This window comes from Scyliorhinus torazame, chromosome 11 (genome assembly GCF_047496885.1).
Source record: "Scyliorhinus torazame isolate Kashiwa2021f chromosome 11, sScyTor2.1, whole genome shotgun sequence".
NCBI classification, from domain to species: Eukaryota; Metazoa; Chordata; class Chondrichthyes; order Carcharhiniformes; family Scyliorhinidae; genus Scyliorhinus; species Scyliorhinus torazame.
This window is the reverse complement of record NC_092717.1, coordinates 126379708-126523886: the sequence shown is the minus strand read 5'-3', so window position 1 is coordinate 126523886 and position 144179 is coordinate 126379708. Positions and strand designations below refer to the sequence as shown.

The following is a 144179-nucleotide window of genomic DNA, read 5'->3' as shown; positions in this document are numbered from 1 at the left end:
AGACAACCGACCGTTGGTCAGTGAGGAGAGTGAATCTCCTGCCGGCCAGGTAATGCCTTCAATGTCGCACAGCTTCTACGATGGCTTGGGCCTCCTTTTCGACGGAGGAGTGCCAAATTTCGGAGGCATGGAGGGTGGGGGAAAATAATGCCATGGGCCTGCCTGCCTGGTTGAGGGTGACGGCCAGAGCGACGTCTGATTCATCGCTCTCGACTTGAAAGGGGAGGGTCTCGTTGACCGCGTGCATCGCGGCCTTGGCGATGTCGGCCTTGATACGGTTGAAAGCCTGGTGAGCCTTGGCCGTCAGGGGGAAAACTGTGGCGGGAATGAGTGGGCGGGCCTTGTCCGCATAGTTAGAGACCCACTGGACATAGTATGAGAAGAACCCCACGCATTGTTTGAGGGCCTTGGGGCAGTGGGGGAGGGGGAGTTCCCTGAGGGGCGCATGCGGTCGGGGTCAGGCCCTAGAACTCCATTTTGCACCATATAGCCAAGGATGGCGAAGCGGTTGGTGCTGAACACACACTTCTCCTTGTTATACATAAGGTTCAGGAGTTTGGCAGTGTGGAGAAATTTGAAAAGGTTAGCGTCATGGTCCTGCTGGTCGTGGCCACAGATGGTGACGTTATCCAGGTACGGGAAGGTGGCCCGCAGTCCGTACTGGTTAACCATTTGGTCCATCTTCCGTTGGAAGACCGAGACCCCATTAGTGACGCTGAAGGGAACCCTAAGGAAGTGATAAAGGCGGCCGTCTGCTTCGAACGCAGTGTATTGGCGGTCCGCCTTGCGGATGGGGAGCTGGTGGTAGGCAGATTTCAGGTCCACTGTAGAGAAGACCCGATACTGTGCAATCTGATTGACTATATCAGATATGCGTGGGAGGGGGTACGCGTCGAGCTGTGTGTACCGATTAATGGTCTGACTGTAGTCAATGACCATCCTGTGTTTCTCCCCAGTCTTTACAACTACCACTTGGGCTCTCCAGGGGCTGTTGCTGGCCTCGATAATCATAGAATCATAGAAGTTTACAGCATGGAAACAGGCCCTTCGGCCCAACCAGTCCATGCCGCCCAGTTTTTACCATTAAGCTAGTCCCAGTTGCCCGCACTTGGCCCATAACCCTCTAAACCCATCTTACCCATGTAACTATCTAAATGCTTTTTAAAAGACACAATTGTACCCGCCTCTACTACTACCTCTGGCAGCCCATTCCAGACACTCACTACCCTCTGAGTGAAGAAATTGCCCCTCTGGGCCCTTCTGAAACTCTCCCCTCTCACCTTAAACCTATGCCCTCTAGTTTTAGACTCCCCTACCTTTGGGAAAAGATGTTGACTATCTACCTTATCTATGCCCCTCATTCTTTTATTGACCTCTATAAGATCACCCCTAAGCCTCCTGCACTCCAGGGAAAAAAGTCCCAGTCTATCCAGCCTCTCCTTATAACTCAAACCATCAAGTCCCGGCAACATCCTAGTAAATCTTTTCTGCACTCTTTCTAGTTTAATAATATCCTTTCTATAATAGGGTGACCAGAACTGCACACAGTATTCCAAGTGTGGCCGTACCAATGTCTTGTACAACTTCAACAAGACGTCCCAACTCCTGTATTCAATGTTCTGACCAATGAAACCAAGCATGCCGAATGCCTTCTTCACCACCCTGTCCACCTGCGACTCCACCTTCAAGGAGCTATGAACCTGTACTCCGAGATCTTTTTGTTCTATAACTCTCCCCAACGCCATACCATTAATTGAGTAGGTCCTGGCCTGATTCGATCTGTCAAAATGCATCACCTCACATTTATCTAAATTAAACTCCATCTGCCATTCGTCGGCCCACTGGCCTAATTGATCAAGATCCCGTTGCAATCCTAGATAACCTTCTTCACTATCCACTGTGCCACCAATCTTGGTGTCATCTGCAAACTTACTAACCATGCCTCCTAAATTCTCATCCAAATCATTAATATAAATCACAAATAACAGTGGACCCAGCACCGATCCCTGAGGCACACCACTGGTCACAGGCCTCCAGTTTGAAAAACAACCCTCTACAACCACCCTCTGTCTTTTTCGTCCAGCCAATTTTGAATCCAATTGGCAACCTCACCCTGGATCCCGTGAGCTTTAACCTTCTGCAACAACCTACCATGCGGTACCTTGTCAAAGGCTTTGCTAAAGTCCATGTAGACAACATCTACTGCACTGCCCTCATCTACCTTCTTGGTCACCCCCTCAAAAAACTCAATCAAATTTGTGAGACATGATTTTCCACGCACAAAGCCATGCTGACTGCCCCGAATCAGTCCTTGTCTCTCTAAATGCTTGTAGATCCTGTCTCTCAGAATACCTTCTAGCAACTTACCTACTACAGACATTAGGCTCACCGGTCTGTAGTTCCCAGGCTTTTCCCTGCTGCCCTTAAACAAGGGCACAACATTCGCCACTCTCCAATCTTCAGGCACCTCACCTGTGGCTGCCGATGATTCAAATATCTCTGTTAGGGGACCCGCAATTTCCTCCCTAGCCTCCCACATCATCCTGGGATACATTTCATCAGGTCCCGGGGATTTATCTACCTTGATGCGCTTTAAGACTTCTAGCACCTCCTCCTCTGTAATATGCACACTTCTCAAGACATCACTATTTATTTCCCTTAGTTTCCTAACATCCATGCCTTTCTCCACCGTGAATACCGATGAGAAATATTCATTCAGGATCTCACCCAACTCTTGTGGCTCTGCACATAGATGTCCTTGTTGATCCTTAAGAGGCCCTACTCTGTCCCTAGTTACTCTTTTTCCCTTTATGTATCTGTAGAAGCTCTTTGGATTCTCCTTTGCATTATTTGCCAAAGCAATTTCATGTCCCCTTTTTGCCCTCCTGATTTCCCTCTTAACTCTATTTCGACAATCTCTATACTCTTCAAGGGATCCACTTGATCCCAGTTGTTTATGTACGTCATATGCCTCCTTCTTCTTTTTGACCAGAGATAATGCCTTCCCGCAGTAGCCGTTGGACCTCCGACCTGATGAAGGTCCTGTCCTGGGCACTGTACCGTCTGCACCTGGTGGTGACAGGTTTGTAATCCGGGGTGAGGTTTGCAAACAGGGAAGGTGGGTCGCGAGGCCGCATACAGTAAGGGGTGGTAGGGGCCCGCCGAATTTCAGAGTTAGACTTTGGCGGTTGCACTGGAAGTCCAGGCCGAGTAGCAGGGAAGCGCAGAGGTTGGGGAGGACGTAGAGCCAAAAGTTGCTGAACTCTACGCCCTGGACGGTGATGGCGGCGGCGCAGTACCCCCAGATCTCCACGGAGTGGGATCCGGAAGCCAGGGAGATTTGTTGGGTAATGGGGTGTACCGCGAGGGAGCAGCCCCTTACTGTATCTGGGTGGATGAAGCTCTCCGTGGCTTCCGGAGTCGAGAAGGCAAGGTGTCCTGTGGTCATCAACTTTCACCATCGTTGTCGCGGTTGCGAGGTTGTGGGGCCGGGACTTGTTGAGCGTGATGGAGGCGAGCTGCGGCTGGTGTTGGTGGGCCCCGGGCTGGTCGGCGGCGGTTGCGGGTGATGAGTGGTCCGTTGAGGTGCCCGACAAGCAGGGGTCCTGAGGCGTCCAAAATGGCGGCGTGGATGGCGGCGCCCACAGGGCGCACGTGGCGGCTGGCGTTAAAGATGGCGGTGCCCACGGGCCTCACGAGGTCTGATGGGGAAGATGGCGGCACCCACGGGCCGCACGTGTTCTGATGCGAGGAAGATGGCGGCGCCCATGGGCCGCACATTGGTTGCGGGGACGAAAATGGCAGCACCCATGGGTCGCACGTGAGGGGTGCAGGAACAATGGGCCTGGTTACAGCGAAATGTTCCTTCTTCCCGCAGGCCTTGCAGATTACGCTCCACGCCGGGCAGTGCTGCTGGGGGTGCTTTGTCTGCCCGCAGAAATAGCAGTTGGGGCCCCCTGGAGTTGACTGGCTGCCACGTGGCGCAGGCTTGGGGTTGGCTGGGGGCGGTCACTGGTGGGGTCCACTATGTCCAGGAGGGTGGGCGCCGTGCGGTTGGGGGCGCACGCTTGTACATTACGGGAGGCTACTGTTAGTGAGGTCGCGAGTTTCTTGGTCGCCGCGAGGTCGAGCGTACCCCCTTATAAGAGTCGCTGACGGATGTACGCCGACCCTATGCCCGTAACGAAAGCGTCCCTGATTAGGAGTTTGGTATGTTCAATGGCTGAAACTGCCTGGCAAACACAGTTCCTCGCCAGGGTGTGCAGGGCACGCCAGAAATCTTCCAATGACTCACCGGGGAGTTGTTGCCGCGTGGACAGGAGGTGCCTGGCGTAGAGTTTGTTGATCGGCCAGATGTAGTTCCCTTTCAGAAGCACCATGGCCTCAGTGTAGTTGGGCGCATCCCGGATAAGGGGAAAAATATCGGAACTCAACCGTGTGTACAGGATCTGGAGTTTCTGTGCTTCTGAGGGTTGTTCTGTCGCTGACCCGATGTAGGCTTCAAAGCAAGCTAGCCAGTGGTCGAAGGCCGAAATGGCGTTGTCTGCTTGAGGGTGAAGCTGCAGGCGATCTGGCTTGAATAATAGGTCCATCGCTGTGAAATCTCTGCTTAATACATTTATGCACTATCAATTACGACTAGACAAGTGTATAGAGTAATCGAGGCTTTATTAAACAGAGATGAGTTGCCTCCTGCAGCTGCTGCCGAAATGGCTGCAGCTCGGTGAGCACACCCATTTATACTTCGCCTACTGGGCGGAGCCAGCAGGCAGGGATCTACCCCCGTACCTGTAGTACAGGGGCCTTACTGTATTACTTCTCATATACGTAATATATACAAACAGTGGTGACTACCACACCCATCAATATTTAAACTGTGTTCACCTTGCACTCCAGAGTAGAAAGGTGATGCACGATCAATCACTACTGAAGCGAGATTGTAATCCAATTGAAGGCTTTAATGACCAAGTAGTTACCCCAGCAGCTCCGGTACAGAATGACTGCTGTGGGTGAAACACAGGCTCTTATGGTCCGCCTGCTGGGCGGAACCAGCAGGCAGGTTCCACCACTCATACTACAGTATAAGGTACATCCCACCTAGGTACCGCGATACCCCTAATATAGCCTACCACATTCACCCCCTGTTTAAAAAAGAGTCTGGCGGGGGTGGTGGCCTTGCTTTTACAGTGGTAGAGGTTATAGCGGTACCCTTCGGGCCTTTACATGCAATACACATATTTACAGACAATTATTTACAAGTTCATTTTACAATTAAACTATCAGCCGGTCGGGGACCTGATCGTCCTCTGCGATTGTCGCAGTCCCGGCGGTGATGCTGGCGACGGTTCAGGCATCCATGGCTCTGGGCACGTGTCGTCTTCAGCTTCATCGCATCCGGATGGGGCCAGTGGGAGGACGGATCCTCCTGGGAAGGGGGCTGCGGTGGTGTGAGCCGGCGAAAAAATGGTTGGGGGGGGGGGGTGATCCAGCGGGGGCCAGATCCCCGGAGGGAGACTGTGTCTTGTTGACCGTCGGGGTGCGCCACATAGGCGTACTGGGGGTTAGCATGGAGGAGATGTACCCTCTCGACCAGTGGGTCCGACTTGTGGACCCGTATGTGTTTGCGGAGTAGGACTGGTCCGGGGGCTGCCAGCCATGTTGGGAGCGAGGTCCCCGAGGTGGACTTCCTAGGGAAGGCAAGGAGACGTTCATGAGGTGTTTCGTTGGTAGTAGTGCACAGTAGTGATCGGATGGAGTGAAGTGCATCGGGGAGGACCTCCTGCCACCGGGACACTGGGAGATTCTTGAACCGTAGGGCCAGTAGGACAGCCTTCCAGACCGTCCCGTTCTCCGTCTCTACCTGCCCGTTTTCCCGGGGGTTGTAACTGGTCGTCCTGCTGGAGGCCATGCCCTTGCTGAGCAGGAATTGACACAGCTCATCACTCATGAAGGAGGCCCCCTATCGCTATGGGCCTCATTGATTGCGTGCATCGTCGCCCTGGCGATGTCTGCTTTGATGCGATTGAAAGCCTGGCGGGCCTCTACCGATAGGGGGAAAACCATGGACTGGATTAGTGGGCGGGCCTTGTCCGCATAATTGGGACCCACTGGGCGTAATAAGAAAAGAAGCCCAGGCAACGTTTCAGAGCCTTGGGGTAGTGGGGGAGGGGAAACTCCATGAGGGGGCGCATGCGTTCGGGATCTGGGCTTATGACTCCATCATGCACTATGTAGCCGAGGATGGCTAGGCGATCGGTGCTAAACAGGCATTTGTCCTTGTTATAGGTTAAGTTAAGGATTTTTGCGGTATGGAGGAATGTACGGAGGTTGGTGTCGTGGTCCTGCTGGTCGTGGCCGCAGATGGTGACATTGTCGAGGTACGGGAACGTGGCCCGCAGACCGGACCGGTCAACCATTCGGTCCATCTCCCGTTGGAAGACCGAGACCCCATTTGTGACACCAAAGGGAACCCTTAGAAAGTGGTAGAGCTGCCCATCTGCTTCGAATGCAGTGCACTTGCGGTAGTCCGGGCGAATGGGGAGCTGGTGGTAGGCTGATTTAAGGTCTACTGTGGAGAAAACCTTGTATTGCGCTATCTGGTTGACCATTTCAGATAATGTGGGGGAGAGGGTACGCGTCGAGCTGCGTATACCTGTTGATGGTCTGACTGTAGTCTATGACCATCTGATGTTTCTCCCCGGTCTTTACAACCACCACTTGAGCTCTCCAGGGGCTGTTGCTGGCCTCAATAATGCTGCCTTTTAGTAACCGTTGGACTTCCGACCTAATGAAGGTCCGGTCCTGGGCACTGTACCGTCTGCTCCTGGTGGCAACGGGTTTGCAAGCGGGGGTAACGTTTGCAAACAGGGAAGGCGGCTCAACCTTGAGGGGCTCGAGGCCGCAGACGGTGAAGGGGGGTATGGGGTTCGCCGAATTTGAACGTTAAACTTTGCAGGTTACACTGGAAGTCCAGTCCCAGGAGTGTGGCAGCGCAGCAATGGGGGAGGATGTAGAGTCGGAAGTTATTGAACTCCACGCCCTGGACCATGAGCTTGGCTATGCAGTACCCCCGGATCTCCACAGAGTGGGACCCAGAGGCCAGGGAGATCTTTTGTTTAATCGGGTGTACAGCGAGGGAGCAGTGTCTTACCATATTGGGATGGATGAAGCTCTCCGTGCTCCCAGAGTCGATCAAGCAGGATGTCTTGTGCCCGTTGATGAGTACCGACGTCGTAACGGTTGAAAGCGTTCAGGGCCGAGACTGGTCCAGTGACACTGGGGCAAGTTGTGGCAGAGGCTGAGAGATCTCGTCGGGGTCCTGAGACGTCATCCAAGATGGCTGCCCCCGTGAATCGCACATGGCTTGCTGGGAGATCTCATCAGGCGATACATGGCCAGCCGAGTCGGGGTTCTGAGACGTCATCCAAGATGGCTGCCCCCATGAATCGCACATGGTCCTGCTGCAAAATGCCAGGTAGTCACTTGGAACCTCAGGCACTGAGTAGAAGGAGCTAGGAATTGGGAGGACACATAGTAGCAGGTATCAACGCGAGGAATGTTGATCTTAGAAGGTCTGTCAATGAGTTGTTTCTGTCATTGTCAGGATTTGTTTTGAGGTTTGGGTAATGTTAGCAGGGCAATGTCAATCCATTGCCCAATGCTGAGACATTGGTTACACTCTTTGTAGTTCTTGTGTTGCCTCACTGGTATTGGGTGGGAAATATTTGTATGTTGGTCCAGTGACAATGAAGGAATAGTAGTATATTTGAAGTCATGATCATTGGGCAGCACGGTAGCATTGTGGATAGCACAATTGCTTCACAGCTCCAGGGTCCCAGGTTCGATTCTGGCTTGGGTCACTGTCTGTGCGGAGTCTGCACATCCTCCCAGTGTGTGCGTGGGTTTCCTCCGGGTGCTCCGGTTTCCTCCCACAGTCCAAAGATGTGCGGGTTAGGTGAATTGGCCAATGATAAATTGCCCTTAATGTCCAAATTGCCCTTGGTGTTGGGTGGAGGTGTTGAGTTTGGGTAGGGTGCTCTTTCCAAGAGCCGATGCAGACTCAAAGGGCCGAATGGCCTCCTTCTGCACTGTAAATTCAATGATAATCTATGATTAATCTAGGACAAAGGTTCGGCACAACATCGTGGGCCGAAGGGCCTGTTCTGTGCTGTATTTTCTATGTTCTATGTTCTATGTTATATGTTCTATGTTCTATGTGTAACTTTGAGTTGATCGAGATTAACATATTGCTGTTTTTCTTACTCAGTGTACAGTCAAAGGGCAGAGAGGTGTTGAAGCATTCCTTGATGAATTACAGCAGTGTATCTTACATGTGATACCTGCTGCAACGACAAAACAATGTTGATTTGGGGGGGGGGGGGGAGGGTACAGGTGCAAAAAAAAAAATCAAGTGAATAGTTTATGGTGCTGAGGATTATTCCAGCTGTATCCATCCAATTGGTCCTTCCTTGTGCCTTGTATATGGTAGAAATGTTTTAAGATATTAGGGAAGCAAGCCATTCATTGCAGCATACCCAGTCTCTGCCTGCTCTTGTATAGCCATGATGTTGATGTATGATAGTACACTGAAGTTCCTGATCAATAGTAATCCCAAGATTCCTCTTGTTGGAGACATTACCTGGTATTACATTCATAAATGTTGGTCATAGAGTTTTACAGCACCCCTTTAGCCATCGTGTCTGCAGCAGCCATCAAGCACCTATCTTACTCTAATCCCATTTTCCAGCATTTGGTCCGTAGCCTTGTATGCTATCGCATTTCAACTGCTCATCTAAATGCTTATTAAATGTTGGAATGGTCCCCATCTGTACCACCCTTTAAGGCAGTGAGTTCCAGATTCCCTCCATCCTCTGAGTGAAAAAGTTTTTCCTCAAATCCCCTCTAAATCTCATGCCCCTTACCTTAAGTCTATGCTGCTGCCGGGTTATTGATCCCTCTACTAAGGAGAAAAGTTTCTTCCCACCTATGTCCCTCATGATCTTGTACACCTCAAACAGCCTTCTCATTCTAAGGAAAACAACCCCCAGCCTAACCAGCCTCTTTTCATAGCTGAAATGCTCCAGCCCAGCCAACATGCTGGTGATCTCCTATGCACCTTTAGTACAATCACATCCTTCCGACATTGTGGCAGACAGAACTGCACATGGTTCTCTTAAGTTGTAGCCTAACAAGCATTTTATACAGCTTCATCATTATCTCCCTGCTGTTCTATTCTAAGCCGTGTTACCTGCCATTTGAGTTCAAGCCTGGATGTTGCCGAAACCCTGCTGCCAGCTGGCTAGCATGGACTGCTTATTAATCATAGTTTTGAATGTTAATGAATGAAGGGGAATTATCAAGATCAACCCCATTAATGATGTCAAAATGAAAGGAAGGTTATTGCTGAACATGGTTGAGCAGTGATGTTTGGCCTCTATCAGACACTGCTTCCTGTGGTCTGGTATGATGTCTTTGACTCACACTTACTCAGCTGCACGAGAGCGCTTTTTGTTTCTGGTGCTCACCACCGTCTTCTCAAAGCTGACTACGAATGGGCAACAAATGCCGGCCTTGGCAGGAATGCTCATAGCCCAGGAAGGATTCCAAGTCTAGATGTAGCTGTCCTGCGTTCTGGAACCAAATATCTGGCAGAGGTTGAACTCTACATTGTTGAGCAGATCACTTATGAGCACACTTCTTTGCTTGATGGCACAATGGGTGGTTCTTTCCTTCACTTTATTGATGATTGGTAGGGGGCTGACCCAAATTATGTGCATGTGATTCTGCACTGATGAAGATGTGCTGCATTTCTTTTTTTTTTAAATAAACATTTTATTGACGTACTTTTGTGGCATTGTAACAGCAGCAATATAAACAATGTACATGAGCATATAAACATAGTGCAAATACCACTTCCCTCCCCCACAGGTCCCACCATTAATTAACCTCCTAATCTACGCAAACCCAGACCACCCCCCTCTCTCCCCCCCCTCCCCCACCGGACAATTAATTTTCCGCGAAGAAGTCGATGAACGGTTGCCACCTCCGGGCGAACCCTAACAGTGACCCTGTCAAGGCAAACTTGATTTTCTCCAAACAGAGAAAACTAGCTATGTCCGATAGCCAGGTCTCCGACTTCGGGGCCCTGAGTCTCTCCAAGCTAATAGTATTCCTCTCCGGGCTACCAAGGAAGCAAAGGCCAGAACGTCTGCCTCTCTCCCCTCCTGGATTCCTGGATCCTGCGACACCCTGAAAATCGCCACCTCTGGACTCAATGCCACCCTTGTATTTAATACCTTGGACATGACATCAGCAAACCCCTGCCAAAATCCCCTAAGCTTTGGACATGCCCAGAACATGTGGACATGGTTCGCTGGTCCTCCCGCACATTTTGCACACCTGTCTTCCACCCCAAAGAATCTGCTCATCCGGGCCACTGTAATGTGAGCCCGGTGCACGACCTTGAATTGAATCAGGCTGAGCCTGGCACAAGTTGCGGTTGCATTGACTCTACTCAACGCGTCCGCCCAAAGGCCCTCCTCTATCTCTCCCCCAGCTCCTCCTCCCACTTTCGCTTCAGCTCCTCGGTCTGCGTCTCCTCTGATCCCATGAGTTCCTTGTAAATGTCCGAGACGCTCCCTTCTCCTACCCACCCTCTGGAAACTACCCTGTCCTGAATCCCCCTTAGCGGTAGGAGCGGACGGTTGATACCTGTCCACGCAGTAAGTCCTGCACCTGCAGGTATCTAAATTTGTTTACCCTCACTAATGCAAACTTCTCCTCCAGTGCCCTCATACTCGGAAACATGCCCTCTATAAACGTCCTCTCAATCCCCTCTCTCCGCCATATTCGGAACCTCCCCATCCATACTCCCCGGGGCAAACCGGTGATTATTGCAGATTGGGGACCAGACCGATGCTCCCCTGCTCCCACGTCTCCTCCATTGCCCCCAGACTCTCGGGGCCGCCACCACCACGGGGCTGGTGGAGTACCGCAGCAGCGTGAACGGCAGAGGCGGTTACCAGCACCCCCAGACTTGTGCCCTTGCAAGAAGCAGCCTCCATACCGACCCCGCACCCCACACAGCCACTTCCTAATCATGGCTATGTTAGCCGCCCAGTAATAATTGCTAAAGTTCGGCAGCGCCAGCCCGCCCTCTCCCCGACTCCGCTCAAGCATTACCCTCCTCACTCGCGGGGACTTGCCCCCCCCCCCACACGAAGCCCGCAATAAATTGACCCGCTTAAAAAAGGACCGTGGAATAAAGATGGGGAGACATTGAAATACAAACAGGAACCTCGGGAGGACCGTCATTTTCACCGTTTGGGCTCTACCAGCTAGAGACAACGGGAACGCATCCCATCTCCGGAAATTATCTTTCATCTGATCCACCAACCGGGCCAAGTTCAATTTATGTAGCCGGTCCCAATCCCTCGCCACTTGGATACCAAGATGTCTGAAACTGTCCCCTACCACTCTGAACGGCAGTTCCCCCAGTCGCCTCTCCTGACCCCTCGCCTGGACCGCAAACATCTCGTTCTTCCCCATATTAAGTTTATATCCCGAGAACTGGCCAAATTATACCCTGAGAGTTGGCCAAATTCCTCTAACATTCCCATGATTTCTTCCATCCCCTCCATTGGATCTGAAACATATAGGAGCAGGACATCCGCATAAAGCGAGACTCTGTGCTCCACCCCCCCCCCCCCCCCCCCCCCCCCCCCCCACCCCCCGGACCAGCCCCTTCCAACTCCTTGAGGCTCTCCGAGCAATTGCCAGCGGGCTCTACAGCCAGCGCAAACAGCAGTGGGGAGAGGGCGCATCCCTGTCTCGTCCCCCGGTGCAGTCTAAAATAGTCCAAAGTCGTCCTGTTCGTCCGTACACTTGCCACAGGAGCCTGGTACAACAACCTGACCCAGTCAATAAAGCCCCTCCCAAACCCGAACTGCCCCAGAACCTCCCTTAAATAATTCCATTCGACCCGGTCAAAAGCTTTTTCCGCATCCATTGCAACCACGACCTCTACCTCTCTACTTTCCAGGGGCATCATGATCACATTTAACAGCCTTCTTACATTGGCCACCAGCTGCCTGCCCTTAACGAACCCCGTCTGGTCCTCAACAATGACGTTCGGTACACAATCCTCAATCCTGGAGGACAAAATTTTGTCCAACAGTTTGGCGTCTATATTCAACAGGGATATCGGCCTGTATAACCCACATAGCTCCGGGTTCTTGTCCCGTTTCAGAATAAACAAAATCGTGGCCTGTGATATCGTCTGGGGCAGAACCCCTCTTTCCCTTGCCTCATTAAACACCTTCATCGGCACCGGTCCCAATATCCCGGAGAACTTTTGATCGAACTCCGCTGGGTACCCATCCGGACACGGGGCCTTACCCGACTGCATGGCCTTCAAGCCCTGCGCTATCTCTTCCAACCCGATCGGGACCCCCAGTCCCTCTACCAGCTCCCCGTCCACCTTCAGGAAGTGCCTCATCCCTTCCGGTCGGAGGTTCCGACCTGTACCGCCTGCTATAGAAATCCCTAAAAGCCTTACTCACCCCTGCCGAATCCCCAACCAAGTTCCCATCTCCGTTAATAACTTTCCCTATTTCTCTAGCTGCTTCCCTCTTTCTGAGCTGCTGTGCAAGCATCCTGCTGGCCTTCTCACCATGCTCGTAGATCGTCCCCCTCACCTTCCTGAGCTCCACTGCCCTCCCTTTAGTTAACAAGCCAAACTCCACCTGTAGCCTCCGCCGTTCCCTTAAAAGCCCTGTCTCTGGAGTCTCCGCGTACCTCCTGTCGACTTGTAGAATCTCTTTACCAGTCAGTCCGTCTCTGTCCCTGTGGGCCCGGATCGAGATCAGCGCTCCTCTCACCATTGCCTTCAGCGCTTTCCAAACCACCGCTTCTGAGAATTCCCCCGTATCATTTACCTGCAGGTAATTTTGTATGCATTTCCTCAGCCTCTCACACACCGCTCCGTCTGCCAACAGCCCTACATTTAACCTCCATTGTGGGCGCTGATTGCTATCTTTACTAACCTGCAGGTCAACCCAGTGTGGAGCATGGTCTGAGATTGTGATCGCTGAGTACCCAGTGTCCACCACCCCTGCCAGCAAGGCCCTACCCAAAATAAAGAAATCAATCTGAGAGTATACCTTATGCACGTGGGAGTAGAAGGAGAACTCCTTCACCCTCGGCTGCCTAAGTCTCCATGGATCCACCCCCCCCACATCTGATCCATGAACCCTTTCAGTTCCTTTGCCATTGCTGGCATCCTGCCCGTTTTCGAGCATGACCGATCCAGGCCGGGATCAATAACTGTATTAAAGTCCCCTCCCATGAGCAGCTTGTGCGAGTCCGGGTCCAGTATCTTCCCCAGTATCCTCTTTATGAATTCCACGTCATCCCAATTTGGCGCATACACATTAACCAGCACTACCTTCATCCCCTCCAGCTTACTGCTATTCTACCCACCTCAAATATCACCCGCTTATTAATCAAGATCGCAACCCCTCTAGTCTTTGTGTCCATCTCCGAGTGGAGGACCTGACTGACCCAGCCTTTCCTCAATCAAAGCTGGTCCACTACTCTAAGGTGCGTCTCCTGCAACATTACCACATCCGCCTTCAGTCCCCTCAGGTGCGCGGAAACACGTGCCCTCTTAACCGGCCCATTTAATCCTCGAACATTCCAGGTGATCTGCCTAGTTGGGGGGCAAAGTGCTCCCCCCCCCCCCGGCCAATCAGCCATCCCCCTTCTTGGGCCGCCTCCAGTCCATGCGCCGTGCCTCCTCAGGCCCGCACCCCGGCTGCCCCCGCCACTGACCTCCTCTCTATCCCTGAACCAAAGTCCCTCACTCGTCAGCAGAACAACTCTTCCCCCCTCCCCCACCCCTAGCAACACCACTCTGAAACCTAACCCATACAATAAACTAAACACATGCACACCCCCCACTGCGCTTCCGTGAGCTAACTCACCCAGCTAGCTTGGTGGCCCCAACCCCCGGCGCCAAAGAATCTCCCACCTATTGTTCCCTCACTCCCCCCCCCCCGCCCCCCCGCTCATACAAACAAATTCCCTCATCTAACGATCACCACACAATCACCCAACTGAAAGAAAAACACTGAAACCCAAACAAGCACGTCTCCATCCCACAAATGTGCACATCAAAGCAAAAAGCATTGCTAACATTCACCAGAAAGAAAATCTGAAAACGAAAAACTTTTCTCCCCCCTTCTTAAACAGAACTCCAAAACAGAAGAGAAAATATAAAAAACCCATATAAGCCAAAAAGTTGCTTCAAAGTTCAAAAGTTCTCAGCCCACTACCAGGTCTTTTCTTTTCGCGAAGTCCAGCGCGTCTTCGGGCGACTCAAAATAATGATGCTGGTCCTCATGTGACCCAGAGATGAGCCGGATACAGCAGTCCAAACTTCACCTGTTTCTTGAAGAAGATGGACTTAATTTGGTTGAAACCTGCCCTTTTCCTGGCCATCTCCACCCTCAGGTCCTGGTAAACCCGCAGGATACTGTTGTCCCATTTACAGCTCCGCGTTCGCTTCGCCCACTGAATTCATTCCTTGTTCAGGAAACTGTGGAATATCACCACCATTGCCCTTGGAGGGTCCCCCGTTCGTGGCTTCCTCGCAAGCGCTCTGTACGCCCTGTCCACCTCCAAGGGTCGGGAGAATGCCCCCTCCCCCAGCAGTTTCTCAAACATACCTGCTACGTATGCCCCAGCATCCGCTCCCTCAGACCCCTCCGGGAGCCCGACAATTCTTAAGTTCTGCCGACGGGACCTATTCTCTAGGTCCTCCACCTTCTCCAGAAACCTTTTCTGCTGGTCCCTCAACATCCCCATCTCCAGCTCCACCGCTGTTTGATGCTCCTCCTGCTCAGCCAGCGCCTTCTCAACCTTCTGGATCGCCCGATCCTGGGCGTCCAATCTGTGCTCCAGCCGATCAATCGAATCTTTAATCGGGTGCAGGCAGTCCCGTTTCTGCTTGACAAAGCCGTCCTGGATGGCCTGCATCAACTGCTCCGTTGATCACTGGGCCGACACACCTGGGGTCCGGTCCTCGGCCATGCTGTCTCCAGCTGCAGCTTCAGCACAGCCCTTGCCTGTCTTTTTATTTCTGCCTTTTCATGCACTTCTGGTTCTTTTCTCCATACACCGATACGTGGAAACGGTGCCCAATTGCCTCAGCCTTCGGATTCATAGTTTAAAACCGGAAAAAAGTCAAGATGGGGGGGGGGGGGGGGGGGGGGGTCCAAAAGTCCGACCAGAGCGGGAGCCACCAAATGTGCGACTTACTCCTCCATAGCCGCTACCGGAAGTCCCAGATGTGCTGCATTTCTGACATGTTATACAAGTGCTTGGAGGTGTTAAGCTAGTTCAGAAAACAATTTATTCCTGGGCATGATTAAAGTTGCAACAACAAATACCTGTTTTAGTTCATATCTTTTTTACATTGCAAACTAAACTTCAGTATTTTATATTTGTTGTTTGCTTGGTTGCATTATGATTAATATTTTAATGACGTATGTATACACTGAACGACTTCCGGTTGCGGCTATGCGGAGCTGAGCCGCACGATTCGGCAGCTCCCGCTACCACGGACTTTCGGGCTCGTTAGAAGAGCCCCAACGGAACTTTTTTTGACACCAACCCATGGGGAAGGTAAGAGGGAGGTCCCCCTCCAACTTTTATGAAACGGACTCGAAGTGTAACGGCCACAAAAGTGGCATTGGAGCAATGGGAAAAACCGGGGAAAAAAGACAAAATGGCAGCGGCCAGAGACAAAGTGGAGCTGCAGGAGTTTATCAAGCACTGCTTCGAGGCGCAGCGCGAGGAGATGCGTAAGGAAATGCTGGCGCCTATGCTTTCGGCAATCGAAGGACTAGGGATCACCCAGAAGGCCCACGAGGTTCAGATCCAGGAGGTACAAAAAAGAGTTGGTCAGAACGAGGACGAGATCTTGGGCCTGGTGGTGAGAGTGGAGCAGAACGAGGCGCTACACAGGAGGTGGGCGGGAAGACTCGAAGACCTGGAGAACTGGTCGAGGAGAAAGAATCTGCGGATCCTGGGTCTCCCTGAAGGAGCGGAGGGGGCACATGCCGGGGCATACGTGAGCACGATGCTCGGGCGATGATGGGCAAGGAGGCCCCTTCGAGGCCGCTGGAGTTGGACGGGGCACACCGGGTGCTGATGAGGAGGCCGCTGGGAAAAGAGCCGCCAAGGGCGATGGTGGTGAGGTTCCACCGGTTCACGGACAGAGAGTGGGTCATGAAATGGGCCAAGAAGAAGCGGAGCAGTAAGTGGAACAATGCAGAGATCCGAATATACCCGGACTGGAGCACGGAGGTTGCAAAGCGGAGAGCGGGTTTCAACCGGGCCAAAGCGGTGTTGCACCGGAAAGAAGTGAAATTCGGAATGCTGCAGCCAGCGCGACTGTGGGACACATACAAGGGCCAACACTACTACTTTGAAACGCCTGAAGAGGCGTGGACATTTATACAAACTGAAAAGTTGGACTCTAACTGAGGGTTTGTGTGGGTGGGGGGGATATTTGAGGTTTGATGTGTGATGGTTGTTGTATATAGGGGGTCAATCACAATCACGCGCAGGAAATGTTACATGGGCTAGGGGAGAGAGACAAGGCCGCGACAGGAGCTGCGCCAGAGGGGGCGGAGCGGGCTTTGGAAAGCGCGGGGTTTTTTGTTTTTCCCGCGCGCGGGAAGAAAGGTGGGAGGGGGAACTCCCACATAGGGAGGTCAATGGGATAGCGGGGGTAGCCGGGGTCAGCTGACTTACAGGAGTGATATGGGGGGGGGGGGTAAAAAGCTAGACAGGGGGCTAGCGGGGGGGGGGGGGGGGGTAAAAAGGGTTGCTGCTGCACTGGCCGAAAGGGAATGGGACATAGAAGAGGTGGTCGGGATGGGGGTCCCCCGTATGGGGGACTGGAGGGTGAGGGAGGCGTGGACACGAGACTGGCCCAGAAAAGGAGACGGCTAGTCGGCAGGGGGTTGGGGGGGGGGTGGTGAGGTGAGAGCCCCTCCAATCCGGCTGATAACGTGGAACGTGAGGGGCCTGAATGGGCCGGTGAAGAGGGCTCGAGTGTTCACGCACTTAAAGGGACTGAAGGCAGACGTGATCATGCTCCAAGAGACACACCTGAAGGTGGCGGACCAGGTCAGGTTAAGAAAGGGATGGGTAGGACAGATATTCTACTCGGGACTGGACGTGAAGAATAGAGGGGTGGCAATATTGGTGGGAAAACGGGTGTTATTTGAGGCCAAGACTATTGTAGTGGACAATGGAAGGCGATATGTAATGGTGAGTGGTAGGTTGCAAGTGACGCGGGTGGTGTTGGTAAACGTATACGCCCCGAACTGGGATGATGCAGGATTCATGAAGCGCATGTTGGGGCGCATTCCGGACCTGGAGATAGGAGGCCTGATAATGGGAGGGGACTTCAATACAGTGTTGGATCCAGCACTGGACCGCTCCAAATCAAGGACTGGAAAGAGGCCGGCGGCAGCCAAGGTGCTCGGGGTTTATGGATCAGATGGGGGGAGTGGACCCATGGCAGTTTGCAAGGCCGCAGGCCAGGGAATTTTCTTTCTTCTCCCATGTACACAAAGCCGACTCCCGAATAGATTTTTTTGTTCTGGGCAGGCGCTCATCCCGAGGGTGGAGGGGACGGAGTATTCGGCCATAGCCGTTTCGGACCATGCCCCGCACTGGGTGGAACTGGCGCTGGGAGAGGAGAGGGACCAACGCCCGCTGTGGCGGCTGGATGTGGGACTGCTGGCGGACGAGGTGGTGTGTGGAAAGGTGAGGGGATGTATCGAAAGGTATTTGGAGGCCAATGACAACGGGGAGGTGCAGGTGGGGGTGGTATGGGAGGCGTTGAAGGCGGTGATCAGGGGAGAGCTAATCTCCATTAGGGCTCATAGGGAGAAGACAGAGGGCTTGGAAAGGGAGAGGTTAGTGGGGGAGATTTTGAGAGTGGACAGGAGATACGCAGAGGCCCCGGAGGAAAGACTACTTGGGGAAAGACGATGGCTCCAGACGGAGTTTGACCTGTTGACCACAGGGAAGGCGGAGGCACAGTGGAGGAAAGCGCAGGGGGCGATCTAAGAGTATGGGGAAAAGGCTAGTCGGATGCTGGCACACCAGCTCCATAAGAAGATGGCAGCGAGGGCAATAGGGTGAGTCAAGGATGGGAGGGGAGCCACGGTTCGGAGTGCGACGAAAATAAACGAGGTATTTAAGGCCTTCTATGAAGAGCTGTACAGATCCCAGCCCCCAGCGGGGAAAGAGGGGATGAGACGATTCCTAGACCAACTGAGATTCCCGAGGGTGGAAGAGCAGGAGGTGGCTGGCTTGGGGGCACCAATTGGGTTGGAGGAGCTGAGCAAGGGTTTGGGGAGTATGCAGGCGGGGAAGGCCCCAGGACCGGACGGGTTCCCGGTGGAGTTCTACAGGAAGTATGTTGACCTGTTGGCCCCGTTACTAGTGAGGATCTTTAACGAGGCAAGAGAGGAGGAGATCCTGCCCCCGACAATGTCGGAAGCGACAATTTCTTTGATCTTAAAGCGGGACAAGGACCCACTGCAATGTGGATCGTACAGGCCGATCTCGCTCCTCAATGTGGATGCAAAGTTGCTGGCAAAAGTGCTGGCCACGAGGATTGAGGCCTGTGTCCCGGGGGTGATCCATGAAGACCAGACGGGATTTGTAAAGGGCAGGCAATTAAACACAAACGTGCGGCGGCTTTTAAACGTGATGATGATGCCATCGGAGGAGGGAGAGGCGGAGATAGTGGCAGCTATGGACGCGGAGAAGGCCTTTGACCGAGTAGAGTGGGAGTACCTCTGGGAGGCGCTGCGTAGGTTTGGGTTTGGGGGAGGGTTTATTAGTTGGGTTAAGCTCCTCTACAGAGCCCCGGTGGCGAGTGTAGTGACGAATCGGCGGAGGTCGGAGTACTTTCGACTGTACCGAGGGAAGTGACAGGTGCCCCCTGTCCCCCCTGTTGTTCGCATTGGCGATCGAACCATTGGCCATGTCATTGAGGGAATCTAATAAATGGAGGGGGTGGTCCGAGGGGGAGAAGAGCATCGGGTGTCGCTATATGCGGATGACCTGTTGCTGTACGTGGCGGACCCAATGGAGGGGATGGTGGAGGTCATGCAGACTCTAAGGGAGTTTGGGGAGTTTTCGAGCTTTCAGCTCAATGTAGGGACGAGTGAGCTCTTCGTATTCCAGGCAGGGGACCAGGAAAGAGGGATAGGGGACCTACCGCTGAGGAGGGCAGAGGGGAGCTTTCGGTATCTGGGGATCCAGATAGCCAGGAGTTGGGGGGCCCTACATAAACTGAACCTGACGGGATTGGTGGAGCAAATGGAGGGGGACTTCAAAAGATGGGACATGTTACCGCTCTCGCTGGCGGGTAGAGTGCAGTCGGTCAAAATGGTGGTCCTCCCGAGGTTTCTGTTTGTGTTTCAGTGCCTCCCCATCGTGATCACCAAGGCCCTTTTTAAGAGAGTAGGTAGGAGTATTATGGGGTTTGTGTGGGCGAATAAGATTCCGAGGGTAAGGAGAGGGTTCCTGGAACGCAGTAGGGACTGAGGAGGGTTGGCGCTGCCAAATCTAGGGAGCTACTACTGGGCAGCAAATGTGGCGATGATCCGCAAGTGGGTTATGGAGGGAGAGGGGTCGGCATGGAAGAGGATGGAGATGGCGGCCTGTAAAGGAACGAGCCTCAATGTTTGTGGATACTAATTCATTTTAGACCAAATGGAACTGCAGCTGAACGGTTTTATTATAGCATATTGCTTATAAAATTGCAGATTATCTGACACAATAAAATTGCAAATAAAGCATTGGGATTCATTTCTAGAGGAATATAATTCAAAAGCAGATAAATATAATTCAAAATCAGATAAATTGTTAAACATGTATACTGTGGATATAATAAAAATATAGAACTTGAATTGAGAGGGTACAGCTATTAAGAAAGACTGAACAGGCTGAGGCTCTTTTGAAAAGTGATTGAGAGGTCATCAATGATAACAGGCTAGATGTCGAGAAAATATTTTACTTGTGGGAGAGTCAAAAACCCAGGGCTGTAAGTATAAGATGGTCATTAATAAACCCAATAAGGAATTGAGACGATAGCATGTGGGGATCTGGAACTTGCTACGACATGGAGTGGTTGAGGCAAATAGCAAAGAAGTATTTGATGGGAAGCTAGTTAACACAAGAGAGAAAATAAGAGTATATTGCTTGGGTGGGATGAGATTCGTGCTGGAAGTTCCCATCCAAGCCACTCACCATCCTGATTTGGAAATATATCGTCATTCCTTCACTGTCACTGGGTCAAATTCCTGGAACTCCCTTCGTAACCATACTGTGGGTGTACCTACACCGCAGGGACTGCACATGTTCAAGAAATCAGCTCACCACCACCTTCGCAAGAGCAATTAGGGATGGTCAATGAATGCTGGCCTAGCCAGCCAAGCCCACATCCCTTGAATGAATTTTTAAAAATGCCCCAGTTCTGTGCTGTAAATTCTATGTACTTAATCCGTTTGACTCGCCTGTGGGACAGCTCTCCTAATTTGGGCACATTTTTATTTATTTATGGGATGTGGGCGTTGCAGGCTGTGCCAGCATTTATTGCCCATTCCTAATTGCCCTTGAGGGGGCAGTTAAGAGTCAACCACATTGCTGTGGGTTTGGTGTTACATGTAGGCCAGACAAGGCAAGGAAGTCAGATTTCCTTCCCGAAAGGACATTTGTGAATCAGATGGGTTTTTATGACAATTTGATAATGGACTTTTAATTCCATTTTAAAAATGTAATTCCAGTTTCTCTGTAGTAGAGGGATTTGAACCTGGGTCTCTAGAGCATTACTCTGGGTTCTGCTTTACTAGTCCAGTGACAATACCACTGCGCTACTGCCTCCCCTTAGGACTAGTCCCCAGTTGTTGAAAAGGAAGTCTTTGCAGGGCCAGATGAACTGAGATTCCAACTTTTGTCCTATTGGTGTTGACAGGTTAATCTTATTTTTTCTTTTTAAAGTAAAAACACATTGTTTACTACTGAGTGGTGTCCTAGATCAACAACATATTAAGACAAGAGTGATAAAAGGAAGGATTTCTTTCCACAAGGTGATGTTTAGTTAAATTTTTAACAATCATGCATGTTTTGTGGTTATTTTTCTGTTATTTAACCCATATTACCAGATTTATTAAATTCAATCTCACAATTTACCATGGTGCAATTTGGGCACTCAAACTCTGGACTGCTCTTTTGGCAGCACAGCCATTATATTGGCCCAGATCCTCTGGCTCCAGATAGTCAGGCAGATCGCCCAAGGTGAACTACTGGACCACACTGATTCTGTGGCAATTGCTTGAGAAGTTTCTGATGAGCAATTCCCCTGTTGCTCTGGGCCTTCGTAAAAAGTCTCCAACTTTGAGTTAAAGTTGAAGGCTTTGGATGGGGTCTGACATGTTTACCTGGATAGGTAACCAGGAATTGTTGGACAGAAAGATTTTACTCTTGGGTAACGATACAACTGACACACCGATCCTCCTGTCCCAACCTCGCCATCCGACTCCCTTGCCGACTTTCTGTAGCTTTTCAAAGAGGCTTTGTGACACTTGGGGCATGATCGAATGGCCAATCTGCGCCCGAAATTAAGCTTGCCGCGGCACAGCATGGCCGATAGAAGCCGGGAGGTCCCACTCCTGGGATCTATCTGGCTCGCAACACCTCCTGTGAGATCTAACGTAATCTCGCAAGATGTTGCAATGTAAATCCCACCCATTGGGGGCGGGATCACACTCCAGCAAATCTCCATGTTAAAGCAAGAAAGCTAGTCTCACTTTAGGTGCCGTTTCCTGAGGTACCCGAAGCATTGGGATCTCTCCCCTTCACCTCAGAGACCTTGGGTGAGTGCCGTTCAGTACTGGTCTCCACAAACTGGGATCAGATGGAATAGCACTCTTGGGGGGTTACTGCCCAGGTGGCACTGCCAAGCTGGCACTATGGTGGCGATCAGGCCGGGGGTGCCCCACGTGGGTGTTTGGTAGGGTGACCTGGGGACCCTCCCATAGAGCATTGGGGTGGAGGTAGTTTTGGGGATCACTTAAGGGGAACCAGAGATTGGCACGCCATTTTTAAATGCATGGGCGGAACCACTCCGAGCGCAAAATGGGACTGTGTGCCCCCTTGGTCGGCATTCCTAGGTGTCTTTTTATAGCTTTGTGTTTCTTGGTATGCTCACTACTGGACTTTGTTCCCATTTAGTTAAATCCTGCCCTTAAACTCTTCATTTACCAGAATATGGCAAGTAATGTCATAAAATAGGGATTTGGCTTCTGCATTGATTCCCTTCACTGATGTCTCGGAGGTTTCCTGTGCTAGTTTGGAAGGATCCTCACTGGAAGATTGCCCAAGAAAATTGCAGGAGGGCAAGTGTGTGTTTTTTTTGTCTAATCTGAGTCAGAAATAGGGGTTCTAATCTGGACTTTAAAAATTGAGCCATGGTAATATACTCTGGTGTTTTAACACTACCCCACCTCAAACCCACTAGCAGGAAAGGGTTAGATGGAGTGGGGGAGTGTCAGAAGGGGTGGGGTTTGATTAATAGAAGCATAGAGTATGGTAACATAATCCCACTGCTGTAATAATGTAATTGCCCAAGAAGCCATCCTCCCATTGATTGCCGTGGACCATTCCTATGGGTGTCAGGCTATCTTCAAATTCCTGCTCCTGTCTCCCACGTATTAGCTGAAATCATCCAGTTAATGGTTTCTATGACTCGATGATACTATCCATTTCTTCCAGGATCTTCTGAACCTTGCTGAAGCATAAATGGGAAGCACAGGTGCTCCAGGGCAAGACCAGTGATCTTAGGAAAGTTGGGGGAAGGAAAGGACAGGTACTCTTTTCACAGTAGTAATTGCCATATTCAGCTACATTTTCAAAGGTCTCAAGTGTGTTAATGAATGTGTAGGAGTGTGAGTGAATGGCTGATGTGGGTCCATAGATGGTTGGGGGGGGGGGGGGGGGGGGGGAAGAGAAAGAGGAAACGAGATGGCTCAATTGAGTTACGCAGCTGTTAGACCAGCCTTTAAAGTGTAACTTGGGTAAGTATCCAGGTCATCCCATGTATCTGATCCAACTTTCTGCCCAGAAGGTCAGAGACATTTGCAGAGGTTCCCAGACTGCAGGGAATCAGCCCGTCAGAAGATTAAACTTCCTGAGCAATTTCAGCATATGTCTTGCTTCAGGACTTCTGCAGGGTCCTGATGTACTCTGCTGATGCGGAGGACGGAAGATTTAGGCCAAATTGAATCTGGCTGGGTCACTCCGATAGGTTTTAAGTACCGATCTTCAACTTGTTCAGGAACATAATAATAATAATAAACCTGCAACCAGGCTCCCACAGCCCTCTTTCATCACCCTACTTAAAAAAAAGACCCTTTAAATCCTGTAAATTGAAAAATGGATACAACAGGTTTTCAAGAACTGAATTAGTTGTACTCTTGAGTCATCCCATTGCATAATTATCCAATCTTAAATCAATGTTTGTGGATACTAATTCATTTTAGACCAAATGGAACTGCAGCTGAACGGTTTTATTATAGCATATTGCTTATAAAATTGCAGATTATCTGGCACAATAAATAATCAGTTTGCTTTTGAAGCATTTCTTTGGATGTAGAGATTAAATTCTAAATGCTTTACTGCAGCTTTAGGTTGTGAACATAATCTTGCACATCTTTTATGCCGATATTTTACAGATACCAGTAGTATGCAAATACATTGATAAGTATATACATTGTAAGCAATATGTTTCCCATTGTGAACAGGATGCAAAGAAGTATAAAAGCCCAATTTGGAATGCAGTTAGTATTCCATCAGTTTTGGTTTAAACTAAAATAATATGCTTTAAAACAGTCACATTATATATCTAATTATGTTTACATCTTTTTAACATAGTTCAAGGTTTAAGCAAAATGACAATCATACAAAGGGGGAACAATTGTTGGTATTTTTCAGTTCTTCATGGGGAAGCACAATGTGGACACAAAGAAATAGACAAAATAATACTTTGGGGAGAATGCACAGAATGCGTAACAATACTTCACTTTAAATGCACTAGATAGAGTTCATGCAGTTCCAGCAAACGTCCACTATACAGAGATACAAGGAATACTACCTCCTGATTGATTTTGATCAGATGTTAAAACCTTCCAACAGTTTTTAAAAAAATAACTGCAAAATAATGTGCTGTGGCCTTGTACAAAGGCCACAGCATTTAGGAGTGTTGTTGCAGTATTCAAGCAATTGCTGATTTTCTGTACACTGATAACTACATTATACAATCATAGTAATTAATCAAGGAAAGTTCATAGCACCATGAGAACTAGTTTCCTCTAAACAAATGTGAATTAGCAGCAAAGTATACACTTCAAAAATAGTTGCAGGAGTGTTCCCCATCGAATTTGCTTCACTTGAGTTGTAACAATATGATTTCACTTAAATGTTCACTTTCTCATCTGTACAAATATATTTATTTAGAGGGAGCTGATGGGACGGCAGCATCAAGGAACTATATCAAACTGGTTTATTATAATATTGTCTTTATTTTTAAAAAATTCCCTATGTGTGAGACACAGCAACTCTGTGCAAGTAAAGCAAATAAGACATTTTTCAAAAAAGAAACACTGGCATTTGTACTTGCTAAAAGTTAAATAGAAAATGTAAAATTTTATATACAAGAATTTTAATGCTCTAATAATAGAATATGAAATCTAATGGCACTTGAAACAAGCTTATGATGGTTGAATGTATGACCTTCAAGAGATGCTCTTAAAGGGTTATAAGGTATATGAAAGTGCTAAAAAAGGGTTATTTTGCACATGTAAATGGTGTGCTTCAACAATAGTCTAAACCTGTTACTCAAGATATGCATCAATAAAAAACCAAACCTTTGTACAAATCTGAAAAAATACATCTAACATTTTTCAAAAATTCCATGTTTCAAGCAGCATGCACTTGCTTGTGCTTTAGTTGACATATTAAAAATATAATATATATAAAATCATGTTTGAAAGGATAACTGTTTAAAGTTCACTAACTAGTTGAATTGGAAGTTGAAGGCAATTTGAATGTAGGAATTCAAAACTATATCCATCCATTTTATTTAAGGGGACGTTATTTTATTCTCAATGGAATTACTTTTCATTTAACCCAGGTTAGTTTTAGTTAGTTGTCATCCTTTGATTCCCCCCCCCCCTCCAATTAGGTGTTTAATCCTCCAGACCGCTTAATTCATTGTTCTAGTTATTTTAAATCCAAAGACATTCTTAAAACGAATGTTTTCTCTGGTCTAAACCAAAGAAAACCTCAAATCTAGGTGTATTTAAATAGAGACATTTCTGCTGTAACAGGAAGCTAACATACTATAGAATTTTGTAGTTCCACATACAGATTGTGTGCAAAACATTAATGGGCGTTTGTAATTTTACCCCATGGGTTATCTTCATGCGATTCCCCTTTTAGCTGTGCTGCAATCTATTTCACTTGCTCAGTCTACCTCGTCATAGACAAACTGCAGTTTCAAATATAAGGGATAGTTTACCTACTTGGTTTTGCTGGCAGTAAGTCAGCTTTTGGAAGAACATATTCAATTTGGCTCTGCATTATTCTCAAACAATTTACAGAAAACTAATGGTTGAAAGATCTTGTACAATGCATATTTACATTTTCAGGATGCACTTGTCCCAATATTTCCCCAATGCTTTCAATTGAGATCTATAAAATCCTGTAATTATTCCATCTGTTTTACATTGTGTGTATTTCTTTAAAAGGATATTTACTTTATTTTTAAAAAATGTCCATGCACATTATCCTGTAGCTAATGGACTTCATATAAAAAGACAATAGAAAATGTTCTACTTCCACTTAAATCATCTACCCACAAGATGGATTGAGGGGAGCAGAAGACATCTATCGAGCAGCATTGGTATTTATTTACTGTCTGTACATAAGTACACAAGCACCAATCCTATTGTGTTGAGTAAATTTCCAACATACAGCCACATCTGAAGTATTGCTTAGTCACAGTTCTATAATGTATGCTTCAAAAAGTGCTAAACTTTCACCAACTCAAAACAGTAAACTCAATTATGTGAACGACTGAACGACTAAATACTAAGCGATGAATTTTCTCTCCTGGGCCAGGAAACCAGAGCCGTGACTGTTTACAGGTTCTGCAACCACCTGGAGGGAAACATTAACTCACTGGGATATTCACAGGTGCACATTTGAAAAAGCAGAGATGGGTACTCTGCCCAATTAAGGGTGATGAGCAGGCTGTTCAAGCTGGAGGAAGGTCCAACAGAGGCCGTAGGGCTTGAGAGCAGCAGCAGGTAATAATGAAAAATAAGTAAAAAGCTGACATCTCAACATGGAGAGACCATCACTCCAAGTTAATTATATCTTCAATTGAAAAGATTCAGCAACAAGGCCACCACTGAGAGGAGAGAATCCCACTTCTCTTGCACCCTGGAAGGCAGGGCAGGGAGGATCATTTGGGCCTGCCTCAAGTACTCTTCTCCCCTGCCCCCCCAGGTGTCCACCTTCAGGCACCTAAATTGGCTTCTGTTGCTTCAGGAAACTAGCAGCTAACTGGGAAATTCTCCAATCGTGACTGCATAGAAATGGCTTGGATGTAGGATGTAGGATAGAGTCTGAGATTCAACATGCCGGTTGGCAGGGCTAATTTTCAGCCCCACTTGCGTCCATCCTGGCAGATTCTATAAATCCTGCACTCTTTCAAATCCAGATAGTAATTGACCAGAGTTATAGTTTAAAGTTATTTTTGGGTGTGGTCCAGATTTCCACCTATCTTCAATGCTAATACATTTATTTTGTGGTTTGAAATTTTTAAACAGGACCAGTACAAAGCTATATCTCCCAATGATATGATTTCCAAGTCTAAAAATATTAACTATTATAAACTGAAAGAATTATACATCCAACAAGTTCAGTTTGTGAGGTTAGTGCAAACAAAAACTATATGGAAGTTTGCTAAAGTGTAATGGTTACTGCATTTTAAAAAGTAGTTGATCATGTACAAAAGAGACACATTGACATGAAAAGAATAACTGCCGTATTATTTGATTGAATGCGTAACTATTGTGCCTGCATTATTTATTACTGTGACCGACAAGCCTCCGGTTTGTTCATTTACTGCTAAAAGGAGTTGTGTGATAATCAGTATTCCAATGGGTTCCTAATCTGATTAAATACGAATTTATAATTGGGTAGTCAATGAATTTGCAGTTGCCTATATGGATAACTAAAAACTTACTTGCTTAAAAAGTATCCTGATTCAGAATACTTTTAAGCGTACATGGGCGGCATGGTGGTGCATTGGTTAGCACTGCTGCCTCATGGTGCTGAGGACCTGGGTTCGATCCCGGCCCCGGGTCATTGTGCAAACTCCACACAGACATTGTCCCAGTGTCTGCATGGGTCTCATCCCCACAACCCAAAAAGTTGCGCAGGATAGGTGGATTGGTCATGCTAAATTGCCCCTTAATTGGGGGGGGGGGGAAATGGGTAAATTTATTTAAAAAAAGATACACACCATTAGAATTGTTTTATTTTTATCTCCTAGAAAGCACATCACCACTATTCTTCAAGTGTATGACAACTATGGTAAAAGAAATCTCCATAATCCACCAAGCTAAATAACAACTAAAAGTATTATGGTTGCTCAAAATATAGTGGTTACCTTGAGTGAGTAAGAGTAATAATTCTTGATGGGCCAAATGGCCTTTTCATTCCTAATTTTTCTAACATTTATACAGGATAACTAACAAGGTAGCTCTCATTGATAGCTATGGGGATTAATTTCCAATGTTTACTAATTTTAATCTAACTTTTATAATCATGGCCATTTTATTTTTGTTAAACGTAACAAAGACATGATTTTCATTGCATTATATATAGAGTTAGAAAAAGTTGATTCTCAGTTACTCATTGTTGCATCATATAGATCATTAATAGGTACTGAGGATGTGGGATCAAGGATGCATTTCGATGAAGATCAGGGGAATAATTTGCCTAAATGAATTACAGTATATATATATCTTTTTAATTAAAAAAATATATTTCCCCTCAAATAAACTAGGGGCTGTTTAGCACAGGGCTAAATCGCTGGCTTTGAAAGAAGACCAAGGCAGGCCAGCAGCACGGTTCAATTCCTGTACCAGCCTCCCCGAAGAGGCGCCGGAATGTGGCAACTAGGGGCTTTTCACAGTAACTTCATTTGAAGCCTACTTGTGACAATAAGCGATTTTCATTTCATTTCATTTCTTTCCCACTTAATCCACCTCTCGCTGGTAGTGACTTATTAATAACTTTTGTTCCACAGATACCAAAAATCTTCCTCCAACTCACGGAAGTATCTATTCTTCATACATTAATTTAATTTATTTGACTGTCAGTGGTGTTGGCTGGAGGGTGGAGCTGGTGGAGGTTTGCCCATGCATGCATTTTCTAGAAAATATCACTGACTGGATCCTCAGAAATTGACACCTTTGTTAATTATTACTTCTCCCTCACCCAATAATGTTCAGAACAAACAGTCAGGTTGGTTCTTAATCACTCCAGCTGAGACTGTGACTCAGCACAAATGAGGGACTTGAGCCAATAAGTATAGCAAGTTGCACTGTTAAGTGTTCTCGTAGGATTCCTGGTTTGCCTATTCAAGAAGTTTTGTTCTGTTTGAAGAACTGACTGTAAAAGAAGCTCTCTTGGATGTGGAAAAATCTCAGACTGAATAAAGTTTTGCTGTTCGCCTTTCTCTTCTCAAAGTTATTAAAATGAGTTAAAAATCTAGGTTCCAGAATGTTAAACTATTACTACTTTCTTGCAACATTGTTCTTACTCGGGTCATTCACATGGAGGAAGATGCAAATACTAAAATACAAAAAAAAATTAACATCCCAATTAGAAGTCTTTACTTCCCAAGTAAAACAGTGCTGCAAAGATTCAACAGGTCTGGCTACAACTCTGAAAAGGGATACGGTGCCAATGAGTCCAATATGACACTTCTTTGGTACAAAAGAATCATATTGGACTTGAAAAGTTAACCGTTTCTTTCGCTATCCACAGATGGTGCCAGACCTGCTGGGTTTTCGCAGGACTTTGTTTTTCAGGTCTCCAGTGTCCACAATATTTTGCTTTTTATTTGACTGGACTTTCTAATCACTGGCTGAAAAGAAAGAGCAAGCTTCGGTGGAATGATGTTTCTCATTTCGTATTCAGCACCTTTTTGGTAAAATCATGATTGGACAACTTTAATCCAATATGAACAAGTAAGGGTTTATATATTCAGGGGACTGGTTAATATATGCAATAGTCTCAAGTGTGATCTACAGAATGTAGAAAAATTATCCACCTAACATTTTCATTCAGCAAGGTAAAGTCGTTTTTTCTATTTGATGAATAGTTAGGATCAATTGGGACAACTAAGTGCTGCTAAACTGTGAAACACATTTACTGGGTAGGAAAATCAGAATTTTGTGCACAAAAGAACCAAAACTACATAACTGAAGTAGAACAGTATTGCATTAATCTTCTGTTAGCAGTTATCATGAAAAATACAGATAAAATAATATGTTAATCAGTTAGATAGTTCCTATGGCTTCCCTACATTCTTTTTCTTCCACCAAGCCAAGGTCTTCAAGAAGCCTATTAGCCCAAAAGCACGACTTAATTGATGAACACATCGGGTCAATGAATATTTGTGGAAATATCAGACATGTTAACATGTTAACCCGAAACAGGCGCCGGAATGTGGCGACTTGGGGCTTTTCACAGTAACTTCATTTGAAGCCTACTTGTGAGAATAAGCAATTTTCATTTCGGTTCTCAAGCAACGCTTCTGAACGGTTATGCCTGAATTATTAATTTTGTGCATTTTCTCCAAAATGCCACATACAGTAGGTGAAATTAACTCTATTCACTTACAAAATTAAAACCAGGCTCATTGTTTCCAGTATCGTTGTTTTTGCTTGGCTTCCAATATTAATTTTTTGCTTTTTCTTCAATTATTTTAGCCTGTTTGAATTTTTATGAAAAGCTACTTGTAGCCCATTACAAGGTTGCTAACAGACAATTTTGATTGTAACACATCTTGCTAAATAATTTACTATAAGAGGGCAGCACAGTGGTTAGCACTGCTGCCTCACGGCACCGAAGACTGAGGTTTGATCCCGGCCCCAGGTCACTGTCTGTGTGGATCACATTCTCCCGGTGTCTGCATGAGTCTCACCCCCACAACCCAAAGATGTGCAGGGCAGGTGCATTGGCAACGCTAAATTGCCCCTAAATTGGGAAAAATGTTTGAAGTAAATTTAAAAAAGAAAGTAATTTATGAGAATATTGCTTCCTAAATTGAAAGCTAATTTCTTAACTGGCTTGCAGGGAATGGGTTGGCTGAATCATGATTAGTTAGATCAATGGCTGCCACTGAAATAATATGTTAAATCATTATTTAAAACAATTCCAATATTAATTTATATTAAAAACGGAATATTCTGGAAATACACAGCTAGTAGCATCTGCAAGAGAGATTACCCTTTCTCAGAACACATTAACTTTTTGGGGAATTGTGAAATCTCTGCCAACCTTTATTAAAATGGTGAATGGGACTCCGATCCAGAAGATCCTATTTTAACCAATGATAATTTTTATTAGTGTCATAAGTAGGCTTACATTACTACTGCAATGAAGTTACTGTGAAAATCCCCTAATCGCCACACTATGGTGTCTGTTCGGGTACACCGAAGGAGAATTCAGAATGTCCAATTCACCTAACACGTTTTTCGGGACTTGTGGGAGGAAACCCATGCAGACATGGGGAGACTGTGCAGACTCTGCACAGACAGTGATCCAAGTGGGAATCGAGCCTGGGACCCTGGCGCTGTGAAGCAACAGTGCTAACCACAGCGCCAGGGTCCCAGTTTAGATTCCCGTGCAGGTCACTGTCTGTGCGGCGTCTGCATGGGGTAAAGGGGTTGGGTCTGGCTTGAGAGGAAATTCAAACTTCACCGGGCAATTTAAATTCGATTCGGAGTTCAAACAGACATTATCGCTGTAGCAAGGGCCATAACCTGCAGTATGGGAGTCACAAATTTACGGAGTAGACTTATATGCTCGGGTAGTTAAGGTATGTAAAACTGACAATCCACAAGCTGTTTAAATCTCCAGCTGTTTAAAAATTGTTTTGAAAGCCTGTGCCTGTCATTGAGAGTTGTAACTAATTGAACATTTTAAAAAATAGCTGTTTGTTGACCTTACCCCAAAAGCTATTTATCGTTATCAACAGTTGGTTGCTTTCCACAACCTACAATTATCTGAGCAAAGTTAGAGGGGGTGGGGAAGAATGCAAGTTCAGTTTGATAGACAGCTCAGGTTGTCAAAGAGCTGTCTGTGAATATAGGTCTATTGTTTTGCTAAGGGATTAAGTACTTGAGAGAAGTTTTGAATGTTTTTAAATTGGAGAAAACTGTAATAATTATTGAGATCTTTATTTTATTTAATCTCATCGTGGTTTACCCATGATGGATATGATGTTGGCATGTGTTAAATACAAAAAATGATGGGTGGGGGCATGGAATGTATGAGTGCCTGTAAATGAGGGTCTGGGGAGTGAGTTGGGGGGAAGAGGGCCTAATGTTTAACAACACAGCTGGGACATAGTCTTTTTAAACAGTCCTTCCCGGCTGTTGGCAACCAGTCTGCCCAATTCTGATCTCCTTCGGGATCAACAGGCCTGACTGTATCCAGCATATGCAACATCCCCACCCCTATCCTGGGGCAGAAACTGTACCATTCACAGTATTCTGAGAATTCTGACTCCAGCTACCCGTATCGGGAGTGAAAATTCAGCCGATTAACTCAGTTGCTCACTGCACAGATGCTGCCAGACCTACTGAGTTTAAGTATTTTGGTTTTATTTCAGATTTCAAGCAAATGCATATTTGCTTTTGTATACCACTTGTTTGCTGTGATAGTAGAAGATAACAAACAACATTCATTATCTCCTGAGTTTACTCACTGAAAAGAATGAAATTCATAGAATCCCTACAATTTGGCCCATCAAGTCTGCCCCGACCCTCTGAAAGAGCACTCCATCCAAATCCACTTCCCCACCCTATCCAAGTAATCCCTTAACCTAACCATCCCTGGACACTAAGCATGGCCCTCTTTGGACTGTGGGAGGAAACCCAGGCAGACACTGGGAGATGGTCTAGTCACCCAAGGCCAGAAGTGAACTGTGTATCTGTTGCTGTGAGGCAGCAGTGCAAACAACTGTGCCTCTGTGATGGCCCAAATTCTATGAAAAATTCAAATTAAGAAACTAACATGCCCATCTGAATTTTAAAATACTGATATATTTTGGGAGGTACATTTTTTTCAAACTACGAAAGGAAACCAGCAAGTACAATTACTTTATCAGTTTAAAATAAATATTTAGAGTTTAAAAAAAAAAAAACTTTTGAGGTTAGCCTAGAAAATGATAGCAATTTCATACAGTCTGCAGTTCATCAATGAAACAATGAATGAAAGCGCATTATAATAATAGACCAGGCACGAAAGTGAACATAAGTAACATGAGGCAGACAATCAAGCTCAGAAATAAATAAATCAAAATAGCTGTCATAATATCAAATTTGGAGCAGACCAATTCTGTAAGACTAATAGAGGAAATGGTTCTCTTAGAATGAGCTGATTGATTTTCAAAGCAGCTAGTAGTGAAAAAAACCTAAAATGCACTAAATAGCCTAAACTATTTAGCTAAATATATTGCTATTTAAATTCAATCAATTAAGGAGAATTTGCATAATTTAATATTTAAGCGTATAATGATTCAAAAACTTCATTTATTGCCATAAATTATTTACCATTGATTCTCTGCCTCTCAAGATTGTGCATTATTTTCAGAATTAGCTCTTCCAATGCATTCTAATTATAATTTCTGTTGAGGATATTGTCCAAGTTTGTTGGCTAAACCAATAATCAAATGGAGGTGAATTTATGCCATCATAGAAACTAAATATACATTCACAGTTTTGTCAAATTTCCGAAGTATTGAAAAGATTAGTTGAGTACCTATTATATAAATTCATAATCTTCATTAATGCTGCTTATTCAAGAATTTAAAAGAAAACAAAATTATTTTAAACTGGAAAACAGGATTCATGTAGAATTTGTAGTGCCACACCATGGTAAATTAATTTTTAAAAAGATCAGATTTTAAAAAGGTGCTGTATTGAATTTGATGACATTTTATAAGCTTTACAAATTTTAATCAAGATGTTTTAGTTTGAAAATAACCTGTTTATTAACCTATTCTGAGTAATTCTTTTGCAGCAATGGAATTTTAAAAATCTTAGTGGGCCCTCAGTGCACAGATGAGCCCCAAGTTTAAAAGTACTTAATGTCCAAACTATTTAAACACAAAAATGAACCACTACCCTAGAAAGATCCCTTTTAAAAAAAAAACTTTGCAAAAATTATTGAATAGGGCTGCAATAAAATTATTTTAAAAATGGTAGTATTCGTAAAAAAAAAACCTGTCAAAAAATGAAATTTGCACAGTAAATGTTGCAGTCACTGATAACTAAATTTGCAAAATTGCTTTTTAATGCCAGCACAACCTCAAAATTAGAACTAAAAACCATTATGGTCTTGGAGTTGGATGAGGTGCTATGGAAACTACCGTAAACCTCCTCCATTTGAATCTATTAATGATGGCTTAGACTCAAATCTGCTTACTAATGTATAATAAATTTGGATTACATTAGCTGCTAAATCGGATGTTCCCAGTATGAACAAAAACAGTCTTGGCCTGCTTTTGCTTGCCTCCGGTGACTATTCACAAAGTTGCAAAGACATTAGAAGCCATTAAGGATTCTACCGTCCAATTCCTTAATGTCCCATCTGGGTACCTGGCATCACAAGAGAATATTTGTAAACGGAACTAGATAAGAAATAAATTCTTGCTTTCTATTGAAAAGCCTGGTGAAAACGTGGTAGGGTTGTTGTGCTTAAGCTAGTTGTGAAGACTGTAGATAAGGGATGCAGAGCATTGAGAGCAATACTGTTGCCAGTTTCATGTGATTCCTGGCACGGTGGTGGGAGAGGAATTAAAGATGTGTGAGGTTCTTCCTGTGCATAACACATTCCAGGATTGCCAAAAGAAACTGGCTGATTGTATGGGGGGCTATTAAGTGGCAAGAAACTTAACAACTGAGAAAAGTCCAAGGATGGTGTATTCAGAGGTTCACTGAGGACCGTTGGACTTTTTGAAAGCAATATATCCCCAGATCCATCACCCAGAGATCCTGCCTGCAACTCCAAGCCTAATTTTGATGAGGGTGATTGAGTGTCATGGGCAAATGAAAACAAATCACTTTGTAAATCCATTAAGTAACTGTCTATCTCACTCTTTAATGGTTGTCCTTTTTCAGGCATTGCAATGGCATATGAGGTAGAACCAAGAAAATATTTTGAGGAGAGTTCTTGAGGAGAGCGAATTGAAGATTCAATTTCTAGTGGGCAACCCATTCCTAAAGGTAATGGTGTAGAGACCATTTGGTTTGTTGACCCTAATGTTTGCATGGTCTGAATATGGGCACTGTAGATATTCATTTGTAAAGTATTTGTAAATGGCAGAGTTGTCAGTTCACTGGAAACCACTGACATCACTGGAGTTAGCTCATCTTTTAATGATAATGATGGATTAGAGCTAAATAGATCCATAAAGTCTGGTGGTTCAGTTTTCACCTTTAGCAGCTCATGCGAATGACTTTTTTTCATGTGGCGTGTCAAATGATCCTTCCGACCAAACCTCTGGGCACAGTACTGACAAAGGAAGTCTTTTCTTCCAGTGTGTACTACCATATGTCTCCTAACATCTTTACGAGTATAGAAACAACGGTCACAGTGATCACACTGGTGTTTTTTTTCCTTTGTACCACTTGATGACTTGCCCGCATGTGTTTTCAGGTGCTCCAGTAACACCCCTGTGCTTTCAAATGTTTGTAAGCACACTTTACAGGTTAGGTCACCACTAGTTGCAGCATGCAGAGCCAGATGACGTTTGTAACCAAGCTTTGTATTGTAGTTTTTCCCACATTCCTCACACTTGAAGGCTTCCTTGTTTGGATCATGAGTCTGTAGGTGATTCTTGAGATGATCCTTACGATGGAACATTTTCTCACAGTAAGTACACTTGTGGGTCTTCTGAGGTGAATGGGTGGCCATATGCCTTGAATAGATACAAGTTGTTACTGATACTGGAAAACTCATCCAAACATCTACATAAAGTAAAATGTCCTGGCCTTCCATGTTTGCAGGTTGGCAATACACATTACAGTATACCCCCAAAAATAATTGCATTCATTTTTCAATAGAAGATCTGTCTCATGCCTATAATTTTGTAACCTTATGTATATTCATACAATTAATTTAAAAGACATGCTGAAGCTTTTCATTCTGTACTTAAAAATAACAATTGTTTGGCAAGTTGACTAATTAGTAGAGGCATTGCCATGGATAATACACAGGTGACTGACTGACAGTTAGCTGCCAAGCATTGTTTGAAATTTTAAAAAGGCAGTTTGACCCTGATTGGCCAAGGAATTGCCCTAAAGAATGAGTTAGCAAATGGCTGTCACTTGTTTAGCTGAAACATATAGTGTGTACATGTTCTTTCTGTGCAAAGAACAAGGCCTTATGTATTAATATATGTAGCTTCCAGTGCTACATGTATTAATGTGTTTTTAGCATAATATTTAGCACATAGGGTTATTTAGCAAATGTTGTCCAATCACAGAATCATACCTAATTGGAAATATGCAAGGGGCAGGGAGTTAGGTGTTATTACATCCAGGACATATTTCTTCTGGAACCCAACAAAGATGTTTGTGAGAACTGGACCAAGAGGGAATGGCAACACCATCTATTTAGGAATACATGGTGTCATTAAAACTGAACTCAAACTACACGGGTTGCCGATTTAGTAAGTTCAGCGTGCTAAGAATTACGCTGACAACCAATTTAAGGTTGTCAGTTGGGCTTTCAGTGTATGTGCTGGAAGCTACACACATTAACACACGGGGTCCTGTTCTTTGCAGACAGAAAAAAACATGGTACACACAATGCGCCTGTTTCAACTAAACAAAATATGTAATAGATATTTACTAACCCATTCCTCGGTGCAATGCCTTGACCAATCATTATCAAGCTGCCTAATTTAAATTTAAATTGCCGTTAACTGTAGGTCACCTGGTGCATTATCCATGGCAACGCCTCTACTAATCAGAGTCTACTTGCCAACCATTCAGCACTTTTTTCCTGTAGAGTATAAATTGTTGGTTTCCCCTTATTGGTATTCTTGAAGTGTCCCGATGAACACAAGATGAAAAACATTCGACATGTCTCTTGTAGCAAAGCTTCCAGTTTTGTGCTACAAAATGACTATTAATAGAATGTATTAACTAAACTGGCCATTTCTTAAAATAACTCTGTTCTATAGTTTCAACAGCAAAATATTGCAGAAAATAACAAGGTTTTGGCAAATAAGATCATTTATAAACATTTAATCATATGTATTAGCACACATAGGCTGCGTGGATTATAATATTCAAATGATTAAAATAGCCCTGAGGTTTTTCCATGGGAAAAGATTATTTTTTTAAAAAGTTAGTTCTCTTCTTTAATAAAATTTGTGTTGAAATTGGATAACCAAAATTGTTGACAATCCAATTTGATTGTCAATCCAATCAAATCAAATTTAAGATGGACCAGTTAAAATGAGTGCAAGAGAAATAACTTTAAATTTATAAATGTAGACATACCCTAAAATGACATCCAAAAGATTCCCCTACATTATTGAAAGGAAATTGCTGAAACATTTACAAAATTTTGTGATTTGCATTTAAAGTAACACCCTCAGGGAAAGACGGGCATTGAATTAATAAAAAGAAAAAGCAATTAACAGTTGAAGAAGAATTCCTTTTTGAATGGGCTACACGTTTTGTTGGAGACGAAGACTGTCACAAAATTAAAACACCAAAAATTGAACTATCTGCACCATGAAGGAAGAAAATAAAGGGTCAAAATTTGTATAATATTTAATAATTAGAATTTTGCTTTCAAAATTATGTTTCAAATACTTAAACCTTGCATTTTTAGACACCTTGGCAATGAATAAATGGTCAAGGAACTTGGTTTTCTCAGCATTTTATGTTTGGTAACTATGATAATGCATTAAGCTATTACTGCAAACTTTGGCTTCAATGCTCAGGAAAAATATTTGCAAAGTTTGGAATAACGTACAGAAATATTGATTCTTCAAAGTATAGTTGGCATTAGGGGAATGTTTGAAAATACCCCTTTGTATTTCATTGCTGGGATTCAGGCAGGGCAGATCATTTTCAAATAACATGTAACATAACAAACCTTGTAAAGGCTTTTCCCTTTTACGATCATGTTTTCCTTGGATATTGAAAAAGCCATTGAAAATTATACAAAACATTGGAGGAAATTTTGAATAGTTTAGCGAAAATGGACAAATGGAACAAACCTTTTTTATTTTGTGAATATTACCATATGAATATTACCATATGAATGTTTATGTATTTATACTTAGATTCCTCACCAGCAATAATTCTTTTGCGTTTTCACCCCATGTTAAAATAGAAGAGAAATATTAAGAATCCATATTGTTAACAATGTAATTAAATATATTCCTAATATAAGTATAGATTTAAAGATTGTAAATATTAAATGCATACTTTTCAAATAGTTACAGTAAAAAAAATTATCAAATTGGCATATCTTAATTTGAAGCCATTTTGAATATAATAAAATAAGCTTAACGCTAAAAAGAAATCACTTTTCTCCACAAATACATCAAACACTTTTCTAATTTGATGTCAAACATGACCAACGGTTCTAAACCACAAGAAATACTGATGTTTATTTTTACAGTAAACCGAATATTTAAAACATGGCTAAGGAATACTATTTTTGTTTTAAAAACTTGTGTAAGATACTAGATTGGAACCACAAATTCTGAAATGCAACTACTGAAAGTCCTTTACACTTGCACAATTAGAATTGATACGTGGGTTGGTGTTGAAACTGTGTTGTCAGAGTCAAAACATCTGGCTTCATGTTAAGTTTCATGTTTTTTGTATGTGTGAACATGCAACTACTTGCAAATTAAAGCAGAGTTATAGGGTGTGACACAATGGACCAAATGGCCTCTTGCTGTGCTGTAAAACTCTTTTTAGGAGTAGGCCATTTGATCCCTTGAGCCTCTTCTGCTATTCAGCGAGATCATCGCTGATCTGCGACCTAACTCCATATCCTGCTTTTGCCCCATATCCCTTAGTATTTAAAAGGATAGATAAGATGCAAATAATCCAAAGTATTCATTTTGGATACTCTCGAGAATGCATGATTTGAAAAAGAACGGAAACAGCGAATATCTTTGGTTTAGTAAAACAAAAATACGAATGCTGAAATCATTCAATAAAGGTCTTAGGATGGAATTTCTGCTTTGGGCATAATCTTGTGATCAAGATGCATAATCTTGTGATCAAGATGCAAATTGCACCTGAAATTGTCCTGGTTTTAGGAAGTGATTTTCACTTTGGGTTTCTGTTTAAACTAATTTGCATATAAAATGTAAAATCTGCCATGAACTGGTGCAATCTAGGAGTGCTTTAAAAAAGTCCTTAAAAAAATTGCTTTAAAAAATATTCCTTGCTATATGAATGATGATGGCGCAGTTTAGCTGAAAATGGAATTGTCACAAAAAATGCAGTGTAGCTACTTAGCCACCTGTAATGATGCAATTTTAAATGACTTGAATATTTAAAAGATTTTAAACCGTGTCCATTAGTGTCCTTGCACCTAAAAAAAATCTTTTTAGAATCTCGAAGGCCTGCAGCGGGTGCAAGAAACTCACAATCATAATTTATTATTTCACTGGCAAAACCAGTATTTATTGCTCATCCCCTAATTGCCCTTGAGCTGAATGACTTGCTAGGCCATTTAAGAGGGGAGTAAGAGTCAACCACATTGCTGTGGGTTTAGAGTCGCATGCAGGCCAGACCAGGTAAGGATTAGAGATTTACTTCCCTTTAAAGGGCATTAGTGAACCAGATGGGTTCTTGTGACAATAGAGTTTCATGATCACCATTTAAGGCTAGCTTTCAATGCTAGATTTTATTAATTGACTTCAAATTCCAGCAATTGCTGGTAGGATCTGAATCAGAGGATTAGTCTGGGCCTCAGGATTACTAGTCCAGTGACAATAGCACCGCACCCTAAACTTGATTGGCCATGGGGGAGAAAGACCGCTTGATCGTTTTTTGTGGGCTGGGCCAAATTCAATGCGATGTAGCACAAAATATCTTAAACTCTATTTGCATTGGTAAATAAAAAAAATTAAATGGCTAATTTTGGGTGAATCTAATGGAAACTCATGCCCTTGATATATATTCATTAATTAATTCAGTTAACAGTTGTTTTGTTGTCTTTTGCAGAATCTCTACATGTTTTATACATCTAAAACACAATAAAAAAAGCAATTAGAAAAATAGCAGTACCTTCAAAGTAATTCAAAATCCAACAGCAACATTTAGTCAAATGTCCCATTGTCTCCTGTATCAAAGTGAGCCTAAATCTATATGTGCAACCAATGCACCAGTTTCAGTCTGAATATTTTGTCACCATCACCTTGATTAACTTTGTCAAAAATATGTTTTCTGAATCCAATTAATGTGCATTAGTTGCAGGCAGTTCTTTAGCTTGGAATGCGTCCAAATTTGAAATTTAGAATTGCTATATTTTATTTACAATGCTTAATTACGAAAATGTTCGAGGCAAATACACCCAATGTTGCTGTAAAATGGAAATATTTCCTATTCTGTATAGGGTTTTCATACCTCAGTAACTTATACTTAGACACAAATGCTTTGGTACAGGCCTCGTGTGAACACTTGTAGGGTCTTTCGCCGGTGTGCGAATATGAATGCACTTTCAATTTCTCAACACTTGTGAAGATCTTTCCACACAATTGACAAGGAAAGGATTTTCTCGATTTGGTTTCACTTTGTTTACGTTTCCCTGCTAGAACCTTCTGAGTATCCTTTACTTCAAAAAGATCACCAGGGATGACAGTGGCCATCGCACTCCACAATAGGCCTTATCTCTGGACTTGGGTTTGGTCCAGATGTACTGATGTGAATTGACTTCTGTTTCTTCTTTCTGATGTTTCATATGTTCAACGCATTTAGAACCTATAAACAATACAAGTTAAGAAAGTTTCATAAATCATTTCAGACAAGATATGGTGCAACTGAACTGAGTTCTGAAGAACAGTCCTTACTGCCTCAATGGTATCTCTATATTAAGTTACTCAAATCCAATTCTTAGAACCATGCCACAATTGCAACTATTTTCTAATGGCTCGCAGTTTATTGTAAAATGAACAAAATTAGCAGAAGAAAATGCATTTATAATCTTTGAAAGGAGACATAATCTTCTTCCTGTCCTCTTTTTCCCTTGTGTATTTTTGTCTGCAGAAACGAAGGTCCGAATAAAAATATCTTTTTGAGTGCCCAATTCATTTTTTCCAATTAAGGGGCAATTATTCTGAATTCTCCATTGGATTTCTTGATGATTACCTTATGTGGATGGCCTCTAATGCCCTGCAACAGGAATCTATTTTAAAAAAGATTTGGAGTACAAGTTTCAGTTAACTGCAAGTGAGAATTGGCCCCATGATTTTAAATTTCAACAACTCAATTTATTTTAGATCAGTTGCAAGGATTTTCCATTAAGGATATTAATAGAGTTTGCGTAAATTAGCCGACGTGCTATAACCATTCACTATCTGGACTTGTGGACGGCAAAAATGTGAACTAATGTAAAGCAAAAAACCCAATAGTTTGACTTTTTATATAATTAAATTATAGGATCAGGGAGAGGGGTTTATACCTGCTCAAACGATTTTCTTCTTGGTTCTACTCCTGACGAAAATACCACTTTCCATAATAGAACTCATATCGGGTTCATTTTGTTGGTTCAGTCACACTTTCTCCCAGGTTTTTGCAAATCATGAATCTAGAACCTAGGGCTAAAAATCAGAAGTTGGTGTCACAAGTGCACAAAATCAGTATTGTTGAAACTTATTTCTATTAAATTAACAAAGCTTGGAAAATGTTATAATAGTACAGAGGAGGAAATGTTTTTGCAGGTTAGCTCTTGCACATTAGATGGGAAAAAAAAGGCAACGTGGAGCACTGTAGAATTTTGAAAAATAAATTTGATGAAAAAGAAAGAACTTGAAAAGTAAAATAGCACTGTGTCACATTACTCAGGAACAATATTTATTCAATTCTCCTTTGAATATTACTACTGAATCAGTTTCCTGCATCTTTTCCCGTAGTGCATTCTAGATCACTGTGTAAAATAAATATTTCCTCTGGTTCTGAAGTTGCTGGGTTTAGGGAAAAACATTGGCAATCTGTCAGTAGTCCTCCAGCATCACCCCCCTATCCAAAGATGTTTGTAAGATTGTGGTACAATTTCCACTCTTATTTCCCCCAGTACCTAAAAGCATCCCATCCAGGGCAGGTATCATTTCTACTTTTGGATCGCCAAACTCTTAAGTACTTCCTCTTTACATTTAATCTATCCAACGTTGCTACTGCTTCCTCCTTTATGCTACATTGTCTTCATTAGGGAAGAGGATTCTGCCAATGCAATATACTCATCCTCAGTCATGCCCATTATCTTCACAAGAATATCTTATTTTGGCTCCTAACCATGCCCACCCACCTTTAACTACCCGTTAGCATTTGTGTGAACAAAAGGGAACAAAGTCTTTTTTTCAGCTTGCCCTCTTGGTCTTTTTTAAGATCTCCTCTGTACTTTCTCGAATATATTACGAACCTGATAATTATCAAGAGCTTTTTTTTTCTGACTAATTTTACGCTCTTTTACATTTATTTCTCTAGGGAGCTCTAGAGCTTTGGATGCTCCACCCTCCACCCCCCATCCTTTTGTGCTTGTGTTTACTCTTGCCCAAACTATCTCCACTTCGAAGGCTCTCCATAGTTCAACAATGCTCTTTTGCTTTCCAATTTCTGCTCTCTTTATCCACTTGTGACATATCCCTTTTTGGCTCACTGAAATTAGCACTCTGAGTGAAGTATTTTTACACTTGAATGTACCTTGTCCTTTAAGAAAAAAAACCTTGTCCTTTAAAAAAAAATAAACTTAAAGTGCCCAATTATATTTTTTCCAATTATGGTGGAATTTATCGTGGCCAATCCACCTACCCTGCACATCTTTGGGCTGTGGGAGGGCAGCATGGCGGCGCAGTGGTTAGCATGGCTGCCTCATGGCACCAAGGTCCCAGGTTTGATCCTGGCTCTGGGCCACTGTCTGTGTGGAGTTTGCACATTCTTCCTGTGTTTGCGTGGGTTTCGCCCCCACAATCCAAAGATGTGCAGGTAGGTGGATTGACCACGCTAAATTGCCCCTTAATTGGAATCAATGAATTGGGTACTCTAAATTTATTTTTAAAAAAAGCTTTGGTCTGTGGGGGTGAGACCCATGCTGACATGGGGAGAATGTGCAAACTTTCCACACAGACAGTGACCCGGGGCCGGGATCGAACAGTGCTAACCACTGCACCACCATTCCGCCTTTATCTTGTCCTTTTTAATAACTGCTTTAAACCTGATATTATGAACACTGTTCACAAATGCTGTCCCACTAAAACTTGCTCCACTTAGCCCCCTAGTAGCTTCCATCTCTTATAGCTTGAAGTTATTTTCTTTAAAATTTTTTCCAATTAAGGGACAATTTAGCGTGGCCAATCCACCGACCCTGCACATCTTTGGATTGTGAGGCAAAACCCATACAAACACGGGGAGAATGTGCAAACACCACACGGACAGTGACCAAGAGCCAGGATCGAGCCTGGGACCTTGGTGCCGTGAGGCCCACTGGGCCACCATGCTGCCCATAGCTTGAAGTTATTTTGGAAAGAATGACCCTCTTCCCACCCTATGCATTTTTGAACTTGCATATTATGAAAGTAACTGAAGCATATAGACTTGACAAAAAAGGGGATAGTTACCTTTTCTGTACTCCACTGCTCTGTTGTAAAAATAATGAACTCTGCATCCAGCTTCATGTACAGCAGTTTCAACCAATCCTGCTAATTCTTCCTGGTAATGACCAGAATGTACTGCGTCCCATTTTTGATGATCTAAAAAGATGTGAACGCCAAGTCTTTAGATAAGTCTTACATCTAAAAATCTAGGTTAATAGAAAATAGCAAACAAGCACTACAGATGACATTTTAAAATGAGTTTAACCCTAAACTGTCAGTAAATCTTCTAAGACATTGCTCAAAGGCACAGGAAATATGTTGATCTTTGAAGGGAGGAGAGCAATAATGGGTTGGATTTCGCGGTCAATGGCGAACACCTTTTCTAATAGTCCTCTGACTTTTTTTAATGGGTGTTTGAACTGGAAGTTCTTGTCAGCCAACTATCAAGAAAGCACTGCCTTCTACAGAGCATCTGGAAGCTGTGTGAGCAAAACAAGCAATTGCATATTGCCATGACTAATCAGATTGAAGAATCATTAATATGCAGATTCAGATATTAATCAAGTATAGAAAGCAAAATAATAAGTGAGAGGAGACAATCCTGGTGTGTAAATATAAATAATATATATATGCTAATATTAAGTATCAGAGGTGGTTTGGTTGTAAAAGCGTATTTAGAGTGGAATGGACATGTTCTAACCTTCAAGACGAGCTGAGAAGGTATCCATCAGGTACGTACAGCACTTTATGCCATTCGGTATATTGAAATGAAATGAAAATCGCTTATTGTCACAAGTAGGCTTCAATGAAGTTACTGTGAAAAGCCCCTAGTCGCCACATTCCGGCGCCTGTTCGGGGAGGCTGGTACGGGTATATTAATTGAGTCTCTGCAACTAAACCATTATTCCACAGCTTTTGAAGGAGGCCAACGTGGACAAGAAATTCCTGATTTACGTTTTTAATTGTGCATTTGTGGTCACTGGAAGTTGCTGTCGAATTTACATTTTAGTAAAGTGAGTGTTGCTGGCAAAATCTGGCATAGGGCTAAATTGGATATATGGCACAGAAACAGGCCAGTTAGCCTAATCAGTCCATGCAAGCATTTCTGTTTTACCTCCCGTAACCATCTATTCCCCTCGCTCAAATGCTTTTCTAGCTTTCCCTTAGCTGCATCTATACTGTTCCGTTCTACAACTCCATGGTAGTGTGTTCCACAGTCCACTACTCTTTGGGTGAAGGAAGTTTATTCTGAATGTTCTATTGGATTTGTTGATGATTACCTCATGTGGATGGCCTCTAATGCTCTTCCCTGCAACAGGAAACATTCTTTCTATTTTTTACCAATTCATTTTTTCCAATTAGGGTGCAATTTTAGCGTGGCCATTCCACCTAACCTGTACATCTTTGGGTTGTGGGGGTGAACACGGGGAGAATGTGCAAACTCCACATGGACAGTGACCCAGAGCCAGGAAACATTCTTTTATCCAAACATTTTAGAATTTTAAAGATCTCTATTTGGTCATACTCTCAGCTTTCTTTTTCAAGAATAAGAAACACCGGGTTGTCAATCCTCTCCTGATATGTATACACGCATTTCTGGAATCATCCGTTTAAATCTTCTCTGCACCTCCTCCAGCGCCTCTATATCCTTTTCATAATATGGTGACCAGAACCGTGTTAGTGTTTAGCATAATTTTTCTACTTTTCAATTCTATCACTTTAGAAACATAGGGCACAATCTACCGGCCACACACTCCCCAATAGGAGCGCAGTGAGGCCGGTAGATCCCAGGTGAAGCCTCTTGCCCGCTTTTCAACAGCTATGACGCATCGCAGGACCTACCCAAGTCCCATGAGGCGTTGGAATCAGGAACCTGCCCACTATGGGCAGAACCAAGCCGCACTCGTGCAAATAGGCCTTAAACCTACTCAAGGCCTGCTTATACGATATCTATCAGCCTCCCCAGGAAGGCCGCAGCTGGGTGCAGTTCAGTACTGGTCCACACAAACGTGGACAAGGTGGAACTGCACCTGGGCTGGGTCTCCCAGTCCGGCGAGGCCCCTGGGTGGCAAGGGATAGGGCTGGTTGGTCCCCCTAGCTCTCTACCTGGGCATCTTGGCACTGCCAAGCTGGCAGGGGCACTGCCAGGGTGCCAAGATGACAGTGCAAGGGTGCCTCGGTAGCACTGCCAAGAGTAAGGAATGGAGGGTCCCATGCCCATGAAAGGAGGGTGGAGGGGAGGATAAAAGGGGGGAGGGTGCTGGGCAGGTATGAAGGAGTCTCTGGGAGGTTGGGGGTGTGACGGGTGGGGTTCCTTGAAGGGGGAGGAGGCATGTAAGGGGGTGGCCCCAAGGACCCCATAGCGGGGTATCCTAACTTTGGGTGGGGAGGGGGGGGGGGGGGGGGGGGAAGAGGAAAAAAAGGAGGGCGATGTGGGTGGCATTGCCCATGAGGGGGACAAGCTCACTTGGAGATCGGGGCACCGTATAAAAATGGCGGCCCGATCTCAGAGTTCAGCTTCCCAGTGATGAAAAAGCAAGTGAACTGGTGAGAAACTCCCAGGGCTGAAAAAAGTGACTAAAGTGTCATTACATAGCGATGGGGAACTCCCAGCTAAACCCGCCACAAACAATACTTTTCTGATAAATCGCACCCATTTCTATTGATTTTATTTTGTGGCCCGCGGTGCCATTTTAGTTGGTGTATTTTTAGTTCAAGATCTCTTTGTTCTTCCCTTGCACCTAAGTAATAAGCTGCCTCATTATTCTTTCAATCAAAATGTACTGCATCAAATTTTATCTATACTCAACTGCACTTGCTAATTATTTGCCAATGTGTCCTCTTCTAAACTTTTGCAGTCCCTTATCTCAGTATTGACTTAGCTCTGCCCCCATTACATGCATGTTTGGTGCCATGCTTGAATTCAGACATTGGAAAGTCAATTATGAAGACCACAAAACTTCCCACCTTCTGCCACTCCGAATAACTCTCCTTTACTCCTATTCTCTGCTTTCGGTCTTGAAGCCATCCAGCAACCCATTCTGCCACTTTTCCCTGACTCTCATTCTCTGACCTATTCATTAGTCTATTTTGGGACACTTGTTGAAGGCCCTTTGGAAATCCAGATAAATTACATCTATTGCATTACCATTGTCGATGTTCTCTGTTACTTACTCAAAAAAATAAATTAAATAGGCTGGTCAAGCAAGGTTTTCGGTTTTTAAGTCCATTCCATTCATTATTATATTTTTCCCTGACATGTTCTTTCACCTTTTATAAATAAGATTTACATTCGCTAACTGCCAGTCTAGTCCTTTTTCTAACAAAGTATCAAAAAAGTATTGTCTCTGCTATTTCTTCCCTAGATTTTTAAATAAATATGTAGATGCAAGCCATCGGCAATAGGGGTTTTATCCTGACTTTGTTCAGTTATTCGTTACATCCCTTTATTTTAAATGCACTTATCTCATTATTCAATGTAATCTTCTATCCCCTGGTAAATACAAAGGCAAAATAATGGTTTAATATTTTTTCCATCTCTTTATCATTACCTGTGGTTTTATCCTGTGTATCCTGTAATGGTCTTATCCCTTCACTTAAAAATTAAATTAAGAGTACCCAATTAAGAGGCAATTTAGTGTGGCCAATTCACCTACACTGCACATCTTTGGGTTGCGAGGGTGAGACCCACTTAGACACGGGGGGAATGTGCAAACTCCACACGGACAGCGATGCGGGGCGGTGATTGAACCCCGGTCCTCAGCGTTGAGGCAGCAGTAGTAATCACTGCTCCACCGTGCCATCCCTCATTTTCTTTTATTATTGATTTGCCTGTGAAATATTTTACTGTTTTGTTCCATGTTCCTTGATGATTTAATTTTATAGTTCCTCTTTGCCTTCCTAATTGTTTTGACATATCTCCTAATCTCTTAGCCGTGTGCTCTCATCGAGTACTCCTCTGCTGTCCGTGTACTTTCCTCTTTCCTAACACTCAGCTCTTCCCATTTGTCTTCATTCATCAACAGAGTCTCATTAGTGTTTTATTTGTTCTTTCCTTTTAGCAGAATACTTTGAACACATTGTTGTTCTACTTCATTGTTGGGCACTATTGTTGCCCATTTTATTTTTCAAAGTGATATTCTCACCTGTAATCAGCTTTTCTCCAATCTATTAACATAACTATGTCCTCCTCTAACATTATGACCACCATTGCCGAGATGTCCCCCCCTATCTGCTCTGATTCATTCACTATGGGATAGAGTAATGGGAATCTTCCCTCGTTGGGCTTTTTACATTTGGGGTTTGAAAGAAGTAACATTGTAGGACCTTCATTTCTTTATCCCCTTTTACCTACCTCTTCTGTCCAATTAATATCAGTTGAAATCCTCCATTATTGTTCTATGGTTTTTACTAATTTCTCTAATTTGTCTGAATGTTTCTTTCTCCATCTCTTCCCACTATTAGCTGGTCTGTAGACTTCACCTATTAATGAAATTGATTCTTCATTATCTTTTATCTCCATCAATATGGATTTTATTTTGTCTTGCCAATAGCTCAGCTTTTTTCTATTGCCATTGTTATCCCGAATAAGTACAGCTGCTCCACCTTCCTGTTTTCCCTATTGTTTTGAAATATGTCCTGTAATGTCTAACTCCCAATTAATTGTTGTACTTCCTTACAGTCAATTAGAAGCTAACTGCTCTTGCGGATATCCTGAGGTGATTTGAAAGGCATTTTCTGTTGCTAGGGATAAGTGGAAAGAATTGGCTTGATTTATCTTGACACTTGTTTAAAAAAATTAATGACAGTTTTATGAATGTGTTTAGATGCTAAATACAGTAGCAGGAAAGACTTTGCTATTTGCTTAATTAATTTCCTGATAGTTCAACGTGAAAGTTCGTTAAATCAAAAATGTTCATTCCAACTTGTAGGTGCTACAATACACCTAAATCATACAGGTTACAAACAAGAAGTTAATATCCGGATGTCGACAACTCCAAAGGGATTCAACTTGGAGGAAATCTACTTCTCCCTGAGGAAATACAAAATTCTCATGTTTTGAAAAGCACATTAAATTATTTTTCTCTTAAATTATTTTTCATGAACTAAATCCGAGGTTTATACATAATAGCTTGAAAATACTTCATTCCAGTACATCATGTAATATTAACTTATTGGACAAGGTCCAAAAACAGGTGCAAGTGCCACAATATGCAATTTACCCGAGGTCACCAGGTTTGATAGACAGCAAGCCAACTTTGTGTTGCCTACTGACTTACACAATAAGTATACTCCTCAGTGGATGCATGCCTCAGTGTTAGCTTAAAGCGAATCATCACTTTTAAAAGGTGTATTCTAGCTGGAATAAATGCTGGAACTAGTCACAGAAGGAAATGAACAACAGTGTAAAAGGGCAGAAAGAGTGTACGAAAAAGATTATTTGATGCTACACTGAATGCCTTGGAGGAGGTCATGAACAGGAGGAGAGAAGTCCTCTAGACAAACTTTCAGGCATCAATGCTTATGGTTCTAGTCATGGGGTGGCAGTAGGATAGTGGTATTGTCGCTGGACTAGTAATCCAGGGACCCAGGTTCAAATCACAACCCGGCAGCTGGTGAAATTTGAATTCAAAATCTGGAATTAAAAGTCTAATGATGACCATGAAAGTCATTAAAACCCATCTGGTTCAATAATGTTGTTTATAAGGAAAATCTGTCTTCCCAGCCAGCAAATAAAATAAATAATTAATTAACCTCGTGAACATTAGGTCAGTGAATTTATCTTTAAATGTCATATCCCCTAACCTGCACAATTATTCAACCATGATCGCCACATCACCAAAACAGCTTTCCCTACACACTTGCTGCTCATCAAGAATGTGAAACAGAAACAGCAGGGGATAGACATGACTGTATGTGCTGGCTTCATGGTGAAAACGGTGCTTGCCATCAAGGAAGCAGTCCATGATCAAGGTAGCAAGGTTGAAGCAATGTAAGATGACAACATGCTCAAACCTAATCCTTTTTTCAGATCCTACTTTGCTGTAATCACATACTCTTATTTTACAAGTTGGAAGATGGCATAAGCATGCACCTCCTCCTTTCCCCACCTCCCCTCATCACAACCCTACCATTGTTACTTTCTCCCTTTCGATGCCAAACAATTGCAATCTGGCCGTGCCGTGGCGCGGTTGAACAGCAAGATGAAATGGCAAGAAAACAATGACTCAAAAACACTATCATTTGCTCCCAATCTGCAGCCATCAGCTCAAATACTACGCTGCATATATTTTGGGAGGACAGCTTAGAGGTGGGCACTGGCCATGATGAAACACCAGGTATGAATAGCTGCACCCAGGGCAGGGTGCAGGGATAGCTCAGGTCCCAGTTCCCTGGAAATTAGGCTGTACAATATTCTGCTGTAGAGGACTCAGGAGAGGACTTCAATGGTCTGATGGCTATACACATTGAAATGCTTGGTGCATTGGCAGGACTCCCAGAAAGTCTGGCCAATGTCTCAGAGTACAGGATGTCCAGCACCAACCTGGCACAGGGCTTTGAGCAGTGTTTGAAATCCATCCTTTCCAGCAACAAAATGGTGGTCATCTCAATACGAACACTTGCAGATCCATTCCGGTGCAGTATGCAATGGTCGATGAATGACTGTTTCCTTGAGCACAAGAGGATGCAGTGACAGTCAGTAACAGTAAAGTGTGGCACTGTTGCTGAAAGGGGATCTAGGGTTGTGTTCACTGGTATTCCGATGAATCTACCACTGATAGTCCAGCTAGAAAGAGGCCGTATTGGTTCCGCAAACCTTTCTCCTCCTTAGCTGGGCACTGTATAGTTAGTGGCAAGGGCTTTGTCCTCTTGCTGCCTAGGCCGTGTAACATGCAGCAATGAAGAAACTTGGCATGCACTTTGCATATGCAGGCCTCCAGGGCAGTCCAGAGTGAAAGCATTGTTTGAACAACAGTTGAACAATGAGGAAGTGCAATCCCTTCGGATTGTGGTACAGGGCTGGTTTAGCTCAGTGGGCTAGATAGCTGGTTTGTGATGCAGAACAAAGCCAGCAGCGAGGGTTCAATACCCATACCAGCTTACCCGAACAGGCGCCAGAATGTGGCGACTAGGGGCTTTTCACAGCACCTTCATACTTGTGACAATAAAAGGTTATTATTATTATTTATCTCAGAGTTGATTGCAGTGCCTGGTGTCAATGGTACCCTTTTGTACCTGAGGAAAGCCTGAAATTGTTGCAAAGCTATGTGTTCGCTCTTTTCTGACAGGAGAATTAAATTTACTCTGCTTTCTTGGAAGACCGAGTTTATGTGACCTCCTGATGTAATGTCGGTAAATTAGGAGATATTGCAATGGTTTCCTGCTCCAGCCTAAAAAGAGCCAAATGCATAGACGGTCATGGCCACTTACATGACCATGGGCAATGCGGTCCTTATTGTGCTCCGAGGCTGTTGTGGCGGATTTCAGTGAGGATCTCCTTCATTTAGTGTAAACATCTGAGGCATTTGTTCCTCACTGAACAAGGGTAGGAAGAACCTTGAGTAACTTTGTAAACCACCAAACTCTTGAAGAATCAAACCAATAGCCAGAAATCAATAAGCAACCAGCAAAATAATTGATGCTCCAGTACTGGTGGGGGCTACTTCCTGCTTCATCTATGTTCAGCTGTGTGAATTTAAGAGTGGTCAATAGCTGGGGTGTTGAACTCCAAATTGGCAACATTGATGTCAAATCAATGTGTTGACATCAAAATCTGACTTCCACTGGACACATGCATACTTCTGGTGCTACCATTTGGGTGAGGCATGTGCCTTGGATGCCATTTTGGAGGCAAAACATGTTAGAATGGGAAATAAACATGTTAAATTGCCCCTTAGTGGCCAAAGGTTAGGTGAGGTTACATGGACAGGGTGGCGGATTTGGTCTAGGTGGGTGCTCTTTCAAAGGGCCGGTGCAGACCCAATGGGCTGAATGGCCTCATTCTGCACTGTAGGGATTCTATGATTCTATGCTGTGAAGCCAGATTTTACAGACAAGTACTCAGATGAGAATGAAATGGATACATTTGCACTACAACAATAATTGAAAACGCACTAGGTTTTTGGGTCTTTTCTAATCATCTTACCCAGAATTATTTGGCTTCTAGTACTGAGATTACCTTTGCAGCTGAAACCCATCTCCGTATGCCTACTAACATTTGTTTCTTGCGTTGAGATGAAGGTAAAGTTTTTGTAATGTGGAAAGTAAAAACACAGCAAACCCTGTCTGTTAATCCCTGTCTAATAATTATTGGGCATATCAAAAGAACAACTCTTTTTCAGCTTTCAAAAAACACACACAGGTACATAAGTAACAGTTACCAGGATAATGAACTGACCCTTTAGGACTGAAGGAGAAATTTCTTCACTCAAAGGCTGGTAAATCTTTGGAATTCTCTTGTCAGAGGACTGGAGATGCTCCATTGTTGACTATATTCAAGGTAGGGGTAGACAATTTTTGGTCTCTCAGGGAATCCAAGAGTTACTGGAAGGAGAGCGGAGTTCATCTTGTTGAATGGTGGAGCAGGCTCAATAAGCTGGATTTCATGTTCTTGTGTTTACTTTTGACATCCCTCGGCCTAATTATAGAGAGAATTAAACAACAGTGCAACTGTTTATTCTAAGTCTAAGCTAGCTCATTAAAAAAAACTGTCCTTTGATTTTGGGGCCGATTCTACGATATGGAGGCCAAGTGTTTGCGCAGTCGCGTTTCACGACGGCACGAACAGGGCCCGGGTACGACCTATTCTGGACCCCACAGGGGGCCAGCACGGCGCTGGAATGGTTCACGCCGCTTCAGCGTCCTTACGCAGCGCCAAATGGGTGCCGCGCCAACCCACGCATGCGCAGTCGGGGCAGCCCAAACCTGCGCATGCGCAGTTGGGCCGCGCCATCTGCTCGGGGAACGCCTTACGCACGCCGGCCCCTCACCAACATGGCGGCGGTGTTCTGGGGCCGCGCGCGGAAGGAGGCCGGCCCGCCGATCGGTGGGCCCCGATCGCGGGCCAGACCCCATCGGAGGCCACCCCGGTGAAGGAGCCTCCCTCCCTCCCCCACAGGCCCCCCCCCCCCCCCCCAGCGTTCCCGCCGGCAGCGACCAGGGTGGATGGCACCATCGGGAACCTGTCATGTCGTAGCGGCCGCTCGGCCCATCCGGGCCGGAGAATCGTCGCTCGCCGGTTCTCCGAGCGGCCCGGTGCGAAGCACGCGCCGCTGGTTTCCGGGGGGTGGTAGAATCGCGTGCAGGGGTTGGGGCGGCGTGCCGCGATTCGCGCAGCGCCCCGGCGATTCTCCCACCGGCGTGGGGGGGGGGGGGGGGGAAAGAGAATAGCAACCATTGTGCTTCTTGAATTTCATGTCACACTTGCTTAAAAATTCAAAGTAATTTTTCTCTTTCACGAGTCTGAGACAAATTGGTTCACTTCAAACGGATTCTTCTGAAATTTTCAGACTATGATTTGAAAAAGACCCCTCCTTTTATACAAGAGTAATAACAGAGTATCTTGTCATTCAAATTTAAAATGTGTTGCGGTCCAGACCACCAAGTTGTGGGTGAAATCTGGTTAGTAACCAATACATTTGATCAGTGAAGAAAGCCACAAGATTCCATAGGTTTTGGGAAACAAAAATAAACTTTACTATACAAGGTCATAAAGCGAAAACAATTTATATCTATGAGGTATGTATGAATTAACCAGCCAACTGTGGTTGAACACAACACACTGTGCAAATACAACCAAGACAGAGTCCATGGATTTCATAATCCACCCAGACATCAGTAACACTCAGTCAACCAATCTCACTGAAACTTTGTCTCCCTCACGAGGGATTCCAGTCTTCACCTTCGAAGATCTAACCCGAGATCTCTCCAAAAAGTCACTCAAACTCAGATGGCATCAATAACAGGTTACTTTGCAGGGCTTCAGACTCCTCTATCAAGATTCCATTCGCCTGGATTCTTGAGTATACACTCACCAACTTGCACACTGAGGACACTATTGCTCCTAAGGGGTCCCTTTTCGCCTAATGGTCTGTAGCATGAGTCACCAACCTTTGGCTGCCTTCTTGGGTCTTCAGGGATTCTTTAGAGTCCTCTTCAATTACCAGAGCTTCCATTTAGCCCTTGAAATCTGCTACTTTTCCTATTTGGAGTGTTTTTTAAAGCTGTCCTTAATTGAACTGGGACCTCTCTCTGTCCGCTCTTTCTTTACGATCTCTCCATCCCTTGCGTGGGACTCTTCTTCTCGATGGCGTACCCCTTCCTGTTGTCTAACCAGAAATTTCACACAATTTTCCCTCTTGCACAGGGTCTCTAACCCCAATGAACGTAAAAATGCCGGTCTGTACACTAGCATCGCCATTCCAGATGCTCTAAAATCAGAGTTGAAGTTCCCGATCTCTACTCGCAATATTAAGGTAAGTAGATGAACCAGTCACTCGGCATTGTTATGATTTCTCTGTCCAAAAGAACTGGCATTATATTTTGTCTGACATATCGATCAGTATATTTATACTGCATCTTTTAGGTCAAAATACTACATAAAGCCATTTCATAATATGGTTAAATTCTCTTGAAATTGAAGCAGATGAAGTCAATGGTTAACTATTCTTGCACAGCAATTTGTCTTTTTAAAGACTATTGTTCTTGGATCAGACAGAAACTGTTCCATTGGATTACATCAGTTGCACTCCCTCACTTTGTACAGTAAAAGCACACAACTTCATTCATTTCTACTATTTATTCTGCAGCTGCCAAAACCAGACCAAACGACACAATTCTTAAAGACAGCTTTTGATCTTGACTAAAAATAATTGTTAGCATCTGATATCTCTGTAATAAGACACTTTCACTGTCCGTTTGCAGTTGCCTTGCAAGGATGGTGGTGACCGCAGTCTGTGGTATTGGGTAGGACATTAATAACCTTTGAATACCCACAGTGCAGAAGGAGGCCATTCGGGTCATCGAGTCTGCACCGATCCTTCGAATGAGCATTCTACCCACGTCTGCTACCCTGTCCACCCGGCCCTATTCTCATAAACCCATAACATAACCTGCACATTCCTGGACACTAAGGGGCAATTTATCATGGTCAATCCACTTAACCCGCACATCTTTGGACTGCGGGAGGAAACCGGAGCACCTGGAGGAAACCCATGCAGACACGGGGAGAACGTACAAACTCCACATAGTCACCCAAGGCTGGAATTGAACCCGGGTCCCTGGCGCTTTGAGGCAGTAGTGCTAAGCACAGTGCCTTCGTGCCGTCCCCATGCATGATATGTACCCTAGGTATGGTTATGAAATTCATCTGATTTTGTTGCCCTTCTCTCTCACAGTAGAGGGACTGAGAGATGTCAATCAAACCTTTGTTCAGTTGCTGTAGTGCATATCAAAGCCATAGTGAACCAGTGGTTTGGTATTCAGCTCAGTAGGAGGGATGCAGATTGCCTTGTATTGAATGGTAAAGTTCATGAACATTGTGGTTTCCGCCAACCTGCCACATCTCCGTTCAAGCCTGAATATTACTACATCCTGCTGTAAGTTAACATGGCTGCTTCATTAACAAGGGAATCCTGAATGGAACTGAAACCTGTTAAACTAGAAGACAGTCTTACATCTAATACTGGGGAGATTGTTGAGTCAGCCAAAAATGGGTGAGCCAAGGTTGCAGTTGAACAACTCTCTGTAATGTAATGAGGCTACAATAATGCAACAACTATTTTTTTCTTATAAATTTAGAGTACCCAATTATTATTTTTTCCAATTAAGGGGCAAGTTGGTGTGACCAATCCACCTAACCTGTACATCTTTGGGTTGAGGGTGAAACCCACGCAGACATGGGGAGAATGTACAAACTCCACACGGACAGTGACCCGGGGCCGGGACCGAACCTGGGACCTCGGCACCGTGAGGCAGCAGTGCTAACCACTGTGCCACCGTGCCTCGCCCCCGTAATTCAACAACTATGACCATCTTCCTTTAGGTATAGTTCCAGTACTGGAGGATTTTCCCAACGATCTGCGTTTTGCTTGGGCTCCCTGGTGGCATATTAAGATGAATGCTTCCTTGGCTCAGCAGCTGCATTGCAACTTTTTATTTTTAAGCCTTGTTATCTTCATCGAAGTTTTTAAAGACTTTTTACTATTCTGGAGTGGAGCAGTAAGATGACACTGGCTTAATCCAGTCTAGAACAGAGAATATTCCTACAAGTGACTCCCTCCAGATTTCTGTAAATATACAAATGGTCCACCCAACTGATGTTTGCAGAACACATAAACCACATGAATCAAATTGTCCCATAAATGATACAATTAACCACATGCATTGCCCACAAGTCAGGGAAAGTCTCAAATATAGGCAAAGTTATTGTGCATCTTTGCTAGGACCACACAGGCATGCACAAGACTTTGGACGAGATGAGGCACGCAGCTGGAGTGAAATACGCTGCGGATCCTATATATGTTGCAGCTATTAAGATCCTAGTTGATATAATTGAATAGGAATATCCCAGAATGGAACCCTGGCTCAAAAGATCATAATTTTTACATTTTCTAGCAAACATAGAGGAACTGAGTCACAGGATCACTAATTATTTTTTAACGGCAAGAAAAAATGTATCAAAGTTTGATTATGATGCAATACACCATTATTCCTCCCTTCTCTTCAAAATTAACCCCCACTCTGAAATCAAATGGCCAGTGCCACTCAACCAATCTTCTGTGGATTGCTCCCTCAATCCCCCCCCCCAGATAATTATCACGAGGATTTCCACACTCCATTTATAAAGACCCCACTTTTCAAACCGCTGACTTGTAGGGGATGTGCCGAGCAGATGCACACAAGGTGGCTCTCCTCCAAGAACTAGAAAATAGGCACTTTTAACCAAAATTAGCCTGCAAAAATCAGATAAAAACATCCCCTTACTCTACAACACACAGACAAGGAGAAATGCTGGGAAGTAGTAGCTCCAGAGGCCTCAAAGAGACCAAAAGCTGCTGCAAATGACAGGAGAGGTGAGCAAGCAGATCAGCAGACCCACAAGCTGAGGGGCCCCAACCACACCAGAGTGAAGAAGGCCAGCAAGCCACAAAATGAGTTCCTCATCCCCCACCGGAGGATGGATGGAAGAAGTTCCTCATGAAGGAACTGAAGGATGGAATTAAAGGAATTGAAGGATGAAGATCGAGATCAAGGCAGCGATGGCCCTCAACAAGGTAGTAAGGAGATAGAGGCCCAGGGAAACACAATTAAGGACTTGTAAAAAGCCTCGACCGACCAGAGCGACCGGATCGTTACCCTGCAGATGGAAATAAAGAGGTTGGTGGCAATCCTGAGGAAACTGAAGGGAAAGATTGAGGACCAGGAAAACCATGCTTTCCATCAGTTGTTTGCATTAAAAAGATCCACTCCAGGTTTTCCAAACCATTCTTTCAAACAAACCTTTCATTCTACACTCAAGAAGGAATTCAGCATCCAGGTTTTCCACCTCTCCTTTCAGGTTTCCTTTGGCTTAAATGGTTTTACACAAACACCAAGGTCCAGCCATCGATTTCCACAATTATTTCAACTCATGTTGGCTATTAGCTGTAGTAAAATCTCACAAATCTTAATCACTTTCTATGCCTTTTTGATTTTTCTCTAGCCAACTTCTCAGCTCTTTATTGAACAGTTCTCTGTTATTGTGCCTTTAACCTGCAACTTAGAAACTTGTCTGGTTTCCTTCACTGGCTGGACTTTAGATTTCTGGCATCTGTTTTCTTTTGGGCAGCATGGTAGCACAGTGGATATCACTTGCTTCACAGCGCCAGGGTCCCAGGTTTAATTCCTGGCTTGGGTCACTGTCTGTGTGGAGTCTGCATGTTCACCCTGTATCTGTGTGGAGTCTGCATGTTCACCCCATATCTGTGTGGGTTTGCTCCGGTTTCCTCCCACAAGTCCCGAAAGACGTGATGTTAGGTAATTTGGACATTCTGAATTCTCCGTGTGTGTACCCGAACAGGCACCGGAATGTGGCGACTAGGGGCTTTTCACAGTAACTTCATTGCAGTGTTTATGTAAACCTACTTGTGACAATAAAGATTATTATTATTATTATTATTATTATTAACCATTACTCCATAGTATGGCTTTTCTTTTCGCAAAATTGAAAGATGTTCCCTCTCTAGGTTTGTGAGCCAACTACTTCCAGTAGAGCTCTGAGAGCTGTCTTCCCTCTCACTACCTATCTCCAACTGCTATAAAACCAATTAGGACTAAACTCAAAAAGCCTTCCTACCTAAAGGTGCCCCCATTTGTGAATCAACGATTTTACTTCTTCATGATTTAAAAAAAACTTTTCACACCATAACTTATCTTTAAACAATAGGAACAATTAGAATTGAAACCAACATCCACACACATACAAACACACGAGCATGAATCTAACTATAGGTTTACCCTTCCTTACATAAACACTAAACATTTAAAATTATACCTTATTTCTAACATTTAACAATATAAATATAACTCCCTTATAACTACTTGTATTTTCCTCACACAGCTATGAATAGTAGTGTTGAGCAGGCTGAGAAGAAACGCAGGGGAAGGTCCTTTGCCTCCATGCAATTTAGGTGACCCTCGCTCAGGAGTGCCAGACTGAAGTTTAGCCTATTTAAATAGTCGAATAGGGGTCAGGATTATGCTTTCAAGAAATCTGCATAAATGTAGTTGGCTTGTCGTATGGGTTTCCTAATGTGGATTTATTTCAGAGAAGCAAGAGATAGAACAGCAAAAAAGCTGAACACGAGAATTGAATAGAACGTTGTAGAAAATCTAGATAGTCTTGCAGATACCCAAATAACTAGGCTGTACTGATCTAGAGGATCTTCCTCAAGACACCTTGCAAGAGCTTTGCTTCACCCCCTACAAAGAGATCTGCAAACCAGGACAGTATTTACTTTGGCTCAAAGCTACTTCATTGCATAATTTCTTGGCCACTCGATCATTCCAAGAAGCAACAACTTTTGGTGATTAGCCAATCTGCTGTCCATTTGCCATAAATAATTAATGCTCTGCCAGAATAACTCACATTCCCATCATCTGATGCAAAAATCAGGAAAATGTGTTATCAGCCCATTAAGTATCAGTGGATTGAAGTAATTAGGAGACATTGAACGTTTTCCTAGATTGTCAACCATATGTGGTTCCATTGCTAACCTATAACATTGTATGAAAAAGAGATTTCACATTCTCAATGTCAATTTAATCTGAGGCTATAGGCAAGGTTTCTGAATGTCAGTGTCCAACCTGCAGGATTCTATTATTATCTTCAGCAGTGCAGTATACCTGCACTTAGAATTGAAGGCAAGATGCTGGCTGACTTCTTAGAGATAAGGGATATCATTGCTACTGTTTGTAATAGGAGGGGTCCAGTTGTTGAGAGAAATCTAAGAGACAAACTCAGACTTGCAGCAATGTCTGTTCATGTTGCAGGTATGATGTCCAAAATCCGGCTGCCCAAAAACTGGACTTTTTGAAAATGTTGCATTTCGTATATAGTTAATTCTGACTTACTGGGACAATTTGGCCATGCACTGGTTCTCAGTAGCGTTGCCAGTTTGTTTTTTATTTTTCCAATTACGGGGCAATTTTGCGTGGCCAATCCATCTACTGTGCACATCTTTGGGTTGTGTGGGTGTGACCCATGCAGACACAGGAAGATGTGCAAACTCCACACGGACAGTGACCTAGGGCAAGGATCGAACCTGGTCTTCGGTGCCATGAGGCAACAGTGCTAACCACTGCATCACCCCACCAGTTTGTTTAAAGTGGCACACCGGTTTAGTTCCTGCTCTAAGATGATGACTGTCATCCTGCCTGATATGCCTGACCCTTTTTTTTGTTTAATTACAGGGAGAAAATAAGTTACATTTCTGCCAACGCAATCATGTCAAAATAATCAGCAGATATCACCCATGGTTAGCATTTCAAAAAAAAGCATAATTTGTTGTCTACAGTCAAGGAAGTGAAGCTATTGTAGAAATTAATTAGACGTCTGTTAGTGCAAAAGCTGAGCGGAGTATATAGAGATGATACTCCCACCATTTACGATTTAAAGAAACAAAGACTGGATCTTGACATTTCAAGCTGAAATTTGCAAAGAATTGAAAGTGAAAATTCACACACAGTGATAATGGAATGGATTTGGAAGAGGAGTGAGAGGATACCATTGACTGGGCCACTGTTGATCAAGCAAGCCAAGATTTTCTGTGATGAACAAAATATGTCAACTCCATGCAACTACAGTTCAGGTTGATTAATAAAATTTAAAAGGAGTCATGGAGTGAGGCAATTGGGGGCCGCACGGGTTTGATCCAGGCCACGGGAGGTCATTGTCCGTGTGGAGTTGTGTCAGTGTGGGTCTCGCCCTCTAATCCAAAAGATGTGCAGGGTAGGTGGATGGGCCATGCTAAATTGCCCCTTCATTTTAAAAAATGAATTAAGTACTCTAAATTTAGATAAGGCAATAAAAAGTGAGTGAAATAAAGCCGTAGCAGATCATGAGGCAGCTGAAAACTAAATAGACGAGTTCAACAGGTTAATTGCTGATGAGGGCATGGATAGAGTGGATGGGTAGGCACTCTTTCCCAGGGTGGAGGGGTCGGTCACCAGGGGGCATAGGTTTAAGGTCCATGGGGCAAAGTTTAGAGGAGATGTGTGAGGCAGGTTTTTTACGCCGAGGATGGCAAGTGCCTGGAACGCATTGCCAGGGGAGGCTGTGGAAGCAGATACATTAACAACATTCAAAAGGCATCTTGACAAACACATGGATAGGATGGGTATAGAGGGATACGGCATAAATTAATTAGGCTCAATAAAAAGTGTAAGATATTGTTAGTGCAGCAGGCCATTCAGCCCATTGTGTCTGCACCATTTTGCCATAATGAACAATTCACTTTGTACAGGGTTACAGAGAGAAGGCAGGGAAAAGGCACTTTCCTCTTTTTCAGATAATAGTCACATTCCCTTTTGAATGCTTTGATTGAACCTGCCTCCATCACACTATCAGGCAGCACATTCCAGATCTCAACCCAAGTTTTTTTCTCATATACTTTTTGCTTCTTTAAATCGGTGCCCCTTGTTCTCAATCCTTTCACGAGTGAGAACAATTTCTACCCCTCTCTAATCTTTCAAGATCCCTCATGGTTTGAATACCTCTATCAAATCTCTCAGCCATGTTTTCTCCAAGGAAAACATCTCCAGTCCATCTTCCTAATTGAAGTTCCTCAGCCATGCCTTCTCTCCAATGTCTGCACATCCTTCCTAATATATGGTACCCAGAACTGAATGCAGTACTCTAGCTGAGGCTAAACTAGTTTCTTAAGTTCAACATAACTTCCTTGCTCTTGTACTCTGTCTCCTGTTAGGATACTGGAGCAGACCCCAACTTTTGTTGGAATACTGGAAGAAAACCCCAAATACATATTTTTTTAATTTGTAAAACTGAAGAAAGAACACTTCATCCCAGGAGTGATGACTCTGACCAATAGGTATCTTTAAATTAAAAGTTGTTTTAACATAAATAACTTTATGTTAAAACAACCCCTTTAGGGGCTGATTTAGTACAGTGGGCTAAACAACTGGCTTGTAATGCAGAACAATGTCAGCAGCGTGGGTTCAATTCCTGTACCGGCCTCCCCGAACAGGCGCCGGAATGTGGCGACTCGGGGCTTTTCACAGTAACTTCATTGAAGCCTACTTGTGACAATAAGCGATTGTTATTATTGTTATTGTTGTTATAGACACAGAATTAATCACATTATGAAAGAAAATAGCTTGACAGTTCTTAAACACAAGGAAAAGCTTAAACTTACTATTTACACCAGTCACTAGTTCCAATTACGCAACACAATATACTTCAAACGCCACTGATAAATACAGTTAAAAAACAGGTTACTTGCTTAGCTTGTAAAGACTTTGAGAGATCCTTCAAGAGCAGATCCAGTACACTTTTGTCTTGTCAGACTCAAATTCTATGGCAACTGCTGTTCAACTTAAATTCTTATACCGGATTGAAAAGCTACAGACCTGGTTCCTCCCATTAATTACATCATCTGTATTTTCATGACCTGCTTAGCTGGGACTAAATACAGTCCCCCATAAATTATTGACACTCCAGGGAATCTCCAGCAATCATAACAATATCCTATTTGCCCTTGTAATCAAGGAAGTGGTTGGAATGAATGATTACCTCACCTTTTATGACACTTTAATTATGGCTTTAGTTGACCCGCTGCCTGTATGCATTTTAAAGCAGAGTTGTTAATAACATTAAGCAATAGAACATAAAATGGAATATGTGACTTTCTACATTCATTACACCCCACCAATAAATCCTTGGATACGGTGTGTTTCATTAATTCCGTTCTCAACCTGTGTGTGTGTGTGTGTATATTATATATATATATATATATATATATATATATAGATATATTTATCCTCCCTCTGCTGCTGTACCCCTTGTTTTTTATTGTTTCCATATTCTTCCCATCAAAATGAATCACTTCACATTCCTCTGCATAAAACCTCATCTGGCACCTGGTTGCCAATTCCACCAACTGGTCGATGTCCTTTTGAAGTCCCACACTATCTTCATAGTTCAAAATTCATCCAAGTTTCAGATCATCTGCAAATTTTGAAATTGTGGTCTGTATATCAAGGTCTAGGTCATTAATTTGTATTAATAAAAATAAGGGTCCCTGTAGAGTTCCACTACAAGCCTTCCTACATACAAACAAATGAATTAGGAGGAGTAGGTCATTCGGCCCTTCGAGCCTGCTCTACCATTCAATAAGATATGGCTGATTTGATTGTGACCTCAACATCTGGTTGTTTCTTGACAATCGCTTGGTGCATTCTGATGCTGAATTTCCAAAGAAAGACATGTGGCATATCATAGAATTTACAGTGCAGAAGGAGGCCATTCAGCCCATAGAGTCTGCACCGGCTCATGGAAAGAGCACCCTACCCAAGGTCAACACCTCCACCCTATCCCCATAACCCAGTAACCCCACCCAACATCAAGGGCAATTTTGGACACTAAGGGCAATTTATCATGGCCAATCCACCTAACCTGCACATCTTGGGACGGTGGGAGGAAACCGGAGAACCCGGAGGAAACCCACGCACACACGGGGAGAATGTGCAGACTCCGCACAGACAGTGACCCAAGCCAGGATCAAACTTGGGACCCTGGAGCTGTGAAGCAATTGTGCTACCCACAATGCTACCGTGCTGCCCCGAATGCAACCTCACTGATAGAGCCAATAGGCCAAGTAATTTTAAGATTCATTAAGTCCAAGGGTAAAGAAAAATTTGATTCCCAAGACTTGGGAATTGCAGGGTACTAAAAATAATTTTCTGTGATTGATGCCATCTGTGCTGCTACTTATGTGTAGAACCAATGACTAAATACACCATTACTAAAGCTTGGCACGACCTGCGGTTGCAAATATGTTTAATAATTTTGAGGGTCCTGGTCTGTCAAATGAGAAGAAAATGATTTTGGAATTGTTAGCAAGTGAGAGGGTTATCTTCTCAAGCTGCCCTCTGGATCGGTCTATTGTCGTCCCCCCCCCCCCGGCTTCAGCTGTGTTTTGCTTTTATTTTCAGGGAAAGCTCCCTCCTCTTTTCTTCTTTTGTGGTTTCCCCACCTTCCTTCCATCTCCCCCCTCCCCTCCTCTCGCCCTGGGTTGCACAGTCCTTTGGTTCCTCATCTATCTTGGTTTTTTTATTCTTAACTTACTCCTCTTTGCCTGCGGCAAACAGGTTTTGGAACAGGCTGACAACCCCCCCCCCCCCCCCCCCCCCCTCCCCCGGCCCCCCAAGTATCCAGGAGGCCTTCCTCCGACCCTCGGACGGCATACTTGATCTTCTCCAGGTGGAGAAATTCTGAAAGGTCAGCGAGCCAGTCTGCAGCTGTGGGTGGTGCTGCTGATCGCCAGCCGAGCAGGATTCTCCGGCTCTGCACAATTTAAACGTACAAACCTTAGAATGGTCCATTAAGCTCTTGTGTCAAACATACTATTGGATCCAATGCAAGGTCAAGCTTTGGTCAGAAAACATATTTTTGACACAAATTACTGGAACTTTATAATCAAGTGGTTAATTGGCAAGTCAGTGTGCCACTGGGACTTTATGATGCTTCCTCAGTCTTCATCTCACACTCCAAGTGCTATCTGAAGGTCTAAGATGTGAACAGATGTTCTATATGACAACAGTCGTAGTGCAGTGGTAGCTTTTCTTTGAAGGCTGTTGACTCTGAGGCTTCAACAGGTTGCTTCTCCCAAGCCTTGAGAACTTAACAGAAAACTTAACAGATTCTGGGAACAGAATCTAGGATTAATTTCTTCCTCTCTCTTTCGACATCAAATAAACATAGAAACCTTATAATGCAGAAGGAAGCCATTCAGCCCATTGAGTTTGCACTGATCCTCTGAAACAGCACTCTACCCAGGTCCACTCCCCTACCTAAACTACACATCCCTGGACACGAAGGGGAAATTTACAATGGCTAATCTAACTAACCTGCACATATTTGGACTGTGGGAGGAAACTAGACTGTGGGCGGAAACCAGAGAACCCGGAGGAAACCCACACAGACACAGGAAGAATGTGCAAACTCCACACAACTGTGCCACTTCAGGAAACTTGGAAAAGTAATCTACAACCAGTAAATACTCTTTCCCTTCGAGATAAAACAAGTCTTTCCCTGCTTTCTGCCATGGATGTGTCACAATGTCGCCCATCTGCATTGGTTCTTACATTTGACGATGTTTGAATTTTTGACATGACGTGCATTCCTACCATCCTTCAATATCCTTGATCTCCTTTTAAACTTTTCAATTCTGAGGTGGACCTCATGATTTTGTTTTGTAAAATTTCAGCTCACAGAGACTGTGGTATTATTCTTTGTTGCCTTAGTCGGAATCCACTGGCTACACATTGTTCTGTTCTAATGCTGTGGTATTTTGACCCTTTCAGCCATCCCTCGTTGAGATTGTTGATTACCATCTGCAGAACCTCATCTGTTTTGATTTCTGCCACTATTAGTTTTGATTTTGTCATCAGACACTGGCAGTGTCACGGTTATCTTGTACATCATCTTCAATATGATTGTCTTCCGGCACAGCTGTAGCTCTTGATAGCGCATCTGCAACTACAATGTGCTTGCCTGGAGTGTAAATTAGATCAAAATCATACCGCTGGAACTTCATCCTTTGGATGCATGGTGACATCTTACTTATTTTTTTCTTGACAATGGCTACCAATGGTCAGTGATCCGTTTCTACCACAAAAGTTGGTAGGCCATACACATAGCTATGAAACGTTTCCAAGCCATTAACTAGTCCAAGACATTTCTTCTCAATTTGAGCATATCAACACTCAGAGTCAGTCATGGACTAGATGTATAGGCAGCTGGCTTCCCACCATATCCATCTTCCTGCTGTAACAAAACTGCACCTAACCCATCCTTCGATGCATCAGTCGAGATTTTTGTTTTCTTGGTCGGGTCAAAAAATGCTCGCCCTGGAGCCTAAGCCATACTTGCTCATGCTTATCTGTTCATTCAAAAGTATTCATCTTCTTGATTGGTTCTCTCAGACATGTTATCTTGGCTGACAAATTCAGAATAAATATGCCTGATCATTCCTTATATCCTCAGAACTTCTTTCTCGTCCGAAGGTCGTGGCATTTTCATTATTGCCTGTATTTTCATTTGATTGAGTTCTACGCCTTGAACAGACAACTTGTCCCCCAGAAACGTGATTTCATTAACACCAAATTGATACTTGGCTTTGTTCAACCTTAGGCCATACTTCTTAACACTCTCTGTCGTACTTTGATGAGTCGGTCGTTGTGTTCTTCCTTCGTAGAACCTCATACTGTTATCTCGTCAACATACACACAAACTCCTTGATTACCTTCCACAATGTGCTCCATTGCCCTGTGAAAGGTTTCAGATGTGGATATTATCCCAAAAGGTACTCGGAATAAAATAAAAATACCCAAATAAAAGCATAAGGAATGCTTGCCTTCATTGGATGGGACATTGAGTATAAAAACTAGTTGTATAGAACCTTGGTAAGACCGGACTTGGAATATTGCGCACAATTCTGGTCGCCACATTAACAGGCGGATGTGGAGGCTTTGGAGCGGGTGCAGAGGAGGTTTACCAGGATGTTGGTGGTCTGGAGGGTGTTAGCTATGTGGAGAGGCTGAATAGACTTGGACTGTTTTCATTAGAATGACGGAAGTTGAGGGGTGACCTGATAGGGGTGTACAAGATTATGAGGGGCACGGATAGAGTGGATGGGCAGACACTCTTTCCCAGGGTGGAGGGGTCAGTCAACAGGGGGCATAGGCTTAAGGCCAATTGGGCAAAGCTTAGAGGAGATGTGCGAGGCAGGATTTTTTTTTATGCAGAGGGTTGTGAATGCCTGGAACACGTTGCGGAAGCAGATTAACGGTGTTCAAAAGGCACCTTGACTAACACATGGATGGGTACAGAGGGATATGGCACAAGGAAATGTTGAGGGTTTTGGCAAAGGTTGGTATCATGACCGATACAGGCTTGGAGGACCGAAGCGCCTATTCCTGTGCTGTATTGTTCTTTGTTCAAATGGAGTGTCAAACATACAATAGCTTGTACTCCCTTCATCCAATTTGAGTTGCATCTTGTTTACTGACGCATGTCGCACCTAACATTTCGTTCGTTATTTCTTCATGTTTTGGTATTGGATAGTATTCTCGCTTGATGTTGCCATTGAGGCCTTTCGGATCCAGACTACTTTTTCAAATTTTCTCCCAAATTTACACCCAGCAATAAACAATAATCAGTAACAAATGTAATGTCAATCCCCATATCAATAACAACGATCCCATCCTCCCACCAAACTCCCCAAAATTAGCCCGCATGTTAACATAAACAAATGACCAAGAGGAATCAGGAATCACCCATAGTCACCATTAATACACTCAGTCCCCCTCCCCCCAACCCTCTCAGCCCCCAACACCCCCAATGTTCGATGTGATCCAATTCTCGAAAGTGCATAATGAATAACGCCCATGAATTGTAGAATCCCTCCATCCTTCCCTTCAGTTCAAATTTGACCTTTTCAAGTGTCAAGAATTCCAGCAGGTCCCCCCACCACGTCAGGGCACAGGGTGGCATGGCACATTTTTATTGCATCTTCGATCTGGAACTCATTCTCCCTCAAAAGACGTTCACACATTTTATCATTTTTTAATGCCAAATACGATTTATTCCTTCATCATTGATACTTTTAATGTGGCAAAATTACAAGCTGAGCCTTTAATTTTAGATCCGTGAGAAAACTGTCAAACGACTCGCCTGTCTGCTGCGTGCAAGTTCTGAAAACGTACCTTTCAAAAGTTTTCTTGGGGAGTACAATTCTCATCGAACTTTTTAAATGATGTTAAAGTTCTCACTCTGCCTCTCTTTCAAAGACAAATGTGTCAAAGATTTTGATCACCTGTGGACCTGCTACAGTGAGCAGCAATGTTCACCAGGCTGTGTCTGTAAACCGACAGGTGCTATGTACAAATTATAATAATAATCGTTTTTAGTGTCACAAGTAGGCTGACATTAATACTGCAATGAAGTTACTGTGAAAATCCCCTAGTCGCCTGTTCAGGTACACGGAGGGAGAATTCAGAATGTCCAATTCATCTAACAAGCATATCTTTCAGGACATGTGGGAATTAAACTGCTGCTTAAAAGCTTGCCAATTTGCATCTATGTTACCAATTACACAAAGAGTTCGTGTTTTTTTCAAGCTATCCATCTTTTTCTTCGGTGAGCAGTTGAGCATTGAGATGTTCTTTTGATGCTCGTCATTGATTAGGAGATTTGTTTTTTTAGTAGTACCGTTTCCTAAATTCTTTACTTCAGATCTTCAATTCGTAGATCACAACTTATGGTACCATGTTACGTTCTAATGCATTGCAATGATTGAGTCGGTGCACCAAAGAACGTCTAGTTCGTGACGAGTTAAAATTTATTAAATTACAATAACATGGGTAGAAAACAATACTAATACGAATAACGAACAGTTAACAACTAGAACATAGACTATGAGAGCTAATACAAAACACAACGACGCCTCACCCAGACTGCAGTGTCACGGTGCAACTCTACTGCCACCTGCTGGTTGGAGGTCTAACATATATACATATGTAGAATTGCTTATGCATATCATTAAAGTTAGTATTGCTTTCATTCTGTCATCCTATGACTGTAGAATCACAGAATAGTTATGGTGCAGAAGGAGGCCATTTAGCTCATTGTATCTGCACTAAAGATTTGTGCATACAACCCAGGAATCCAATCTGGATCGCATGCATGGGAATCTTGCATGATACCATTACACCACAAGAGTGATGGAATCACTCAGTCTGCATATGGATGTGATGACTTGTGACGTCTCACAGAATATTGGGTTGGGGACCAGATTCTTTCAGCTTCCACGTTTTCCAGGATTATGAGAAGCCCTCTCTGATGTTGAAAATAATGTCATCCTACTATACTGCTAGCCGGACATCTGCACATTTTCAGGGCCTTCATGGTTGTGATACTTTGCTCATGTCTAGCACTCGGAGATCATTGTCCAATGACTCTTCATCTCAGAGGTGACATTTCCTTAATCTCTGCTCAGAAATATCATGCTACAACTGTCATGTCGCACCCAGTATCCATTTTTCATCTAGAGATTCCATATCCCGGAGTGAATTTATCAGGGCTGGTGAGTGCAAGTAAGAGAATGAATGACAATGCAGGCGAATTTCTACTGACTGTCTCTGCTATTTATAAGTGAAGAGAAGGACGGATAAACAAACTGAATTTCATGCTTTTTTCTTTTTGCTTACTATTTTGCTTATGCAAGGGCCTTTAGGAAGTTAGAAAATGGTTTTAATTTTTGTTAATTAACACACGCTCTGCACAAAAAAAAACTCGGTGCAGCATCTCATGTCTGAATCCCTTACTGCTTCAGCCGAATGGAATCTGTGTCTGAAATGCCTCATTCTTTGCCTGGTGGTTTAATGGAGAAATAGTGGCTTCTTTTCATGCAGTTGCTGCTCCTATGAGAACAGAATGTTTGTCAGGTACAGAATGGTTTATTTGACAATTATTGAACAACTAGTATCAATCCAGAGAACATAATCTCAGAGTAAGGTGTCGCTCATTTATGAAGGTGATGAGGAGGAATTTCTTCTCCGAATAGTGAATCTGTGGAATACTTTACCGCAGAGAGCTGTAGAGATTGGATTGTTAAGTATGTTTAAGGCTGGGATAGACAGATTTTTAATCAGAAAGGGAATCTAGGATTATGGGGAAAAGATGAGAAAGTGGAGATTAGGATTATATCAGATCAGCCATGATCTCATTAAATGGCAAAGCAGATGCTATGGGCCGAGTGGCCTACTGCTTCTCCTATGGAATTCCCACTATGGAATTCCCATAAAGTAAATGGTTCTTCAAAAGCCATGCACAAATTACAGAATTCTGTGATTTAACTGTTCTATTTGATACATTTAGGCTCTTTGGTTTTATAGTCTAAAATCTTTAAAAATAGAGATGCCTGGCAGCTTACTACCAACACTTACCTTTACTGATCTAGTTCATGGGAATGGTCCCAGGGATGTGTGCAGTTTGCATGCTCTCTCCGCATCTACCTGGGATTCATTCGGGTGCTCCGGTTTCTTCCCACAGTCCAAAAATGTGCAGGTTAGGTGGATTGCCCCATGGTGTCTAAAGATTATCTGGGGTTATTGGGTAGGGTGGACGACTGGGCCTAGGTCAGGTGCTCTTTCAGAGGGTCGATGCAGACTCAATGGGATTTTATGATTCTATGAAGTTGGGACTGTTCTTCTTGCCGAAGAGAAGATTGAGAGGAGATTTGATTGAGATATTCAAAGTCTTGAGGGTTCAGGACAGAGAGGAAAGGGAGAAACTATTCCCATTGGTGGAAGGATCGAGAACCAGAGGACACAGATTTAAGGTAATTGACAAGAGAAGCAATGGCCACATGAGGAAAAACTATTGAATGCAACAAGTGGTTAGGCGGAAAGGCACTCATGACAAGAAACCACAACATCATTACCCTTGTCTGGAAGAAAGAGAGCACGCCAGGTAATCTCAGAGATGCCTTAATTGTGACTATCTTCAAGAAAGGAGACAGGTCCGCTTGCGGAAATTACAGAGGGATTTCAGTACTCTGCCATAGGAAAGGTCATTGCAAGAATCCTCCTCAATCGCCTTCTCCCAATGACTGAAGATCTCCTACCCAAGTCTCCTTGTGAATTCCGCCCATAAAGCGGCTCAATGGATATGATCTTCAAAGCGCAGCAAATCCTGGAAAAGTGCAGGGAGCAGCAGCAACCTCTATATGTGGGCTTCTTCGATCTCGCAAAGGCCTTCGATTCTTCAACTGTGAGGGATTGTGGACCATCCTCCTCAAATCCAGCTGCCTACAGAAATTAGTCACCATTCTCCGCTTGCTCCATGATGATATGCTGGCAGTGACCCTCACCAATGAAATGAAAATCGCTTATTGTCACAAGTAGGCTTCAAATGAAGTTACTGTGAAAAGCCCCTAGTCGCCACATTCCGGCGCCTGTTCGGGGAGGCCGGTATGGGAATTGAACCGTGCTGCTGGCCTGCCTTGGTCTGCTTTCAAAGCCAGTGATTTAGCCCTGTGCTAAACCAGCACAGGTGGAACCATCACAGAGCCAACACGTGTGCAAACTGGGATCAAATAGGGCTGTGTCATCGCACCAACACTCCACCCCATCACCATGAAGCTTCCTGCTGGTGTGGAACCAACCTACTGGACAAGTGGGAAACTGTTCAACCTCCAATGCTTCCAGGCCAGAGCCAAGACCAACCTAACCTCTTTCTTCGAGCTGCAGTACGCAGGCGACACCTGTGTGCTCACCACTAAGCTCTGAACCATCGACATAGCATTCACCAAGGCATGAGAGAATGGACCTCAGACTAAACATTGGAAAACAAAGGTCCTCTACCAGCCCGCTCCTGCCACAAAAAAACTGTCCCTGACCATCAAGATCCACGGTGAGCCCTTGGTCTATGTGAATTATTTCCTATATCTCAGGATCCTCTCAGCGCGAAACAGACATAAAGACCATAAGAACATAAGACATAGGAGCAGAATTAGGCTGCTCTACTCATCAAGTCTGCTCCGCCATTCAATCATGGCTGATATTTCTCTCACCCCCATTCTCCTGCCTTCTCCCCATAACCCCTGATCCCCTTATTGATCAAAAACTTATCTATCTGTCTTAAAGACACTGTGATTTGGTCTCCACAGCCCCCTGCGGCAAAGAGTTCCACAGATTCACCACCCTCTGGCTGAAGAAATTCCTCATCTCTGTTTTAAAGGATTGTCCCTGGAGTCTAAGATTGTGTCCTCTGCTTCTAGTTTTTCCGACAAGTGGAAACATCCTCTCCACGTCCACTCTATCCAGGCCTCGCAGTATCCTGCAAGTTTCAATAAGATCACCCCTCATCCTTCTAAATTCCAATGAGTACAGACCCAGAGTCTTCAAGCTCTTCATTCTAGGGATGATTCTTGTGAACCTCCGCTGGACCCTTTCCAAGGCCAGCACATCCTTCCTTAGATATGGGGTCCAAAACTACTCACAATACTCCAAATGGGGTCTGACAAGAGCCTTATATAGCCTCAGAAGTACATCCCAGGTCTTGTATTCTAGCCCTCTTGACATGAATGCTAACATTGCATTTGCCTTCCTAACTGCCGACTGAACTTGCACGTTAATCTTAAGAGAATCGTGAACAATGGACTCCCACTTCCCTTTGTGCTTCTGATTTCCCCAAGCACCTTACCATTTAGAAAATAGTCTATGCCTCCATTTCTCCTTCCAAAGTGCATAACCTCACACTTTTCCACATTGTATTCCATCTGCCACCTCTTTGCCCACTCTCCTCCTAGCCTGTCCAAGTCCTTCTGCAGCCCGCCTGCATCCTCAATACTATCTGACCCTCTACATTTTTTTCATCTGTATCATCTGCAAACTTAGCAACAGCACCTTCAGTTCCTTCTTCCAGATCATTAATGTATATTGTGAAAAGTTGTCGTCCCAGCATCGACCCCTGAGGCACCCCACTCGTCATCGGCTGCCATCCTGAAAAAGACCCCTTTATCCCCACTCTCTGCTTTCTGCCAATCAGCCAATCCTTTATCCAGGCCAGGATCTTACTCTTAACACGATGGGCTCTTAACTTATTGAACAGTCTCCTATGTGGCACCTTGTCAAAGGCCTTCTGGAAATCTAAATAAATCATGTCTACTGGTTCTCCTTTGTCTAACTTCCTTGTTACATCCTCAAAGAACTCAAACAGATTTTTCAGACATGACCTCCCCTTGACGAAGCCGTGTTGACTCAGTCCTATTTTATCATGCTGTTCCAAGTACTCTGTAATCTCATCTTTAATATGGACTCTCAAATCTTACCAATGACTGAAGTCAGGCTAACCGGCCTACATTGATGATGAAATCCAGCAGAGATTCCAATGCACCAGTGCAGTCTTCGGATGCCTGAGGAACCGTGTTCGCAGACCAAGACCTCAAATCCAGCACCAAGCTCATGGTCTACAGAGCAGATGTGGTCCCCACCCTCCTGTATGCATCAGAAGCATGGACAATGTGAGCGTCCTCTCCCAGGCCACTATCCCCAGTATCGAGACACTGGTCACACTTGACCAGCTGCGATGGGCCGGCCTCATTCCCGCATGCCTGACACAAGACTCTTGAAATAAGTGCTCTACTCAGAGCCCCACAATGCCAAGCGGTCATTAGAAGGGTAGAGGAAACGCTACAAAGACACTCTGAAAGCCTCCCTAAATAAATGCAACAAACCCGTTGACATGTGGGAATTGCTTGCCTTAGAACGCACAAACTGGAGAAGCGTTTGCGAAGGTGCCAATCACCTTAAGCAATGAAGGGTGGAGCACGCGGAGGCCAAGCATAAATAGCGGAACAAGAGCGCAGAATCAGAGAGTCCCACCCACCCAACTCCTCAACCTCCACCTGCCAATTCTGTGGCAGCGTCTACGGAACCAGGACTGGACTGTTCAGCCATGGCAGACCCCACTGCCGCCACTGTGGAGGCAGGAAGAAGAACGGGGAGGTGGCACTAGATACAGGCTCCTTCAGGAGGGCCAGTACAGACACAATGGGTCAAATGGACTTCTGGCCTTTCTAGTGTATCCATTCTATGCGGAGTTGATTCCTGGGCTGAAGGAATAGCCTGAGGATTAGGATACTGCAACTTGCCACTGGTGCTACGTCTCTGTACATGGTTCTGGCTTTGGTGGCAGATTTCTTGCCATCTACACCTACTATTTTCAGTCAAAAGAATGTTCACATCACTCGGATGTTTACTTTTACTAGCTCCTATTTGGACCAACTTACTATCTGCTGGCTCTGCTTTACTTGCTGTTCAGCTCCATCTTGCAGCTGCATCTCTACAATGACCTCTGCAGGCATCACCCCAACATCATGGATTTTCCAGTCCTCCCAGGTGCGTCCTCCCAGGTGCATGCACCAATTATAAGGAGGGAAAAATTAACAAAAAGCAGACTTTTATATTTGAATGGTGAGAGATTAGGAAATGTTTGCATTCAGAGGGACATGGGTACCCTTGGACATGAATCACAAATTTAAAGACATCGCAAGAAATGAAGAAAGCTAATGGTATGCAACCCTTTGTTACAAAGAGGGATTGAAGTCTAAGAGTAAAGATGTCTTAATACAATTATACAGGGCTTTGGCAAAGTTACACCTGGAGTACTGGGTACATTTTTGATCTCTTTACCCAAGGAAGGACATGCTCGCCCTAGAGCAATTGCAGTGAATGTTCATTAGACGGATTACTGGAATATGGGAATTATCTTTTATCATCATAGAATTTACCGTGCAGAAGGAGGCCATTCGGCCCATCGAGTCTGCACCGGCTCTTGGAAAGAGCACCCTACCCAAGGTCAACACCTCCACCCTATCCCCATACCCCAGTAACCCCACCCAACACTAAGGGCAATTTTGGACACTAAGGGCAATTTATCATGGCCAATCCACCTAACCTGCACATCTTTGGACTGTGGGAGGAAACTGGAGCACCCGGAGGAAACCCACGCACACACGGGGAGGATGTGCAAACTCCGCACAGAGTGACCCAAGCCAGAATCAAACCTGGGACCCTGGAGATGTGAAGCAATTGTACTATCCACAATGCTACCGTGCTGCCTCTAAGAAAAGATTTAGTTAAAGAACAAGATTTAGGAGAATGAGGTGTGACCTAATTAGGCGTATAAAATTTGCAACTGGCATGACAGGATAGATGCAAAGAAAAAGTTTCCCTTGGCTGTGGGATCTAGAACGTGGTCAAAGTTTCACAATAAAGGGCTAGTCATTTAGGACATTTTCTATGGGGAGAAATTTTGTCAGTCAAAAGATAGATCCCAGCCCATCTCAGGCCTATTTAAAAAGGGGATTTGAAGCTCTCTCTGTGAGACAGAGAAGACACGTCGAAGAGTGAGTTTGGGAGCAGGGAATTTGAAGCTAGGTGGGATTTGAATTGGTAAGACTGTTCCTTTTTAAATTTCAGTAGTCTGAATTAATGTAGAAGTCGTGCAGTAAAAGTTAATAAGGGACTGCCCCACATACTCACACAACTGAGTGGCAGTTAACTGTCAATCACCTAAAGCCTAATTAGGAGGCAAGAGGTGCTGATTGCAGTTGTTTTGTTTTAAAGTTACCAGGTGTGTGAATCATCCCAGCCCATCGGAGGGCGGAAATTAATATTTAACATTTAATTTTACAGTAGAAATCTAGCACCAAGGACCATATAGTTAATTGCAATTTAATTTAATAAGTATTTATTTTAAATTAATTAACTAATGCTTAAATGTCACTCAGCGGGGTGCAGTGCTCTAACTGTGAGATGTGGGAGATCGGCGACGTGTCCAGTGTTCTGGTCGACTACATCTGCTGGAAGTGTAACCAATGGCAGTTCCTCACAGACCGCGTGGTTTGGTTGGAGCAGCAGTCGGATGCACTTGTGCATACAGGTGGCGGAAAGCGTCATAGATAGGAGTGAAAGAGACGTGGTTACACCCAAGGAGCAGGCAGACAATTGGGTTACCGCTAGAAAGGGAAGGCAGGCAGGCAGTGCCGGAATCCCCTGTGGCTGTCACCATCTCTAATAAGTATACCATTTTGGATACTGTTGGGGGTGGAGGAGATAGGGGATAGCCTAACAGGGGAAAACAACAGCAGCCAGAACAGTGGCACCACAGCTGTCTCTTGCTCAGCAGGGAAGAGCAGGAGAGCAATAGTTATAGGGAACTCTATAGTAAGGAGCACAGATAGGCGCTTCTGTGGACGTGAAAGAGACTCCAGGATGGTATGTTGCCTCCCTGGTGCCAGGGTCAAGGATGTCTCTGAATGAACACAAGACATCCTGAAGGGGGAGGCGGAGCAGCCAGAGGTTGTATTACACAAAGGCAGGAAGAGCGATGAGGTAATGCAGAAGGAGTTCAGGGAGTTAGGCAGTAAACTAAAAAGCAGGGCCTCTCGGGTTGTAATCTCAGGATTACTCCCTGTGCAACGTGCCAGTGAGGCTAGAAATAGGATGATAGTGCAGCTAAATACATGACTCAACTGGTGGTGTAGGAGGGAGGGTTTCAGATTTCTAGACCAGTGGATTCTCTTTCAGGGCAGATGAGACCTGTACAAAAGGATGGGTTGCATTTAAACTGGAGGGGCACCAATATCCTAGCTGGGAGGTTTGCTAGAGTCACTCGAGAGGATTTAAACTAGTATGGTAGGGGGAGGTGGACCTGACTGTTAGCTTAGAAGGTGTATTAACTGAAGGGGAGATGGAGAACAAAAATAAGAGAACAACTGTAGCCATCTGGGATGGCACTTCCAACTAGGTACAGAGAAACTTGCAAAGCCTGGCGGGTAAAATGGACAAGCCAAGACTCAGGCAGGCTCAGAGCATGAAATGCATATTCGTAAGCAAGAAATCCAGACGGTATTGAAACTCTGTCTAATTAGTATTTTAATGGGGCCGATTAGCATTTGATGGCCCACCTTCCCCAAAACAAAAGACTGGTACTCAAGCAACCGGGACAGTCCCAGACATTTCGGTGCCACTCCCTGTTCAAGGGAAACACAAACAGCGGGGTCAGTGACCGCTTGGGACACGCCCAGCCATCCAGATCCCCGCCCACTTATTGGCTAAGAAATCGAACGGAGTGATCGGGGATCACCCAATTAGTAAGGCCCAAATCGAAGGACCGCCCAAAAGAGCGCGAACCCCCGCCTCTCCTCCCCCCCCCCCCCCCCCCCGAGTATAAGAAGAAGAGTTTGCCATATGTTCGCTCTCGTTTGGCGCCCTCTTGGCCTTGGTACCCTGATCACGGCCATCTCCAATTGCAGCAACACCAGAAACGAGTCCAAGTTCAATGCCCGCTACCAGATGGATGAGCCCAGCTGAGCAGCAGTTACTCCTTCGAACCCGAGAGATCCAGAATTGAACTGCGGCCACTGTTTTCTGACCTAAGCCGGGTGCCCGAAGTGAAGTACAGGTTGTCTTAGCTGATAGGTGTAATTAACTAGTAGTGTTTATGTTGCATGACTGATTGTGTGTAAATAAAGTACCCTTGACCTTGAACTAACGAACTGGTGATTGGCTCTGTGATCGATAGCCGGTTGAAACGTGTGGTGGTATCATTCGATACCTGGCGACTCTAAGCATTAAGACATAGATAACATAGAAAGGCAAACTCACTGATTGCCATAATTGGAACCGAGCCACAGAAAAGACAGAGTGAAAGAAAAGGCAACACAACAACATCACCCTGTCTGCTCACACTGGTCTGAAGTGCATTTGTTTCAATGCCAGAGGTATAGCAGATAAGGCAGATGCAATTAGAGCACTGATTAATACTCCGTTGGGAGGATATAGATACTTCAGGAGAAATAGAGAGAGATGTAAAAGGGGTGGGGGAGTAGCATTACTGGTTAAGGAAAATATTATAGCCGTACTGTGGGAGGACACCTCGGAGGGCTCAGACAATGAAGCAATCTGGGTAGAGCTCAGGAACAGGAATGAGGCAATCACAATGTTGGGGGTTTATTACAGGCCCCCCAACTGCCAGCAAGAGATAGAGGAGCAGATAGGTAGAGAGATTTTGGATAGGTGCAGAAGTGGCAGGGGATTTTAACTTCCCCTATATTGACTGGGACTCACTTAGTGCCCGGGGCTTGGATGGGGCAGAGTTTGTAAGGTGTATCCAAGAAGGGTTCTTGATGCAATATGTAGATAGTCCAACTAGGGAAGGGGCAGTACTAGACCTGGTATTGGGGAATGAGCCTGGACATGTGGTTTTTGTTTCAGCCGGGGAACATTTTGGGAGTCGTGACCACAATTCCATATGTTTTAGGGTACTTTTGGATAAGGATGAGGGTAACCCTCGGGTTAAGGTGCTAAACTGGGGAAAGGCAAATTGCGATAAAGTTAGACAGGAATTGAAAAATTTGGATTGGGTGCGGCAGTTGGAGGGTAAATCAACATCAGATATGTGGGAGTCTTTCAAGCGACAGTTGATTGGGATTCAGGAACGTCATGTTCCTGAGAGAACAAATGCTAAGTATGGGCAGGTTAGGGAGCCTTGGATAACAAGGGATAATGTGAACCTCGTCAAAAAGAATAAGGAGGTTTCTGTGTGGTCCAGAAGGGTGGGGACAGACAAAACCGAGGAGTAGAAAGAAAGTAAGAAAGAAGGTACTTCAGCAAGAAATTAGGAGGGGTCATGAAAAGTCCTTCGCAAGTAGGATTAAGGTGAATCCCAAAGCTTTTCATTCATATGTTAAAAGCAAGAGGGTGGCCAGGGAAAAGATTAGACCACTTAAGGAACTTGTGGAGGGGAGTCTATTTGTTGAGCCAGAGGAAATTGGAGTACTTTGCATCAGTGTTCACCAAGAAAAGGACTTTGTGGAAGATGATTCTTGGGTAGGGTGTGTGGATAGTCTGGGTCATGTTGATATCAATGGGGAGTTTAAAAGACATTAAGGTAGATAAGTCTCCTGGGCCAGATGGGATTTACCCCAGAATGGGGAGTGAAGCAAGGGAGGAAATTGCTGGGGTCTTGACTGTCATCTTTGTATCCTCATTTGCTACAGGTGAGATTCCAGAGGACTGGAGAATAGCTAATGTGGTACCGCTGTTTAAGAAAGGTAGCAGGGATAATCCAGGAAACTATAGGCTGGTGAGCCTCACGTCGGTAGTCAGTAAATTATTGGAGAGAATTCTCAGTGACAGGATTTCTACCCATTTTTTCTAAATCATCAGTGATAGGCAGCATGGTTTTGTGACAGGGAGGTCGTGCCTCACTAACTTGATCAAGTTTTTTGAGGAGGTGACAAAGATGATTGATGTGGGGAGGGCAGTGGATGTTGTTTACATGGACTTCAGTAAAGCCTTTGCCAAGGTGCCTCATGGCAGACTGGTACAAATGGTGATGTCACACAGGATCAGAGGTGAGGTGACAAGATGGATACAGAAATGGCTCGGTCACAGAAGTTAGCAGTAGAAGGGTCTTTTTCTGAATGGAAGGTTGTGACCAGTGGTGTTACACAGGGATCAGTGCTGGGGCCTCTATTGTTTTTAGTATACATAAACGATTTGGACGAAAACGTAGCTGGTCTGATTAGTAAGTTCGCGGAGTGGCAGATAGTGTTGAGGATTGTCAGAGGATACAGTAGGACATAGATAGGTTAAAGACTTGGGCAGAGAAATGGTAAAAGAAGTTTAATCCGGACAAATGTGAAGTAATGCATTTTGGTAGATTTAACATAAGAGGGGAAATGTACAGCAAATGGCAAAACTCTTAGGAATATAAAAAGTCAGAGATCTGGGTGTGCAGGTCCACAGATCTTTGAAAGTGGCAACACAAGTGGACAAGGTAGTTAAGAAAGCATATGGAATGCTCGTCTTCATTGGGTGGGGCAGAGTATAAAAGCTGGCTAGTTATGCTGCAGTTGTATAGAACCATGGTAAGGCCGCACTTGGAATATTGCGCACAATTCTAGTCGCCACGCTCTCAGAAGGATGTGGAGGCTTTGGAGAGGGTGCAGAGGAGGTTTACCAGGATGTTGCCTGGTCTGGAGGGTGTTAGATATGCGGAGAGGCTGAATAGACTCAGACTGTTTTCATTAGAACGACGGAGGTTGAGGGGAGGTCTACAAGATTATGAGAGGCACGGATAGAGTGGATAGGCAGACACTTTTTCCCAGACTGGAGGGGTCAGTCACTAGGGGGCATAAGTTTAAGGTCCATGGGGCAAAGTTTAGAGAAGATGTGCGAGGCAGGTTTTTTTACACAGAAGGTGGCGAGTGCATGGAATGCGCTGGCAGGGGAGGTTGTGGAAGCAGCTACATTAACGGCGTTCAAAAGGCATCTCAACAAATACATGGATAGGATGGGTATAGAGGGATATGGCACTAGAAAGTGCTGAGGGTTTTGGCCAAGGGTGGTAGCCTGACCGGTGCAGGCTTGGAGGGTCAAAGGGCCTGCTTTTGTGCTGTATTGTTATTTGTTCTTGTGAATCTTTGTAATGCTCTACCCCAGAGAACTGTAGGTGCTCAGTCATTGGGAATGTTTAAGACAGAAGGAGATATATTTTTGGGTACTAGGGGAACTAAGGGGAATTAAAGGTTTTTTGAGGACTAAGAGAGTTGAGGAATATGGGATGAATGTGGGAAGGTGGAGTTGTGATGGAAAAGGATCAGTCATGATGTTGAATGATGGAGCAAGCTTGAAGTGTGAAACTAGTTACTCCAACTCCTATTTCTCATGTTCATGCATTGTATCCTGGCTATTACTATTAAAATTGGTCAGAATTCATTGGTTTATATCCTATTGCAGCAGAGTTTTGCATCACACAATTGGTAAAGAATAAGATGCTATTAAATTTACGTCTCAAATTTAGCACTGCTGCCTCACAGCGCAGAGGACCCAGGTTCGGCCCTGGCCCCAGGTCACTGTCCGTGTGAGTTTGCACATTCTCCCCATGTCTGTGTGGGTCTCACGCCCACAACCCAAAAAGGTGTGCCGGGTAGGTGAATTGGTCATGCTATATTGCCCCTTAATTGAAAAAAAACTATTGGGAATGAAATTTATAAAAAAGTTTATTTTTCAAAATATCTTATTGAGGGAATGGGAAAAAATATTCTATTTGCTAGGTTGCCTGCAGTTCTAAATATCATGCACATAATTTGGAGCGGATGATTTCTGGAGAGGTCGGTTTGGGAGCATTGGATGGGGAGAAGTCCTATTCTGCCTCACTTCAGTGGTGGATCACAACCCAATTTTGTGTTTGAGTAGACAGTTAAAAGTTTGCAATCTGCAATTGATTTCACTATGGTTTGGGATGGCGACTCTTGCTCAATATGCATGCAATTCCAATATATTTTACTTGTTAATAGTCTAAAATTCAGATCACAAAATAAAAATTAATTGTTGTAATAGTTGGGGCAGCACGGTGGTTAGCACTGCTGCTTCACAGCTCCAGGGACCTGGGTTCAATTCCGGCCTCAGGTGACTGTGTGGAGTTTGCACTTCTTCCCAGTGTCTGCGTGGGTTTCCTCCGGGTGCTCCGGTTTCCTCCCACAGTCCAGGATGTGCTGGTTAGGTGGATTGGCCATGCTAAATTGCCCCATAGTGTCTAAAAGGTTAGGTGGGTTTACTGGGTTACGGGGATAGGGTGGAGGCGTGGGCTTAAGTAGGGTGCTCTTCTCAAGGACCAGTGTAGACTCGATGGGCCGAATGGTCTCCTCCTGCACTGTATATTCTATGATTTTAATTTTTATTTAAAATGATATACAGTACTATGTATTTTTGGCCCTACGAAAGAATATTAAAGAGGAAAGTACAGGCTGGAAAGACTCGGCGGTCCATCTGGTCCAGTCCAAAAAAATGTTGAAATCACCTGTCTCAAACATAAATTCTTAGTAAGACCATATAAAAGGTCAAACATAAATTCCTCCAATCCCTTGAACAGTTACACAACTTTACAATTTTCTAGCCATCATCATTATATGGGGGTTCATCTTTCTATCTAGTAAACAATTTTGAAGGCATGTTCTGAAAGAGTAATTTTGTTTAGCAGATAGCTCTTATTAATTTTAATGTACTGATTATAGAATGACTTCAATTGTATTTCAAAATTAAGTGCTCAATTTTAGAATTGTAAATGCACACACGTTCCCATCCCTTTTTTTGTGATGAAAATTAATTTGATAGAATTGTATTACTAAATGCAAAGCTCAGCTGCATTACATAAACCATTGAATACCAGTATTCAAGACAAAGAGTACTAATCAAATTGTTCCCAAAATTAAATGCTAAACCGTGATATGCCGAATGTCATTTAGGAAGATTCCATCAAAGATTCTTTAGGAAGCTGCTTCCAGTAACACTCAGGAGCTCTTCTGTGAGCTGTTTATACTTGTTACAGTTTCATCCATGTAAATTAATTAACATATTTAAATAAATTTAGAGAATAAATTAAAAACCATTTCTTATAACACGGTAGAAATGCGTGTTTATCATGTAAAACTGGTAAAATAGCGAGGAACAATGATATTTTACAATAGTTGATATAATTCCAGCATCAGGGTCCTATCCAGTTCTGAAATTAAAACCAAAGAAAGTTTTGCCTGTTCAGCGAAGTTAACACAAAAATCCTGGATTTTTACATAATTTTTATTGTTAAAGTGAAGCAAAAACCTTTTCCTTTTCATTGTAGTGTAAATGCATCCTTCTGAACAAATATATACTTCTAAGCAATCTGAGATTGTGACTATGAATATACAAATATTAATCAAAATATGACCTCATTGCTGTTGGAATTACATCCCTTTGTTAGAAGGGCAACCAATTAGTTGTCACTCATTTTAGAAGTATTATTCATTAAAAAAAAAACAGCATTTGATATATTGTACTTATTTACAACAAGCATATTCCTTGAAATGTCTGGTTATTTGAATTTAATTGTTTAGTCCTGTTCCATGAACGGGTTCACTAACTGCAGATATAAATAGGATTCTATTACATTTCTGCAAAACACAACATACATCTATCACCTTTGTTACAGATGCCTGGTCAGAACTCAACAATGGCTAAGATACTGAACCAGATGCATAACGTTTTTTAAGACTGCAGAAATTCACTCCAGGAGTGATAATATAAGAAATATGGCTTGGTTATTTCATATTAAAACAAAAGAAAACAATATTTAAACTTTTACTTCACAGTTCTAACACTAACAGATTACATGCAGTTTCTTAACCTTAACACAATCAGTTCCCATTGAACATCACTCTAAATAACACATAGCTCTCTTTCCACTTACAAAGACAGGCAAAGATGATTCTTGTATTTGGGAAGAAATCTTTCTTCTGTTAGGGCATTGCTTTCAGAATTCCTTTTCTCTTTGGCAGTTTTCATGACCTGTTCCATGGCTGCTCACATCCTTCTCTGTCTGATCCAACTCTATTCTCTCCTTCTCGAAGCTCCGTCCAGCCCTTCAAACAGAGGCCTTCCTCAGCAATGTCCAGACTGGAACATACTGTAATTGGGCTGTTTGATGTCCCGTTTACACAAAATACCAGAACTATGCAATTAATATGCAACTACCTTCCATTGATGGACAAATTAGTCATCTGACTCATTGGATAATGGTTGGTCATGCAAGAATGTCCCAAAAGACAACAATCTTGGGTGAATCACCTTATGCATTCCCCAACGGGTTTAAGTCTGAATGGGACCATGTGACACATCCTAGGTGTTGGTGTATCTCTTGGCATCTGGGCTAACAATATTTTTCTTCAGGCTGTTTAACCCTTAAATTGCCTGCTACATTTTGGACCCCGTTTCCTCATTTCTCTCTATCATGACACGTTTTAAGTACATCAATGAACACCACAAGTGAAAAAATTCTAAGAAATTTAGGTGAACTAAATTTGAAAAAAAGGTGACATCTGTATATACCTCATAGATTTTGAAATAAAAATCCACAACACATTTGTTTCTTCCATTTCCCTAATGCCCAGGCGGTACACTTTATTAATCTTGGGTTGTGTCAACAAATTTCAATGACAGAGATCATCAACATCTTATTTCCTCTTTTGCGCATCTAGATAGGGAAAATATGTTTATGTTAAAAATAGTTACTTAATGATAGACAAAATTATGATGTACATTGCAGGATTCCAAAAGGAATACAAGGGAGAAAATTAAGACCCCTTCTAGTAGATCATGCTGGTGGTCAATCTCTTTCCACTAGCACGATGTGAATGGTACATGAAGAAAGTTCTGTCATGTGCAATAAATGAGAAACAGCATAGCTAGAGACCAAACCTATTACAAGATCAAGCTTATCCAGACAACAGTAGCCATATTATCTGGCTCAAAGAGCCTATACAGGCTGTTAACACTACTAATTGCCGGTACTTACAATTTTCAAACTAGTTCCCAACATACAGAAAGACATCTCGAAGAAACACTGGTGGCTAAATAGTGAGGAAAATGAGAAGCATGGTCAAAGAGAAAGTTTAAAGTCTCAGATCAGAGAAGTCCATGAAAGGAGTCCCAGAAGACAGGTGCAGTGTGGAAACAAACTCAGATCAGAGAAGTAAATGAAAGGAGTCCCAGAAGACAGGTGCAGTGTGGAGAATGAGAATGTGTTCAGGGATGTATGGCTTGGGCAGCATGGTAGCACAGTGGTTAGCACTGTTGCTTCACAACGCCAGGGACCCGGGTTAGATTCCCAGTTTGGGTCACTGTCTGTGTGGAATCCGCATATTCTCTCCGTGTCTGCGTGGGTTTCCTCCCACAAGTCCCGAAAGATGTGCTTGTTAGGTGAATTGGATATTCTGAATTCTCCCTCAGTATATCCGAACAGGCGCATCGGGGATTTTCACAGTAAATTCATTGCAGTGTTAATGTAAGCCTACTTGTGACACTAATAAAGATTATTATGAGATCAATGAAGTAAGATGGTGGAGGGAACCAAGAAGAACTTGAAGTCAATTTGATGGATTACAGGCAGTCGATAGAACTTGGTCAAGACAAGATCAATTGAGGGGAATAATTTGGGCCAGTGAAATAAACAGGTTGTGCATTTTGGTGGGCTCGGGTGCAGAGATGGACTATGATCGTATTGGAGAAGCTACCTCTCAAGGAGTTGAAGACAATTTTGTGTTTTAGCAGGAATGGGCAAGGGCATGATTGGCCAGAAATACTCAGGAGGAAGAAAACAGACTTGGTAGAAGAATTGACATTAGGGACAAAAGCTTGATGTAGGTGGGGTGAAATGCAGGTTTTTCCACAACTTCAGGATTAGCCTTGGGTGGCAGTGAGGCAGGTAGCAACGTCATTCAGAATGTTTATTTGATTGACCTACCAAAGGACTATGATACATATGGATGGTGTTATGAGGCAAGAATTCATAGAATAAAAGTAAAGAGCCAGGCCAATTGGCCCAAGTCTGTGCTGGTTCTTTGAAAGAGTTATCCAATTAGTCTCAGTCCTTTCAAATGTCTCTTTTCAAGCATGTATCCACTTCCATTTTGAAAGTTTAAAATGGAATCTTCCTCCACCCCCCCCCCCCTTTAAACAGTGTATTCCAGTTCACTCCTAACAGTCTGAAAAACATCATTCACCACTACTGTCTCAACCAATTTTGTACCCACACTGTTACTGTCCCTTTTAATTTTGTGGGCTTCAATCTTGCTAAAAAAATCTATATCAAAAAATTACTTTATTAAGTGTCTTCTGAAATTCCACATAAACATCAACTGCACTATTACATAAGTAGAATTCCATGGATGCTGGAAACCTACAATAAAAACAGAAAATGTTGGAAAGACTCACCAAAGCTGGCAGCATCTATGGACGGCAACAGAATTAATGTTTCAGGTTGATAAGTAAAGATAATTGACCCAAAATATCAACTTCTATTTCTCTCTCCACAGGTGCTGCCAGACCGGAGTATTTCCAGCATTTTCTGTTTTATATCAATTGTACCATCTTTTGCAATCTGTCAGTATTTAATTGATTCAGATCAGAAATTCACCATTTGATAAATGGTGAATTTTTGACAGTTTTGATAAATCAAGGGTCCCCATTACTGCGAAGGTTAAAAAAAATATTTGTTAGATTCTGCATAAATGCATCAACAGTTTGTCAAGTACCAACATAGTGATCCTGCAAAGTAAATTAATCCAATCCTATTTTACATAGTGATATACAATCTTGATTGGAGGTTGTAGGGGAAAATTATGTAGGATCCTTCATCTCTTGATAATGTAGAACCAAAATTACGAAGGTTAGTGGTCTCCTTCTGCACTGCAGGGATTCTACCAAATAAGCAGAGCCAATCTCTGTACAAGTAGAATCCGTCCAGGCCGCCAAGGGTTGTGGAACTGAAGGTAAATTATTAACCTGACTATTGAGAAAACTTAAAATGTGCAGGTGTTGTGTTGTGAACCTGGGCTCAGGATTGCCTTTTTGCCTGGTTGCATCGGCCATCTTACATATATTAAATGACTAGAATATTTGTTTAATGTTTAACATATAATCTAATATAAATTAAATTCAGAACAGCTATTATTGCCGTTTAAACTTAAAAGCTTTGCAAAATTGAAAGACAAATGCTAATTTAGTCACTCACTTACTCACTCTTCCAACTTCTTCCATCGGGCAGGAGATACAGAAGTCTGAGAACACACCGAACAGACTCAAAAACAGCTTCTTCCCCACTGTCACCAGACTCCTAAATGACCCTCTTATGGACTGACCTCATTAACACTACACCCTGTATGCTTCAACCGATGCCAGTGCTTATGTAGTTACAGTTGTGTTGCCCTATTATGTATTTTCTTTTGTTCCCTTTTCTTCCCATGTACTTAATGATCTGTTGAGCTGCTCGCAGAAAAATACTTTTCACTGTACCTCGGTACACGTGACAATAAACAAATTCAATCCAATCCAATCCAAGGTACTTCCTCAGATTATCCAGAACCAGGTCAGTAGTGGAAGTGGAGAGACTGATCATGTTAGTATGAGTATCTGGTTTCCAGCAAGCATGAACGCTCAGCAAAAGAACCAAATTGATAGATCTGGTATAAGAGTAGGAGGGTTCCTTTAATTATGAAATTACTTATCAACAAACAGCTCATTGCCATGCACTTTTGCATCATCATGAAAAGATGAAAATTAATCCTAGGGAACTGTTAAACTCCCTTATTTGTCCAATTAGGATAATTTATTTATGAAGATGCAACCAATTCTGCAAAGTTGAATGGAGTGGATGGGGAAGGAATGCTCCAAACTACTTTTTTAAAAAAATATAAGTTGCAACAATATCACTGCAGGAGTTAAAGACCAAATCTATCATCAAGCTGAGACAAATGTTGCAACAGATCTGAGACAAAAAGATCATTGGTTTTGACACAGGATTTTAATTCTCTTGTAGAGAAAGTCTGTATACACTTCCAAATAGTCAGCTACTTGGTGTGCAGCAAGTGATTAAGGTCAGAGAGAAAGCTGTAAAATGGGATGTGGCAAAGCCATTAAATGAAACACCTGTTGCATTTATTTTCCAAAATGTCCTACCTGTGTTTAAGGAAATGAATTGTCAATTCAGCAAAATAGGACACTTTACAGTTCTCAAACAATTTTTATTAGCAACAAAAAAACAACAAGTTAACATATTCAGAAAATGTTTAGCCTAAACTCCGATCTTGTGTTGGTTTTCAGTTAATTAAAATATAATTGATGACTTCATGTGGCCAGCGCACCACAGCTAACTTCCTTACACTCAGTAAAATATTTGTTTCAATACTTAAATGTATGTTGGCTAAAAATATGAAGAAAGCCTTCAATGGAACAAACATATTAAATGGACTTTGCAAACTCTTGTTAAAACAAAACAAACAAATTGAACTTCTGAAAAAAAAGAATAAGCTATTAGGGATAAGAGTTTATTAAAGATACAGTTTTGTTTAAAACATGCGATAAATAAACTTCAATAAGCACCCAAGTTGCATTTGAATACAAATTTATGAACTGTGCATAAACAGAACATTGTGCAATTTGACAAGTCAAATAGCAAAGTGGTATTTAAACATATTTGTATATGTTTTAAACACATATTTTGAAAGATGTACAAATCAAAGTACTAAAATTTGAGGTCAAGTGCATCAAAACCCGAGTCATGAAACTAACAGGAATGAAACTAACAACCAGTTTTATTATCTCCCAAGAATACAAAATCACAAGTAGTTGAAATAACTGTAAAATCCAAAGTTCAGTACATGAACTGGGAAACGTAGAAGTGGTGCGCACAAAGAAAACAGCAGTATGCACTCATTATAAAACATTGTGAGCCCACCCTATGCTCAGTAAGTGTCAGGGAGTTGACATAATTTGGAATGCCAATGAGCACAGAAATGCGAATATGGCCATCACTGTCTAGACAAAAGGGGATTAAAACCCATTATCTATACCTTTCCTTAAATGTATAGTTTCAGCAACATGTAATCTGTAAACATATTTACATATTCATTAAAATGAATAGAGGAAAACAGCTGCACAATTAATGTGGCATTTGAAAATCATGCTTGGTGATACCACTGTATAAATATTAACTTTAATATCAAGTTTTTCTATCCACTTAATTTAATTACACTTTTAAACAGGTTTAAAAATAAAACTGGGTAATGTTCTGTTAAAACGGTGGACCGAGAATTTTAATGCAAATCTATTTAACCTTCAAAAATAATAATCACAAGTAGCTGTGTTTGCTCACCGAACATAATATTAAGTAACATTCTGGAATTTTAAATAATTTATAATTTTTACTTTTGAATGTTAAAATAGAGAACAGAATGTTGAAGACTAATATTTGGATAGCAAGAGAAAATTTAGCATATGATTATGAATTAATCTAATAGTATGTCTTAACCATTGATGACCTATCTCAACAAAAATGCTAAAAATATACAGCGCTGAAACAGACCAATCAAGCCAACTTGTTCATCTCAGTATTTAGGTTCTGTGCAAGCTTTCTCTCACCCAACGATACCTAACCCTATTAGCACCTTGTTCTATTCCTTTCTCCCCTCAGATGCTATTTATATTCCCCTTAAAAATTCATTATGCCATTCACCCTACTACTCATGATAGTGAATTTTACATTCTAAATCACTCTTTAGTTGAAGAAGTTTCTCCTGAATTGCCTCTGGATTTATCAATGACTTATATTTATTGTTCCTAGTTTTCGTCTCCCCACAAATCCTTTCATAATAACAAACACCTCTATCAGGTCACCCCCCAGTCTTCTCTTTTCTAGAGAAAAGAACCACAATCTGATCATTATTCCCTGATCTGGTTATTATCCTGTAATTTTCCAGTGCCTCAACATCGTTTATGTGATATGGAGACCAAAATTATAGTACTCCAATTATGTTCTAATCAAGGTTCTATACAAAGCTTGACAAATTTCAATTCTATCCCTCTAGAAATTAACCCCAATGCTTTGTTTGCTTTTTTTGCTAAAAGTCTTATTAACCTGTGCCAGTGCTTTCAGTGATTTGTGTATCTGTACCCAGAGACCCCTTTGCTCAAAAAAAATGACAGATTACTTCCTTAATTACATATATCCATGGATTACTAGGATAGTGCAGCATTTTTCCTTGACAAGTACATCAATTCTAAATTAGTCGTTTTAGTGTGATGAATGAACATCAGCTGACATTTCAATTTTATTTTGGTTTCAAAGTTACGTAATATATCTGGTATGAAGGTTCTCTATGGATATGTCTTCTATAATTGTACATGTTAATTTGGCTTGTTAGACACATTTAACAAAAAAAGCACAGGCAGTTATACAAGTGTGTTGAACACATTTCTTTTTCCCTTCAATATATTCCAAAGAATCCAAAAGATGATTCAGATTGTAATTTATTTTTCAGTTAGTTACTACTCATAATTTTAAACTTTAAATATTACTTGATATGGATTAGAGGGTATACAATTGTTTCATTATTATTATTATATTAGATTATCATTTAGCTCTTCTCTAAAAGAGTTTGAAATAAAGTCCAGTACTGAATAACTATCAAAACTAGATTTAACGTCCTCACACATTTAAAGTATAGATAAAATATGCAAGCACAGTGGAATAATTCTCAACAGTATGTAGTAATTGTATTTACTGACTGAGCTTTTGCTTTTTGAGTAATTATTTTTGACATTCGATAAGTTTAATTTAATTGGAGCAATTGTGAAAGTTAGCAACTGTCTTATTCTTTTACATTGTGGCTTTGTTCAATAGGATAGTAAAATGAGTACATGTTGCATAGACTGCATAATCCAGAATAATCAGAGTAAACATAATGAAAGATGGGAACTAATGTCAGAGAAGGAAAAAAAAATATTGAAGTTTGTAATGATTTTTTATTTTATACCACCTCCTGTAGGAATATTGGACAATACTTCACATTTTAAAATAAAGCTATATTTTGTGTTTAAATTTGCAATGAACAGGTATGAAGCCAAAATAATGCTGCAATTAGCAGATATGAAGCCAAAATAATGCTACCTCAAATGCGCTTTTTAAAAAAGAAACCAGATATTCTTGACCAACTATTTCTATTATATAAACTCAATAAAATTTATTGCACACCCCAATTTCATGGAAGATATTTTCATACTCATTGATATAAAGCATGTTTAGCTGACCACTTTTTAAATTTGTCAGGAGCCAATAATACGACAAAACGTAACAACTATATTCTGAAACCCTAATTTAAAGCTTACTCTTAAACTTTCTCATTTTAAAAAGTAATTAAAATAACATATTTGGTACTTCAAAACAATTAGTTATGCAACATATATTTCAATCCTTTTGGTTTTAAACCCATGATTATTTTTTTATCTACAGACAAAAGCATTGCTTAAAACATTATACCATACCAAGTTTTCTTTTAACCAGTTTTAAGTTTTGTTTTTGTTTCTATATTAGCACAACAACATCAAAACCCAACAGTTGCTTTTGTGGTGATTAATCGTAAAACTAAAATAAAATGAGCATGAAACAACAAAGCTAAAGTGAATTCATCTGGGTTTATCCATATCCACCAACTGTATTTATACACTACCATCCTTTATATCAGTTCATAATGCTGTAATATCATTTTATTTACCACTAGGCATACACCAGTATTTCAAGAAGGAACTTCTACAACACTATTAACAACTGATTTTGTTACAGTGTTACTGTGATTTTAAGAAACTAAAATGATGCAAAATTGTAACAAAGGGATTGCATATTTTAAACTTTACTAATCCTCTTTTAAAACTAAAATGTTGAATCCAATTTATTGGACAATTTTACAAGACAACATTGTAGTATTGTGAGTAAACTATTGGTAAACGCTAATGGTTATATATGAGAACAAACTGAAGAAAATACTGAGTATTACGATATTATAGATTTAGTTCTTCCAAACTAGAAATATATATGGCAAGCACTTTTGTTTAATTCAAACGTAGTATACCTTCGTTGCTGGCAATGGTACAAACAATTCCGACGTGTCAACAAGAAATGCACTAGGACAACATTAAAGGCAGACTAGATTAAATGTGAATTTTCCTGTAGCATGTTGGTACTACGGTGATAAGAAGACTATTAACTTTAAATATCTATACACTTAGAATATGTGCTTAAATTGTTTATTAATGCTCAATTTGTTTGGTGCATGTAGCATGTAAATTATATTCAGTAAAACATAATTGGGACTGTTGGGTTACATCTGTAAATCATCAAAAATATTACAACTCTTGTCTAAAACAACAGGATTTTCTTTTTAAAATCAATGTATTAAGAGTAGGGAGACCTACATTGTCAAAAGAAAAAAATATTTCTGCCATTAAATGCCCTGAATATTTGCACAAACTTTAAAAAAAAAAGTTTTAACAGTAACGTTTTAAAACTTTTGCTCCGATTGAAAATGGACCTGGGTACTGAAATGCTGAATATTATACTAAATTAATATAATTTTAAAACTCTTACTGACTGTAATTAGCAGACTCATAACAGCCTAATAATACATACTTAAAAGTTAATTATTCCTTATTGTATTTCTTAAATTATAAAACTTTATACATATAGCTAATGGCTAATGGCTGAACTACTTGTATTCCGACAAGAGAATCTGAAAATAATGTATTTCTACATCAATAAAGGAATAATATCAAATTAATAGAAATACAATCTAACATACAATTTCTAAAATTACAATAATTCTAATTAAACAATTATGTTTATATAGCATATTATTGTTTCCTCTAGAAAATATTTATCTGTGAATGTTGTTTGGGTGTCTGGATAATATTCCTATGATTAGCAAACACTTTCTAAGCTGCATGTAAATCTTGTGCAGAAAGGATTGGCAATTCACATGATGAAATACAAGAGTGAGAATTCGAAAGAAACCAATACCAAGCAAACATTTCCAGCACAAAGATTAGAAATATTTTAAACATATTCTGAAGTGTTTTATGAATTGTCATATTTTACAGTAACATTTTAAATAAAAGAGTTTAACATAAAATAATCAGGATTTTGTTTTGTTTCAAGGTGCACTTCAAAACTTCAGAAAATGAACATCTTATCCATGTACCTTTTCGGCAAGTTTCCCAATCAGGTGTTGTTCTCAGAATCATTTTCTATCAATGATATTAAACTTGCTTCTTCATCTCATTTATCACCCCATATTCAAAAGAGCTTCTGTAATTTATATGCTGAAGATTTTTAACTTTTACAAAAGTTATTTTGTACAACTATACATTTTAGAAAATACTGTTTAATACTGAATCACTTGCACCGAGTTAACTCATAGAAAAAATGTCACCCTCTGAATAACACCTGTACAAAGAAAGAGTCTGAAGAGGAGGTAACAGAAGTATTTTCCTGATTTTATATTCTCATCGGTCAACATGTGCTGCTGTTTACAGGCTAACATTGTATTCAACACCAAAAGCTTTATGTTTGATTGTGACTTTCCTTACACAATTAATTTGTGGATCTTTTGGAGAAATATTGTCCCAGATTAAGGAAACATTTACATGAGAATATAACAATGGGAGAGTATAAAGGCAAACAAGATGCAAGGTAAGTGAAGAATTATAACAATAAAAACAATCAAAGATTTCCTGAATTTTAAACAGAAATTTCTAAAGATATTCTGAGATAGCTGCTAAAAACTAGAATACCTGGACTTTCTAATATGTTTAACTTCTCAGCTTGTTTTAGAAGGGAAAGTTTTATGCATTGTAATCAGCAAGCAAAATTATTTCAGGTGGCTAATGCGCGCTTGAACATTTTTAAACTCAGGGCATTTAGTGAGTTAGACTTTATTGCAGTAGTAGACAGATGACATTACCTTCATGGATCCCACTTTAATGGAAAAATAAGGTATTCACTTTTATTTTAGCCTTCCTAAATTATCCAGATTATTTCCTGAATCTCTGAAATGACACCATTTTTCAAATACTGCATTGTACCAATGCCTGTCAAAATAGTTTGAAACAAGTGGTGGGGTGGGAGGTAATCATTGACAATAAAAGATAATGTTGAATGGAAGAAACTTTACAAATATTGATAATGCTGAAGTTTCATACTATCAAAAGCTCAATTATACAAGTAAATTAGTCTCAAGCATACACTAAAATAAGAAACATTTTTGATAACCAATATAAAGGGCTACTATTCATTGCCTCAAATTACTTCTTAAAGGTGCAGTGTTTTTAACTATGAATGTTTCAATGTCAACACAAGATAGAAAGAAAGAGGAAATTGTGTACCTGGTGTAGCTGGGTGGATTGTATTATGTTACTACAATGAAGTTTAAGAAATTCAAGTGGCATAATGTGTTTATATTTCCTCCAGTTCACAAGGCTATACAAATGCTTGTAATAAATGAAACTGTACATAGAGGTTTCAGAGTTAGTTTAAATATCTTTAGATTACAATACATTTCTGAAATACATTTTCAGATAAGACACTTAAATTCAACTCCAACAATTAAACAAATCTTCAAAACAAACATCATTTGAGAGTGTTATTTGAGAATCGCTTTCAAAATTCAACTTTGATTTGAGTTCACAGTTTGCTTTTAAACAATTGTTTTAACAGTTATTAAATATCAATAAATATCATGGAAACAAAGCACAAGCTATAATTATTTAGATCCATTCAGAACTGGTAAAGAACAAGAGGCTAAGATGAAACATATTCCCGAGTGTGCCAAACTTTGTTCTCAACATCTTCCTCTTTTTGAAAACTCCACCTTTTTCATAAATGGATTCAACTAAACTAAGCTCCTCCCGAAAATGACATTTTATAAATATAATTAAGCATTTCTCATGAAACTGGAAAACACTGCCTACAATTCAAATAGTTTTTAAGGTTTCCCTTTTTTAAAGACTTGCATTCAGTCTCATTAACTATCCTTTATCCCAAAATTAACATAGATTTCTGAAGTATCTAATGCAAACAAGCTAAAAAGATTATGATGTAAGAAAACCTTATTTCAGTAACACTGATATTTACTGTATTTCAAATTTTAAGATTATGAAAACTTACCAGATGGCTGTGTAGATATTAGGAAATATATAACTAAACTGAGCATGGTCAACGTGTAGTTAAGTATTTTGTTAAACTGAAATGTTGAATATTGAATGATAGACTTTTTACAGTCCAACAACAGACTTTAGTAGATTATTTTTTAAAGCAATATGCTGTATGATGACAGCAATTTCTACTTTGATAAATAGAAAAATGTCTGTTGCAATGTTTCCTACACAATTTGGATACAAAAATGACAAATTACAGCAGAGAAACAGGCTCAATAAATTTATGCCTGTGATTATGCTGCACACAACTCTCTTCATCTCATTAATATAGACTTCCTTTCTCCCTCATGCACTTATCAAACTTAAAACATTACTTTGCAATTTGCCTCAACCACTTCATGTTGGTAACAAGTTCCAGCTTCCCACCAATGAGTAAAGTAGCAGCTCCTCAATTCCTTATTGTGTCTGTTGGTGACTATTGTGCCCTTGTAGCCCTGAGTTTTTGACCATCCCAAAAGTGAAAATGTTTTCTCTACACCACCTTGTGAAGCCCCTTCATATTTTCTAAGACCTTCATCACTGATTACCTCTATCTCTTTTCGCAAGAACCTCAGCCTGTTCAGCCTTTCCTGATGGTTGTAGCCTCTGGCTGCATGCATCCTAGTCATTTATTTGGCACTTTCTCCAGTGCCTCTGTATTCATTTTGTAATATGGAGACCAGAATTGTCCACAGCATTCAACATGGTCTATCCGAGGATCTAATATGTTTAACTATTTATCTGCTTTTGAATTCTATTCATCTAGAAATGAATTCCCGGACATTGTTACGTTTTTGTTAACCTGCTTTGCTATTTTACTGATTTGTAGCCGTAGGCACAGGCAAAGTGCAAAGGGATCTATGAATTTACATTGTGTATTTATGCATATCCTATTTTTTTCATGTATGAAACGATCTGTCTGGACTGTACACAGAACAATACTTTCACTGGACCTCGGTACCAGTTACAATAAAGCAAATTCAATCCAAACGTCTGCCCATTTAAACTTTTAATTTTCCAAAGAGTAGGTCTCTTCCTTATTTCTCCTACCAGACTCCTCCCTTATCTCTATTGATTTTAAAAAATCATTGACATGTCCATTCTGCAAGTATTTTATAGCTGAACTCATTGAAATCTTTTAGTTTGTCATGTACAAACTTTTTAAAAAAAACTTCTCAAATGGCTTGGATATAGTAAGAAGTCTTACAACACCAGGTTAAAGTCCAACAGGTGTGTTTCAAATCACTAGCTTTCGGAGCACTACTCCTTCCTCCGGTGAATCAATGCTCCGAAAGCTAGTGATTTGAAACAAACCTGTTGGACTTTAACCTGGTGTTTGTGTAAGACTTCTTACTGTGCTCACCCCAGTCCAACGCCGGCATCGCCACATCATGGCAGGGAGATAAAATAATAACGCGCTAACACTTGAGGAACGTCACTCCGTTACGGATATGTATCGACAAACAATCTAAAAGTCCAAGGTGAGGCATATATATTTGTGCACTTAGTAATAATTTGAAAGTTTTCAATAGCCCATTCCGCATGTCACTATACTAATAACTGCAAGCAGCAGCAAGAGAATTTCCTATGTCGTTAACGTGCTGTACGTCAATACAAGTTATTAGAATAGCAATCATAATGCGACCAGCCAAGTAACAAATATAAAGTGCTGAAATTGTTTAGTTCTCGAGCGTTAAAAATGACTGAACTAAAACTGAACTATCCAACTTCAATCATTTTCCAGTAATAAACCTTTTGTCTTGAACCAGCACCGCACTCCCCGCCCTCTCGTGCAACATGTCAGAAATGCAGCACATCTTCACAAGTGCAAAATAACACACAATTTGCGTCAGCGAATTAGAAACAAAAAAGCAGGAAAAGTTGTGATTCAATAGAAATAAACATTGTTTCTTCTAGTCTTAACTCTTCTAACCACTAATTAATCGTACCGACTTAGAAATGTTTACTAACATATTGTTAACGTATTGTTATTAATTCACGAAATTCACTTCTCCTACTATTCTCCACAATGTTAATACTTTTATTCCCAAAAGTGTCAAATTGCTTCAGATACTTCGCAATTAAAGAGAGGAAAACAAACATCATTGCACTCTCAAATGTAATACCCCTTTTCAAACATTTGCTCCAAATCGAAATTGTGCATTATCCGTTTAAACGAAATATTTCCTGCGTCTTTCTCGATAAAGTAGTTTATTTTAAAGTTGCAATGTTTATACTTAATTACATAAACCTAGTTTCTATTAACACTACTAAACGTTTAAGAGGCGATCTATATTTGTGTTACCCCTGGAACTCGTTGGAGCTACACAACATAATGTGTATTGATATTTCCCACTTTTTTTGGTAAAATTCCTAAACGTCTTAATTATATATGTAAAATCAGTAAAATGTAATATATAACTCTTAGAAATCCTGGTCTACCCTCCCCCTTCCTCAACACCACGATTGCATGTTTGTATAAAGCTGCTCGCTGCTCTCAATCGCTCAAAATCAAATATAGAGAAATTGCAACTTTATAACGTTTTTGGCATTTCCGACCCCCCCCCCCCCCCCCCCCCCCGAAAGCGTCTGGACTTCCAAGACCCGATTAAAAAATGTGTTCAGATGAAGGGGCGACTGATCTTTGCTTCAGTTTCTTCCAGAATCGTATTCGAAACAAAAACAAACACGGGGGGGGGGGGGGGGGGGGGGGGCAGTGTGGTCTTTTAACACTAAATTTCCGCGAAAGGTTCGTTTTAGGGGGGAAAAAATCTTTAAATTCTTTCGGGTCTCGTTGAAGCTTTGACAGAAGAAGTTGCTTCAAGTTTCCCTTTCCCTCTTCAGCGCTGTCGCTAAATACACGGCAACAAAAAAAAAACACATAATAAAATAAACCAATTCCAAACGGAGCACCAGCAAGAAAGTGAATAAAGTGGTTCAACTCTCCAATCCTATTAAGAAGGCGGCTGAGGTTATCCTCAGCCTTGGCGATGAGTTGGGATCAGTTTTGGAGAAAGTTGTTTCCTCTTTTCCCCCTCTCTGCTGCCCTTTCCCTCCGTCTCTCTCAGACTCTGAGATACACACGGGGGCACAAACTCCCCCCCCCCCCCCCCTCCTCACAACATGATTTAAATAACCCTGATAAACTATTTCAAAAAGGGGACAACACCTGGCAAAATTCAACTGGAACTTACCGCGGGACATTCAACATCACTTTCCCGTATTTTTTTCCAGCTTTAAACAATTATCCGAATTTTTAAAAATTTTTTTCTCATATTTTTGTTTCACCGCGGGCCTAAAAATTGTTTGCTTTAGCCTCCTTCCAGCGGCCATTGTATACGCGCTGCGCCTCCACCGACCCTGATGGCGGACGTCCCTCCCCCTCCGCCCCTTTCCGATTGGAGCAGAAGCGGCAAGGGGTGGGGATTTCGCTGATATAGAACGCGGGATCCGGAATCCGATTGGGCGGCCTCTGCTGTCCGTCAACGTCAATCCAAGGTTTCCGCCATCAGGTTAGGTTCCACTCATAGCGCGCGGCTGTCTGACGTCGCTGGTTGATGTGTCCTGATGTTGGAGGTAAGGACAAAGTGAGAGGGGGACTTGGGGAGAGAGAGGGTGGAGGAGGAGGAGGAGGAGGAGGAGGAGGAGGGGGGAATTCGAGAGCCATAGCTGTAGCTTCTTGCTCCCTAGCTCCTAGGAGAGGGAGGCAAGAGGGTTTGTCATAGAATTTACAGTACAGAAGGAGGCCATTCGGCCCATCGAGTCTGCACCGGCTCTTGGAAAGAGCACCCTACCCAAGGTCAACACCGCCACCCTATCCCCATAACCCAGTAACCCATGGGTTAGAGGGCCATGGGAGAGGGTTAGAGGTCCATAGGAGGGCAGAGGCTACAGGAGGGGATAGAGAGGGCAGGGGGGTTGGAGGGGTCAGGAAACAATAAAGAGGGCAGGAGGGGATTGAGGGTTAGGGAGGTGGTGGGCCATAGGAGAGGGGGGCAGGAGGGGATAGAGGGCCATGGGATAGGGTTAGAGGGCCATAATAGGGCAGAGGGGATAGAGAGAGCAGGGGGGGGGGCAGGTTGGAGGGGCCAGGAAACAATAAATAGGGCAAGAGGGGGTTGAGGGTTAGAGGACCATAGGAGGGGCATGGGGGTCATGGGTAGATAGTCATTGGAGGAAGGAGAAGGCCTTGGGAGAGGTTATGTGGTGCTAGAGGGCCATGGGGGAGGGTGGAGGCTTGGGCCATGTGGGGCAGAAATGGATTAGACAGACATTAAAGGGTAACAGAAGGTCATGGGAGGGAGGAGAAGGGGTGGCAGAGAGTGATAGGTGCAGGACAAGAGGCAAGGGAATTGGAGAGAATGTAAAACAGATTGGGATTGAGAAAGGACACTAGGAGAGGTACCAATAGATGGAATAGGAGAGTATGTAAGATAACTGAAGTCTGGGAAAATTAGGGAATGGGATAACTGGAATAGGGTAAAGCCCATTCCAGTTATCCCATTCCCTAATTGTGGGAGATAATTGGGTGGGGGAGAAGAATAGAGGGTGAAAAAGTAAAATTAAGATAAGGTGAGAATCAAGTGCATGAAAGGGGAGAGAAACAGACAAAAAACATGCAGCAAAAATGGGAAAGTGAAATACATATAGCGGAAAGGAGAGAGGATAAGGTAGACCTGGAATGATGAGGGTAGAGGAAGAGATTGAGATGGCAGGATGGAGGTTTTTCTTTTGTGGGGGGGTTAAACAAAGGATTAGGAAAGAACAAACTTGCACTTATTTTCCTTTTATGTTCCTGAGTCCATTAAAAAGTGTCATAGCTAATGAATGACTTTTGAAGTGCCGTCATGTCATCAGACAAATGCAGCAGCCAGTTTGTACAGTGGAAGGTCAAATAATACATCTTGAAATAAAAACATGAGATCAGATGAATACCAGAGCAAAGCCCTGCACATGCTGGAAGTCTGAAATAAAGACAGAAAATACTTAAATGCTCAGCAAACCTGGCAGCACCCACAGAGAGAAAAATAGAGTTCATGTTTCAGGTTAATGATCTGAAAGTTCAGATCTATTTTCATTTATATTTTTAAGATTGGCCTTGGAAAGTAGTATTCAGTGAGATTGTAAGGATGCAAAATTAGTCACCGAGTCAAGTGTAACTTTGGTTGAATTATTTTGAGGGCTGGAGATTACATTGCAGAACCTTTGTCCAGAAGATTAAATACATTGAGTGGTCTAATGGGATAATGCATAAATTGAGCATGACCTGTGACGGGAAGAATAACGTTTTCTGGTTCCACACAAGCTTGTGTTCTTTATGACACAATGTGGAGATGCCGGCGTTGGACTGGGGTGAGCACAGTACGAAGTCTTACAACACCAGGTTAAAGTCCAACTGGTTTGTTTCGATGTCACTCGCTTTCGGAGCGCTGCTCCTTCCTCAGGTGAATGAAGAGGTCTGTTCCAGAAACCCATATATAGACAAATTCAAAGATGCCAAACAATGCTAGGAATGCGAGCATTAGCAGGTGATTAAATCTTTACAGATCCAGAGATGGGGTAACCCCAGGTTAAAGAGGTGTGAATTGTACCACGCCAGGACAGTTGGTAGGATTTCGCAGGCCAGATGGTGGGGGATGAATGTAATGCGACATGAATCCCAGGTCCCGGTTGAGGCCGCACTCATGTGTGCGGAACTTGGCTATAAGTTTCTGCTCGGCGATTCTGCGTTGTCGCGGGTCCTGAAGGCCGCCTTGGAGAACGCTTACCCGGAGATCAGAGGCTGAATGCCCTTGACTGCTGAAGTGTTCCCCGACTGGAAGGGAACATTCCTGCCTGGTGATTGTTGCGCGATGTCTGTTCATTCGTTGTCGCAGCGCCTGCATGGTCTCGCCAATGTACCATGCTTCGGGACATCCTTTCCTGCAGCGTATGAGGTAGACAACGTTGGCCGAGTCGCACGAGTATGTACCGCGTACCTGGTGGGTGGTGTTCTCACGTGTAATAGTGGTATCCATGTCGATGATCTGGCACGTCTTGCAGAGATTGCCATGACAGGGTTGTGTGGTGTCATGGTCACTGTTCTGAAGACTGGGTAGTTTGCTGCAAACAATGGTTCGTTTGAGGTTGCCCGGTTGTTTGAAGGCAAGTAGTGGGGGTGTGGGGATGACCTTGGCAAGATGTTCATCGTCATCAATGACGTGTTGAAGGCTGTGAAGAAGATGACGTAGTTTCTCCGCTCCGGGGAAGTACTGGACGACGAAGGGTATTCTGTCGGTTGTGTCCCATGTTTGTCTTCTGAGGAGGTCGGTCCGGTTTTTCGCTGTGGCGCGTTGGAACTGTCGATCGATGAGTCGCGTGCCATATCCCGTTCGTACGAGGGCATCTTTCCCTCGATGCCCTCGTACGAACGGGATATGGCACTCGACTCATCGATCGACAGTTCCAAAGCGCCACAGCGAAAAACCGGACCGACCTCCTCAGAAGACAAACATGGGACACAACCGACAGAATACCCTTCGTCGTCCAGTACTTCCCCGGAGCGGAGAAACTACGTCATCTTCTTCACAGCCTTCAACACGTCATTGATGACGATGAACATCTTGCCAAGGTCATCCCCACACCCCCACTACTTGCCTTCAAACAACCGGGCAACCTCAAACGAACCATTGTTTGCAGCAAACTACCCAGTCTTTAGAACAGTGACCACGACACCACACAACCCTGTCATGGCAATCTCTGCAAGACGTGCCAGATCATCGACATGGATACCACTATTACACGTGAGAACACCACCCACCAGGTACGCGGTATATACTCGTGCGACTCGGCCAACGTTGTCTACCTCATACGCTGCAGGAAAGGATGTCCCGAAGCATGGTACATTGGCGAGACCATGCAGGCGCTGCGACAACGAATGAACGGACATCGCGCAACAATCACCAGGCAGGAATGTTCCCTTCCAGTCGGGGAACACTTCAGCAGTCAAGGGCATTCAGCCTCTGATCTCCGGGTAAGCGTTCTCCAAGGCGGCCTTCAGGACCCGCGACAACGCAGAATCGCCGAGCAGAAACTTATAGCCAAGTTCCGCACACATGAGTGCGGCCTCAACCGGGACCTGGGATTCATGTCGCATTACATTCATCCCCCACCATCTGGCCTGCGAAATCCTACCAACTGTCCTGGCTTGGTACAATTCACACCTCTTTAACCTGGGGTTACCCCATCTCTGGATCTGTAAAGATTTAATCACCTGCTAATGCTCGCATTCCTAGCATTGTTTGGCATCTTTGAATTTGTCTATATATGGGTTTATGACACAAGTTATAGACTTTGTTTCTATTGCACACTCGTGTAAACTTCCTAGGATGTTAATAAAATGGCAACAGTCTGTTTTGGATGTACACAGGCAGACAAAGTTGGCATACACTTTTTATAATGATAATCTGTGTCACAAGTAGGCTTACATTACTTTTGTGAGGGCCACGAAGAATCCAGCACAAGTTTCAAGGCTACAAAGAAATAACATTTATTTACAATAACCTATATACACAGCAGCCACTTCGCTTGCTGCTTACTCCTTCCTGCTGGTTCCAAACTGGTCAGCTTTATTTATACCGGGGAGTCTGCTAATGATTTCTCCGCCCCCCTCATTGGGGAAGCTCATACTCCCACAGGATTGTGGGATTGTCATTAGTCCCCAGCCAATGGTAAGCAGGCAGGTTATAACATCCCCCCCAAAGTCCAAGGAATCCACCGAAGACCCTGGTGAAGGAGGGCGTCGGACTCTTTATGCCGCAGGCCGGACACCATTTGCACGAGGCGCTGGATCGGGTGGCGTGTAACGAGATGGAGACCTGTGCTTCTTTAGGCCTCTTTTGAATGTCTGCACTGCACGCTCTGCCAACCCATTTGAAGCCAGGTGGTAAGGGGCAGTGGGGATATGGCGTATGCCATTCATCTTCATGAACCTTGCAAACTCCTCACTTGTGAATGGAGTGGCGTTATCCGTGACCAGCACCTCGGGGAGGCCATGCATACTAAAAGACAAACGCATCTTCTTAATTGTTGCGCAGGACGTTGTGCCTGGCATCTTATGCACCTCTAGCCATTTAGACTGGGCGTCGATTAATAAAAGAAACATGGATCCTTGAAAAGGGCTGGCGAAATCTGCATGCAAGGCCGCCTTGGCCATTCCCAGTGATGTAGGGGCACGGCCGGCAGAAGCTTCTGATGCCTGGGAGCTGTCTATGCTGCCCACCATACAGGACTATGTGTCGAACCTTTGACAGGACTGGCTCTGTCTGGGTCCACTCACGGATCTGTGATGCCGTGACAGGCAAGGTGTCCGTATAATTTAGGGTTGCAACCCCTCACCGGTCGTGGGGGTCGACATGGGGCCGATCGATAAAGGCAATCGGCTCAGTGCGTTGGCATTCGCTATCTGCGTTCCTGGTTTGTGCTCCAGAGAATACTTGTATGCAGCGAGCAACAAAGCCCAGCGCTGGATCTGTGCGGAAGCAATGGGCGGTATTGGCTTATCCTCTCTGAAAAGTCCCATCAGAGGCTTATGATCAGTCACGATAGTGAAGTGGCGGCCATTCACATACTGGTGGAAACATTTCACCGCAAAGACCACTGCCAGGCCCTCCTCGATCTGCGCATACTTTTTTTCCGCTGCAGTCAATGTGCGGGAGGCGAAAGCTATCGGCCGCTCGGCCTCGTTCTCCATCTTGTGGGACAGGACAGCCCCAATACCATACGGGGATGCATCACGTGACGAGCTTTCCAGGATCATAGTGGGTTAGTAACCCAGACGACGACAATTGTTGTTTTACCCTCCGGAAAGTGGTTTCTTGCGGCTGACCCCAAACCCAGGTGTGATTTTTCTCTAACGGAAGGTGCAACGTAGTCCAGCGTAGTTGCCAGATTGGGGAGGAACTTCCCGTAATAGTTTACGAGGCCAAGAAAAGAACGAAGATGCGAAGTGTCAGTCGGGGCGGGGGCCTGTTGAATCGCGCGCACCTTCTCTGCGACGGGGTGCAAACATTCGCGGTCCACCCGATAACCCAGGTAGACTACTTCCTTCGCCTGAAAGACGCACTTTGTGCGACGTAAACGGACTCCAGTCTCTGAAAAGCGTCTAAGGACAGCCTCCAGACTTTCCAAATGTTCCTGCTCCGACGTCCCTGTGATCAAAACGTCATCTAAGTAGACAGCGACACGCGGTATACCTATCAAAATGCCCTCCATAACGCGTTGAAAAATAGCGCAGGCAGAGGATACTCCAAAGGGCAAACGTGTATATTCATACAGGCCCTGGTGTGTATTAATCGTTACATATGGTCGGGAGGCAGGGTCCAGCTCCAACTGTAGGTAGGCGTGACTCATATCTAATTTTGTGAATGAGAGTCTGCCTGAAAGCTTTGCATAGAGATCCTCTATGCGAGGCATTGGATATCGGTCGAGTCGGGAAGCCGTATTCACTAAGTTTATAGTCGCCGCACAAGCGAACTGTGGCATCTGGCTTCATTACAAGTACAATTAGTGCTGCCCAGTCAGCGAAACCAGTCACTGATAATACCCAAAGTATTATCTCCAAACGAGTGAGCTCCCCTTCTACCTTCTCGAGCAAGGCGTAAGACACCGGGCGCGCCCGGAAATAGCGCGGCGTGGCTCCTGGTTCGACTTGGATACGGGCTACGGCCCCTTTTATTTTCCCCAAACCGGGCTGGAATACATCTGGGTATCGTCCTAGCACCTCAGTCAACCCTCCAGAAACTGTTTGGACGATGTGCTGCCACTGCAACCGCAAATGGCGCAACCAGTCCCGACCCAACAGACTGGGCCCATGGCCGCACACCACGATAAGTGGGAAACGCCCCTCCTGGCGTCCATAAACAACAGGGGTCATCGTCGTTCCTGCAATGTCCAATGGTTCCCCCGTATAGGTGCGAACCTGGCCTGTGTGTCGGTTAATGTAAGGGTCTGTATACCCTGCTTGATGTGGTCTAATGTCCTCTGGGCGATCACTGAGACCGCTGCGCCAGTGACCAACTCCATCTCGAGCGGGTGACCATTGATCCGTACTGTCACCTTAATGGGGGCCACACAGGGAGCTGCCACAAATGCAGCTGCAGGCAGTCGTCCTCCATCTCCACGTCCTCAGGAGTAGTCGCCGCAGGTTCATCCACATGGAAGGTACGGCCCCTGGGCTGGTCCCAGTTTAGGTCGGAACGACGGCGCCTCTTGCACCCCCAGGACTGGCGGCCGCGACGGGGTCGGCGCCTACAAGTCTGACACGGACATGGCTCCTCATCCATTGGTTCTGAAGAAGGCTTCCTTCGGGGAGGAATATCCGACGGCCACTGGCGTCGATCCGGACATCGCCTTGCCCAAGGTACCGCAGGAGTGCAGGGGGATGTTTTTGGACGGAAGGGGTTGCGCCCCAAGGCACGCACCTCCATTCCCTGTAGCTCCTGCACTCCTCATTCTGCGCTCTCTCTGGACAATACTATTTGAATGGCCTGTTGAAAAGTCAATGTTGGCTCAGCTAACAACTTTCTCTGGGTGGCCGCATTGTTAATACCGCAAACCAAACAGTCGCGTAACATTTTTGACAAGGTCTCACCATAGTCACAGTACTCCGCAATCTTGCATAGCCTGGATATAAAGTCGGCAAGGGATTCTCCTGGGGTCCTCTCAGCGGTATTAAACCGGAAACGTTGGACTATCGTGGATGGGGTTGGGTTAAAATGTTGCCCCACTAAATTCACAAGTTCATCAAAAGTTTTGGTGTCCAGCGCAGCTGGGTACGTAAGGCTCCTAATCACCCCAAACGTATGCGGGCCGCAGGCGGTGAGCAATATGAACACCTGGCGCTCGTTTTCGGTGTTATTGTTTGCCCGGAAATAGTAACGCATCCGTTGTGTGTACTGGTTCCAGCTTTCCAGCGCAGCATCAAAAACATCCAAACGTCCGTACAGAGGCATGGTGCAATAGAAAACAACTTCCAACCTGTATCCAACAAAAATCCAGGGAGGTGGCTTTAAACTGGCCAGCTTTATTTATACCGGGAGTCTGCTAATGATTTCTCTGCTGCTGCACCTCCCCATTAAGACTCACCATGAAGCCAATGTCTTTGACCAAACTTTTCGTTATCACTCTGAAGTGTCTTGAGAAATGTTGCTGCATTAAGGTTCTATATAAATGCAATTAGTTGTTGATGAAGCATTGTATTACCAGCCATTATCAACCCCCATCTTGATCAGCATAGATCAAAATACTGGGTTACTCTTTCACCCAACTGACCAATTTTCAAAAGTGATTTTATAATTTGGATGTTTTTTCCAGGGATTCATGGCAAAGGGGAGGATTTCATTTCAAAAATAAAATTCCCTAAAACCAACAGACAAATGTTAAATACCCACTACGTTTTTGAGTAAAGTAAGTTATATATTTTTGACATTGCTGAAAAGAGAGACATGTTCCCAAAGCTTTTGGTCTTCACCACTTTCTTAAGATTGGCTAATATAACTTTTATTGATGCCAGGTGCTCTCAAAAGATAACTTGGAATGCCTAGAAATGTACGAAAGTTAAGAGATGAAGACGTTAATCCATGTCTTGAGGTAGGAACTTTGTTAAACTCCAGCTGTCATTTTAACTATGCATGTTAGCTGATCTGACTAATGGTTTGTCTCTTTTTAAAGGAAATGGATGCCTCCAGAATGTGCCTAGAAGCAAATGATTACAACAGAGACATGTGCACCCAGTATTTTCTGAGGTATAAAATGTGTAGGAAATTCTGGGTAAGTGTGACTGAAGGTTTAACTCGTATCAGAAGAATCTTTGAGACATATGAGAAAGAAAATCAACCACAAAGTTGTTTGGTCTCTGTGGTATTGCTTAACACCGGGATTTCCTAATCAAGTTAAACTACCCCATCTTCAGCACGAATGTCGGTGGAAAGCTCTTGGGCCTCTTGTAACGCTGCCATTTCCAGGATCTTCTGTCAGAGGTGATGCAGGACTTGTAATATATTGGCATAATGAGTCCCAATTATGAATTATGATTTGTTTAACTCATCAATAGCCATTGACCAAGAATGCAACTATGGTAAATCGATTGTGTATCTCAGTTAGTTCATGTTGTAATATCTTGAAGACGCTTTGCAGAAATAATTATTTACTTTGACACATTTGTTTCCCCTTTAAAAGAACAACATAATGATTCAAAGACGAAGAAATGGCATTAGCCCTAACATGCCAACGGCAAAGGACAGAAAAGAAATTTTGGAAGAATACAAAGAGAAGCCCTACTGATGATCTTGGTTCTGAAACATGATCACTGTGAATGAATCCACTTGAATAATTTAGAATGTGACATTTTATATCTAAATAAAACTTTATCAAATTAATAGCTTACAATAAAAGAGCAAAAGGATTTCACACAATACATGTATGCAACTTTTACAAAATATCTAACAGTGCTGCCTTTTTTTGCATTGTGGGAAATATCCTACAAACTACTATTAAAAATATGCAAATTTAATAACAAAAATAAATCTTTAAAAATTGATCAAGTACGGCCTGCCAAGAAAGGTGATCAAAAGCTAGGAATTCTCATTTAGATATAATTTGGCAACTATTAATTTGCATATGCCAATAAATACTCAAGCATTGCCTGGATTTTGCAGTCGTCAACAAAATGATAGAACATGCTGCTGACCTTGAAGAAAGTGGCCTATAAAGGATCGAGCGATCTCTGTGATATGGGTTTTATTATGCCCAATGTTAATTTCACTTTGGTGTCAGCACAAGAGGATTGCTGATGTTCAGCAATTGGGCTGTCATTACCAGCCAGTCACCTGGAAGAATTCTCATAGGAAAATAACTGATTATCCGTTGGAATAATTTTTCAAACAGCAAAAATATGCACGGGGCTTAAGGTAGAAGCCAAAATGTAAAACTTTTCACTTTTTGCATTTTAAAATATCTGGGAGTTTTTTTATAATGGAGAAGATTGTCATTTAACATGTATATTTTTGAGGGCCGGAGAAGTTGTTCAACAATAATTATGAACCTAGTTGCGAATGCAATCATCTCATTCAGTAAGGCTTAACTTTCCTAATAGTTGTCATAATGAGACTAATGATCGAAAATTGAAAGCTTGTGTCAATTTAAGTGATTTCTAAGATTACCATCTGTGGGGACTTTGACAGCACACCCTATGGAGGATGGGGTATCACTGAACACCTTCAGGATTTCTGTGCTTAATTACATGAGAGTGGAAGTCAGAACGTTTGCCAATTTTATAGTTGTATGCTGTATGTCTGTTCGGTAGTTCTCAGAGGTTCGGAGTCTTGTACCATTGAACATTACCTGTTTATTGGTAACGCATAACCATATATATATATACAGGGTGTAGTCCAAGCTGTGAGCTAACTCCATGCTTGCTTCTACACAGGTCATTGTCCAGTCTACAGCTGACTCTGGTCTCAGGACATGTCTTTACATCACACTGTAGTGAGTATGTTTCCCAGTCCCACATCAACCCTTGGCTTGACAATTCTTCCAGGTTTTGTGTGATCACATTCGGAGGAGTGGTAAGCTCCAATAGTTTGAGCAACCTTTGCTGATTCGGCACTTAGTGCTTCTGGCACTTAGTTGTCTTTTTACCCCCCTTAAGAGTTGAACCCTTTCTAGATCCCCATTTGCTCTGCTCAGGGTCCACCATCATGTTCTTTTTTTTTCCCAGAGAGACTGTTCATTCCATTAATTCGTGGTAAAATCGAAGTTTTAATTTTTCCATGTTTCCATGTATCTGCCATGAACTTTGTGGGAGTTGAAGGTGTATTTCCCTGTCGTTTGGATAACCTCATCAAGTGGGTTCATCTTTCGGTTTGGCTTTTATCGCGACACTTCCATGTGTTTCTGTCTCTTACGGAGGTGTGCTCTGGTGAGTTGATGTCTTTAGTCCCTTGCTCCAGTGTTATTTTGCAGCTTTGCACGTTGGCTCGAGGTGCTGGGGTGTTTACAGATCGTCTGACAGCAGCAGTTGGAGTCTGGGGTTGGTGCTTATGGTCATTTTCCTATGTGCCTTCCACTCGAGGTACTGTAGTAATTATCTGAAGGTTTGCCTGGCCTGATGAGCTCCTGCCACCTGCAAAGAAATTCGACTAACTGACTCTCTGAAGGGTGTCAGAGACAAAATCGCAGTTGAGAATTTCTTGACTGGTTGGCCTCTTGGAAGCTTGCAGTTCTGTGTAAAGGTTGCATTGACGCCATTTTTAGAACGTTAAAGGTAACAACAGCATCTCTGCTCAAGAGAGAAAATGTTTGGTTTTGAATTGCGTACATTACTTTTGAGTATCTGCTTGTTGCTGTACCTCCGTGCTTCTTGGATCATGCCTGTGATTGGAAGTTGGATTCCTTCAGGCTCATCCAGTGCTATGTCTGTCGATTATTGTTAGAGGTCTCTCAGTCACAGTTCATTATCTGACAGGACCATAATACTGGCTCCCATGTCTAATTTGATGTTGAGATCAATTTGGTGACTGAGATAACTGCAATACAAAAAGAGAATCCAGGATTCTTGACCTCACTGAAGAAGCACGATTGTGTCTCTTCCTGGTGTGGTACCTCTGTCCCATTGAATGTCTTGGGGTCCACTACCCATCTGGGTGTCTCAACTTTGCATAGCTTTGATGGTTGCAGTTGTAACACTGCAATGAGATTGTTGGACATTGCTCACAGCTCCATAGTGCTGGCATGGGCAGTTTGGGTTTTGTATTCTTTGGCCTGGACTCTCTCTGCCCCTTTGGTGTTTCACTAGCTGGATGGTTAGGGCTGCTCTGTACCATGACTTTCGCTTGTAAAATAGATTGGTGCTTACGGCAAATTTCAGAGTGCCTGATTATTTCGATGGCCTTTTCTAGAGTCAGAACGTCCTTGGCCTGTAGTATGTCTGCAAGGGCATTTTCAGTACTCTGACAATAATTCTGTCCCTTGTGAGATCTGACTTGAGGTTACTGTAGTCAGCCAATCGGTATAATTGGTTTATAAAAGAGTCAACTAGTTCTCCGGGATGTTGGGCACATTTATTGAATTATGCTCTCTAAAATTGTGTTGCCTCTTAGATTAAAATATGTATCACTAAGAACTTCTTCAAATTTATGAGGATTTATTTATTCCATGTCTCAATAATGTCATTGGGTGTTGGACTGACTGAATAAAGTAGTGTATTCATTGGTTCAGCTTCGGTCTTTTCTTGAATCCTGAAGCTATCTTGTACCTTAAAGATTCGTACTGTTTGACAAATTCCTCAATTTTGTGTTAGGTGTGGCCCTTTGATTAGTCTAAATTAGTCTGGTAATGTTCATTTGTTGTCCATGATTGCTTTAAAGTTCAGGGAGTATAGCTTTAAATACTGTGCAGATTTTAAAGATGGTGCAACAAAAACCTTTTTTTCCCAGTCCACTCTTCTGTACAAAGTCATTTGCCTCCTCCGGCGTTTTAAAGAAATGGTCCCTATCCTTGGAAGTGACCCAATGTTTTGCCGGGTACAACATGCCAAATCGGACTTTACTTTTAAATGGTGCCATCTTGGCTTTATTAAATTCCAGTCCACATTTAGCCAGGTTGTCGCCAATGTCTTGGTTAGATACTAATGGAATGTCCTTCCCAATCACAGGTCTCCATGGTCTTCGCCCATTGTAGGGTACACTCCTTGTCTTGAACGTGTGGGGTTTGATGACTACAGCCCACAATGATTTCCCGGGCTATACTTTCTGGTGAAGCGACATATGGGCATGGTCCACCTTGGGGGGGGGGTGGGGGTGGTAGTGATGACCCCTTCCCGACCAGCTTTCCGAGCATCTTTGAGATTATTCAATGGGCTCTTACCTTCTGTGCCCTCTGGTACCTGGTGATCTGGAGTTTCAGGCCCGAGACCAGGTCTCCTGGTTGTCAATTCTGCTCTTCAGGAATTTTTGGGACGTCGCCAACACTTGTTTTTTCGGCCTCTAACAAGACAATTTGTTCTTCCTCTGTGATCATCCTCTCCATTTCCCGGATCATCGCTCCCTGATACTTCAGCTGCCACCCCACCCTGTCCATCGACCCATGTAGGGGGGGGGGCACCACTGCTTTGATACCCATCTCCATTGCTGGTCCCCCTTCACTCCTTTTCTGTGTTTTTGGAGTTCTACTGCGATTAACTATTGCCAGCTTCACTGTCAAGGACTGGGATGGCGGCAACGACTCTGCAGTTCGACTTTGCGCTGCCACGAGGGTCCTCTGACTCCGATACGAGAGTATCGTTCTGTTCATTTTTATTCACTTTGTGTGTCGTTTGGTAGCCCGCCGACATTCCAAACCGGCCGAGCTATCGACGAGGGTCAAGTTTGTATGATTTTTTTCAGTTTGGTGCCCGTAAATTGGGATAAAAAGGCCCCAGAACAAAGTTTCCAGATGGGAGCTACCTTTTGTGCAGCCGCTTAGTTCATGGCCGGTTATTACATTTTAGCTGGCTTCACTGACAATGGCTGTCCCAATCTCTTTGTCATTAGTTTTGTGCAGCAATTTACTATGTACTATTCTGGGCCTTCCCTACGATTATCACGGATTCTTGGGTATTTTACAGTGGACTCCTGTCTAAGGTTTTCAAACCTGCTGATTCATTTCTGTTTTATTTTCAAACCAGCTTGGCTGCCAAATGGTTTGGCGCTGACTCTGAATCTGACTGGCCATGGTGATTTTTGCAAAAAGGCTGCTTTGACTTCTTGTACAGGACTGCAGCTTCTTAAACTAGGCCTGGCTTAGAACTAAACTTTTTGCTCACCCCTGCTAGGTCCTTTGACTTTGTACTCTGTGAACATTCACAATGGATCTCTCATGAGATCTTGTGGAGTCCTCATGTGTACAGTGGAATTTGTTCTCTGTCTTTCTGCTTCAGATTCTGCAATGGCGCTTCTTTCAGGCAGTATGCCTCTGTTTCTACACTTCACCTGCTTTCAGTCAGGTCAGAATGCTGCTCTTTTAATTTTCCAGCGTTTGAATTTCTGACCCAGATTCTCTGTTATAGAGTCCGTTAAAGACCTGGGAGAGAGAGAGGTTAGAGTCTATTTTAGAAAGGCAGGGGAACTGGGAGAGAGAGGTGAGAGTCTGTTAAAGAAGAGAGAGAAGAGAAAGTCCACTAAAGAGAGCAGAGAGAGGTGAGTGTCCGTTGAAGAGCGCGGCGAGAGTTGAGAGTTCATTAAAGAGCGGGGAGAGATAGTGAGAGTCCATTAAAGAGCAGAGCCATTACAGGTGCTCAGTCTGTGGACCAATCGCATTTGGAGAATTATCAAATCATGAGGTTACATGAAAGTTGGTAAGTGCTTGGATGGTGAATATTTTGCTCCTTTTTATTTTAGAAGTATAATTTATTATAATTGCTTGGCTTTTTTGGTAGAATTAAGGTTTGCTAGCACTCGTAAAGGTTATTGGGAGTAATTAATTAGTTTATTTATTATAAATATTAATTAGTTTATAGTTCATTTAATTAAGAGCAATGTGATGTGACTACGAAATGGTGAAGCTCCTGGACACCAGTGTGATCTAGGGCAAGTAATTTCAAAGTGGGGGTCGGGACCTGCGGGTGGGTGTCAGGAGGGTCGCGGAGTCATCCATCGCTTCATTCCCAATTGCGGGGATTCAGGTGCAACGGCCGCAGCAGCCGGCTTTTTAAAATGCCGACTGCGAGTGGCTTTAAAAATGCGGACACACTGTGCCATGCGTGCCTGCTCATCGGTGTGCATGCCCGGAGCCCAGAGAGAAACACCGCCCCCTCCTGATGTCAGCGCAATGACCCAGGAGAAGATTAAAAAAAAAAAAAAAATTCAATTCAGTCTTCCTGCCTGAAGAGAGACAGCGAGCAGGTCACGCGCCCTGAACGCTGACATCATGTGCTCTGGGCGCGATTGTGATTCCTCCATTTTGTCAGCAGCAAACGAGCAACAGGACTGTACAATTTAAAATGGAATGGATTGTTTTGTAATAAGGAAGAGGGCCAGAGGCACCAACAGGCCAGGATCTCACAACTAAACCTGATGGAGAGAGGGGCTCAGGAGAATCCATAGCAGGACAAAGCAGTGCTGGTGTGAGCTGTTCAGGAGAGTCCACACCAGGACAAAGCAGTGCTGGTGTGAGCTGTTCAGGAGAGTCCACAACAGGACAAAGCAGTGCTGGTGTGAGCTCCAGGGACTCTGGTGAATAGCCCATTAAGAAGAAGCTGAAATCAGGCACAAAGCAGTATAAAGATGATTTTTTAAGTTAAGGATTTATTAATTGTGCCAATGCAAATCAGGATGCAAGGCCCATGTGTATTATATGCAGGGAAGTACGAGCAAATGAAAGTTTAAAACCCTCAAAACTTCAACTGCATTTGAAGACTAAGCATCGTGAGTTTGAGGACAAACCTCTTGATTTTTTTCAAAGGATGCACCAAAAACTTAAATGTCAGTTGAAGTCCTTCTCAGCAGAAACGTTACATTGAACGACAAAGTACAATTAGCCTCTTACATGGCAGCTTACCGTGTAGCTAAAGAGAAAATGCCCCACACTGTAGCAGAGAGATTAATTCTCCCTGCAGCATTAGATATATTTTGTACGGTCATAGATGAGAGGTTCGTTGAAAAAGTGAAATGCATCCCACTTAGTGATAACACAGTGGTTCGCTGAATTTGTGATATTGCTGAGAATTTAGAAGCCCAGCTTATTTCTCATTGAATATCAGCGCCGGTGTTCTCAAAATCAGCGCAGGAGTTCTCATTACAACTGGATGAAAGTACAGATGTTTCAGATTGTACCACCTTGCTGGTTTACATTAGGTATGTTTGGCACAGGGCAGCAGTGTGGCGCAGTGGTTAGCACTACTGCTTCACCGCGCCGAGGTCCCAGGTTTGATCCCGGCACTGGGTCACTGACCGTGTGGAGTTTGCACATTCTCCCCACATTTGCGTGGGTTTCACCCCCACAATCCAAAGATGCGCAGAGTGGTTGAATTGGTCACGCTAAATTACCCCTTAATTGTAAAATGAATTGGGTACTCAAAACATTTTTAAAAAAATGTTTGGCACAATTAATTTGTTGAGGATTTGCTGTGCTACCTGACTTTACCAACCCACACAACTAGCGCAGTGATTTTTGAAGCATTTAATAGTTTTGTGGTTGAAAAGTGCAAGTTCGACTGGGTTCGTTGCAGAGGAATCACAAGCAATGGAGCAGCCAACATGACTGGGAAAATCAGCGGAGTTATAATGGTTAAGGAGGCAGCTGGTCGGGACATTGTTTGGAATCATTGTTTTATTCACCGTGAGGCACTGGCATCGAAAGGAAAGAAGTGGCGTTGAAAGGAATTGTGAAGTTGTGAATTTCATTAAACGCAGCGCACTCAATACCAGACTTTTTAAGACTCTGTTCCGATATGGGGGGTCGAGCACACACAGAAGTACGTTGGCTGTCAAGGGGTCGGGTGCTCCTCAAGAGTTTACGAACTGAGGAATGAAATCCACGCTCTCCTCAAGAAATTGTCCTCTCTGGCTGATTTTTGTTTGTTGATGAAACTTGGATGCTAACTATGTCTTACCTTGCAGACATCTTTTCAATTCTAAATGAACTAAATGTCAAATTGCAAGGGAAGGATGATGATTGCTTTCAGCACTGTGAAGAAATCACAGCTTTCCAAAAGTCATTGAAAGTTTGGCAATTGCGAGCCCAAAGTCAAAATTATTACATGTTCCCCACACTGCGACGGCACATCAAAGAAAACAGCATTAGTAAGGAAACTATAAATGGCTGGCAAGCCTTATTCAGTTGCATTTGGCTGCGCTGATCAACAATTTTGGTCGCTACTTTCCAGAGGAGAAGTTTTAAGATTTTGATAAAGAGGTGGGTGAAAAATCCCTGAGTTTGAGACCCCAGAATCAGTTGTTAACTTGCAGCTGACTCCAAATGAAGAAACTGAACTTCTGCACCTCAGCTGTGACAGCACATTAAAAACACGGCACAAGTCAATGAGGCTGTCACCATTCTGGAGTAGCGTGTCCGAGGAGTATCTGGAGCTGAGTAAAACAAGCATTTTGTTGCTTTTGCCCTTCACAACGACCTACATGTGCGAGGTTGGATTTTGCGTCCTCACAAAGGTGAAGACGGCACAAAGGAACTGGCTGAATCCTGCACCTGATATACGCAGAATCCCCTCCTCCTGTGAACCTGATTAGAGAGATCATGAGGACCAAGCAGGCTCACCTCTCGCATTAAAGGTAAGAGAAAATGGTGGGTCACGAAGGTCGGCCGGCGTGGGTCCCGAAGGTTGGCCAGTTGATTAAAAATCGGTCCCCAGAAAAAAAGTTTGAAAAACACTGATCTAGGGTAAACAAGTCAGCAATAAGTGTCTACAACCTGAGGAATTTTGACTCAGCCATTGAGCTGAAGACTGAACTTTGGACACTGCGATACATCAGGGAGAGGGAAAGTTAACTTAACACTTAATTCCAGGAGATATTCACACCCCTTTAGAATTTCCATGTGGGAACCAATGACTGGTAGCACCACTAATGATGTTCTGCTAAGAGAATTTGAGGAGTTGGGATCCAAATGAAAATGCAGAATATCAAAGGTAATTATTTCTGGATTGTTAACAGCCACACACCAATTGGCGTAAGATTGAACTTATTAGGGAATTTAAAAATGCGGCTCAAAGGATGGTGTCTGTAGAAAGGGTTTTGATTAATGGAGAACTGGCATCATAACTCAGGGGCGGGTGAGCTTTTTTGTTGAGGTGGGCTCCATTTGAGCCAGGCTGGAACTAGTTAGTGTCCTGACCAATCATAAAACCAGGGCAGTGGCAGGGCTTTAAGCTAAGTGGTGGTTTGTTGGGGGGGGGGGGGGGGTGTAGCGCACAAAGACTCCGTGAGACGAATAGAGTGAAGTCGATGAGGCTTTATTAAGCGTGTCTGTTCCCCAGCAGCCCGATAGTAAACTGGCCTGCGGGGGAAGGCACCGGCTTCTTATACTTCGCCTTCAGGGCGGAGCATGAGGTCAACGGCCAACCAGGACCCGGGATCTGTCAGCCAATGACATTTGGGCTTCCAGTCCCACATGACCCCCAATACATACTACCACATTCACCCCTTGTCAAAAATGAACCCGGCGGGGTGATGCTTCGTATGGTGGTAAGGGTTTACAGGGCTGGTCCTGGGAGGATAGAACAGTTACATGGTAGTACAGTATTGGACAGTATCGTCCTGTTACAACTATTTACAGAGGGTATAGGAAAAACAAAATGTTCATTGGACAGTCCATCTTTGTTTTACATCGACGCCACGAGTCGGTCGGGCGGTCTGGTCGTCCGTGTCGATCGCCTCGGCGGTGGTGGTGGTGCTTGTACCAGTGTTGTCGCCTCCGGGAGCCGCACGGTTTCAGCTGTCGGTGCAAAGGGGAGGGGGACTGATCCTCCTGAGAAGGGGGCGGTCGCGGGGTGCGGCGGTGGCAGGAAGGGGGGCGGTTGGGTTGATGGTGTCGGGGGGGTGTGCGTGGTGCCGGCGGGCGCCAGATCCCGCAGGGAGACCGTGTCCTGTCGGCCGTCGGGGTACTCCACGTAGGCGTACTGGGGGTTTGCGTGGAGGAGGTGAACCCTTTCGACCAACGGGTCCGCCTTATGTGCCCGCACGTGCTTTCGGAGCAGGATGGGTCCTGGGGCCGCCAGCCAGGTTGGCAGCGACGTTCCAGAGGAGGACCTCCTAGGGAAGACAAGGAGACGCTCGTGCGGCGTTTGATTAGTGCCTGTACATAATAACGACCGGATGGAATGGAGAGCGTCCGGGAGGACCTCCTGCCACCGTGAAACTGGGAGATCCCTGGACCGTAGGGCCAGTAGGACGGCCTTCCAGACCGTGCCGTTCTCCCTTTCTACTTGCCCGTTCCCCCGGGGGTTGTAGCTGGTCGTCCTGCTTGAAGCTATGCCCTTGCTGAGCAGGAACTGGCGCAGCTCGTCACTCATGAAAGAGGACCCCCTGTCGCTGTGGACGTATGCGGGGTAACCGAACAGCGTGAAGATGCTGTTCAGGGCTTTAATGACTGTGGCCGCGGTCATGTCGGAGCAGGGAATGGCAAAAGGGAAGCGGGAGTATTCGTCCACTACATTAAGGAAATACGCGTTGCGGTCGGTGGAGGGGAGGGGCCCTTTGAAATCGAGACTGAGGCGTTCAAAGGGGCGGGAAGCCTTAATCAGGTGCGCTCCATCTGGCCTGAAAAAATGCGGTTTGCATTCTGCGCAGATGTGGCAGTCCCTTGTGACTGTACGGACCTCCTCTAAAGAGTATGGGAGATTGCGGGACTTGATGAAGTGGTAAAACCGAGTGACCCCCCGGGTGGCAGAGGTCCTCGTGGAGGGCTTGGAGGTGGTCAATTTGTGCGTTGGCACATGTGCCGCGGGATAGGGCATTGGACGGCTCGTTCAGCTTTCCGGGCCGGTACAAGATCTCATAGTTGAAGGTGGAGAGCTCGATCCTCCACCTTAAGATCTTGTCATTTTTAATCTTGCCCCGCTGTGCATTATCGAACATGAAGGCTACCGACCGTTGGTCAGTGAGGAGAGTGAATCTCCTGCCGGCCAGGTAATGCCTCCAATGTCGCACAGCTTCCACTATGGCTTGGGCTTCCTTTTCCACTGAGGAGTGGCGGATTTCTGAGGCGTGGAGGGTTCGGGAGAAGAAGGCCACGGGTCTGCCCGCTTGGTTAAGGGTAGCCGCTAGAGCTACGTCAGAGGCGTCGCTCTCGACCTGGAAGGGGAGGGACTCGTCGATGGCGCGCATCGTGGCCTTTGCGATGTCCGCTTTGATGCGGCTGAAGGCCTGGCAAGCCTCTGTCGACAGAGAGAAAGTCGTGGTCTGTATTAGGGGGCGGGCCTTGTCTGCGTACTGGGGGACCCACTGGGCGTAGTACGAAAAGAACCCCAGGCAGCGTTTCAGGGCTTTTGGGCAGTGCGGGAGGGGAAATTCCATGAGTGCGCGCATACGTTCGGGGTCGGGGCCTATTATCCCATTGCGCACTATGTAGCCCAGAATGGCTAGCCGATCGGTGCTAAAAATGCACTTGTCCTCGTTGTACGTGAGGTTCAAGGCTTTGGCGGTCTGGAGGAATTTTTGGAGGTTGGCGTCGTGGTCCTGCTGATCGTGGCCGCAGATGGTTACATTGTCGAGGTACGGGAACGTGGCCCGTAACCCATGTTGATCAACCATTCGGTCCATCTCCCGTTGGAAGACCGAGACCCCGTTTGTGACGCCAAAAGGGACCCGTAGGAAATGGTATAATCGCCCGTCTGCCTCGAAGGCTGTGTACTTGCGGTCACTTGGGCGGATGGGGAGCTGATGGTAGGCGGACTTGAGGTCCACGGTGGAGAAGACTTTATACTGGGCAATCCGATTGACCATGTCGGATATGCGGGGGAGAGGGTACGCGTCTAGTTGTGTGTACCTGTTGATGGTCTGGCTATAGTCAATGACCATCCTTTGTTTCTCCCCTGTCTTCACTACTACCACCTGCGCTCTCCAGGGACTATTGCTGGCCTGGATTATGCCCTCCTTTAGTAGCCGCTGGACTTCGGAGCGAATGAAGGTCCGGTCCTGGGCGCTGTACCGTCTGCTCTTAGTGGCGACGGGTTTGCAATCCGGGGTGAGGTTCGCAAACAAGGACGGGGGTTGCACCTTGAGGGTGGCGAGGCCGCAGATAGTGAGTGGGGGTATGGGGCCGCCGAATTTAAACGTAAGGCTCTGTAGGTTACATTGAAAATCTAAGCCCAGCAAGGTGGGGGCACAGAGTTGGGGAAGGACGTTAAGTTTGTAGTTTTTGAATTCCCTCCCCTGTACCGTTAGGGTAACTATGCAGAATCCCTGGATCTGTACGGAGTGGGATCTTGCAGCTAGGCAAATCTTTTGTGCGCTGGGGTAGGTAGTTAAGGAACAGCGTCTTACCGTGTCGGGATATATAAAACTTTCCGTGCTCCCGGAGTCAACTAGGCATGGCGTCTCGTGGCCGTTAATTAGGACCGTTGTCGTCGTCGTCTGGAGAGTCCGGGGCCGAGCCTGATCGAGCGTAACCGAAGCGAGCCGTGGTTGTAGTAGTGGGGTGGGGTCCGTTGTTGCCATCCAAGATGGCGTCAGGGATGGACAAAATGGCCGCCCCCATACATCGCACATGGCTGAGGGGTCACAAGATGGCGTCGGGGGTGGACAAAATGGCCGCCCCATGCGTCGTACAGGTCGGGGGCAGTCCAAGATGGCGGCGCCCCTCCTCCCCTCGTGGTGGTCGGGACCCAAAATGGCGGCATCTGCGGGTCGCACATGGTGTGCTGGGGGGTCTGGGGAGGGCTAGGACCGCGCGGAGTTCCTGCACTGCGAGCGCCAGGGCCGCGGGCGCTAGGACCGCGCGGAGCTCCCTCGCCGGGGACAGCGGTGGTCGGGGCCCAGGTCGGCGGCGCCGGTGGGTCAGTCGTGCGGCCGCGAGCGCTGGGACCGTGCGGAGCTCCCTCGCCGGGAACAGCGGTGGTCGGGGTCCAGGTAGGTCGCGCCGGCGGGTCAGTCGTGGGGCCGCAAGCGCTGGGACCGCGCGGAGCTCCCTCGCCGGGGACAGCGGTGGTCGGGGCCCAGGCCGGCGGCGCCGGCGGGTCAGTCGTGGGGCCGCGAGCGCTGGGACCGTGCGGAGCTCCCTCGCCGGGTACAGCGGTGGTCAGGGTCCAGGTAGGTTGCGCCGGCGGGTCAGGCGTGGGGCGCGGGACGGGGGTGAGGGTGGCGTTCGGGACGCGAAAAACCCCTTCCTCTCCGTGGAGAGTGTTGGCCGGCACCCAAATCGGGAGAGCTGGCGGCGGGTCGTACATGGACTGCGGGGAGGGGGGTTGGGGAGCGTAGGCGGCGTGCAGGGCTCCCAGTTCTCCCGGGACCGCGGTGGTCGGGACCCAAAATGGCGGCATCTGCGGGTCGCACATGGCGTGCTGGGGGGGTTGGGAGGCATAGACTGCCTGTAGGGCTCCCTGTGGCCCCGGGACGGCGGCGACCTCGCGGGATCGGCACACCACCGCATAGTGGCCCTTTTTCCCGCAGCTTTTGCAGATGGCTGTGCGGGCCGGACAGCGTTGTCGGGGGTGCTTCGCCTGGCCGCAGAAATAACAGCGGGTGCCCCCGGTGCGACTCGGCATTTGGACTGCGCAAGCCTGTGGGGTGTCCGGGGGGGGGGGGGGGTTTGCCGCGACGGGTACGTATGGGGCCCAATGGCCTGCCGCGCGGTCGGGGCCGTAGGCGCGGGTATTACGCGCGGCTACGTCCAGGGAGGCTGCCAGGGCCCGTGCCTCAGAGTCCTAGCGACTCTTTTTCTGGAAGTCTTTGGCGGATTTGGGAGGATTGCATACCTGCCACAAAAGCGTCGCGCATTAACATGTCCGTATGTTCGTTTGCATTCACCGACGGGCAGCTGCAGGCTCGTCCCAAAATCAGCAGCGCGGCGTAGAACTCGTCCATCGATTCTCCGGGAGCTTGCCGTCTTGTCGCGAGCTGGTAGCGAGCGTAGATTTGGTTAACTGGGCGAACGTAGAGACTTCTCAGTGCTGTGAACGCCATCTGGAAATCGTCGGTGTCTTCAATGAGGGTGAAAATCTCCGTGCTCACCCTGGAGTGCAGGACCTGCAGTTTTTGTTCGTCTGAGACTCGGCGTGTGGTCGATCTGATGTAGGCCTCGAAGCAAGACTGCCAGTGTTTGAAGGCTGCTGCCGCATTCACTGCGTGGGGGCTGATCCTCAGGCATTCTGGAATGATCCTGAGCTCCATAGTCCTTTTTAGGCACGCTTAATAAATTGTAGCGCACAAAGACTCCGTGAGACGAATAGAGTGAAGTCGATGAGGCTTTATTAAGCGTGTCTGTTCCCCAGCAGCCCGATAGTAAACTGGCCTGCGGGGGAAGGCACCGGCTTCTTATACTTCGCCTTCAGAGCGGAGCATGAGGTCAACGGCCAACCAGGACCCGGGATCTGTCAGCCAATGATCATGTGGGCTTCCAGTCCCACATGACCCCCAATACATACTACCACAGGGGGGGGGGGGGGGGGGGGGGGGTTAAAAATTCAAAGAGAAAGGCTGAGATACTGGAATAGTATAATGCTGTGGGTAAAGACAAGTGGAATGGGACTGGAAGGGACAGAGTTTAACAAAAAAATGTACATTGTTGAATAAGGTCATTGCAGGGAATAGAAGTTTTTTTAAAAATGACATTAACGGTTCTTTATCTGCATGAAGCATCTGCAATAAGATAAATGAATTAGTGGCACAAACAGAGTGAAGTGATTTAAATCTCATCGCTATGACATAAACATGGTTACAAAACAAGGTTGGGAAATAAATATCCAGGGTACACAATTTTTCAGAAAGACAGGCAGAATGGTGAAGGATATGGGGTAGCCCTTCTAGTAAGGGATGACATAAGGTCATTATTGAGAGAGGATCTGGCATTTGAGGATCATGAAATAGAATCAATACGGTCAGAAATTAGGAATAGCCAAAGTCTGAAAACAGTGGTGGGTGTAGGTTATAGAACCCCTAACAGCAGTTATACCATTGGGTAGAGCATCAAACAAACAATTATTGGAGCCTCCAACAAAGGTAATGTAATAATTGTGGGCGGCTTTAATTTTCATATAGACTGTGACAATCAAATTGGTAAGAATGGTCTGGAAGATGTTTGTAAAATGTTTTTTGTGATAGTTTATTGGAGCAGTAAGCAGTACATAGTAGAACTAAGAATAAAGCTATCTTAGATAAACATAGAATCTGTACAGTGGAGAAGGAGGCTATTGAGCGCATTGAGTCTGCAGCAACCCTCCAAAGGAGCATGATTCTTAGGCCCACTCCTAGCGCCCCCCCCCCCCCCCCCCCCCTATCCCCGTAACCCCACCTAACCTTTCGACAGTAAGAGGCAATTTAATATGGCCAATCCATCTTTGGGCTGTGGGAGAAAATGAGCACCCGGAGAAAACCCATGCAAACGTGGAGAACGTGCAAACTCCACCCAGTCACCCAAGGTCGGAATCAAACCCGGATCCTGCACTGGAGGCAGCAGTGCTAACCACTGTGCCACCCCAAATCCTGCAGTTGTGTAGCAAGATATAGATCTAGCTTGGTGTAATGAAGCAGGGTTAATTAATGATGCCATTGTAAAAGATCCACTTGGCGATAGTGACCATCCAACTGCACATTAAGTTTGAAAGTGACGTGTTACAATCACACAAAAAAATTAAACTTAATGCCAATTACTTAAGTATGAGGGGAGAACTTGCTATGATTAATTGGGTAAATAGACTAAAAGGTATGGAAGTGAACGAATAGTGGAAATGTTAAAGAAACACTTCAAATGGTCAATAAAAATACATTCCACTGAAGGACAAAAACTCACCTATCTGTGGCTCACTCAGGAAATTAAGGATAGTATTAGATTAAAAAGAGGTTTTCAATGTCGCAAAAAAAACTAGCTAGTCTGAGTGTTGGGCGTGTTTTGAAACCAGCAGAGTTGATAAAAATTGAATAAAAATAGAATGAGAGGAAATTAGCCAGGAATATAAAAAAAGATTATAAGAGCTTTTCTAAATATATACAAAGCAAGAAAGTAGCTAAAGGAACCATTGATCCCTTGGAAACAGAGGCAGGAGAATGAGGAAATTACAGAGGCATTGTACAAATATTATGTCTGTTTTCACAGTAGAAGACACAAGTTACATACGAGAAATAGTTGATACTCTGGAGGTTAAAAAGAGTGAGGAAATTAAGGAAATTAATATCAGCAGACATAATGGCCGGAATTCTCTGGACATAGGGATTCCATCTCCTCCTGGCATCAGAACTCCACCAATGGGTTTTGCGCTGGTGTGGGGTAGTTTCAATGGGAAATCCCATTGACAAGCAGTGTGAGGATAGAATCCCGCCCCCAGTGAATGGTACATGGCCAAGAAACACGTGACCTGGGAACTGGAGAATCCCGCCCAATGTATTGGAGAAGGACTTGAGGACTAAAATCCGACCAATATCCTAGACTTGATGGTCCACATTCTAGTGTTCTAAAAGCAATAGCGGTAGGAATAGGGAATATGTTAGCAGTTATTTTCCAAAATTTCTTGGATTCAGGAACAATCCCACCAGGCTGGGAGTTGACAAATGTTGCACTGCTTTTCAAGAAAGGAGGGAGAGAGAAAACCGTGAACTACAGGCCAGTTAGTTTAACATAAGTTGTTGGAAAAATATTGAAATCACTCATCAAGGAAGCCTCAACAATGCCCTTAGAAAAGTATAGTATGATTAGAATTAGTCACCTGGTTTTACTAATGGGTAATCCTGTTTGACAAATTTATTTGAGTTTATTTGAAGATGTAATTAGTAGGGTAGATCGAGGGGAACCAGTTGATGTAGTGTATCTGGATTTTTAAAAAAACATTGAATAAATGTTTAAAAAAGGGCTCATGGAGTTGGGGTAATATATTAGCATGGATAGAGGATTGGTTAATGATAGAAAGCAGAAAGTGCATTAACTGGGCTTTTTTCAAGTCGGAAGTGAATATTGGAATTCTGCAAGGATCACTGCTAGTCCTCAACTATTTAGAATCTATGCTAATGACTTTGAAGTGACATAGAGTAATGTATCTACATTTGCTGATGATACCAAGTTCGGTGGAAAGGTAAGGTGTGGAGAGGACACAGAGGAACTAAATATATAACAACAGGTTACGTAAGTGGGCATCAAGATGGCAGATGGAGTATAAGATAGGAAATTCTGAAGTTATTCACTTTGATCCCCAATAATGAAAAAGCAGAATGCTTTTTAAAAGGTGAGAAATTGTGATGTTAAGGAGACTTGTGTGTGCTTGGTACAAGGAACGCAGAAATGTAGCACGCAGCAAGCAATTAGGAGGGCAAACAGCATGTTGGCCTTTTTACAAGGGGATTGAAGTACAAGAATAAAGATGTCTTGCTACAGTTGTAGAGGGTTTTGGAGATACCGGAATACTGAATACAGTTTTGGTCTCCATGCTTAAGAAAGGCTATACTGGCATTGGAGGTGGTACAGAGAATATTCACTAAATTGGTAACTGGAATGAGGGGGTCGTCCTTTGATGAAAGGCTGAGTAATTGGGCTTTTATTCGTGGGAGTTTAGAAGAGGCCACCTTGTTGAAACTTACAAAATTCTGAAGGGGCTTGATACGGTAGATTCTGAGAGATCATTTCCATTGGTCAGGGTATCTAAATCAGGAGGACACAGTCTCAGGATAAAGGATCAATCATTTAGGACAGAGATGCAGAGAAATTTCTTCTCTCAGAGGGTTGTGAATCTGAAATTCTTTAGTCCTGAGGGTTGTGGATGCTCCATTATTGAATACCTTTCTGGCTGGGATAGACAGATTTTTGATTTCCCAGAGAATTCCAGGATATGGGGAGTTGAAGCACAAGATCAGCCGGGATGATAACTCCTATTTCTTACGTTCTTGTGTTTTCCTTCTCAGACCTTTTTTTCACATAGTGGAGCGATATGTACAATTTTCCAATCTAAAGGAATGGTTCCAAAATCTTCCAAACTTCCTTCGATCCTGCAAGGGTCCCAGTGGATGGAAAATAGTTAAAGTAACATGTTTGTTCAAGAAGTGAGGGAGGCAGAAAGCAGGAAACTACAGGCCAGTTAGTCACATGAACCCATTATTAAGGAGGTCATGGCAGGATACTTAGAAAATCAACATTTGATCAGGCATAATCAACATGGGTTTGTGAAAGGAAAATTGAGTTTAGTCAATTTAGTTTTTCTGAAGAAGTAACAAGGTAGATTAAGGGAAACTTGTAGTACCCTGGTATAGATTGCATGGCGATTGCCCGGGATTTTGAGAACTTCCATTGGACAATTACCCTACACTGGGAACTATCCGAAAGTATGCTTTAAATCAAACATCAGATGGTTCTGACCATCAGAATAGCTACCCAGAGGGCAGCATGGTAGCGCAGTGGATAGCATTGCTGCCTCATGGCGCTGAGGTCCCAGGTTCGATCCCGGCTCTGGGTCACTGTCTGTGCGGAGTTTGCACATTCTCCCCGTGTCTGCGTGGGTTTCATCCCCACAACCCAAAGATGTGCCTGCTAGATGGATTGTCCACACTAAATTGGCCCTTAATTGGAAAAAAAATTGGGTACTCTAAATTTATTTAAAAAAAACAAAGAATAGCTACCCAGGAAATGTTAGACAAATTAAAATAATTTCAAACTCCTGGGTAATTATAATTCTGACCCCAAACCCCACGGGGTCCCTCCACTCCACCCACTTGACTATCCCCTTCAACCACTAAACTCTTACAGCTGCCCGACAAACCCCAACCTCACCACCGGATCCTCGATGACCACCTGACCCCCTCCCCCACTGACCACGTGATCCCCCTCCATTCGACCACCCAACGCCACCCCCTATCCACCAACCATCCAACACCCAGCCCCCACTGATCAACCACCCGACACCCATCCCCCCTAGGCATAAGGCCTCAGGAGCCCACAGCGCTGGGCTGCTCTCGCCCAGCTTAAGAAAGAAGGTGGATTTTAGGGTACAAAACTAACAGCAAAGTAGCAAACTGACTCTTGATTGGCACTCCGCAGATGCTCAGGGCCATTAAGGTTTATGGTCAAACCCACTGGCTTAAGATGACTGAATCTTAATTGCATTTCTTTTAATTATAATGGCTGAAATCTTCCAACTCTGATCAGACAGAAAATGGCCACTTACCTTCCTTTGATTTTTCTGGACAATCTTCCAACGGAGCATCCTTCCAAACTCAGCCAGCGGAGAGAATCTTGGAGATATCAGCAAAGGGGTCCCACGTATAAGCCATGCCCTCTTCAATGGCACTAGCTACCATATTCTGGTATTTAAAAAAAAAATAGATTTCGAGTACCCCATTTTTTTTTTCTAATTAAGGGCAATTTAGCGTGGCCAATCCACCTACCCTGCACATCTTTGGTTGTGGGGGTGAGACCCACGCAAACACGGGGAGCATGTGCAAACTCCACATGGATGGTGTTTCGGGGCTGAGATCGAAGCCGGGTCCTCAGTGCCATGAGGCAGCAGTGCTAACCACTGCGCCACTGTGCCACCACCTATTCCGGTAAAGAGTTTAAATGTCCCAAAGTTTCTTTGAAAAGCTACAGAGAGAAGGTAAGTGGACAAGGGGGCAGGGTACGGTAATGGCTGGGGTGGCAGCTGGGTAGGATGATGAGGTCAGCTCGGCTCCTGGGGGGGGGGGGGATGGTTAGAGGGAACTTGGGTGTTGGGAGCTGGGGGAAGTCAGAAATGGGTGGGGTGGGAAGTGGTGGAGAGTGTCAGTTGTATAGTTACCCAAGAATTATACAGATTTTAATGTTTCCTGGGTAATTATTCAGACTAAGAAGTTGGAATTGTCTGACATCCAGACTCTTAACGCGTTGGAGACCTTTTCAGGTGACCCCGGGGAGAAGGCGAATTGCCGAAGAGAAAGGAAAACTTCCTGGACAGCCTCCACAGAGTCATTACATTGGGATGTTTGAGGAATCCCGTAGTGCATTTTAGGAACACATCCGGTTTCTGATGATCAAGAGACTAGAAGATCTGGGCCACTATGTTTTGGGATTCTTACTGGTGTTTTAGAATCATGCTCTGCAATTTAGTTGATTTCTGGTGATAATTGAAACCTAATCAGCGGGATTCTTCATTAGCTGAGGCCAAAATAGCGAAACACGATTTGGGCAGAGAATAGGCTCTGATGACAAAATCGCGGCGGGTGCTGATTTGACACCAAATCGCAATTTTCCATCACCTCGACAGCAGCGTCAATGCGATCTGGAACGCACGCACAGTTGATCATTAGCGGACCTCACCCGGTATTCTCCGGGGCCTCTGTGATTCTCCGCCTTCAGTGGGCCAAGATCCCGATGGTGCGGTTCACTTGTGCTTTTAAACATCGTGAAACCGCAATCGTGGTTGATGAGGGAGGGAGAGTAGGACACAGTTGCGACTATGGACTGCCAAGCCGGACACTGGCTGGGAGGGGGGGGTGGGCGGTGGTGTTGACAGGGAAATAGGCTGAGTGGCTGGCGTGACCCCCCATGGGACTGGGATGGTGTCAAGTCATGGGCTGCCATTGCCGTGGCCTGCAATGCAGCCATCTTACTGCACACCCACTGACCACCCACCTTGGCCCCTGGCTCTGCAGAGTGACACTGGCCTGGCCATATGGGTGCCTCAACGCTCCGCCATACCTGTCCCGCCCCCCACAACCCGGCTGCCACCTGCCGGCAACCCACCCAGGGCAACGCCCACTGTAGCCCCTACAGGGGTCCTGGGTGGGGGCCGTAGAGCGTTCCACTGGCAAGCGCAGCTGATGGTCCCCTGGTAGCAGGGACAGGTGCCAAGGCCAGAGGCCCCCATTGTGCTGGCCTCTGACAAGTGGGGACGGGGAGCGGAGAGACGTGGGGGCAGAGCCTGCAGTGCCAACTGGGGGTATCGTTTAGCCCGTTGGACCTGGTTGGGCACAGAAGTACGCACCATGCTAACTTGTCAGCCTTTCACCCTCTGCAAACAATGGATATTGGAATTCAGCCAGCAGTGGTGGCCTTCCTGCTAGTCACCAGAGCCCTGAGGGATGCCCTGCGGCTGTACGTGCTGGGGGATGCCCTGTGGCTGTACGAGTTGGAGCTGTTCGAGGAGGAGGAAGCTGCAACAGCAGAGGAACTGGAGGCAGCTGACCAGGATGGAGAGCAGGCTGTCCAACATGCTGAGGAAGAGAAGGTGCAAAGGAGGCGCCTTGTGAGGCTTCGTGTGTACTGGCAGCACCTGTCATTCGAAGACCTGCCGGACCAGGCATGCCATTGAAGACTCTGGCTGAGCAGGGAGACTGTGTGACATACCTGCCAAATCATGGCACATCTGGCACCGTGGGTGTATGGGGCAGGAAAGCAGTACTCCAACTCCACCCTGGACGAGCACGGAGACAAAGCCAGCCGCCTGCTGGCTCACCAGCTGAAAATGCAGGCTGCCATGAGGGAAATAGCCCAGATTAAAGACAACAAAGGCAAACTAGTAGTGGAGCCGGAAAAGGTCAATGAAGCATTCAGGACCTTCTACCGGGGGCTGTACATCTCCGAGCCCCCACCAGGGGACTTGAGGATGAAGCAGTTTCTCGATGGACTGGGCATGCCAGTTGTGGGGGTGGATAGGAGATGGGGCCTGAAAACACCGCTAGAGTTGGGGAAGTCATGGAGAGTATTAACTCTATGCAGGCGGGGAAGGTGCCTGGACCGGACGGTTTCCCAGCTGACTTCTACAAAAGATTTGCGACAGCTCTGGCCCCGTACCTGCAGCAGATGTTCATAGACTCACTGGCGCGGGTCACCCTGCTGCCTAAGCCAGCACAAGCCTCAATCTCGCTGATACCCAAGAAAGACAAAGACCCAACAGAAGTGCAGACCCATCTCACTGCTAAATGGAGACGCGAAAATACTGGCCTAATTCCTGGCCAAGAGGCTGGAGGACTGCGTTCCAGATGTGGTAACCAAAGACAAAACTGGCTTTAAGGGTAGTGTCATGTGAGGGTACCTTTAAGACATGGATGTTTAAGCAATGTACCTTTAAGAAAACAGTGATGTCAGAGAGTGGGTGGGGCTGAGCTCAGGTCAGCCATTTTGCAGGTTTTTAGTTTCAGTTTTGAAAAAGAGCTGGTGTGTGTCTGTGTGTTTCCAGAGAGCTGCAGTTAGTTTGAAAAGAGCTTGTGAGTGTCTGTATTTTGCAGTGAGCTGGATTTGCTGTGATGTGAGCCATAAAAGACCGTCTCTGGATCATTTGGGTGATTTAAACTCATAAGAGTAAAACCTTTAACTTGATGTGATTTTGTTTAAAGGTGTTAAGTCTCTTGGAAGTTTGAAGGAACATTTTAAGGAATTATTTACTGTTGCAATATTTTCTGAGTTATCTTTGAAGTAAGGGGTGTTAAGAGATCCAATGTTTATTTAAGATGTTAAGTTGAGTTCATGGAATAAACAGTGTTTTGTGTTTAAAAACCCACGTGTCCATAATTATATCCCACACCTAGGAAAAAGCCGTGTGCTTGGAAAAGCAACAAATCCATTAAAGGGAGAGGTTGGTTGAACTCCATGATACATTTTGGGGTTCTGAAAACGCCTCGCCCATAACAGAAGACAGCTAACATCAAAAATTAGGTACCTGCTGAATGTGATCATGACACCATCCGGGGAAAGAACACCTGAGGGGATCATCTGCCTGGACGCAGAAAAGGCCTTCGACAGAGTCGAATGGAAGTACATTATAGAGGTACTGGAGCAGTTCGGGCTTGGAATGGAGTTCACCGCCTGGGTGCAACTCCTGTACAACACTCCCACAGCGAGCATATGGACAAATACCACCATCTCCAAGTACATGCAGCTGCACCGAGGCTGCAGTGAGGCAGCAGTGCTAATCATAATGCACTGTTGTCCCCGCTGCTGTTTGTCCTGGCGATCGGATCACTGGTGATTGCGCTTAAGGGCGGCAAGGAACTGGATGGGGATCTGGAGAGGCGACCGAGAGCACAAGAGTACTCTATGCGGATGACCTGCTCCTCTGCCTCTCAGACTTGCAAGGCAGCATGGAAGGAATCATGGCGTTCTTGAAAGAATTTGGTGCCTTGGGCTACAAACCTAACCTGAGCAAAAGCGAGATCTTCCCGGTGAACCCGCAAGGGGGAGGGGCAGAGCTGGAGGGAATGCCTTTTAAACAGACCAAACACAAATTCCATTACCCGGGGATCCAAATCGCTCATGACTGGAGAGTGATTCACAAGTAGAACCTGACCAGCCTGTTGGAGGAAGTAAAAAAGGACCTGCAGAGGCGGAACACACTCCCATTATGATTAGCACTGCTGCCTCACTGCGCCGAGAACCTGGGTTCGATCCCGGCCCCAGGTCACTGTCCATGTGGAGTTTGCACATTGTCCTGAATCTGCGTGGGTCTCACCCCAACAACCTAAAGATGCAAAGGATAGATCGGTTAGCCACGCTAAATTTCCCCTTAATTGGAAAAAAAATCATTGGGTACTTTAAATTTATTTAAAAAAAGGATAGAACCAGCTGAATGAAGGGTAGAGCTATAAACCTGGAAGGCGTTACAGACTTGGGTAGGTGAAAATATGCAGCAGAGATTTGGAAAAGTTAGAATTAATTGAGGAGATGGATGGAAAACCAACAAGGATGATATTAAAATAGTTGTGCGGAAGTGACAGTATTATGCTAAAGGATCGTAGCAGCATCGGAGTGAATTGAGGATTGGAAGCAAGTAACGTTGGAGATGGAAATAGATGTTCCTTACAATGGGGAACATAGGGGGTTAAAATTAACTCCAAATAGGATTATGAACCGTTCTGTTCCCTTTTTTTTGGTTGAGAGCAGCAGGGAGATTGGGGGTTGAAGATGAAATTAATCCATGACTTGTTGGGCAAGAAGTGTGACAGCTCACTGTCAGTTGGGATTGAGCGAAGTGGTGGTTAGATAGAGCTGGCTGTTATCCGACATACACCTGGAAGCTAATCCTGCGTGTATGAATAAGGTGTGGGATACTGATCAGGATGAGTTGGGAACCACCCTTGGGGAAATCTAGAGGTGCCCAAGTGGGGAAAGGAAGAGGATGCTCAGGAAATGTGCTGACTTAACTAAGAATGGAGCCATGGAGCGGTCGTCCTATGGAGCAGAATGGGGCAGCACAGTGGTTAGCACTGCTGCCTCAACACCAAGGATCTGGGTTCAATTCAGACCTCTGGTAACTCGATGTGGAGTTTGCACATTCTCCCAGTGTCTGCCTGGGTTTCCTCTGGATGCTCCGGCTTTCTCCCACAGTCCAAAGATGCGGCGGTTAGGTGGATTGGCCAAGCTAAACTGCTCCTAGTTGGGGTTATGGAGATAGGTGGAGGATTGGGCCTCGGTAGGTACTCTTACGGTGGGTCAGTGCAGACTCATTGGGCAGAATGGCCTCCTGCACTGTAGTGATTCTATGAATTGCAGAGGAAGAGAGGTATTGAAGGATGATAGTGATTAAGAGATCATGTCAAATGTTACAGTTCGGTTGCGTAGCACGGTGCAGTGGTTAGCACTGCTGCCTCACGGCGCCGAGGTCCCAGGTTCGATCCCGGCCCTGGGTCACTGTCCGTGTGGAGTTTGCACATTCTCCCGTGTTTGCGTGGGTTTCGCCCCCACAACCCAAAAGATGTGCAGGGTAGGTGGATGGGCCACGCTAAGTTGCCCCTTAATTGGAAAAAATGAATTGGGCACTCTAAATTTTTTTTAAAATGTTACACATAGGTTAATGCATCACAAAAGTTAACTATTCTCATTTCACTTGGATGGTTAACTTTTCCTTCATTCAGTCATACTGTTAATGGGACACTGAAAATTGGCCTGGTTGGAAAGCTGGTATTTAACTTTAAGATCAAAAATGGACACTTGTAGAGTGCAACAGACACTAGAATTCACCTAATGAGTTGAATGCCCCATTTTTTTTATTCCAGTAGCATTGGGTACACAGAGTTCATCATTGGATTGGATTGGATTTGTTTATTGTCACATGTACCGAGGTACAATGAAAAGTATTTTTCTGCGAGCAGCTCAAACAGATCATTTAGTGCATGAAAAGAAAAGAAAAAGAAAATGCATAGATCAGATTAACAAGGTCTTTAGATCAGATTAACAAGGTCTTTAGATCAGAAAGCAGTGGCAGGATCAGTCAGAGTCAGCGTGGATTTATGAAGGGAAAATCATGCTTGACAAATCTGTTGGAATTCTTTGAAGAGGTAACCAGTACAGTCGACAAGGGGGAGCCAGTCGATGTGGTATATTTGGACTTTGAGAAGGCGTTTGACAAAGTCCTGCATAAGAGATTATGGTGCAAATTTAAAGCGCATGGGATTGGGGGAAATGCATTGAGGAGGATAGAAAACTGGTTGGTGGCGAGGAAACAAAGAGTAGGGATTAATGGGTCCTTTTCAAATTGGCAGGCAGTAGCCAATTGGGTACCACAGGGATCGGTGCTGGGACCCCAGCTATTCACAATATATATTAATGATTTGGGTGAGGGAACAAAATGTCACATCTCAAAGTTTGCAGATGATACCAAATTAGGTGGGAGGGTGAATTGTGACGAGGATGCAGAGATCCTACAGCAAGATCTGGACAGGTTGGGCGAGTGGGCAAACCAATGGCAGATGCAGTATAATTTGGATAAGTGTGAGGTTATTCATTTTGGAAGCAAAAACAGGAAGGCAGATTACTACTTGAATGGTTGTAAATTGGGAGAGGGGAGTGTGCAGTGGGACCTGGGTTTCCTTGTGCACCAGTCGCTGAAGGTAAGCATGCAGGTGCAGCAGACGGTAAAGAAGGCTAATGGTATGTTGGTCTTCATTGCAAGAGGTTTCGAGTATAGAAGCAGGGATGTGTTGCTACAATTGTACAGGGCCTTGGTGAGGCCACACTTGAAGTATTGTGTGCAGTTTTGGTCTCCATGTCTGAGGAAGGATGTTTTTGTTCTCGAGGGAGTGCAGAGAAAGCTTACCAGACTGATTCCAGGGTTGGCGGGACTATCATATGAGGAGAGATTGACTAAGTTGGGATTGTTCTCGCTGGAGTTCCCAGAAGAATGAGGGGGAATCTCATGGAGACTTATAAAAGTCTAACAGGACTAGACAGGGTAGATGCAGGAAAGATGTTACCAATGATGGGTGTGTCCAGAATTAGGGGTCACAGCCCGAGGATTCAGGCCATTTTGGACAGTGATAAGGAGACATTTCTTCACACAAAGACTGGTGAGCCTGTGGAATTCAATACCACAGGAAGTAGTTGATGCTAAAACTTTGAATATATTCAAGAGGCGGCTGGATATAGCACTTGGGGAGAATGGGGTCAAAGGCTATAGGGAGAAAGCAAAATTAGGCTATTGAGTTGGATGATCAGCCATGATCGTGATGAATGGCGGAGCAGGCCCGAAGGGCCAAAAGGCCTCCTCCTGCTCCGATCTTCTATGTATCTTCTATGTATGACATTTGCTGCCGGTGGCCATTAAGGTGACGGTCACTCTGAACTTTTATGCCACGGGGTCCTTCCAAGTGCAAAGTGGAGACCTGCCCGGGATCTCACAGACCTCGGTGCACAGGTCCATCCATGTCGTCATGAAGGCCCTATATGCCCAAGCGGCTCAATACATCTATTTCAATGTGGATGGAGCCCACTAGGGTGCCCAGTCAGTAGGGTTTGCCGCTGTCCAGGTGGTAATTGTCAGGATGCATATCCCCCTACGATCACTGCAGATGATAGGACGCTCCACACAAATAGAAGGGGTTCCACACGATGAATGTGCAGCTGATATCCGATGCGCATCATGCAAGTCTGTGCCTGATACTCGGGCAGTGTGCATGACACCTTCATCCTGGCTCACCTGACAATTCTTGACATGTTTGAGAAGCGCCCGCCGGCTGGGGGGTTGGCTCCTGGGTGACGGGTTATCCACTGCGATCATGGCTGATGACGTCTATCCGGTGGCCACAAACTGACGCGAAGGTCCGGTACAAGGACACCCATACAGTGACCGGGTCTGTGATCGAGTGGTGCTTTGGCCTCCTGAAGAAGCGGTTTAGATGCCTGGAACACTCTGGAGGGGCCTCATGTATGATGCTGAGAGGGTCGCCCACATCATGGTGGCCTGCTGTGTTTTCCACAACATCGCGCAGCATTGGGGCCATGTGCTGGAGGAGGAATTCCAGGCCTCGGCTGATGAGGAGGATGTGGGGAAGGGGGAGGATGGGCAGGGCATGGAGCCCAGGCAGGCAAGGGAGGCCGCACAATGTGTGCGCCATGGTCTCCAGGTTCACCAACTGGGGGGGGGGGGAAGACTGGCGAGGAGCATGGACACCGCATCCCCCCCCCCCCCCCCCCATGCGGTGGTCAGGTGGGAGGGGGGCACCCAAAACATCATGCCATTCGCCCCACCCCACCCCATACAACCATCTGACAGAGCACCAAGAGGTAGTAATGGTGTTGTAACAGTCTGAACAGGTCTTTAATGTGATAACATATATACATATTTGTGCCCGAGCCCTTATAACTAAACTGTGCCCTGCACCCGTGCCATCTTAACTACTGTCTAACTTTAGGGCCTTACAGGCCCTAAAGCTACGTCTTGGTGATTCTCAAACGGTACAGCACGACTGGAGGCGCACTGCTGTGTTTCCCGCCCTGCGACCCCGTTTGTGGCCGTCTTCTGGGGCGGTCGGGCCTCAATGGGCTCGGCTGCTGCATGAGCGTCGCAGGTGGCATGGTGCCACACTGTTCTGCTCACTGCCCACCAGATGCACCAGGGACAGGAGGGGGGTGGGGGGAATCCGAGGTGCTGTGATGTTCCGGCATCTCCCTTGCGGGAGTCACCGGCACAGGTTTCATCACCCCCTCCTCCCTCAGGGTGCCCGATAGTCCCCAGGCAACTCCATGGGACGGGGGTGCGAGTGGAGTTAACCCCTGAGGCTCCCCTGCCACCTTGCGCTGCAAGTCCTAGAACCCGCTCTGGTCTTGACCAGGGTCTGCAAGCTCGTGGCCATGGCGCACAGGGAGTGGGTGATCTCCATCACCCATTATCTGTGCCACCACCTTCTGGATATGTGTCACATCAGCCAGTGACTGTGCCATCTCCCTCTGGGACTGGGCCACCTACCCCTGTGTCTGTGCCATGTTGGCCAGTTCCTGGGCAAGGCCCCCAAAGTTCCCAACCATGGCCTGCTGTGCTCAGGGGTGCCATTGTGATTTCCTGGTGGCTCTGGCACATGGTCGCTTGTGAGGTGTCAACGTTATCCTGGGCCTCGGCCAGCGCCTGCACCGAATTCTCCAGGCCATGGACATACTGATCCATAGCCAAAACTGTCGCCCCCAATGCCTTCATCGCGGATCCCACCCATGCGGTGTTAGCCTGGGTGACATGCATGGTAGGCACTACCTCCTACTCCTGCATGCGGTTGGACTCCTCCTACTGCACCTGCAGGTGCTGGATGCTCCCCGACAACCCCTCATGTAGCCTCTGGCTCTGCGACTGCATCTCCACAATTGATGGGAATGTCCGTTCCAGAATCCTGAAACCCGTCTGGATGACCGTCCACCCCCTTGGGTGTTTCTACTTACACCTGATGTACCAGATCAGCTGTGTGGTCCGCACCAGAGAGTGTCCCAGGAACCTCTTCATTAAAGTACCTGACCGAGGGGAGTGTCTCTGGGATGGTGGAGTGAGATAGCTGTGACGGGAAATCAGTGTCATCCCCGGACTTATCCTGCATCTCGGGTCGAGGGCTGCCGTCCGAGCTGCTCTCAGCGTCGCTGCTCAGCTCACGGGGGGCCTCGGGCTCTGGTTGGGGCAGAGGCGCCCGATGTATCTGCTTCATCTCCAGCAGGTCCTGCAAGGGAAGATGCATGATTAGACTGCGGGCGGGGGGGGGGGGGGGGGGGGGGGAGGGGAAGTGTGAGGGGAGGGGGTGGGGTGGTGTTGGTGGGGTTGACACACGTATCATGAGGAACCACTACTCACCAGGGTCTCCCATCCTCGCCCGCGGCGGAACTCCACCCCGATAACCTCCCTTTCCTCCGGACCGCCTACCACGTCCAGGAGGACGTGCTCTGACATGGTTAGAGGCCGCAGGTCCAGCAGTCTGCCTCTAGTCTCCCTCTCCCGGCAGTTATGGGTGGCCTTCTCCTGGGAGGCGGGGGATGCAAAGAAAAAGCGACAATGTTAGACATTCCGACACATGCAGCCCAGGTGCGGGTAACTGGTGGTCTCAGTGGACAGGGCATCCACCCATGGCGGCCAGTATGTGTGCTGAAATGTACAGGGTGGGGTTCGCTGCCCTCCAGGTGGGGGGGTGGTAGGGGTACGTGAGTGTGGGACGAGGGTTGGTGCCAGGGGCACGGTGTTGCCTACTCACTGTGGAGCCTGAGGAGGTTATGCAGTTTTTTCCGGCACTGCTGTCCAGTCTGGAAGGTGTTACCCAGGGCACTGACCACCTCTGCCACCTGCGTCCAGGCATGGCGAATGGTGGCAACTGGCAGCCTCCTTCCCAGGCCAGGTACGAGGTGGCCTGCTGCTCCTCTACCACATCCAGGAGGGTCTCCAGCTTGGCACCTATGAAGCATCGGGCCACGCGTGTTGCTGTCATGTTGGCTGAGATGGTGTGTATGAAATGTAAAGTGTACACATGTGACTGCAGCTTGTCAGCCTCCTGAGTGTCAATCGTAAATCTGGCAAATTCCGCACTGAGTCTCATTGGAATCGATGATGTTCCACGAGGCACCGGTGCTAGCTCCTTAACAGTAGCAAAATCAGTCCAGGTGCAGCGCCAGTTTTGTTGCCGTGGAACTCCACAAATTCTGCGCCAGCGTCAACACTTAGTCTCAGGAAAGGAGAATCCTGCCCAATATCTTCAAATACAAATGATAATAGTTACAATAGCTTTATAATGGGTCATGAATGTGTAATGACCTGTTGCAGCTTTATCCAATGTTCTATGAGTTGTATTATGGGCGGCTAAAAATAACAATTCAGTGATAGATTTGGAAGATTTTTGAACACGAAAAGTGGTCCAGAAGGTACTACGCTAATTTTCCAAAAGAGATGAACTGCGATGGTCAGGGAACATATCCCCGTGTTGTATAATATTTCGACATTTGTTTCTGCGTTTTAGCATTTGGAAGTGTATTGTGATTTTTTTCTTTTCTTTTTTTTTTGCTTCCTTTCTCTATTCTTTTCCTCAGCTCTCCTTCTTTTGTAGACTTTTCTGAACTTTTTTTTGTATTTTGCAATTCAACCCAATTATGCACCTTTACCACCTTCTACATGTATGGTTAAGTGGTCCTGTTCTTTCGCCCCCTTAGCACTGCCGTGAAACTTCAACATGTTCAATTAGAAAACCCAAAACAATTCAAAATGACTATGGCCAGAACTTTCCAGCCGTTCACACCGGCGGGATCTTCCGTTCCCGCTGACGACGCAGCCCCGGCGGCGCGGTGTGCATTCAAACTAAAATGCCATTGACAAGGGCGGGACCAGAAGATCCTGCTGCCGGCCAATGGTAAGCAGCCTCCAGGTGGTGCGTTGCGTGGAAAATCCCGCCCACTGTCTCAGGTAAGCAAACAAACAACATAAAATTAGTTGCATTCTGTTAATTAAAAGAGCTATTGAGCATTTTGTATTTTGTGCAATTTGATTTCATGTGTAGTTTGACTAATTTGGGAATTAAATAACTCCGAGCTGTATAATGTACAATTATTTCTACATTTTGCTGAGGCCAATGGGTGCATTAAAGCATTCAGGTTTTAATACTATCAGATTTATTTTTAGAGCTCAAAATCACCATTAGTTTCAGTTAACCTAAGCATGAAAAGGTTATATCATTATTATTATTTATTCATAGAAATAAAAGGGAGTTCCTTTGCTGAGCGCTGTCACTGTTTCCCTTGATTAGTGTTATCTGCTTTTATGCTTGAAATTTCTCAAAGTATACAATCTGTTCTCTGAGTTTGTAGCAAGGGGTATTAAAACCATGGACGGGATTCTCCGTTGCCCAACACAGAAATAGTGTTCGGTGATTGGGCAGAGAATGGACTCTGGCGAAATTGGGGGCGGCGCTGGTTTGTCGCTGGTCAGCCAGGCTCTGCCCCCGCGGAAATGGCGAAACCGTGACGCGTACCAAGTGCTGTTGCAACAACATTGGCGTGTCATCGGCCGGTCCACCCAAGATGCTCCGCCCCCGATGGGCCGAGTTCTCGATGGGGCGGGACACGTGTGGTCTCAGCCATGCGGGAACCCAGCGTGGTGGCTGTGGATTGTGTCCAGCGCCGCCACTCTTGCCCGGGATCCGTGCTGCTGGCCTGGGGCTAGGGGAACTGTTGGGGGGTGTCCAGGGGTTCTGTTGTCATGTCATGGATGGCGGTTGGGTCTGTGCACAGCCGACGCCATGTTGTACTATGCGACTGCTGCAGTTCGTCAGCCATGCGCATGCGCGGACCGGGACCGAGCCATTCTCCAGTTCTTTTCGGCGTGGGAGGCGGGGATTTCACTCGGCGCCGGTGCTAGCCCCTCACGGTCCTGGAATCGGTGAGGGCTTCACGCCGATTCTTTGGTCATAAAAGACCACACATGCTGCGCTGGCACCGGCACTTAGTCACTGCAGTGGAGAATCCAGCCCCATGGCTGTGGTCCACTGCGTTCTGAAGAAGTCATTTTGGACTCAGAATGTTAATTTTGTTTCTCTCTCCACAGATACTGCCAGATCTGTGCTTTTCCAGCGTTTTCTGCTATTGTTTAAAACCAAGGCACACACAGTTTGCCACACATACAGTAGATCACACAAAACATTACTGACTTGCATTATTTTTATGATCCATATTTCAGCCTCATTTAATGGCCACACAAACATTTTTGAGATTATATTTCACTCAAAATCACCATTTATTTGCCGAATGAACAAGAACATGAGGTGCAATAGCAAGTAAATATTTTTTAAAAATCAAGATTTAGGAGGGGGTTCACCAGAGCCACTAGCCAATGGTGGGAATCCCAGGGGCCAGGTGATTCAGGCATCGGGCAAAGAAGGGGTTGACTGTGAAAAAAACATTCCAAAGGTTTCCACCACATTAAAGGGAATCCTTTTACCTTCATCTCACAAATTTTTGAACTTCGAATGCTGACAGATAGTTTAAAGGGTTTAAGGCTGCAGAGGAGAAGACTTTCACTTTATTGTCAGAGAAATTTAATTTTGTGATGCTGACAGACTGTTTAAAGGGTTTGTGATGCTGACAGACTGTTTAAAGGGTTTGTGATGCTGACAGACTGTTTAAAGGGTTTAAAGACTGCAGATGGGATTTTGGCTAAAAGAGCAGCCAAACAACCCCATCCCAGGAATGACCGCCCTCGGCACACTGAAGGGTACTCACCCCATCGCCCCCAACCTTCACAATGCAGGCCGCCAAGTTGGAACTATCAAAGGGTAGGGTACGAAGGGGGGAGAACTGTGGGGGGGGGGGGGGGGGTTGGGGGTGTGCTTACGCAGCAGCATTTTGAGATTGGGGCACACTTTTCAAAAGGTAGTGGGACCTGTCAGGGAGATTGGTTCGCACCCCTCACAGATCCAGTGAGATCCCTGATGTGCCATTGAATGGCATGTTGGGTTTGCTCCGGTTTTCCCACTGGCAGGAGCAGTTAGGGCGTGGTTCAACAATCGTAGTGCACCCGGCGAGGGCGGTATGTGCTGGATGAATCGTGGGAGAGGGCAAAATCGAGATTTGCTTCAGGCGCAAACTATTTTCTGATTCATCCGGCCCACTCCCGAGGGTGAGTTCCAGACCTTGCCCCAAAATGCCGCGAATATCATTAACCCTAATTTGCATTCATCTCAATCTCATTAACGAGATTGGCATTGAAAGCAGCAGGCTCCCGGGAGTTACCTGGCTCCCCAACGGAAAGTCATGAGGGCATCGTTTGGTACTCCTTTTCAAAAACGTGAAGCTGGTGCAGTGGCGACTAAGAGAAACTGAGGAGGTGAGTAACCCTTTCCATTTTCCGGCATGCAGCTCGGGGGTGGGGAGGGGGTCGGGGAGAGGTTGGTCAGGGGGCTGAAGCGTTACAAGTCAGGGGTCACCTCTGGGCTGGAGTGTGAGGATCTTTGCATCTGTGAGACCTTAAATATTGTGGAGACCTATAATAGGAACAACCACAGCTGCAGCCTGTCTGTGCTCCCAAACACTTCCAGGACAGAACGCTGCTGTAGTTTCCTGAAACTCATTTTCACTCCCTTTGACTGTGAGCAGCCTCTGGCTTCACAGCTAAAGGCTATTTCAAATGAGGAATAAGCCTTGTTAGTAGTGATAGCACGTAGTGAGTTAGTAGTGAGTTCACTCTCCTGAACTCTCAAGTGCCTGCTCAAGGGCACACGTGCCATGTCTCAGAGGAGGATTAACGCACTACATGTCCAGCAACCTTTGATACCTGAACAGTGTACCCAAACTCTAGGAGCATCAGCACCATAGAGGCAGCTTCCAACAATCAAACACTAAAGATCAAGGCTTCACCACTGAGAATCCTCTCATGGCCAAAGGTGTGTGGATGAGCGGAAGGCAGCTGAGCACGTCCTCCATAATTTTCCCGGCAGAGGTCTGGGCTCTAGGAGCTCCTGATGTGGCTGGGGGTGAGTGTGCAGGGCAAGGTTTGTGGCCACAATTGGCTCATTGTATAGTACTCCGAGAAGACAGGGTAGTCATGGTAAGGGTGGGGGAGGCTTGGGTGATTTGAATGTCCCTACTGATTGTTGGTCTCTCTCCTGCAATTCCTTCCAGATAAAACAATGTTTGCTGGCAGAGGCTGCCCTTGTGTTGCTTGTGCCATCCGAGGTGGGCAGATGCAGTAGAAGGCCAGCAATGCCAACTCAGGCTGGAGGCAGAACCCCATGTTCAGGGGGCCACCGCAAACTCTGAAGATCTGGCCACCCATCAGGCTGAGGAGGGAGGCAGAAGGTGAGGCCAGTAACAACCCATTGTATACAGGCATCGTGGGTCATTCCATCAGCTTACGGACAGCATATTCATCAGAAGATTGCGTATCAGCAGAGACAGTGCGGGACCCGTGCTACATCATCGGGGATATGACATCCCGTGGAGGAGTAGGACACCAACTTGCAATGGCAGTAAAGGTCACTGCAGTCTTAAACCTTTGTGCCACTGGGTCATTCCAGGGCTCGAGCGGGGACCTGTGTGGCATCTCACAGTCTTGTACCTTGTGGACTGAGGTAAACCTGGTCTTCTGAATCCTCGAACTAAAGCGAAGATTCAACTCCATTCTTCCAGAACTGTGGTGGTGACGAGATCGGGAACTGTCAAGACATCCTTTTGCCTCATTGAAGTCTTTGTTGTGGTCATCCGATTTATTTGCCTCGCTATTGGAGGAACATGACATCTTTGTCCCAGTCGATGACAATGATGATGATTAGCTGCCCATAGGCTCATCCGAGAGGTTATGGATGTACTGAGGTCCGGGCATCAGACTACATTAACTTCAATCTGGACTAGGCCCACCAAGATGCCCGGGCTGCAAGGTTTGCCGCCATCGATGGGATGTCTCACGTTCGGGGGCAATCAATGGCAAGCATGTTGCCCTGCGAGCACTGGGGCATCAAGGAGTGCCCTATACTAACAAGAAGGGGTTCCACTCCCTGAATATTTATATTGTGTGCAACCACCGCCTCAGAATTATGCACATGTGTGTCCGCTACCCTGTGAGCGTGCATGACAGCTACAACCTGGGGGACTGTAAGGTCCAAAGTGTCTCTGAGGACCACCCCAGGATGATGGGATAGCTCGTGGAGGACAAAGGATACCCGCTGACGTCATGGCTGTTGACGCCGGTCCTGTGGCCTGAGACCAAGGCAGAGACCCGATACAATGAGGCCCACATTCCCAGCCATGCTGTCAATGAGTGGTGTACCAGACTGCTCAAGGTGAGGTTCCGATGCCTTGACTGCTCTAGCGATGTCCTGTAGTGCAGCCCCCAGAGGGTCTTTCGGTTTGTGGTGGTCTGCTATGCTCTCCACAATCTGGCACAGTGGCACGGTGACATGATGGAGGAGTAGGAGGTGGTGCAGGATAGTGCAGTTTTGTCTGAGGTGGAGGATGAGGCTGGACGACGAGCCCGAGGAGGAGCCGGAGTAAGGGAGAACAGGCGGTGGCAAGGGTCCAGCATGGCAGGAGGAACAGGGAAGTCCTCATCGTCTCTAGATTCTTCTAGGACAAAGCCATGTCCGTCAGCTCATTGGCACTGTTGGCAGGTCACTATACAAGGCAGGGGCAACTCGCTGTGAGAAAAGCCCTGGCACTCCTCTGTTTCTGTTAAAGTCTGACTCTTGTCTTTCTGCTGACAGCATGCTCACACCCATCCACTGCATCGGGACTTTTGATCTTGGACCACTCTGGCAGGGGGTGGGGACCACTGTGCCAGGGGGCAGAGGGTGGGGAGAGCAGAGGGCAACAGATAGTGGGGGTGCGGGCAGGCCCACTGTGAAGATTAAAGTGACAGAGGCTTCATATGTGTCAGGTGTGACACGTTTTAATAATGAACATTTCACTGTGACAGATTTCCATTCCCCCTAGCTACAGATAGTGACCCCATCAGTGCCCACTCAGTGCTCCTCATTCTAGTTGATCTTCTGTGAGTTAGTACTACATCGATATGTGCCCCCAAGATGCGCATCAGAGGTGGAGGCAGCCTGCTGCTTTCTACATCCTGTGGCCTTTAATGTTATTGGCGGTTGTCCACTGGAGGGCCTGAAGCTGGAGTCGTGCCCCGCCTGACTTACTGTTGCACCCTGTTCTGCTGCTGCCCTTGAGATGCGCCAGTGTCAGGAGGTGGGGTGGGGGGTAGTCGGAAGAACTGGAGATGAGTTGGCCTTAGTCTCCTTGGTAGCAGACCCCAGAATGGCCTCCTGTTCTTCCTTCTCCATGAGGGTCCCGTAGGGCCCTGGGGGACACCATGGGATGGAGGGGCAGCTGGAGTGAGCTTCAGAGGCCTCTGAGTAATCTGCTGCCAGCTCCCCATTGTCTGCTCCATGGTGTCGACGCCCTCAGCGATAGTCCTCAGTGGATGAGCCATGCTCTGGCAATGACCACTCGTCCCTCAATGACTGGGACATGATGTTGATGCGCTCAACCATGGTTGTCACTGACTGAGCCATGCCTTGGACACCACCGTTCAAGCCGCAGGCTTTCCACTGCAGTCGCCAGCCTAGCAGTGTTGGCTTTGATGCCACGCATTGTCGGCACCATTGCCTGTGTCTGAACCCTTTCGGACTCCTCCAATCTGCCTTGTAGTTGCTAGGATGCCGCTGATGCCTCCTCCTGAAGCCCACGGTTGTCCTACCATCTACAGCAATTCTGGGAGAACCTTGTCCAGTGGCTCAGCATCAGGCTGGGACCCAGCTGTGTCCTGGGATCCAGCAGAGCTCCGACTGCTGGCTCCCTTGGATGTTCCTACCTCCACCTGATGTGCATCAGCAACCGTGTGGTGCTCACCAGATGGTGCCCCCGAAGCCTGTCCACTCATGTCACCCACCGAGATGTGTGTCTCTGCACTTGGAGAAGGTGCGGTTGATAGCTGCAATGCCTCACCTGTGGTCTTCTCAGAGCTCTTCTCTAGAGGTGTTTCCTTGGGTGGCAGGTGTGGGGTACAACTCTGGATGGCGCTGCCTCATCAATGGTGATCCTGCAAGACAATGGACATGCAGTCAGTGAGAGGGAAGGATAATGTTGTTTGACATGAACAACCCACTTGAGACAGGTCATCTGGATGAAGGGGCAGTGGATCCGCACCTCTCTGGCACAGGCATCCTCACTGTCGGTGACTGCTCTCTCCTCAGGGCAACCCCGTGATTTCCAGAGCCATTCCTCATAATCTCTGGGATTCCTCCCCCATATTGGCCCTTTCCTGTTAATTTTAGGCTTTCTTCCCCTGCGGGGACAAAGTGAAGGTTTTGTGAGCCACACGCTTGATGGATCAGGGGGTCTATAGCAAGCAGCACGTGTGAGCACCGCACCTGGACAGGAAGCGGTTGGGCTGGTGGGTGCCAAGGAACAAGTTTGAAGATCGGATGTGGGGAAGGTGCAAGGTGTCAGCCAATGATTTGCGATGGGGTGGGTTGGGGGGTGAAGAGTGGGAACTTGAGGACTGGCAGGCTGAACTGATGCCAGAAGAGAGGTGGTAACATACCCTTGCAGCTCGTTGGAGGTCATTGGTCTTCTGACATTGGACAGCTGTCCTCCTTGTCATGTCATTTTTGGCACTAAGTGCCATTGAATACGGGCGCCATCTCGCCAAGGAAGCCGTTGCGAAGGTCTTCGCCAAACACACCCAAAATCAGCCTTTAACTTTAGTCTGCTGAACTGCATCCTTGGTCACCAATCGGGAGAAATGCACACATAAGAGCATAAGAACTAGGAACAGGAGTAGGCCATCTGGCCCCTCGAGCCTGCTCCGCCATTCAATGAGATCATGGCTGATCTTTTGTGGACTCAGCTCCACTTTCCGGCCCGAACACCATAACCCTTAATCCCTTTATTCTTCAAAAAACTATCTATCTTTATCTTAAAAACATTTAATGAAGGAGCCTCTACTGCTTCACTGGGCACACCTCACATTTACAAAGACAGCAGGGCTATGCCATTGAGGAAAGGGCCCAGAAAATGCAATTTTCTTTTGGCCTTTGGAACGGGATTCAGATTCAGAAATCAAAACGTAGTTTAATCAAATTTGAATGTCGACAAAGATTGTCTTCGATAGAATATAATGATAGTGCTGCATGCAGTAATAAGGCTCAGCCACCAGAGGGTGACAAAATGAGATTCACTTCACCACAGGGTGTGACAGTTCTCGGGCTCAACGAGGAACAGAAAATATACCAGGATTATGCAATATGTTAGCCACAAGCCTGTGGATGCTAATTGGGCAGCCAGATATGGCATCTTTGATTAGTAACTCAAAAAATGAATGATAGATACTTGAGCAAACTCAAAAAATGAATGATAGATACTTGAGCAAATTAGACCAATGTTCATATATACATGGTAAGAAGTCTTACAACACCAGGTTAAAGTCCAACAGGTTTGTTTTGATGTCACTAGCTTTCGGAGCGCTGCTCCTTCCTCAGGTGAATGAAGAGGTCTGTTCCAGAAACATATATATAGACAAATTCAAAGATGCCAGACAATGCTTGGAATGCGAGCATTAGCAGGTGATTAAATCTTTACAGATCCAGAGATAGGGTAACCCCAGGTTAAAGAGGTGTGAATTGTATCAAGCCAGGACAGTTGGTAGGATTTCACAGGCCAGATGGTAGGGGATGAATGTAATGCGACATGAATCCCAGGTCCCGGTTGAGGCCGCACTCATGTATGCCGAACTTGGCTATAAGTTTCTGCTCGCTGAAAGATGTAATCACCTGCTAATGCTCGCATTCCAAGCATTGTTTGGCATCTTTGAATTTGTCTATATATATGTTTCTGGAACATACCTCTTCATTCACCTGAGGAAGGAGCAGCGCTCCGAAAGCTAGTGATTTGAAACAAACCTGTTGGACTTTAACCTGGTGTTGTAAGACTTTGTACTGTGCTCACCCCAGTCCAACGCCGGCATCTCCACATCATAAAAACATGGTGTATGCACCCTTGTGACACTTGTGCCATATGCCAGTGAATTTATGGAGGCGATGAATGTTTTCACTTTTTTTAAAAACAGTATGACATATGGAGAATTTAGCTGAATTCAAGATGGAGTCCAGGGAGTGAAGTGACTTTTGTGATTTCTGCTCTGACAAGGACTAACTCATAACTCTGAAAGTCATTAAGATGGAAATGTTTATTGGTGGTAGACCCTCTCTTGAAAGAACATTCAAAATGCAAGATTAGTTGCGTAATTGACAAATCCTATATATATGTGTATTTACAGAGTCTCAAATACAATGGTCCCCCGGTGTGAAACCTATCAAGGAGAGGTATATAGATCCCAATTTATCACAAATAGGTGCGAATGGGCACCGTTATCTATGTGGATAATAGATGAAGTGATCATGTGGTCACATGACTGAAACTGACTTGAGAAAAGCTTGGCCACAACTTTGTCTGAAAAGCCAGAAGTTCTCAGAGAACGAAGAGATATAACTCATCAGAACTGCAAAACTCTCCAGGACTAATTTAAACATGTGAAATGTGTTTTGTTATTCTATTAACACCCTAAGTGCTTCATCTCTAGAATTCATCTTTTCTTATATGTATTTGCCTGTGTGTTTGAGTGAGTGAGTGGTTTTGTTGTGTTTACATTTCGGGTGTTGTA

At 44.7% G+C, this 144179-nt stretch overlaps 2 protein-coding genes across 4 annotated transcripts; one reads left to right on the top strand and one right to left on the bottom strand.

Moving 5' to 3' along the window:
- Positions 1-23639: 23639 nt before the first annotated feature.
- On the bottom strand, positions 23640-96523 carry LOC140385512 (zinc finger protein PLAG1-like). 2 transcript variants are annotated; one of them, XM_072467741.1, is made up of 6 exons: positions 96361-96523; positions 51654-51893; positions 43280-43411; positions 41128-41266; positions 40074-40427; positions 23640-35380 (listed from the first exon to the last, which is right to left on the bottom strand). In XM_072467741.1, the coding sequence occupies exons 5-6, from the start codon at positions 40313-40315 to the stop codon at positions 34117-34119; spliced, it is 1506 nt and encodes a 501-aa protein (XP_072323842.1). In that variant the 5' UTR covers positions 40316-40427; positions 41128-41266; positions 43280-43411; positions 51654-51893; positions 96361-96523; the 3' UTR covers positions 23640-34116. The 2 variants fall into 2 exon arrangements, with proteins under 2 accessions (XP_072323842.1, XP_072323841.1); XM_072467740.1 differs by lacking the exon at positions 51654-51893.
- A 113-nt stretch (positions 96524-96636) lies between these two features.
- LOC140385515 (coiled-coil-helix-coiled-coil-helix domain-containing protein 7-like) lies at positions 96637-108415 on the top strand. Of its 2 annotated transcripts, XM_072467744.1 has the most exons (5): positions 96669-96742; positions 104519-104611; positions 104718-104794; positions 104876-104974; positions 105383-108415. In XM_072467744.1, exons 3-5 carry the CDS (start codon positions 104741-104743, stop codon positions 105485-105487), a joined length of 258 nt encoding a protein of 85 aa, XP_072323845.1. In that variant the 5' UTR covers positions 96669-96742; positions 104519-104611; positions 104718-104740; the 3' UTR covers positions 105488-108415. The 2 variants fall into 2 exon arrangements, with proteins under 2 accessions (XP_072323844.1, XP_072323845.1); XM_072467743.1 differs by lacking the exon at positions 104519-104611 and having other exon boundaries at positions 96637-96742.
- Positions 108416-144179: the final 35764 nt, after the last annotated feature.

Bases quoted from the DNA above. Each gene is read 5' to 3' on its own strand.
- LOC140385512 (XM_072467741.1), bottom strand. From the start codon at position 40,315: ATGGCCACTGTCATCCCTGGTGATCTTTTTGAAGTAAAGGATACTCAG. The intron at 35,381-40,073 runs GTATGAAAACCC...TATCTATTCAAG, and splicing joins TCTAAGTATAAGTTACTGAG to GCATATGGCCACCCATTCAC.
- LOC140385515 (XM_072467743.1), top strand. From the start codon at position 104,741: ATGCCTAGAAATGTACGAAAGTTAAGAGATGAAGACGTTAATCCATGT. The intron at 104,795-104,875 runs GTAGGAACTTTG...CTCTTTTTAAAG, and splicing joins ACGTTAATCCATGTCTTGAG to GAAATGGATGCCTCCAGAAT. The intron at 104,975-105,382 runs GTAAGTGTGACT...CCCCTTTAAAAG, and splicing joins AAATGTGTAGGAAATTCTGG to AACAACATAATGATTCAAAG.